The sequence below is a fragment of the Schistocerca gregaria genome, chromosome 2 (assembly GCF_023897955.1).
Source record: "Schistocerca gregaria isolate iqSchGreg1 chromosome 2, iqSchGreg1.2, whole genome shotgun sequence".
Lineage (NCBI taxonomy): Eukaryota > Metazoa > Arthropoda > Insecta > Orthoptera > Acrididae > Schistocerca > Schistocerca gregaria.
The window spans coordinates 985,121,599-985,243,301 of NC_064921.1; the positions used below are offsets into that span (position 1 = coordinate 985,121,599).

Below are 121,703 nucleotides of genomic sequence, written 5' to 3' on the forward strand. Positions count from 1 at the left end.
TTTAAATAGTTCCTTAAATACTATTTCTGCATTAGTGATCTTTTGGAGTGATCTTATCACACTTACTGTAGAATTCTTTATCCACATACTTCAGTATAAAATTTTAGGCTTTATGGTGTGTGCACTGTAAGACCTTTGGTACACACACCATCAGATTATTTGACTTGTCGCTCTAACAAAGAAGCGCGAGTGTCAGCAATATGTCTCGTGGTCTTATCGTGGCGTGTTTATCTTCTGCTTTTAGGTCAGACGATAGAAATGCCACTTGCACACTTAGAGTAACAGATTGACGGTGACCAACTTTAAACAGAACTTGATTAATTTTCACACACATTTATTAAAAAAAATAAAAATCATAGATATTACGTACCTTGATACTGGATGCTGTTTACAATTGACAATCTGAAGTTCCTTTGGTCTTGGTAAGTTAATCTTATTCTCACATATCTCTGATACTTGACAAAGTGTCTATACATTTCTCTTCATGGCTATGTACAGGAATATGATAATCTTATTAGGGGCAGACTGAAAATTGACTATAGACTGCTACAGACATGTGCAGACTAATGCAGACTGACTAATTGGAGGTCTGTACATTTGTTGTAATACCTCGCACGTTCAGGTATCGCTGCGCGAGTGTGATCCGTGAGGATAAAAGGTTCGACGTTTGCAGCAATCTCATTGGCTGCATTACATATTAATACGCGGGTCGGCAGAAGCAGAATTTGGTCCGTCTCTAAGACAGCGCCATCTCGTAGTGCGGAGACGGACGAGCGCTGCGCCTGCGCTTTTGCGCTTAGCGGGGCGCGCTCTATTGGGAAATCTGTGTACGCGCTGACTACGCAGAGCTACGTACACAACAGGCTTTCATCTTGGGATTCGGGAGAAAATGCAATAACCTGCGCATACCATTATGTTGTTTAGGAATAATTACGCATGATGGACAAGCAAATATTTATTTTCGTACATTACATCTTTTTCAAGAAAAACAACTTTTGCAGAATTCTTCATCCGTCAGACTTTATGTCGGAGGAGTTGAGTAGCGACCTGCAAACAGCACAGTGTGCGTCTGCTGATCCAGTATAAGGAACACGAAGGGGTGGTCTGCCTTGAAGATGATGGGAGGGTCGGGAGCAGGTCCGGACAGTGAGTAGCCGACCATCACGACAGCTGGAAATACAGAAAATACACGAGAATGTAATACAAAGTATTATTTTATGTCCAATCTTATATGCTATTGTACACCTACAAGTAGAAGTATGAAAATAAATTTAACTCGTTTAGTGGTACGTCCTGAAACAATAGTATGAGCCTCTGGAAACCACAGGTAATAAAATTTTATGACATCAGTAAATCAGATTAGAATGTCACTGCGCGTTTATAACCTATGTTCCTCAATTTTAGCGCAAGTACACAATGTCCAACGATTTCTCACGCCGATACTGCTATATCCAGGCATTCACTGAATGCGCTAGCTAGTTGACGCAATACACAATGCAAACTGAACAAGATAGTCTATAATACGGGTATCATTTTTCAACAAAGACCCTCAAATGCCACAGATATCCACACCTCAATTATTCTCATATGAATTTATCCTGAGCAAGTCTCTTCATCTCAGAAGAACTAATGCAACTTACATCCTTCTGAATCTGCTTAATGTATTCATCTCTTGGTCTCTCTCTAAAATTTTTACCCCTCCAGTACTAAATTGGTGATACGTTGATGTATCAGAATATGTTCTGTCAACCGATCCCCTCTTCTAGTCAGGCTGAGTAACAAATTTCTTTTCTCTCCAGTTCCGTTCAGTACCAGCTCAGTAGTTATGTGATCTACCTATCCAGGGCTCAGCATTCTTCTCTAGCACCACATTTAAAAAGCTTCCATTTCCTTCTTGCCTAAACTATTTATCATCCATGTTTCACTTCCATACATGGTTACACGTCATACAAATTCTTTTAGAAAATACTTCCTAAAACTTATTTCTAAATTCGATGTTAATAAACTTCTCTTTTTCAAAAACCATTTACTTGCCATTCCTAAACTACCTTTTATATCCTTTTCTACTTCAACCTCCATAATTACTTTATTGCACAAATTGCTAAACCCATCTACTACTTTTCCTCATTCGTTAATCAAAGCTCCCAAGTCTTTTGGTGTCTCTGAGAGAATTACCATTTCATAGGCAAACTTCAAAGTTTTTATTTCTTCTACCTGAACTTTAAATCCTACTCCAGATTTTTTTTTCGCTGTACTGCCTGCTCAAGGTGCAGGTTGAATAGCATCAGGGATAGGCTACAACCCTGTCTGACTCCTTTCTCAACAACTGCTTCCCTTTCATGTACCCCTCGACTCCTATACCTGCCTTGACGTTTTTGTGCAAGTTGTAAATAGCCTTAGCTCCTTGTATTGTACCCAACTGCTTTCAGAATTTCAAAGAAAGTATGCCAGTCAACACCGTCAAAACCTTTCTCTATGTCTACAAACGCTATAGACATAGATTTCTCTTTCCTCAACCTAAGGTAAGTTATAGGGTCATTATTGCCTTGCATATTGCTAAATTTTTCTAGAGTCAAATTGACCTTCCCTGTAGTCGGCTTCTAACAGTATGACTATTCCTCTGTAAATAATATGTGTTAGTGTTGTGCAACTAAGACTTGTTAAACTGGTGCTTCCGCAGAAAAATATTTTCAGAGTCTGTAATGATCAAAAGGTGTTTGCATATTCATGATGTTTATTCTCTAAAAACCGGAACACTTAAAACAATTTAAATCCTATGTGGTGAATGAGCTTTTCAGCTTTCGGTGTACTTACGATAGACACGAAAATAAATGTTCTAGTGTTGGTTTTACTGTATTTGTTTGTAGTCAGAATATCTGAATTATTAGAAACAATGATCTAGTGCCTAAATCTAGTTACAGAATTGGCATATATTTTTAGTATTCTGACCCTCGGAACCCCGTCGTTGACATGCAACCTATAGTACCATCTGAGCCTACTCAAGGAAGACATCGGCTGATATTCGTATTGCTGCTAGTATATCTGAATATTGGCGACAATGTAAAATAAGTTGGGCAACCCTGTGATCGACAAGTTACTTCCTGGGTGCACAGAATTGTCCTGCTGAATTCACTCGATTTTTTTTATTTCCATTGAATAATCTTTGTGATTTTTCTGTTAAGGTATGGCACAAGGTTATCAGTTTCTGGTTATGACTCCAGGAAATTCGTTCTTCACGGAACTTGCTAACTAATCTCGTCTTTCATGTTAGTCACCTGATGGGCAGAAGTAGAGATAAATACTTCATCTCTTCGCTAGCTCTGAGAATAGGTGGCCATCTGAAAAGTGAAGGCTGGTTTGCGTCGCCGTTCTAGTCTTGATGAAGGACAAATTTTTAGCAGTTCACATCTAAAATAAGTCACGGCTGCAAAATACTAACGCGACTTCTTTACAGACGAATGGAAAAAATAGTAGAAGCCGACCTCGGGGAAGATCAGTTTGGACTGCGTAGAAATGTCGGAACACGTGAGGCAATACTGACCCTACGACTTATCTTAGAAGCTAGATTAAGGAAAGGCAAACCTACGTTTCTAGCATTTGTAGACTTAGAGAAAGCTTTTGACAATGTTGACTGGAATATTCTCTTTCAAATTCTTAAGGTGGCAGGGGTAAAATACAGGGAGCGAATGGCTATTTACAATTTGTACAGAAACCAGATGGCAGTTATAAGAGTCGAGGGACACGAAAGGGTAGCAGTGGTTGGGAAGGGAGCGAGACAGGGTTGTAGCCTCTCCCCGATGTTATTCAATCTGTATATTGAGCAAGCAGTGAAGGAAACAAAAGAAAAATTCGGAGTAGGTATTAAAATCCATGGAGAAGAAATAAAAACTTTGAGGTCAGAGACAGCAAAAGACTTGGAATAGCAGTTGAACGGAATGGATAGTGTCTTGAAAGGACGATATAAGATGAACATCAACAAGAGCAAAACGAGGATAATGAAATGTAGTCGAATTACATCGGGTGATGCTGAGGGAATTAGATTAGGAAATGAGACACTTAAAGTAGTAAAGGAATTTTGGTGTTTGGGAAGCAAAATAACTGATGATGGTCGAAGTAGAGAGAATATAAAATGTAGACTGGCAATGGCAATCAAAGCGTTCGGAAGAAGAGTAATTTGTTAACATGGAGTATAGATTTAAGTGTCAACTGATGATGGTCGAAGTAGAGAGGATATAAAATGTAGACTGGCAATGGCAATCAAAGCGTTCGGAAGAAGAGTAATTTGTTAACATCGAGTATAGATTTAAGTGTCAGGAAGTCATTTCTGAAAGTATTTGTATGGAGTGTAGCCATGTACGGAAGTGAAGCATGGACGATAAATAGTTTAGACAAGAAGAGAATAGAAGCTTTTGAAATGTGGTGCTACAGAAGAATGCTGAAGATGAGGTGGGTAGATCACGTAACTAATGAGGAGGTATTGAATAGGATTGGGGAGAAGAGAAATTTGTAGCACAACTTGACTAAAAGAAGGGATCGGTTGGTAGGACATGTTCTGAGGCATCAAGGGATCACCAATTTAGTACTGGAGGGCAGCGTGGAGGGTAAAAATCGTAGAGGGAGACCAAGAAAAAAATGGTGCAAATGGCTCTGAGCACTATGGGACTCAACTGCTGTGGTCATAAGTCAACTACTTAAACCTAACTAACCTACGGACATAACACACATCTATGCCCGAGGCAGGATTCGAACCTGCGACCGTAGCAGTCACGCGGTTCCGGACTGAGCGCCTGGACCCGCTAGACCACCGCGGCCGGCCAAGAGATGAATACACTGAGCAGATTCAGAAGGATGTAGGTTGCAGTAGTTACTGGGAGATGAAGAAGCTTGCACATGATAGAGTAGCATGGAGAGCTGCATCAAACCAGTCTCAGGACTGAAGGCCACAACCACAACAACAACATCGAAAATCATTAGAAAGTGTTAAGAAATCTTATCCATCAAAACTTGTCTTGCTCCTTCCAGTAGGTCATAGTTCAAAAATGTTCAAATGTGTGTGAAATTTTGTGGCACTTAACTGCTAAGGTCATCAGTCCCCAAGCTTTCACTCTATTTAACCTCAATAATCCTAAGGACAATGATCCGTGTGAGGGCTCAGCTCATTTGATTTACCCACGAAATTGTTTCACTTGTTTTCGCCGCAGCGATAGGGGGCGTGGTCGCTGAGCGCTGTTGGCGCTGGTGCGCGAAGCAACAGTTGTGGAGGACGGCTCGGTCGGTATGTGGCGACAGGACGGAAGCAGCGGGGAGTCAACTGCTGCCTGCCGATCAAGGACTGCGATGAGTGTGGCTGTTTGCGGGCATGTGGGCAGGACGGAATGCTCGCTTGCTTAGCGTGGTTCTCCATGACCAGATGTTGTTTGTTGGCCCTAGCACTCGAGTGTAACAGGAAACTGCATTGGTGTGGGTCTCGTCACCTGGCTAAGGCCGAAATTTTCATGTACTTTTATTATATGTAATGATCATTACTTTATTATGTAGTTGGTAGTTGTAGCCAACATTTAGTGATTTGAAATACTTCAGAGAATAACATCATATGCCAGGTGTTTACTGTGAATAATTCTCAATTTGTTTCATAGTGTATGGTACGGTATCCACTATCATCGATCATTTTATGAAAGTTCTGTCCAAATTATTATTACATTAGACTTTGTTAAAACTGGTGCGTTTAAATTGAAAATTTCTCAATTCTACTAATATTGCTTGGGATGATCCCATCTATTCTGTGATATTGCCATATTATGTTGTGTTTCTGCTCGAGACTGACTGAATTGATTTTGGAACACGTGGGGCGAGTATTTAAATGAAAATTTGCTAGATAACACAACCGCCGTGAAATTGAAAATTTGACAGTGTTTACTCATGTCACCAGTCGTTAATGTTATTTCTGTCTTGTAGCTTACTTAACTGATATAAAATAATTTAGAAATTTTGTGTATTTGTCACGCAAGGTGAACTGATGTCACATGAGAGAAAAATAAGTGTGTGGCGTGCGTACTGTAAGACCTTTGGTACACACACCATCAGATTATTTGACTTGTCGCTCTAACGAAGTAGGCGAGTGTCAGCAATATGTCTCGTGGTCTTACTGTGGCGTGTTTATCTTCTGCCGTTAGGTCAGACGATAGAAATGCCACTTGCTTGCTTAGAGTAGCAGATTGACGGTGACCAACTTTAAACAGAACTTGATTAATTTTCACACACATTTATTAAAATAATAAAAATCATAGATATTACGTAACTTGATACTGGATCCTGTTTACAATTGACAATCTGAAGTTCCTTTAGTCTTGGTACGTTAATCTTATTCTCACATATCTCTGATACTTGACAAAGTGTCTATGCATTTATCTTCATGGCTATGTACAGGAATATGGTAATCTTATTAGGCGCAGACTGAAACTTGACTATAGACTGGTACAGACTGGTACAGACTGGTGCAGACAAATGCAGACTGACTAATCGGAGGTCTGTACACTCGTTATAGTACCTCGCGCGTTCAGGTATCACTGCGCGAGTGTGATCCGCGGGGAGAAAAGGTTCTACGTTAGCAGCAATTTCATTGTCTGCATTGCATATTAATACTCGGATCGGCGGAAGCAGAATTTGGTCCGTCTCTAAGACCGCGCCATCTCGTAGTGTGGAGACAGACGATCGCTGCGCCTGTGCTGTTGTGCTTAGTGAGGCGCGCTCTAGTGGGAAAGTTGTGTACGCGATGTCTATGCGGAACTATGTACACAACAAAGTGACATTTGTGTAGGGTTTACGTAAGCTTAAGTGAAATCTGGAGGTAAAAAAAAAAACCTGACTATCATTGCCACATTTTCTTTTTAAGCAGGCAGTAGGGAATTTGTTGCACTCTTGCCAAATTGGATTTTTTAAGGTTTGATGATTTACTTGTAGTACGAATCAGAAGTTCAATATTTATCTGGTGTAATTGTTAATATTTGTACATGTTGCACTATTGTACCATATAATATACCTTTTACTAACAGTACCTTGATGTAATGTTTCAGAGTGGACTTGCGTGTTCTTCTATAGAACGTTTACAAAAAAAATTATATCTAAAATTTCCTTTTAAACTGTTAATTGTATTAACTTGGTGTATAAACAGTTATTGTTAAATAATAAATTTGTGTCAACAAGGCTTGGACCAAACAAATGTATCTACACCTTCCCCATCCTGGCTCTGCTACCGTCTGTACATCACAGACAAACACAAACACACACACACACACACACACACACACACACACACATGCCCGAGGGAGTACTCGAACCTCCGCCGGGACCAGTCGCACAGTCCATGACTGCAGCGCCTGAGACCGCTCGGCTAATCCCGCGCGGCAGTTCGTAATGTAAGAGCGACAAACTAACGATACTGCACATTGGATAACATCTCTTTCCACTTCTAAAAGATAAAATAAACTCCGTCCGAATAGGTCCAAGACTCTAACGGTAGTGACCGACTGCCATGTCAGTCTCAGTTAAAGACATCACTGGATGTGGATATGGAAGGCGTGTGGTCAGCACACCAGTCTCCCAGCCGTTGTCAGTTTTCGTGACCGGGGCCGCTACTTCTCAATCAAGTAGTTTCTCAATCTGCCTCACAAAGGCTCAGTGCTGTCCACTTGCCAACAGCGCTCGGCAGATCGGACGGTCACCCATCCAAGGGTTAGCCAAGCCCAACAGTGCTTAACATCGGTGATCTGACCACTGCAACAAGGCTGTTGGCCTCTTTCCCCTTCTGCAATCATCATTTTTGGTTTCTGTCTATACAGAGTATTATTTATGAAATGCCACATTACCACACTACTTGAGTATGAAGCAGGTCAGTATAAACAGAGACAGTTTCGAAGACCAAAGTGAGTAAGATCTTACTAACTCATGTCAACATAGTCACGCTTGAGTTACAAATAATTTATGTTTTTTTTTAAGATTGTGGTAAATTGTATTTTTATTAGTACCGTGCACATTGTAATAGAGTTTCCCATTAATTTATTCAACACAATCGAAAACATCAGTGAGAAATTATTCATCAACAATATATTCTCTTACATTATCCAAAATCCTCTGGCAAAGCTCGTGTAGTTTACCAATTCCATGCCTGTAGAGATCGACCTCTTTGAGCAAAGCTGTCATCTAACCAAATATGAAGCGTATTTTCGTCTGGAAACCAATTTTCTTGACGGGTGTTAGATAAGGACCGGGAAAAGTAAACCTCTGACGGCATAAGATCAGAATAACAAGTGCGTGAGGAATGACTTTGCACACATAATCCCGAGTAGTTTTGTTAATGAAATCAGCAGGGTTCATTATCATGCAGTAACAACATGCACTGTAGGTCTGTCAGTTGATTTATCTCATTACGGCCAAAAGGTGTACCTGTTATTCGCAACAAATACCAGATACGACACTCATATACGTAGAGGTGTTTGTAGTGCACAGTACCCTTGTTGAGATCTCGCATGCAAAATTTTGTATTGAAAAACTGATATTTGTTCAAGTAAATGTCTCTTGTAAGACCTCAGTCGTTAATTTCTTTTTACGACCGTAAGATTAAGGCATACTCGTCCCCAGTAACAGCATTCCATATGAATCCTCAATGACGAAACTGATGATGCTCAAGCAAACTAACTCGTACAATGCTAAGTGCCGTCTCCCATGAAATGCACAGTGGTTTGCAGAGTATTTATTTAGATGTAGACGCAGTCAAAAGCTCAGACATAACACTCAAACGTCCTGCCCTATGGCTTCCACAAAATGCAGCAGCTAAAGATCAAACCAGATTCTTGATGCTACATCATGTCAGATAGCCTTCCATCTTTTAGCAGCTTCCATATACAATGCAGAGATGAAATATGTGGCTTGACTAATTTTTATTTTGTTCTGATGGTCGAACTCTCTCATCAGTCTGCAGACTGGGTAGATTTCTTACGTCAGTGTTTGGCAACACTAACTTTGTAAAGCCATACCTCATGGAATAACGATAAAACTTGAAAAATGACATTTGCTTAGGTGACGTAAAAGAAGCACTCGAAGCTAATAACTGATTGGGCAACTTCGATAGTTAATGAGTGTGAAAGTTTGCAAATCATGTTTTTTGATCGATGCGAGATTGGGCGAATAATGTCACAGATAATGGTGATGTACAGGTATACAGATATTTTGTCTGATTTTTGTGCCAGTAACTAATTGCTTTAAAAATCTACTGCTACCCCCATGATGGGGGTTGCGTCGTCCCTTCAAGATCCTCCAGTGTTTGACCTAGAGACACGTCGCTACCTGAGCATGTGAAGTTTTGACGTGCATAGTGCTAAGTACCGGCTCCCATGAAATACACAGTGGTTTTCAGAGTATGTATTTAGTTGTAGACGCTGTCAAAAGCTCAGATAACATAACAGACACACTATCTTTTTTCTAGCCTGACGAATGTAGCAGTAGTAGTAGTAGTAGTAGTAGTAGTAGTAGTAGTAGTTATCAGTTGTGGATAGTCAGTTGACGGAATCGTCACGTAGTCCCCTGATTAGTAACTTGGAACGGAGTTCATAATGCATTTGTCAGTGGTGAAAGGTTAGAATGTTCTTAAAGTGATGCATATTCGAACCGTCATTAAGGAAGAACACTGCACGTGGAGTTATGCCAAACAAGTGTTTCTGAATTTACTTACCAGTTGCCGCTGCTGCTTCTGTGCCTTCTTCATTGACTTCTATGAAAGCCTTGTGCAGAACTTTGGAAACTACCAGTGGCTCATCACTAATACCACTCAAATTTGCACTGCTGGCATCGAACATGTCAGTCACACCAAGCTGAAATTGGAATCAGGAAGAGGTTATACGCGAATTTTTAACTACGTTTAAGTTAAAAGACGCCATATTCTATTTCGGTAATAGCAACTAACACTAAAGAAGACTGAAGAAACACAACATGGATTGGGTATTATTCTGCCCCTCAATATTTCAAGATTGTTATCAGTTTGAATAGAGCACAGTACCTCACATGCCCCTTTGAAATAAAGGCTCTGTAGAGCAATCGAATGTTGACAAAACACTTTCTTTTGGTGTAAATCAAACAGGCAGTCAGCTATGCCATTTCCTCTTACTGAAGCAGCTGAGGTTCTAAATGGCTCTGAGCACTATGGGACTTAACATCTATGGTCATCAGTCCCCTAGAACTTAGAACTACTTAAACCTAACTAACCTAAGAACAGCACACAACACCCAGTCATCACGAGGCAGAGAAAATCCCTGACCCCGCCGGGAACTGAATCCGGGAACCCGGGCGAAGCAGCTGGGGGAAAAAAAACAAAGCTTTCTCGCGTTACGAAGATGATTGGTGTCGTGGAGTGTTAGTACAGGACGTTTTCCGGCCTTTAAGTGCGGAAATAAGGGAGGTTAAAAAAGAGATGTAGGGAAAAGAGACGTAAGATGATACAGACGAGGGCATGCTGAAAGGTAATGCCTCTGAATTTATTATTCTGTTCCCAGTATCGCTTTAGTTATTACGCATCATGCACATTATTCGGTGGGCTTTCCCGTTTCGCTGGTGCAATTTCCAAACCTCTGCCGTTTGAGAGCTGTGAAATGTAGCCCGTAACTTAGGAGTGGTAACTTAATTATGTCGGTGTGTGGGAAACAGTGTGCTGTAAAAGTTTGTGAAAGGACAAATTCTTAGAGTTCGTCCCCACATGGAGTGCCTTCTCCTTCAGCATTACAAGCCAGGCTACACACGAGCGCTGTCACATCTGCTACAATCAGAGGCTTTGGTTTCGCTGTCACTGATCATCCGCAATACAGTCCCAACTTGGCTCCATCCGACCTTCATCTCTTCCCAGAAATTAAAGAACACCTTCGAGGTATTCACTTTGAGGTCGACAAAGCGTTGCAAGCAGAGGCGAGAATGTAGCTCCCTCAAAAACGTCAAACATTTCGCGTCAACAAATGGTTTCTCTTTGGAAGAAATGTGTTTGTCATCAAGGTAATTACGTTGAGAAAAAAAAATGTAGATGTCAATGACATAGATGTAGAATGTTAATAAAGTTCGTTTTATTTAAAAAGCTTGGAGTTTTCACATAAAAAATCGGAGCCGTTATTGTTCAACACGTGCACGTAGACGTTTGTGGGGCTAGATAGGTAGCAGGGCCCTGAAAAAGAATTTAATAAGAGTTGTGAAGGAAGGGTCATATGTAAAAGTTATGGGCATTACGGAAGGGGAAAATCATTTCAAGACACTGTCAACGGAAGAGAGAACTGGCTGTAAGGATACAGAACTGAGTTTCGAGACTGAATTATCTGCAGACCCAACAACTACTATAACTAATTTTCTGGTTTCAGCATGAGTATTTGCAGTAATTTTTTGGGAACAAATAGTGCCATTATTCTCAGATGTCCCCACCACCTGGTGGCAATTTCTGTTAAGTTTTGGAACGCCGTCTTCCTGTCAGGTGAGTAAGGATGCTGACGGATGACACATGTGACTCCACACTTTGTATGAAGACTTTTGTTTGTCGGTAAAACGGAATTGGGCATATGGCATCGTTGGCCGGGAGGCCCCAGTCGGTAAAGTTCGGCCGCCAAGTGCAAGTCTTCTTTCATTCGACGCCACATCGGCGACCTGCGCGCCAATGATGAGGATGAAATGATGATGAGGACAACACAACCCTCAGTCCCCGAATGGAGAAAAATCTCCAACCCGGCCTGGAATCGAACCCAGACCCTCTTGTAAGCGAGGCAAGCACGTTACCACCCGGCTATGCAGGCGGGCTCTTTTTGGTATCTTACTTTTTGAGCATTCTCTGTAATACCTTGTGGAAATTTAGTTATTATCGTCAGTTACGCTTGTACTAATAGCTGTACTTTGCTTTAGCAGTTGTCGCAGCGATAGGCTGTGCCTGGAACGAGCCAAGAAACAAGGGTTTCTGAATAGCAAGTGAACAGTTATTATATGAATGCGTGATGTCTGTTCTTCGGACATGCCCGAAAGAACGACATAAAGTCACGATGCAGCTAATATCTATAGTTCCCTCCTTTTGATTTCTTTATCCACTTCCCACTTCCAATTTACATAACATGACCAGCTACTTTAGCGATCTATTCAGCAGTGACATACATTTTCTCAAGTATACGTCATGGCCGCGGGCGTCCTGCCTGACTTCATGTCTCACTTTAAATTACCTGACAGGTCACGGCTCCTATGCTACTTATATGTACAAAATCAAGAGACAGATGAGCGACAGTTGCGGCTGCGGCATTGTAGCCACGCCAGGCCGTCAAGCATTAAGGACGCAGGTTCCCAAAACAGCGCCGAGGATCTGGCCCATCTTGGACGTCACTGAAGCCTGCAAAATCCAGAAAGGGTGCAAACCGCCCTTCTTATTTTATTGCTTTTGTTAGTGAATATCACTGATTAGAAAAATTAGGCATCGGAAATTGTAAAATAGCCAGATATGGAGGGCGAATTTACTCCCATTGCACATGTGCCAATAATGAAAGTTCTGACTGTGGGCCTACGATGCACGCCCTATCTGTTTTCCCACACTCTACTATGGTTCCGTCCTTTCCGAGATACTCTGATAGCAATAATGAGATTGTAACCTGTGAATACGTTTTTAAGACGTTGTTGTTGTTGTTGTTGTTGTGGTCTTCAGTCCAGAGACCCGGTTTGATGCAGCTCTCCATGCTACTGTATCCTGTGCAAGCTTCTTCATCTCCCAGTACCATGCAACCTAAATCCTTCTGAACTGCTTGGTGTATTCATCTATTGGTCTCCCTCTGCGAGTTTTACCCTCCACGCTGCCCTTCAATACTAAATCGGTGATCCTATGATGCCTCAGAATATGCCCTACCAACCTATCCCTTCTTCTAGTCAAGTTGTGCCACAAATTTCTCTTCTCTCCAATTCTATTCAATACCTCCTCGTTAGTTATGTGATCTATCCATCTAATCTTGAGCATTCTTCTGTAGCACCACATTTCGAAAGCTTCTATTCACTTCTTGTCCAAGCTATTTATCGTCCTCGTTTCACTTCCATACATGGCTACACTCCATACAAATACTTGTATGACATAGATAATTTTATTCAACTTTAAATTCATACAATAGGTCCCTACTGGTTCTGATTGCACTCACTCTACATATGCCGTGCGCTCATTTTTCAGGCATTGGTATGTGTTTACCATGGACGGTTCATTACTGTACAATCTTCTTTTCATTACATAACAATTCCCTAGATTCGAAATTTAAATCTGATTTCAAAATTATCACTTTTATACATTCAGGATCTGCCCTGCAATCATGCTCTGGTTCTACTGAGTATATTCGGCAATATCACAAAACAAATTCACTTTTTTACGCGAGATGCGCGCAACACTAGCTCCAGGGACCTGCCGTGTTCTGTTCGACTGACTTACTCCTTCGCGCCGGAAGATCTCCAGGCGTGTATCTCCGTTCTAGAACGACGGGGCATCAGCGTCGCGATGACGCTGCACTGTAGTAAAAGAGCGTAAGGGATGACTCAATACTTCACATTTAGGATTAATATATGTACCTTTACAAGCCGAAGGAAGACTTCGCGAGACATTCAGCCACACGTCAGCATGCTGCCATGCTAGAGGTTGCAACAATGGAAAATTGTACTGAAATGCAGGAGGATCTGCAGCGAATTGACGCATGGTGCACGGAATGGCAATTGACTCTCAATGTAGACAAGTGTAATGTGATGCGAATACATAGAAAGATAGGTCCCTTATCATTTAGCTATAAAATAGCAGGTCAGCAACTGGAAGCAGTTAATTCCATAAATTATCTGGGAGTACGCATTAGGAGTGATTTAAAATGGAATGATCATATAAAGTTGATCGTCGGTAAAGCAGATGCCAGACTGAGATTCATTGAAAGAATCCTAAGGAAATGCAATCCGACAACAAAGGAAGTAGGTTACACTACGCTTGTTCGCCCAATGCTTGAATACTGCTCAGCAGTGTGGGATCCGCACCAGGTAGGGTTGATAGAAGAGATAGAGAAGATCCAACGGAGAGCAGCGCGCTTCGTTACAGGATCATTTAGTAATTGCGAAAGCGTTACGGAGATGATAGATAAACTCCAGAGGAAGACTCTGCAGGAGAGACGCTCAGTAGCTCGGTACGGGCTTTTGTTAAAGTTTCGAGAACATACCTTCACCGAAGAGTCAAGCAGTATATTGCTCCCTCCTACGTATATCTCGCGAAGAGACCATGAGGATAAAATCAGAGAGATTAGAGCCCACACAGAAGCATACCGACAATCCTTCTTTCGACGTACAATACGAGACTGGAATAGAAGGGAGAACCGATAGAGGTACTCAGGGTACCCTCCGCCACACACCGTCAGGTGGCTTGCTGAGTATGGATGTAGATGTAGATGTAGACAATAAATTAATGCAGCTACCACTGAATGAAACAGTTTATCTAAAATTTTCATTGCGTTTGTGCAAGCGATCACAGAACTGTGGATTCTGAGACGTTACAACGATTGTGGAATCGCTTGTTACTGTAAAAACGAAGCTGATGCGTTTCACTATGCCCAAGGAATCCAGTAGACAATGGCTATCGACCGGGGGTAGCAAGTGGAAATAGCGGAAATGACCATCCACATATGAGATTTACTCTAGTAAACGAACAAAGAAGAGTAGAATCTGTGAATGTATTACACTACTGTCCATTAAAATTGCTACAGGCGCGAAATTTAACTGACAGTAAGAAGATGCTGTGATGTGCGAATGATTAGCTTTTCAGAGCATTCACACAATGTTGGCGCCGGTAGCGACACTGCCAACGTGCTGACATGAGGAAAGTTTCCAGCCGATTTCTCATACACATACAGCAGTTGACCTTCGTTGCCTGGTGAAACGTTGTTGTGATGCCTCGTCTAAGGAGGAGAAATGCGTACCATCACGTTTCCGACTTTGATGAAGGTCAGATTGTAGCCTATCGCGATTGCGGTTTATCGTATCGCGACATTGCTGCTCGCGTTGGTCGAGATCCAATGACGGTTAGCAGAATATGGAATCGGTGGGTTCAGGAGGGTAATACGGAACGCCGTGCTGGATCCCAACGGCCTCGTATCACTATTAGTCGAGATGACACACATCTTATCCGCATGGCTGTAACGGTTCGTGCAGCCACGTCTCGATCCCTGAGTCGACAGATGGGGACGTTTGCAAGACAACAACCATCTTCACGAACAGTTCGACAACGTTTGCTGCAGCAGTCGCGTATGGTTCGCGGGAAGAACGACTGCCAGAAAGCCTCCGTGCGCGCTCGAATCTCTCTAATTTTACATTCGTGATCTCCTCGGGAGGTATAAGTAGGAGGAAGCAATATATTCGATACCTCATCCAGAAACGCACTCTCTCGAAACCTGGACAGCAAGCTACACCGCGATGCAGAGCGCCTCTCTTGCAGAGTCTGCCACTTGAGTTTGTTAAACATCTCCGTAACCCTATCTCGGTTACCAAATAACCCTGTGACAAAACGCGCCGCTCTTCTTTGGATGTTCTCTATCTCCTCCGTCAACCCGATCTAGTAAAGGTCCCACACTGATGAGCAATACTCAAGTATAGGTCGAACGAGTGTTTTGTAAGCCACCTCCTTTGTTGATGGACTACATTTTCTAAGGACTCTCCCAATGAATCTCAACCTTGTACCCGCCTTACCAACAATTAATTTTATATGATCATTCCACTTCAAATCGTTCCGCACGCATACTCCCTGATATTTGACAGAAGTAACAGCTACCAGTGTTTGTTCCGCTATCATATAATCATACAATAAAGGATCCTTCTTTCTATGTATGTTATATATATCGTGAAAAGCAATGGTCCCATAACACTGTCCAGTGGCACGCCAGAGGTTACTTTAACGTCTGTAGACGTCTCTCCATTGATAACAACATGCTGTGTTCTGTTTGCTAAAAACTCTTCAATCCATCCACACAGCTGGTCTGATATTTCGTAGGCTCTTACTTTATCAGGCGACAGTGCGGAACCGTATCGAACGCCTTCCGGAAGTCAAGAAAAATAGCATCTACCTGGGAGCCTGTATCTAATATTTTCTGAGTCTAATGAACAAATAAAGGGAGTTGGGTCTCACACGATCGCTGTTTCCGGAATCCATGTTGATTCCTACAGAGTAGATTCTGGGTTTCCAAAAACGACATGATACTCGAGCAAAAAACATGTTCTAAAATTCTACAACAGATCGACGTCAGAGATATAGGTCTATAGTTTCGCGCATCTGCTCGACGACCCTTCTTGAAGACTGGGACTACCTGTGCTCTTTTCCAATCATTTGGAACCTTCCGTTCCTCTAGAGACTTGCGGTACACGGCTGTTAGAAAGGGGGCAAGTTCTTTCGCGTACTCTGTGTAGAATCGAATTTGTATCCCGTCAGGTCCAGTGGACTTTCCTCTGTTGAGTGATGTCAGTTGCTTTTCTATTCCTTGGACGCTTATTTCGATGCCAGCCAGTTTTTCGTTTGTGCGAGGATTTAGAGAAGGAACTGCAGTGCGGACTTCATCTGTGAAACAGCTTTGGAAAAAGCTGTTTAGTATTTCAGCTTTATGAGTGTCATCCTGCGTTTCAATGCCATCATCATCCCGGAGTGTCTGGATATGCTGTTTCGAGATATGCTGTTTCGATCCACTTACTGATTTAACGTAAGACCAGAACTTCCTAGGATTTTCTGTCACGTCGGTACGTAGAATTTTACTTTCGAATTTACTGAACGCTTCACGCATAGCCCTCCTTACGCTACCTTTGACATCGTTTAGCTTCTGTTTGTCTCAGAGGTTTTGGCTGCGTTTAAACTTGGAGTGAAGCTCTCTTTGCTTTCGCAGTAGTTTCCTAACTTTGTTGTTGTACCACGGTGGGTTTTTCCCGTCCCTCACAGTTTTACTCGGCACGTACCTGTCTAAAACGCATTTTACGATTGCCTTGAACTTTTTCCATAAACACTCAATATTGTCAGTGTCGGAACAGAAATTTTCGTTTTGATCTGTTAGGTAATCTGTAATCTGCCTCCTATTACTCTTGCTAAACAGATGAACATTCCTCCCTTTTTCATGTTCCTATTAACTTCCATATTCAGGGATGCTGGAACGGCCTTATGATCACTGATTCCCTGCTCTGCACATACAGAGTCGGAAAGTTCGGGTCTGTTTGTTATTAGTAGGTCCAAGATGTTATCTCCATGAGTCGGTGCTCTGTTTAATTGCTCGAGGTAATTTTCGGATAGTGCACCCAGTATAATGTCATTCGTTGCTCTGTGCCTACCACCCGTCCTAAAGATCTTAGTGTCCCACTCTATATCTGGTAAATTGAAATCTCCACCTAAGACTATATCATGCTGAGAAAATTTATGTGAAATGCATTCCAAATTTTCTCTCAGTTGTTCTGCCACTACTGGTGCTGAGTCGGGAGGTCGGTAAAAGGAGCCAATTATTAACCTAGCTCGGTTGTTGAGTGTAACCTCCACCCATTATAATTCACAGGAACTATCCACTTCTACTTCACTACAGGATGAACTACTACTAACAGCGACGGACACTCCACCACCGGTTGCATGCAATCTATCCTATCTAAACACCGTCTGTACCTTTGTAAAAATTTCGGCAGAATTTATCTCTGGCTTCAGTCAGCTTTCTGTACCTATAACGATTTCAGCTTCGGTGCTTTCTATCAGGGCTTGAAGTTCCGGTACTTTACCAACGCAGCTTCGACAGTTTACAATTACAATACCGCTTGCTGCTTGATCCCCGTATGTCCTGACTTTGCCACGGACCCCTTGAGGCTTTTGGCCTTTCTGTACTTGTCCAAGGCCATCTAACCTAAAAAACCGCCCAGCCCACGCCACACAACCCGTGTAGCAGGTTGTTGCGTGTAGTGGACTTCTGACCTATCCAGTGGAACCCGAAACTCCACCACCCTATGGCGCAAGTCGAGGAATCTGCAGCCCACACGGTCGCAGAACCGTCTCATTCTCTGATTCAGACCGTCCAGTCGGCTCTGTACCAAAGGTCCGCAGTCAGTCCTGTCGACAATGCTGCAGATGGTGAGCTCTGCTTTTATGCCGCTAGCGAGACTGGCAGTCTTCACCAAATCAGATAGCCGCCGGAAGCCAGAGAGGATTTCCTCCGATCCATAGCGACACAAATCATTGATGCCGACATGAGCGACCACCTACAGATGGGTGCACCCTGTACCCTTCAAGGCATCCGGAAGGACCCTTTCCACATCTGGAATGAGTCCCCCCGGTATGCACACGGAGTGCACATTGGTTTTCTTCCCCTCTCTTGCTGCCATATCCCTAAGGGGCCCAATTACGCATCTGATGTTGGACCTCCCAACTACCAGTAAGCCTACCCTCTGCGACCGCCCGGATCTTGCAGACTGAGGGGCAACCTCTGGAACAGGACAAGCAGCCATGTCAGGCTGAAGATCAGTATCAGCCTGAGACAGAGCCTGAAACCGGTTCGTCGGACAAATTGGAGAGACCTTCCGTTCAGCCCTCTGGACTGTCTTTCGCCCCCTGCCACACCTTGAGACGACCTCCCACTCTACCACAGGTGAGGGATCAGCCTCAATGCGGGCAGTATCCCAGGCAACCTCAGTCGTAGTCCGATCGGGGGATGCGTGGGACGAGCTGCCTGTCCCCGACAAACTCCCATCCGGATCCCCACAGTGATGCCCATTAGCAACAGCCTCAAGCTGTGTGACCGAAGCCAACACTGCCTGAAGCTGGGAGCGAAGGAATGCCAACTCAGCCTGCATCCGAACACAGCAGTTGCAGTCCCTATCCGTGTTTAAAACTGTTGTGCAAAGAACGTCTGAACTAATCTACAGAGAGCGCAAACAAATCGACACAAAATTTAAACGGTTATTAAAATACAAGATTGCCTAGTAAATGCAGTAATGCTGCTACTTGCGCACTGCTGACACACTGCTCGGTGGCGGAAGGAGACTACGCAGTTTTACACTATTCAGGTACTGAAACGCGTTGCTACAACTCTCAAATACTATAATACGCCACAAACTTATGAATTAAACTATGCAAGTACCAAAAACAGGCAAAGAAATTAAGAATAAAACTATGTAACAAATGAGTGAGCTAGTAGTATACGACTTGCTGTTGTAGCTGCTTATCCACCGGCGGCAGGGATCATTCATTAACATTTATGGCATAAGAAAAATGATTATTAATAAAAGTGATGTTAAATGGCAAGTATGTGTTATTCCATTAGTGTGGAACCGACGTAATATCTCTGAAATGACATTGATATATAATTTGTGTTAAATGCTGAACTGAGATAGGAAGTAAATTGAAATTAGTGAATATTTGATACTGAGACTATAGAAGCAGAAGCACTTAAGGTTTCTCTTCTCTAAAATGGCAAAATAGATACGAACTATAACTCAATAGTCGACATTATGAATTTCAAAGACATTAGCATTTTATACTTATTTTGACGACGCGCTGTTAAACAAAGGAACGTTGAGTCTCTGTACGAGTAATAAAATTAAATCTAAAAACATAATTAATAACGGCGAACTCCTCTTTAACAAAATGTATTGCGTATCGTCATCGGGCAATAACTGCTCAACCCTAGAGACTCGTGTGGTGAAATTAGAAGTCGGGTATATAAAATAAACTTAAAAATCCATTCAAGCTACAGTGGAGTCGGCCCAACGTGACGTGGGCAGTTATGGAAGGAATGGCAGACAGTGTGTTATGGTGAAGAGTTTAGTGATAGTTCATCTCGCCAGAAACGACAGCAAACCAGCACCAACAACGATAGTTTACGTCTACATGCCGACGTCGCCAACTGAAGATAAGGAGATGGAGAAAGTATACGAGGATATTGAACAGGCAATTCTATATGTAAAGGGAGATGGAAATCTAGTAGTTTTGGGCGACTGGAATGCGGTTGCAGGGGAAGGATTAGAAGAAAGGGTTACTGGAGAATATGGGTTTGGTACTAGGAATGAAAGAGAAGAAAGTCTAATTGAGTTCTGGAATAAATTTCAGCTTGTAACTGCGAACTCTCTGTTCAAGAATCACAAGAGGAGGAAATACACCTGGAAAAAGACGGGAGACACGGGAAGATTTCAGTTACTTTACATCGTGGTCATACAAGGGCTCCAAAATCAGATATTGCACCGTAAGGCGTATCCGGGAGCAGATACAGACACAGATCACAGTGTAGTAGTGGTGAAGAGTAGGTAGAAGTTTAAGAGATTACTCAGGAAGAATCACTATGCAAAGAAGTGCTTACGATAATACTAAGGAATGAAAAGATGCGCCTTATGTTCTCTAAGGCTATAGGTACTGCAGTAAGGAATGGCTTAGTAGGCAGTACAGCTGATATGTTCAAAAAGGGCAATAACAGAAGTTCGAACGAAAAACATAGGTACAAAGAAAATAACTTCGAAGAAACCACTGGCAACAGAAGAAGTAGTTCATTTGATCAATGACAGAAGTGAGTACAAAGAAATTCGTGAATACAGAAATACAAGTCGCTGAGGGATGAAACAAACAGGAAAGGTGAAGAAATCTAAAAAGAAATGATTTTCGGAGAGACTGACTCAGCATACAGAAAGTTAAAGAAAGCCTTCAATGAAATTAAAATAAAGGGTGGTAACATTAAGAGTTGCAACGGATCTCCACTTCTAAATTCAGTGGAGAGAGCGGATCTACATTTACGAGGGCATTTCGAAAAGTAAAGATACTATGGCTCGCAGTCCTTAAATAGAACATTTATTTAGAAAACGTCGGTTACATCTTATTAATTGGATTATTTGTTATTTTTCGACATAGTCACCCCCGTTATCCAAACATTCGTTAAGTTGGTGCACAAGCTTTTGTATCTCTCAGTCATAGAAGGTTGCCACCTGTTGTCGGAACCACATTTCAACTTCAACTTTGATCTCTTTATCGTCGCACTCCACTTGTCAGCGTTCCCCTGCGTTTGTTTTGAATTGCCCTTCGAAGGCGTTTCAAAGTCTGGCAATATGCAGCAGCATTAATTGTCGTTCCAGGAGGCATAAATTCCAACAGAAGAATGCCTTCTCTGTCCCTAAAAACAAAAGCCATGATTTTCTTCACTGAAATCGACGTTTTGCATTTCTTGGCTTTTGGTGAATGGGAATGGCGCCATTGCATTGACTGTTGCTTCGATTCAGGTGTATCGTGATAAACCCACGTCTCGTCACCTGTCACAATGTGATCCAGGAACTCATCACCTGCTTCAGCATAGCTGTGAGGAACTCGAGTGCAAAGCCCATCCTTTTCTTTTTGTGTTCTTCTGTTAACAGTTTTGGAACCCAGCGCCCACAAAATTTCCTGTAGCCTAAATTGACAGTCACAACTGTCATAAAGAGTTGTCATTGACTCGTCCGGTATGATCTGATGCAATTTTTCCAATGTGAGACGTCTATTCGCACGAATTGCTTCCTCCGTTCTCTGAAGAAGGGCATCAGAGACCACAGATCGCCGACCTGTTCCTTGTTCGTCATGAACGTTGGTCCTACCGTCAGAGAAATGACGACACTATTTCGTTACATTTTGTCGATTCACAATGTTCCCATAAACAGAAACAATTTCTTTGTGAGTATCTGCTGGTCGCTGACCTTTCGCATGAAGAAAGCGTATGACGGAGCGCACTTCGCATTTGGAGGGATTCTGAAGCGGCGCAGCCATTTTAAACACGACCTACTCCAACCAGAAGCAGCGTTCAACTGACGAGCGACCGCGAGGAGAAAGCTAACGGTTCAAGGTTAACACCAGCGTTGCCAACTTGCTCGCCAAAACTCTTCTGTTCCGCTGGCGTACGGTGTAACTTTACTTTCCGAAATACCCTCGTAATCTACATCTACATGCACATAGATACTCCACAAGCCACCCTAAGGTGTGCGGTGGAGGGTACCCGGTACCTTCTTGTTCCACTCGAAAACAGAGTGAGGGACAAACGACTGTCTGTACGCCTCTGCATGAGCCGTAATTACTCGTATCTTATCGCCGTGGTCCTTACGCGCAATGTATGTTGCCGACAGTACAATCATTCGGCACTGAGCTTCAAATGTCGGTTCTCTAAATTTTCTCAATACTGTTTCTCGAAAAGAACGTCGCCTTCCATCCAGGGATTCCTATTTTAGTACTCGAAGCATCTTTGTAACACTTACATGTTGCTCGAACCTACTGGTAACAAATCTAGCCGCCCGCCTCTGAATTGCTTCGATGTCTTCCTTCAGTCCGAACTGGTACGTATCCCAAACACTCGAGCAGGACTCAAGAATAGGTAGCATCAGCGTCCTATATACTGTCTCCTTTACAAGTAAGCCACCGGTTCCTAAAATTCTCCCAATAACCCGAAATCGACCATTTGCCTTCCCTACCACAGTTTTCACACCGCTATCGACAGGGGATCTCAAGTTGGTTCCGTATTTCTAGATTTCCGGAAAGCTTTTGACATCGTTCCTCACGAGCGACTTCTAGTCAAGCTGCGGGCCTATAGGGTATCGTCTCATTTGTGCGACTGGATTCTTGATTTCCTGTCAGGAAGGTCGCAGTTCGTAGTAATAGACGGCAAATCATCGAATAAAACTGAAGTGATATCAGGTGTTCCCCACGGAAGCGTCCTGGGACCTCTGCTGTTCCTGATCTATATAAATGACCTGGGTGACAATCTGAGCAGTTCTCTTAGGTTGTTCGCAGATGATACTGTAATTTACAGTCTAGTAAGGTCATCCGAAGACCAGTATCAATTGCAAAGCGATTTAGAAAACATTTCTGTATAGTGTGGCAGGAGGCAGTTGACGCTATATAACGAAAAGTGTGACGTGATTCACATGAGTTCCAAAAGAAATCCGTTGGAATTCGATTACTCGATAAATAGTACAATTCTCAAGGCTGTCAATTCAACTAAGTACCCGGGTGTTAAAATTACGAACAACTTCAGTTGGAAAGACCACATAGATAATATTGTGGGGAAGGCGAGCCAAAGGTTGCGTTTCATTGGCAGGACACTTAGAAGATGCAACAAGTCCACTAAAGAGACAGCTTACACTAGACTCGTTCGTCCTCTGTTAGAATATTGCTGCGCGGTGTGGGATCCTTATCAGGTGGGATTGACGGAGGACATCGAAAGAGTGCAAAAAAGGGCAGCTCGTTTTGTATTATCACGTAATAGGGAAGAGAGTGTGGCAGATATGATACGCGAGCTGGGATGGAAGTCATTAAAGCAAAGACGGTTTTCGTCGCGGCGAGATCTACACTCCTGAAAATGGAAAAAAGACACCGGTGTGTCAGACCCACCATATTTGCTCCGGACACTGCGAGAGGGCTGTACAAGCAATGATCACACGCACGGCACAGCGGACACACCAGGAACCACGGTGTTGGCCGTCGAATGGCGCTGGCTGCACAGCATTTGTGCACCGCCGCCGTCAGTGTCAGCCAGTTTGCCGTGGCATACGGAGCTCCATCGCAGTCTTTAACACTGGTAGCATGCTGCGACAGCGTGGACGTGAACCGTATGTGCAGTTGACGGACTTTGAGCGAGGGCGTATAGTGGGCATGCGGGAGGCCGGGTGGACGTACCGCCGAATTGCTCAACACGTGGGGCGTGAGGTCTCCACAGTACATCGATGTTGTCGCCAGTGGTCGGCGGAAGGTGCACGTGCCCGTCGACCTGGGACCGGACCGCAGCGACGCACGGATGCACGCCAAGACCGTAGGATCCTACGCAGTGCCGTAGGGGACCGCACCGCCACTTCCCAGCAAATTAGGGACACTGTTGCTCCTGGGGTATCGGCGAGGACCATTCGCAACCGTCTCCATGAAGCTGGGCTACGGTCCCGCACACCGTTAGGCCGTCTTCCGCTCACGCCCCAACATCGTGCAGCCCGCCTCTAGTGGTGTCGCGACAGGCGAGAATGGAGGGACGAATGGTGACGTGTCGTCTTCAGCGGTGAGAGTCGCTTCTGCCTTGGTGCCAATGATGGTCGTATGCGTGTTTGGCGCCGTGCAGGACTGCATACGACCGAGGCACACAGGGCCAACACCCGGCATCATGGTGTGGGGAGCGATCTCCTACACTGGCCGTACACCTCTGGTGATCATCGAGGGGACACTGAATAGTGCACGGTACATCCAAACCGTCATCGAACCCATCGTTCTACCATTCCTATACCGGCAAGGGAACTTGCTGTTCCTACAGGACAATGCACGTCCGCATGTATCCCGTGCCACCCAACGTGCTCTAGAAGGTGTAAGTCAACTACCCTGGCCACCAAGATCTCCGGATCTGTCCCCCATTGAGCATGTTTGGGACTGGATGAAGCGTCGTCTCACGCAGTCTGCATGTCCAGCACGAATGCTGGTCCAGCTGAGGCGCCAGGTGGAAATGGCATGTCAAGCCGTCCACAGGACTACATCCAGCATCTCTACGATCGTCTCCATGGTAGAATAGCAGCCTGCATTGCTGCGAAAGGTGGATATACACTGTACTAGTGCCGACATTGTGCATGCTCTGTTGCCTGTGTCTATGTGCCTGTGGTTCTGTCAGTGTGATCATGTGATGTATCTGACCCCAGGAATGTGTCAATAAAGTTTCCCCTTCCTGGGACAATGAATTCACGGTGTTCTTATTTCAATTTCCAGGAGTGTATTTACGAAATTTCAGTCACCAACTTTCTCTTCCGAATGCGAAAATATTTTGTTCAGGCCAACCTACATAGGTAGGAATGATTATCAAAATAAAATAACAGAAATCAGAGCTCGAACAGAACGGTTTAGGTGTTCGTTTTTCCCGCGTGCTGTTCGGGAGTGGAATGGTAGAGAGATAGTATGATTGTGGTTCGATGAACCTTCTGCCAAGCACTTAAATGTGAACTGCAGATTAATCATGTAGATGTAGATGTAGATGTATATGTTCCACCTCATATTGCTTTTCAAAGTTATGCCCAGATAGAAAGAGAACATTGAACACCTCTGTGAGAGGGAAGAGTTGTCTGAAGATACAGTAGCAGATTTAAAGAAGCTACGGGATCCACTATTTGAATCAGAAAGTAAAAGAGCTTTCGAATACTTAAGATTAAATAAGGTTGAAAGGATAGATAACGTACCATCAGAATTTCTAAAATCATTGGGGAAAATGGCAACAACACGACTATTCACTTTGTAGTGTCAAATGTATGAGTCTGGTGATGTACCATCTGGCTTTCGGAAAAAAATATCTTCAACAGAGTTCCGAAGATTTCAAGAGCTGTCACGTACGAAAAGTCGCGCACAGTCAGCATAACAGCTCATGCAGCCAATTTTCTGATAAGAATAATATACAGAAGAACTGGAAAGAAAACTGAGAATCAGATGACGATCAATTTTGCTTCAGGTAAGATAAATATACCACAGAGGCACTTCTGATGTTGCGGTTGATAATGGAAGCAAGAGTAAAGAAAACTCAAGATGCATTCATAGGATTTGTCGACCTGCTAAAAGTATTTGACAGTGTCAAATGGTGCAAGATGTTCGAAATCATGAGGAAAGTAGGAGTAAGATATAGGGAGAGATCGGTAATGTGCAATGTGTACAATAACCAAAGGGGAGTAATAAGAGTAGAAGACCAAGAACGACGAGCTCGCATTAAAAAGTATGTATGGGAGGGAGGTAGCCTTTCATCCCTACTGTGCAATCTATACATCGAGAACACAATTATGGAAATAAAACATGGTTCAGGAGTGGAATTAAAATTCCAGGTGAAAGGATATCAACGATTCGATTCGCTGACGACATTGCTATCCACAGTGAAAATTAACAAGTATTTACATGATCTGCTGAACGGAATAAACAGTCCAAAGAGTAGAGAATATGGAGTGACAGTAAATCGAAGAAAGACAAAAGTAAAGAGAAGAAGCAGAAATTAGAAATGCGAGAAACTTGACATCAGGTTGATAGTCACGATGTAGATGAAGTTAAGGAATTCCACTACTTGGTTATAATGACTGACCTAGACGGAGGACGTTAAAAGCAGACGTGCTGCCGAAAAGGAAATTCCTGTCCAAGAAAAGTCTAATAATGTCAAACATAAGCTTTCATTTGAGGAAGAACTTTATGAGAATGTATGTTTGGAACACATCATTGTATAGTAGTGAAACATGTACAGTGGGAAAACCGGTACAGAAGAGAATCGAAGCATTTGAGATGAAATGCTGTAGACTAAATGTTGAAAATTAGTTTGATTGATAAGGAATGAAGGGATTCTGCGCTGAACCGAAGAGGAAAGGAGTACATGGAAAACGTCGACAAGAAGGAGGGACAGAATGATACGACATTAGGGAATAATTTCCATGCTACAAGGGGAAGTTGTATAGGGTAAAAGCTGTAGAGGAAGACAGACGCTGTAATACTGGAATACATTCAGTAAATAATAACTGTGGATGTAGGCTTCAAGTTTAAATAAACAAATAAACACTTTATGCAGGTATTCTATTAGGGAGTTACAGGTTAGTGTGACATAGCTTTGAACGTTTGCTTCCTCTGACTATGGGAGTCATCTGAAATACTGTTAGTAATTTAAATTACTTCTGTATTCACTTACTGCTTGTAACGTTGCTGAAAGCTCCTTTTCGTACTCCAGTTTGAATTTTGGTAAAAACACAACCACCTCTCGTTTGCTCATTCCGGATAGAATTTCTTGAAGGTTTATGTTGACAAGTTTCTTCTCAAGATTCGGAAGGCCGTTTTGCTGTCTGGGCAGTATTATCATCATACTCACCCTCTCCCCCTGTTGCATGAAAAAGAAAATGAGCGAATTTCAGATGTTACTTGGCTCCCAAGAATTCTGTTTCGTATGAAGATCACAATTCCACACTAATTCTGCGCCGTCGAAAGCTCACAATTCCACCCAAAGCACACAAGTTGGAACGCCTTTTAGGTAACACACATTTAAGATAATATATTCAATACATTCAATGAGCAAAATAGATAGAGATGGGAAAAATTAAACCCTGAGGCGGAGTGTAGACTTTATGATATCAAAACGAGGTTAATTTTTCCACTTCCGTAGTCTCTGGGTTTGTTTTCTTTTTTTTTTTTTTTTTTTACAATAATGCGACAATGACCTTACATTTATCTCCGGAAGAGAAATTTTGTCATCTGTTTCTCACATGTGAAAGGATCATAATATAATTAGTGATAGGAACTCACAGAAGATTTGTTCCTTTGTAATAGTTTTCTATAGCTTGTAATTTAGCGAACAGTTACTATAGGTAAACGTTTACTGTCATACCTTGTACGGGAGAAGCAGAACTTGAGATTCCAGCTGAGGTACGTCAGAGTATTTGAACTGTTCCTTAATATTCATCATGTCCACATCTTTTGTTGATCCTGGGGCAACATGAAATGGTGTTGGTATGGTTAACTCTTTATTAAACGTCTTTAGCCAATCACCCTTGAAGTAAATGGCATTCACCAACACCATCTGTGTCAGCTGACTCAGAACACCTGAAATAGAATTCGCGTGCTTATGAAAGTGATATTTCACTAAGATTACTAATGCGATATTTACTTCGTTCCCTGATGCAAGCAGAACGCCAGTACTCAACCATGCACCGTGCTAAAAACGTCACGCTAATTGCTTGTCGAAAACTTTCAGAAGAAAGATCAGAAAGATTATTTACTTTATAATTAACTGCAACATCAACGGTAATTTAGGTGATATGGTTATGGTTTATGCTACTCATGCATCAGTTCTTTCTTATAACTGCAATATAAATATGTTTCCTCATGCAATAGGCAACTGTTGCAGTGTCTGGGATATTCTCCGAAAAATAACTCTCGAGAAATATATTTACTGACTTAACGATTTCCGTTATACAGCCAGAGAATCGAAAGGTGAGGGCTACGTCTTAGCTACCTCCTTGTCAACCTTCCAGTGGCTATCACAATGGACTCGCATTCGTCTCGTCTGGTGGAGTCCAAATCTCTGTCTGGAAGTCCTGTTGTTGGAATCCATTTCCCAAAATCGTTTCACCGAGGAAGATCGTACTACATTTCCTCATTCCAACCACAATACGAATGAAGGTATAATGAAATAAGTTAGAGCTTATATCCCCAGTAAAAATGTTGTATGGACTCGTTATATTGTGTCTCGGGTGGCGGTTGGGAGAGAGGGGATCATACACTCTAGCTCCGACGTTTAGCTCTGAGATTACACAAGAGTTGGGGTAATATGTAAGCCAGCGGAAAAATGATCCTATCGGGGCCCAAAATATTCTATGTTCCTCTTTGTTTTAAAAGACTCTGACTGAAAAGTGGAATACCAGCTACCTCATTCTAACTTCCTCAGCACATTTAAAAATTTACCCAAAAGTTTTGGCATGCGAACATATTCGCGCTTTTTCTTAAAATGCAACTAACCTCAAGTATTGCCCAATTCAGTCATAGTAGTCAAAGCTTGGAATGACAAATTATCTAAATTTAAGGCAATCCGGTGGTGGATTAGGTTGTCTCTTGAAAGGATTGCTACACCTCTGCCTCTTACACCATCTCGGTCAGCTCTAGCTGTACTGGAGCTTTTGACTAAAAATTGTCTGTTCGGCTGTATCGAAGTACCCCATACTGCTGCAGCACTGCTAAAGCTGTCTCACTAAACTTCCTTTATTTGAAATAACGGCGCTGTTGTTTCGCTGTAAAATGTTAAACGACGTTAAACTGTATTAGTTGATCATCTGTCGACGATTTTACTTAAGGCGACTTTAATGTTTCCTTAACTTCGTTAAGCATTAAATTCACAGCTTTCAGCCCAAAATATCACTGAACCGTAACGTATATGTCATACTAGCTTTGGGGCACTGTTCCCTAGAGTGTTGATCGCCACATAAACAGCAACGATATTACGACATTGCCTACAACGTAAACAATGGAAACATTGTTGCACTGCTGGAAAGTATAGAGTCATTTCATAGTGCGTGCTATACATGTAGAAATTTGCTGCAGAAGGACTTCACAGTCCAAAGTCAAGACACTGGCTTGCAAATTTGTAACAAGTTATACGCCGTTCTGGGTGACACGTTTCGTCTGCCACGTTAATTTGATGACTCGAACATAGGATGATATTACTTCCATAAACTTGGGCCTCATAAAGTTCAGTATAGACACATATGATTACTCCCCTTTTAAACATCTTGTTGTTGATGTGCTCTTTCGTAAAGACTGGTTTGATGCAGTTCTCCACGCTACTTTATTCTGTGCAAGCCTCTTCCTCTCGTAGTAACTATTGCATCCAACATCCTTCTGAATCTTCTTACTGTGTTCACCTCTTGGTCTCCCTCTACGATTTTTACCCCCCACTCTTCCCTACAATAATAATTTGGCGATCCCTTGATGTCTCAGAATGTGTGCTCTCAACCGATCCCTCCTTCTCGTCAGGTTGTACCAGGAATTTTTTCTGCTCAGTTCTGTTCAGCACATCTTATTTAGATGTGTGATCTCCCTATTTAACATTCATCACTCTTCTGTAGCTCCACATTCCAAAACTTCTATTCTCTTCTTATATAGACTGTTTGTTTTCCATGTTTCACTTCCTCACAAACACACTCAAAAATGACTTCCCAGCACTAAATCTATATTCGACACCAACAAATTTCTCTTCTTTACAAACGCTTTTCTTCCCATTGCCATATATTTTGCTTTTGCTGATATTCATGTTATGTCGACGTTTAAGACACCGTCCATTCCGTTCAAGTGTTCTTCCGGGTCCTTTGCTGTCTCTGCCAGAATTAGTGTCATCGGCGAACCTCACAATTTTATTTCTTTTCCCTGGACTTTAATTCTGTTAATGCTTGTTCAGTGTACACACTGAATAACATCATGGATAGGCTACAACCCTGTCTCACTTTTTTCTCAACCACTGCTTCCCTTTCATTCCCCTCGAGTCTTAAAACTGCCATAATACTTCTACCTTTCCTCAACCTATCTTCTAACAGAAGTCGTAGGTCAATATTTCCCCGTATGCTCTTACATTTCTCTGGAATCCAAATTGATTTTGCCCGAGGTCTTCTTCTACGAGTTTTTTCCTTTCTTCGGTAGAGAACCTGTGTCAGTATTTTGACCCTTGACTTGTTGTTGTTGTTGTGGTCTTCAGTCCAGAGACTGGTTTGACGCAGCTCTCCATGCTACTCTATCCTGTGCAAGATTCTTCATCTTCCAGGACCTACTGCAATCTACATCCTTCTGAATCTGTTTAGTGTACTCATCCCTATATGTCCCCCTACGATTTTTACGCTCCACGCTCCCCTAAAACACTAAATTCGTGATCCCTTGATGCCTCGGAACATTACCTACCAACCGATCCCTTCTTCTAGTCAAGTTGTGCCACAAACTCCTCTTCTCTCCAATTCTATTCAATACCTCCTCATTAGTTATGTGATCTACCCATCTAATCTTCAGCATTCTTCTGTAGCACCACATTTCGAAAGCTTCTATTCTCTTCTTGTCCAAACTATTTATCGTCCATTTTTTACTTCCATACATGGCTACAATCCATACAAATACTTTCAGAAACGACCTCCTGACACTAAAATCTATACTCGATAATAACTCTTCTCTTCTTCAGAAACGCTTTCCTTGCCATTGCCAGTCTACATTTTATATCCTCTCTACTTCGACCATCCTCAATTATTTTGCTCCCCAAATAGCAAAACTCATTTACTACTTTACGTGTCTCATTACCTAATCTAATTCCGGCGGCATCATCCGATTTAACTCGACTACATTCCGTTATCCTCGTTTTGCTTTTGTTCATGTTCATCTTATATCCTCCTTTCAAGACACTATCCATTCCGTTCAACTGCTCTTCCAAGTCCTTTGCTGTCTCTGACAGAATTACAATGTCATAGGCGAACCTCAAATTTTTTATTTCTTCTCCATGGATTTTAATACCTACTCCGTATCCTACCTTGATTTATTACATTGATATTTTGGTAATATTCACACTTGTCAGCACCTGCTTTCTTTGCAATTAGAAGTACGACATCCTTCTTAAGGTCTGAGGGTATTTCGCCTGTCTCATGTATCTTGCACACCAGATGCAAGAGTTTTGTCGTGGTTTACTCTCCCAAGGTTACGAGTATGTCCGATACACGGTGCAAGCATAGTCAAGATTCGTCCGATCGCGTCTTGACTATGCTTGCACCGTGTATGGGTCAGCAAGGCCTTCGTATCTGAAGATCCTTGACGCAGTACACCATGAGGGTTTCAGGCTGGCCACTGGTGCCTTCGTACCAGTCCCATCCCCGGCCTGTGTGCTGAGGCAGGGGAACCGCCGCTCGCCATCCGGCGGAAACTCCTCATGGTGCGACGGGTGTGTCATTTCCTTGCCTGTCCTACCTCCCCTGCGTACTCTACCGTTGCCCGACCGCCTATGGAACGTCTCTTTTCCAGTCGTCCTAGGGCAACGAGACCATTTGTGATGCGTGCCAAGCATTTGCTTGAGTCCCTTGGTGTGGAGCGTGTGGGCCCCCAACGACAAGGTTTTACTCGCCTGCCTCCCTGGTTGCTCCAGAGGCCCAGCATTCTTCTAGACTTGTCGGAGAACCGGAGGAACTGCACTCCGGCGTTTGTTTTTACCTCCTTATTTTACGATATTTTAAACCAGCATCCGGACCATGTACCTGTATTCACATATGGCTCTAAACAGGGGGACTCTGTTGGTTGTGCTGTTGTTTTCCCTGATCGAGTCGTCAAGTTAAGGCTTCCTGCGGCGTTTACCATCCTCTATGCCGAATTGTTTGCAATCTTGCGGGCATTGGAGCAGATGAGATGTGTTCCCAGTCTTAAGTTCCTCGTCAGTTCTGACTCCCTGAGTGCCCTTCAGACCATGCAACACTTGTACCCAGCGGATACGGTCGTCCAGAACATCCATGATGCCCTACTCCACCTGCAACGACAGGGGAAGGAGGTTTCTTTCTGCTGGGTGCCGGGGCACGTGGGTATTAGGGGAAACGAACTGGCGGATGTGGCTGCCAAAGATGCATGTTCCCTCCCTCACGTTGTTGAATGTGCCGTCCCCCTCCATGCTGTTACCTCCCTTTTGCGTTTTCGTGTTATGCATCAATGGGAAGAGGAGTGGCTGGCAGTTTCTGACAATAATCTGCGTCTGGTATAGGCCACTACGCGACCATGGCGTACGTCCTACCAGTCATACAGGCGGGATGAGGTTCTCCTCACTCGCCTCCGCATTGGGCACAGTCCCTTAACGCATGGTGTTTTATTCCGGCGGGAGGACCCCCCAATCTGCAGTGCTTGTGGCATCCAGATTACTGTCCGCCACATTTTACTTGACTGTGTTTTATTCTCTGACCAGAGGGCGGTGGTTTCTTTGGCACCGGATTTGCCCTCTATTTTGCAAGACGACGCAGCGACAGTGGTTAAGGTCTTACGGTTTTGTGTCCTGTCCAATCTGTTGCCTCGGATTTTAGGGAGAGGGTTTTAATGTGCTGCTGGGTGACTGGCTCACCCAGGTTTTAGGTAAGAGGTCCGCCAGTCACGATTACCTCCTTGTTTCCCTTCGGTATCTGTTCTCTTTTCCTTGTGTTTCCTTTCCTTTTTAGTGTGTTTCTTCTCCTCTTGTTTTGCCTCTGTATGTGAGCATTTGGAACTGCGTCAGGCCTGTGACTTTTAGCCGTTCTCCTTGTCCGTCTTCGTCCCTTCACCGCATGTGTTCCTGTTTCTATGCGTTTGGGCGCTGATGACCACGCTGTTTAGCGCCCGTAAACCTCAAACACACACACACACGAGTATGTCTGACGGAATGTTGTCTACTCCCGGGGCCTTGTTTCGACATAGGTCTTTCACTGCTCTGCCTAATTCTTCTCGCAGTATCATGTCTCCCATCTCCTCTACTGACGTCTGACTGTTCTAAGTAATCTGCAGTTGGCGGGTTTTCACTGGTCGTAATTTTTACCATTTTTTCGGTTATTCTGTCTGGTAGTGGCACTAGTGGGAAACCCACTGCCTGCTTTCGACATAAATTGACTGATTGTATAGGGGAATGATAAACTGTTGGAGATACGGCTAAGGCTAGGGTCAGTACGAATGCCGTTCATATCACATCTTTACTGTGTGGAAGGTTAGCGCCGCAGCCGCTGAATCGACCGAGCTGCCCGATAACGCTATCTGACAGTCTCATGAGTGACTGTCGTTGTCATATGACTTAATGTCTAACATTTATCATTATTCTTAATTTTTAAATAGGCAAATGCTCTCTTGCTACAAAGTGGAACTGGTCAATATTAAAAGTGAGTGTTCTAATGCACACCATGGTTCGTAAAGCATTTATTGCATAGTGTAAGTTGCGTTTGACAGGGGGAGGGGAGGATAATGGAGACTATTGTTTCCCAGTCCGTAATTTTAGTTATTTAACGTGGAAGTTGATTACACAAATTTATACATTTCTTGTGATAGGATAACATAATGTACGTGGGGACGTGTACTATAGAGAATGCATAAGCATGAGTTAGGAGGGGATGGAGGGCGTAAATCGATTGTGTACGAGGGGTGTTTTTTAAGTGAGTACCGTTTTGAAATTGAAAAAAGACGTGATAAGATATCTTAATAATTTTATTTTTACGTGAAAGCCTGTACCGTAATCTACTTTTCTACGTAATTTCCGTCAATATTGAGGCACTTGTCATAACGTTGTACCAGTTGTTGAATACCCTCCTCATAGAAGTTACCGCCTAACTTGTTAACCACTGCATCATCGTCTTGAAGCCGCTGAATGATCAAATAAAGTTGATCGTCGGTAAAGCAGATGCCAGACTGAGATTCATTGGAAGAATCCTAAGAAAATGCAATCCGACAACAAATTAAATAGGTTACAGTACGCTCAGTAGCCCGGTACGGGCTTTTGTTATTAAAGTTTCGAGAAGATACCTTCACCGAAGAGTCAAGCAGTATATTGCTCCCTCCTACGTATATCTCGCGAAGAGACCATGAGAATAAAATCAGACAGATTAGAGCCCACACAGAAGCATACTGACAATCCTTCTTTCCACGTACAATACGAGACTGGAATAGAAGGGAGAACCGATAGAGGTACTCAGGGTACCCTCCGCCACACACCGTCAGGTGGCTTGCGGAGTATGGATGTAGATGTAGTTGTAGTAGATGTAGACCGCCCAGGTGTTTCTTCAACTGCAGGAACAGATGGTAGTCACTGGGCTCAAGATAGAGGCTGTACGGAGGATGATCTAGAGTTTCCCATCGAAAAGATTTGATGAGATCTTTGGTCTGATTCGCCACATGCGGACGGGCATTGTCTTGCAGCAAAACGATGCCCCTGCTCAACTTCTATGGACTGTTGCTTTGATTCTGGTGTGATATAGGCAACCCATGTTTCATCACCCGCAGCAGTTGGGCTTACGAATTCATCACCGCCGTTGTGGCACCGCTCAAAGAAAGTCAGTGCACTGTCTAAACGTTTGGTTTTGTGCACATCCGTCAACATTTTCGGTACCCAACGTGCGCACAGTTTTCGGTAATTCAAGTGCTCGGTCACAATATCATACAGAACACTACGAGAAACATTAGGAAAGTCATCCCGCAAGGAGGAAATCGTAAAGCATCTGTTTTCTCTCACCTTATTGTCCAATTCCTGCACAAAAATTTCATTAACGACCGAAGGACGCCCACTTAGTTTTCACCATGCACATTTGTGCGGCCATCTTTAAATGTTCCTACTCATTTTCTTACCATTCCATCACTCATAATGTTTTCTCCGTGAACTTCACAGATCTCACGATGAATATCGATCGCTTTTAGGCCTTTAGCACTAAGAAATCTTATAACATCCCGTACTTCAGAGCCGCCAGGACTCACGATTATCGGAGGCATCTTAAACACTCAGTACACAACGTAAACAAGGAAGAATCAGACTGTAATGGCGTCAGTGCGTAGATTAAGGTACAGGCTTTCATGTAAAAATATAATATCTTAGCACGTCTTTTTTTAATTTCAAAACGGTGCTTACCTAAAAAAAAAAAACAAATAAAAACACGTCTCGTACTTCTCTTCATACGTATCTGGCAAGGTTACCACACCGCACAGCAGTACCCTAGGCGAAGATAGATGAGATGGAACGTATTACGTCTTGCAGCATATCGCTGATCATATTATACTAATTTGTATGTGTTTGTACCAAATTCTAGATTGCTCATGGTTCTTTGTCGAAATTTGGCCTAGGTTCTACTTGAAAAGAAAAGTGGTATCGTCCAACTTTAAAACTTGATCGGAATTAGCTCTTTTGTTACTTCTGTTCTTCTGTGCAGCTGAAGGACGGAATGAACTATTTTCACTTTAAAGACATCGGAGTTGATACTTTGATAAACGTATGCCACTAAATTTCCTCCGTCAGTATGGGTTTTGGTATGTACATACAAATAGCACGTGAAAGTTGCTTGTTGTTGCTGGTACACCCTACCCTTGGCATTGGGGTATCCACGACGTAGTACACACGAAGTAGTGTAACTAGACTAGGGGTTTACAACTGCATTGCGAATACAACCAAATTTAGAAGGTATGAATGCAAGGTGATGCTACCACAACTGCTATCATCTTGGCTCTTTAGACTATAAGGAGCATACGTGAAACAACTGCCATTCTGAAGTTACGTCTACTGGCGGGAATTCTGTCAGCCACAGTTTCCTTTTTTAAAAAAAAATTTTACACATATAAGTAAGTGGTAGGAGATTGTTAACAAAGATGACATAGATATTACGTAGTGCTGTCGAACTTATATGCACGCTTCGTTTGTCATGGAGTAGGATTCTAGGCCAAATCATTAAGGCTCGTTTCGCGTGGTAAAGTCCCGCAAAACACCTATAAATTACTTTATCTGGAGGTGGGAACACTACTATCTGCTGACATGTTGGTTCTATATCTACATCTACATCCATACTCCGCAAGCCACCTGACGGTGTGTGGCGGAGGGTACCCTGAGTACCTCTATCGGTTTTCCCTTCTATTCCAGTCTCGTATTGTTCGTGGAAAGAAGGATTGTCGGTATGCTTCTGTGTGGGCTCTAATCTCTCTGATTTTATCCTCATGGTCTCTTCGCGAGATATACGTAGGAGGCAGCAATATACTACTTGACTCTTCGGCGAAGGTATGTTCTCGAAACTTTAACAAAAGCCCGTACCGAGCTACTGAGCGTCTCTCCTGCAGAGTCTTCCACTGGAGTTTATAAATCGTCTCTGTAACGCTTTCACGATTACTAAATGATTCTGTAACGAAGCGCGCTGCTCCCCGTTGGATCTTCTCTATCTCTTCTATCAGCCCCATCTGGTACGGATCCCACACTGGTGAGCAACATTCAAGCAGTGGGCGAACAAGTGTACTGTAACCTACTTCCTTTGTTTTCGGATTGCATTTCCTCTTCTAGAGACCTTCGGTACACCGCTGCAAGAAGGAGGGCAAATTCCTTCGCGTACTCTGTGTAAAATCGAACTGGTATCCCTTCAGGTCCAGCACCCTTTGCTCTTTTGAGCGATTTTAATTGTTTCTCTATCCCTCTGTTGTCTATTTCGATATCTACCATTTTGTCATCTGTGTGACAATCTAGAAAAGGAACTACAGTGCAGTCTTCCTCTGTGAAACAGCTTTGGAAAAAGACATTTAGTATTTCGGCCTTTAGTCTGGCATCCTCTGTTTCAGTACCATTTTGGTCACAGAGTGTGTGGACATTTTGTTTTGATCCACCTACCACTTTGACGTAAGACCAAAATTTCTTAGGATTTTCTGCCAAGTCAGTACATAGAACTTTACTTTCGAATTCATTTAACGCCTCTCGCATAGCCCTCCTCACACTACATTTCGCTTCGCGTAATTTTTGTTTGTCTGCAAGGCTTTGGCTATGTTTATGTTTGCTGTGAAGTTCCCTTTGCTTCCTCAGCAGTTTTCTAACTCAGTTGTTGTACCACGGTGGCTCTTTTCCATCTCTTACGATCTTGCATGGCACATAGTCATCTAACGCATATCGTACGATGGTTCTGAACTTTGTCCACTGATCCTCAACACTATCTGTACTTGAGACAAAACTTTTGTGTTGAGCTGTCAGGTACTCTGTAATCTGCTTTTTGTCACTTTTGCTAAACAGAAAAATCTTCCTACCTTTTTAATATTTCTATTTACGGCTGAAATCATCGATGCGGTAACCGCTTTATGATCGCTGATTCCCTGTTCTGCATTAACTGATTCAAATAGTTCGGGTCTGTTTGTCACCAGAAGGTCTAATATGTTATCGCCACGAGTCGGTTCTCTGTTTAACTGCTCAAGGTAGTTTTCAGATAAAGCACTTAAAAAAATTTCACTGGATTCTTTGTCCCTGCCACCCGTTATGAACATTTGAGTCTCCCAGTCTATATCCGGCAAATTAAAATCTCCACACAGGACTATAACATGGTGGGGAAATCTACTCGAAATATTTTCCAAATTATCCTTCAGGTGCTTAGCCACAACAGCTGCAGAGCCAGGGGGCCTATAGAGACATCCAATTACCATGTCTGAGCCTGCTTTAACCGTGACCTTCACGCAAATTATTTCACATTTCGGATCTCCGTCAATTTCCTTCGATACTATTGCACTTCTTATCGCTATAAAGACGCCTCCCCCTTCACTGTCCAGCCTGTCTCTGCGGTATACATTCCAATCTAAGTTTAGGATTTCATTACTGTTTACGTCTGGTTTCAGCCAACTTTCTGTCCCTCGTACTATATGGACGTTGTGACCGTTTATTAATGAGACCATTTCTGGGACCTTTCTATAGACGCTCCTGCAGTTTACTATTAGCACATTAATATTGTTATTCCCTGTTGCATTTTGCCTACTCCTGCCTTGCCGCGTCTCAGGAGGCGTCTTGTCGGGCCTAGGGAGGGAATTCTCTAACCTAAAAATCCCACATGTCCACTCCACACGTACTCCGCTATCCTTGTAGCCGCTTTCGGCGTGTAGTGCACGCCTGACCTATTCAGGGGGACCCTACATTTCTCCACCCGATAGCGGAGGTCGAGAGATTTGCACCCCAGATCTCCGCAGAATCGTCTGAGCCTCTGGTTTAAGCCTTCCACTCGGCTCCAAATCAGAGGACCGATATCGGTTCTGGGAACGATACTACAAATAGTTAGCTCTGATTCCACCCCGCGAGCGAGGCTTTCCGCCTTCACCAATTCCGCCAGCCGCCTTTACGGACTGAGGATAACCTCTGAACCCAGACGGCAGGAGTCATTGGTGCCGACATGAGCAACAATTTGCAGTCGGGTGCACCCAGTGCTCTCTATCGCCGCCGGCAGGGCCTCCTCCACTTCTCGGATGAGACCCCTCGGCAAGTAGAGAGAACACTGGCCTACTTCCCCGACCTTTCCGCTATTTCCCTAAGGGGCTCCATCACCCGCCTAACGCCTATATTACAAATATAAGATGAAAACTATGGATCGGGTGTATTACTGTATTTCATATGTTTAGGAGTCGTGTAATACAGGATGCAGACAGTTAAAGAGCGGTCATTGATAGCGTGGATTACTGCAGTGCTGATGGGGTAAGTTTGATTGAGGGGTTGTTAATTGCTAATTTAGTCATGTTACACAGCCCAAGTGTGTCAGAAGGAAAGTGTAAAAGTGTATGTAGAACAGGAACATACTGCCCCCCCCCCCCCCCCCACACACACACACGTGTACACCCACTCGCACATACATCACAACGGAAAAATCTAGGACGTTAGAGCTAAAATATGTATTTACCGACAATTACTCTTTAGGACCGTTGCCGAGTTTTTTTTGAACCTGCGGAATAGTTATTGAGGGAGTGTTTAACTAAGTGAAAAACGATTTCGCAGTCAGCCAACTTACTGGGTCATATCCTTACTACGTAGGCTATTGGCTCAAGACTGGGAAATATGTTTGTTTGTGGCGACATAGTGGCAACCATGGATGGCATCAGCTCCACCTCCCCAGACGACACAGTCATAATAATCACATGGGAAGAAAAACGAAGAAATGTAGGCAGGAATATTCGATCCACTGACCTCGCGCTCTTGAAACTAATCGCTTAACACTTTTTTCCTTCCTCGCTTTCCTGGTTATACAGGAACCCATAAAGAAGTTACCACCACTCTGACCCTAAAAACAAAAATAGCTGAACAGCTTCAGGCGCTGTCCTGTAACTGCGCATATCCCAGCAGTTCTACCTAAACTAAGAAAGGAAGAAAGGAAAGAAGGGAGATGTTCCCTTCGCGTATGTGGGGCGTTCTTGAAAGCTACCCGTACTCGTGGAGAAATCCGTGCGCATCTTCTCCAAATAAACGGGAATACTGTTGGTGATTGTAATATCAAAAGATCAACAATAGTGCAGCAGATCAACTGCTTATTGCAGTGACATTCCAATTGCACTCTTGTTCTAAACTGGTTTGAGGCCCACTGATAACTTATTATTCCTTAAAATACAAGTGTAATTTTTTTACCATTCAACACTGCCTCAACTAAGAATTTTAAATCTTTTGTTCTCCCCTTTGTTTGAAGTTGTAATGTCTTTCTTTCCACGAACAATACGAGACTGGAATAGAAGGTAGTACTCAACGTACCCTCCGCGACACCACGTCAGGTGGCTTGCGGAGTATGGATGTGGATGTAGATGCAGAACAAAGCTAAGGAACACTGAAATTTTTCAGTTTCATGCTAAGTGTGAATAGTGATTGGATGAGAAAAATTACTTACCAGGAGGGATTAGATTTTTTATCTTCTGATTTGTCTTATTTTCTACCCAGTCGTTTATTATTTTCCGTGCTTGTTCTTCTTGTGAAAAATCCACTACTTCTGCTCCAGCCTTGAGTTTAACAGCGGAATTGTTAAATTCTTCCTTAACGTCAAAACCATTTTTAATAAATATTCTGTTAGCTATGCTAAGCAGCACGTCATTGTTTTCCTGAAATACAAAGAAAAGAAACACTTGTTAAAAAGCTGATGTACTAAATGGTATTTGCCATAATTTTTATTTTTGCTTAAAAAGGGTTGAGACGAAGCATTACATTTTTCATTATATCGTATGACAGTGCTTTCGTCGTCACAGTCCTGATGTAAAGGAAAAAAGCTTAAATGGAATAAAATCTAAGTTTGAAGACGATATGTCACGTTGTTTACTTCCACAGAGCATGATAATTCATTAGTTAATTAGTTACATGTTACCCAAATGATTTGAACCATTCTGTCATCGAAATGACGTGGAACGAATCAATTTACAGGATATGTATGCACGATTACTGTTAACATTCATTAACACATTACTATTTTTTAGTCCTACTCATGCAACAATACTCAAAATTTATTTATTTTTATATTTTCATTACGGGCTACCAGATTTGAGGTAAAAATTCATGGATGGAATAGAAGTTACCCAGGAGAAACGGTTTTAAATTAGATTTATGACGTGCTTCGCTACCTGTCAGATATTTTATCTTATTGGGCAAACGATAAATTTTTTTACTGCATATTGAACTCCTTTCTGGATTACTGATAGCTGTAATAATGGGTAATAAAGGTAATTTTCCCATCTAGTACTGTAGGTATGTAGACCACTGTTCTTCTCAAATTGTGATGGATTATTTATTTCGAATTTCAGTGGCGAGTATATGTATTACGACGCCGCAGTTAAAATGTCTAGCTCCTTGAAAAGTTACCTATACGACGGCCGTGGTTGAACATCACATTGTATTCTTCCTGCTCGCTTTTGTGTAATTAATACTTTCTTTCTAAGTGGTGAGTTCCTCGGAAAATTATTCCGTACGACATTACTGAGTGGAAATATGCAAAATATGTCAGGAGGTTGATATGCTTGTTGACAAGATTATCAATTGTAAGAAGAGCAACAGTAGCTGCACTTTATTGTTTTAGAAGTTCAGTAATGTGCTTGTTCCAGTTCAAGTTTTCATCAGTATGTACACCCAAAAATTTAGAGCTGTCTACCCTATTTACTGACTCCTGCTCAGGTACTAAATCAGATGTTGCTATGACTCTGTTTGTTGTAAACAACTGAATTGACGTGTTTTTTCAAAATTTAGAGAGAGTCCATTTTCTGAGAACCACTTAATAATTCATTGGAAAAAATTATTCACCAACTCTTTTAGTGCCTTCTCTGTAATGGAATTATATCACTACTACATGCTGATCTAATGTCAGCGCAATACTATTTTCATCCAGTTTTCCCTCTTTCTTTTACTGTAATTTGTACCAATCACAGGCAATCATATGCAGTATTTTCTTTACCGTGCACAGGCGAAATATTTTATCTGCTTAAGCATGTCGTATTCAAACGAAAACTTCGCCTTTTATCGAATGAAGAGTCTGTACCGTTTAAAACAGAACAGGCTCTTTTTACTGTTCCAGACTGACTTCCTGGCAGCCGGAAATACATGCACCATTGCTTCCTTTAAAGTTATCTCAATTTCAAAGTCTAACAGCCTTGGTGTATTTTCCAGAATATTGCATCCTTTTGTGGTAGTCTAACTTTTAAAATACTTGTGTGGTACAGAATTTGACTTACTCTGTTAAGTTAATTCTCCAGTTACTCAGTGAGTGACTAATTAGGCGGTTTTCAAACATTTCGAATGTATTTCCTGGGGGTGATTTCATTGGATTTGGATGGGAAAGCAAAAACAGTATGTTAGAGGCTAACAATACTCTAGTGGTACTGTCCACAGGAGGGACTGTATAGTTTTCGTAAAGAACACTTTGAAACGTCAGAAATAACAGAGACGATGTCTTCAGCTTCTTGCACACAAGAGTAGCAAATATCGATTTATATGCTATAAACACTTTTTTGTTTATATATTACCATCGTCGTCACCCCCAGCATCACCTGACTGCGGTACAATTTGCACAACGATTGATGACGGAGTACAGCTACGCCTTTAAGTAACTACTATAGCCACCTTATCCCTTCCGCAGAAGCGATCACGTTGTATGACCAACCAAAGCCCGTGAAATGCTGCGGGTATGTATCTAGTGGCAAAAGAACCCAGATTTTGTGTGCTACTCAAGGTTATTAAATTCAACGTCAGTGTTCTTTGATCCATTCCTATATCGATAAAACATAATGGATACCTGTGTTTAGCGACATTTTAAATATAGATAACGAGTCTCTAGTGACAGAAGTTCAAAGAGACATTGTTGCCATAGACACCCAATTTCGTCAAAAATATAACTTCAGAGGATCTGATAACGATATTTACCTGTAGGCGCGTCATTATAGCACTGGACCCATCCTCCGTCACGTTTCTGTCTTCGGGTAGACGCAGACCCCTGGCTATCTGCTTGGCTGTATCTCCACGAGCACCCAGAAATACAAGTGCTAGGATCACTTGTATACTGATAGGCGAGAAGAATACATTATCTGTTCCGTTTGCTAAATCCTGAAATTGAATATTTAACTCCTTTAAAGCATTATTCAGGGCTTCTAAAATTTTCCTGAAACACAATCACAGAAGTGTTTAGTACATCCATATACTCCGTAAGGTTACATCACGAAGTTTAGCTAAAAATACAATAACTAGGGCCTAAAAATCTAGTTGCTTCACTATCATTTAGTTAGGACGAATAAATTGCTCAACTCTGGGACGTGAAGTTACGTTGGTGGAACTGGGAACGGAATCAAGCAAAATCAAATGTGAGACGTGAGCTTTGCAAGAAGCGTGACAAAAAATCGTAGACGAAACAGAAATAAAGTCAAGACAGATGTTTTCTACTGAGGAACGGAGATGCGAGGAAATTCATGTGCAGGCTATATTGAAATGAGGGAATTAGAAACAACATGGGTGATTTAATTTTATCCACTGCCGTCAGTGTTTCTTCCGCGATGTTATTACTTTCGTTAAATAAGGCAAACCGCGTTCAGTCTCAAATTCTGATTTCATTTCAGTGCACGATGCATTTCGAGCCTTGAGGCCTCATATTCGGGTACTTGATAAGTCCACATCATTTTTCAAATTCAGTTTAATAACCGTCCTGTTGAGATACCAAACGCGTAATCACAAAGAGGCACACTGTGAGTACAAGTTATTACAAAACTATGACAGTATTGAAAAATTACTTAATGTTTACAGTACAGGCTACACTGTATAGTGTATAGATGCACGTAAATATGACTACTCATCTGTACTTCAAAATCATGTAACCAATGTTGGAGACAGTAAGCTATCAATGGTGTCTTAGTTTTGTAAAAACTCGTATTCAGTTTGTCACACTTCATTACCCCTATGTAGTCTTAACGAAACATCCTTCGCTGTAACTAAAAGCAAAGGCGGTATCATTAGGAGTAAATGTGGGAATGCCACTGTTAAATGCAGAAGAGAAAGAGAATAGGTGGAAATAGTACACTGAAGACCTATATGAGGGGAGGACTTGTCTAATGACGTGATAGAAGAACAAACAGACGTCGATAGAGGGGAGACAAGGGATCCAGCATTAGAATCAGAATTTTAAACATTTCTGGAAGACTTACAATAAAATAAGGCAGAAGGGATAGATAACATTCCCTCACAATTTCTAGAATCATTGGGCGAAGAGGGCATAGAAGGAGTATTCATGTTGGTGTGTAGAATGTATGAATCTGTCGATATACAATTTGACTTTCGGAAAAGCATCATCCACACAATTCCCAATAACAGTCCTGTATTCAAGTTGCTGACAGGAATAATATTCTGCATAGTGGAACGGAGAATTCAGGATGTGATGGATGACGATTAGTTTGGTTTTAGGAAAGGTAAGCAAAGAAGAATGCTGAGGATTAGATGGGTAGATCATATAACTAATGATGAAGTATGGAATAGAATTGGGGAGAAGAGGAGTATGTGGCACAACTTGACAAAAGGAAGGGACCGGTTAGTAGAACATGTTCTGAGGCATCAAGGGATCACAAATTTAGCAATGGAGGGCAGCGTGGAGGGTAAAAATCATAGAGGGAGACCAAGAGATGAATACACTAAGCAGATTCAGAAGTATGTAGGTTGCAGCAGTTACTGGGAGATGAAGAAGCTTGCACAGGATAGAGTAGCATGGACAGTTTGCATCACACCAGTCTCTGGACTGAAGACAACAACAACAAGGGTACTAGGCAGGGAATTATGTCGTTCCGGTTGTTTGCAAGCGAGACTGAAGGAAAACCAAGAAACGGTCATAGGATTTGTCGATCTGGAAAAAGCGTTCGGCAGTGTCAAATGGCGGAAGATGTCCGATCTTCTGGGAAAAGTAGTGTTGACCTACAGAGCAAGACGAGTAATATACAATATGTACAAGATCCGATTGGGAATAATAAGCGTGGAAGACCACAAACCAAGTGCTCGGGTTACACAGAGCGTAAGACAGGGATGTAGTCTTTCGCCCCTACTTCTCAATCTGTAGATGGAAGAAGCTATGGAAGAAATTAAAGTTCACAGTCGAATTAAAGGTTAAAGGATATCGGTGAAAGGATGTGACAGATAACATTCGCTGACGACATTGCTATCCTCAGCGAAAGTGGAGAAGAGCTGCAGGATTTATTGAATAGAATGAACAGCTTAATGAGTACATAGTAGGGACCGAGAGTGAATCGAAGAAAGACAGAAGTAATATGAAGCAGCAGAAATGAGAACAACGAGAAACCTAAGTTCAGGATTGGTGATCACAGGGTAGATGAAGTTAAAAAATTCTGCTTCCTAGGCAGTAGGACATAAAAAGCAGACTAGCACTGAAAAAAAACGTACTTGGCCAAGAGAAGTCTACTAATAGTAAATTAGAAATTAATTAATATATTAATAATATTAGTAATAATTAGTATTATTAATTTGAGGAAGAAACTTCTGAGAATGTAAGTTTGGTGCACAGTATTGTATGGTAGTGAAACATGAACTCTGGGAAAACCAGAAAAGAAGAGAATCGAAGCATTTGACATGTGGTGCCACACAAGAATGTAGAAATGTAAGTATACTGATAAGGTAAGGAATGAGGAGGTTCTCTAGAGAAGTAGCGAGGGAAGGAATATAGGGGAAACACTGACAAGAAGAAGGGACTGGATGATAGGATATAAGTTAAGACATCAGGAAATAACTTCCATGGCACTAGAGGGAGGTGCAGGGAAAAAAAACTGAAGAGAAAGACATAGATTTGAATACATCCAGAAAATAGGTGAGGATCCAGTAAATAATTGCTGCTCCTAGATGTAGGGGTTGACACAGGAGAGGATTCGTGGCGGGCCGCATTAAATCAGCCAGACGGCTGATGGCTCAAAATAAATAAACAAGTAACATAGAAAACAATCTTAACAAAATGAGTGTTAGCCTGGATTCGAAAATTGATGTAGACTTACCAATTAGCTGAAGGTAAGCTCACGGAGCTCGTAGTGCATCGTGCATTGAAATAAAATCGCGATCTATGCCCGAAAGCGGTTTGATTTTTGTTTTATGAACTTTCGGGGTATGAGGTAGTCTCATGCAAAACAGTAATTAAATGTTTTCCATGGAAATCATCCAAGCCCATGGCCACATTCTGTTAGGTGAATACCTCCACGAAGAGCTACAGAATATCGTACCTGACACGTAATCTCACTACAGTATTGTAATAGAGTGACTTCATTGATATATCAGAGTGAGAAATAAATAACCGTCCTATAGTGGTAAAATTTTAGTGTATGGTAGTAGAAAGCAGAAAGGTTATACATTAATGGAATTTGCTAGGTAGAAATTCTGCATTAACACATTCTTACAGAAAAAAATCAAATAAACTATAAAAGAATCGAATTAAATTAATAATGAAACTGACTATATTATATATATGGGTACAGAAATGATACTCTTTGTGACGGTATATTTCACTTTTTGAATTTCTAATGAAGAAGTATAACAATAGACAAGACTAGAAAGAAATGTTATAGTAATTTATATAATAAAATTATAGTTATTTATTTAATTATTCGTGGTCATAACATATTAAATCAAGCAATACTATCTGCTTCTTGGAAAGTAAAGTTCATACATAAGTATACTAGAGGAGTAATATTTTAATAATTAATACTTAGGCACCTACCACAAAATCTAGCAGGAACGAATGAAATGAAATTCTCGTGTGCAAAACGGCAGTGATTAAGGAGAATATGAGAGCTTCAGGCTAACCATCATACGGATATGACGGAATAGGCTCAAAATTTTCGGACGTAACGCGTTCTGATGAAGCGCATAGCATTTTACATAATATTCGCAACAATTATCACCTACCGAATGTAAAAAGTCGATTTTAAAGAAAAATAGAGGAATGTTCTCTTACTAAATTGATCGACAAACGGACCATTTCCATTTCGCGAAAAAAGTTAGAGAACGGAGTGATCAACGAACTGGAAGAGGGAACTCATCCTTTTTTTTTTTTTTTAGATAAATTTGATTCAGTGTCAATAAACTGGTAACAGTCGTTGATAAAGTCACTGACTCAGCATATGTCAGTATGCCCATGAATATACTGTACTACACACTGATGCTCCGGTTTCCAAATACATTGGATATATACACGACTGGTCATTAAAATTGGTGAACCACGAGGATTACGTGCTACAGACGTGAAATTTAACCGACAGGAAGAAGATGCTGTGATATGAAAATGATTAGCTTTCCAGAGCATTCACACAAGGCAACACCTACAACGTGCTGACATGGGGATAGTTTCCAACCGATTTCTCAAACACAAACAGCAGTTGACCGGCGTTGCCTGATGAAACGTTGTTGTGATGCCTCGTGTAAGGAGGAGAAATGGGTACCATCACGTTTCCGACTTTGATAAAGGTCGGATTGTAGATTATCGCGATTGCAGTTTATCGTATCGCGACATTGCTGTTCGCGTTGGTCGAGATCCAATGACGGTTAGCAGAATATGGAATCGGTGGGTTTAGGAGGGTAATACCGAACGCCGTGCTGGATCCCAACGGCCTCGTATCACTAGCAGTCGAGATGACAGGCATCTTATCTGCATGGCTGAAACGGATCGTGCAGCCACGTCTCGATCCCTGAGTCAAGAAATGGGGACGTTTGCAAGACAACAACCATCTGCACCAACAGTTCGACGACGTTTGCAGCAGCATGGACTATTCGCTCGGAGACCATGGCTGCGGTTACCCGTGACGCTGCAACACACACAGGAACGCCAGCGATGGTGTACTCAACGACGAAGCTGGGTGCACGAATGACAAAACGGCAGTTTTTCGGATGAATCCAGGTTCTGTGTACAGCATCATGATGGTCGCATCCGTGTTTGGCGACATCGCGGTGAACGCACATTTGAAGCGTGTATTCGTCGTCGTCCTACTGGCGTATCACCCGGCGTGATGGTATGTGGCGCCATTGGTTACACGTCTCAGTCACCTGTTGTTCGCACTGACAGCAGTTTGAACAGTGGACGTTACATTTCAGGTGTGTTACGACCCGTGGCTCTCCCCCTGATTCGATTCCTGCAAAACTCTACATTTCAGCACAACCGCATGTTGCAGATCCTGTACGGGCTTTTCTGGATACAGAAAATGTTCAAGTGCTGCCCTGGCCAGCACATTCTCGAGATCTCTCACCAACTTAAAACGTCTGGTCAATGGTGGTAGAGCAACTGGCTCGTCACAACACGCTAATCACTACTGTTAATGAACTGTGGTATCGTGTTGAAGCTGCATGGGCAGCTATTTGCACACGCCATCCAAGCTCTGTTTGACTCAATGCCCAGGCGTATCAAGGCCGTTATTACGGCTTGAGGTGGTTATTCTGGGTACTGATTTCTCAGGGTCTATGCACCCAAATTGCGTGAAAATGTAATCACATGTCAGTTCTAGTGTAATATATTTGTCCAATGAAAACCCATTTATCATCTGCATTTCTTCTTGGTGTAATAATTTTAATGGCCAGTAGTGTACAATGAAGTGACAAGTCATGGAACAGCGACATGCACTTATACAGATGGCGACAGTATCGCCTACACAAGGAAATAAAGGGCAGTGCATTGGAGGAGGTGTCATTTATGCTCATGTAATTCATACGAAAAGGTTTCCGACGTGATTATGGCCCTACTACCGGCATTAATAGACTATCAATGCGGAATGGTAGTTGGAGCTAGACGCATGGGACATTCCATTTCGGATATCGTTACGGAATTCAATATTCCGAGATCCACAGTGTGCCGAGAATAACAAATTTCAGGCATTGCCTCTCACCACAGATAATGCAGTGGCCGAAGGCCTTCACGTGACGACCAACAGCAGTTGCGTTTGTCTAGAGTCGTCTGTGATTACAGACAACCAACAGTGCGTGAAACAACCTCAGATCAATATGGAACGTACGTCGAAAGTATCCGTTAGGACCAAGAGGGAAAATTTGGCGTTAATGGCTGTGGCAGCAGATCACCGATGTGAGCGCCTTTGCTGACAGCACAACATGGACTGCAGCGCCTCTCCAGGGCTATATGACTGGAAAATCTCGCCCTGGCCAGATCCCATTTCATTTGGTAAGAGCTGATGGATGTTTCGAGTGTAGCGCAGACTCCGCGAAGCCACTGACGAAAATTCTCAACTGGTACATACAAGCTGGTGGAGGCTTCATAATGGTGTGGGCCGTATTTACAAGGAACACTGACTGGAAATGGTTATGTTAAATTACTTGGAGACCATTTGAGGCCATTCATCGACTCCCTGTTTCCAAACAACGCGCCAAGTAATTGTTCCCGATTGGTTTGAGGAACATTCTGGACAATTTGAACGAATTATTTGGCCACCCAGATCGCCCGACATGAATACCGTCGAATATTTGTGGGTCCTAATCGAGATGTGAGTTCGTACACAACTTCTACACCGGCAATATTTCGCGATTATACCTGTAGACGCCTTTAGAGGCAGCATGGCTTAGTATGTCTTCAGGCGACTTCCAACGACTTATTGAGTCCATACCATGGCGGGTTGTTGCACTACGCCGGGAAAAAGCAAGACCGACACGATATTAATTGTTATCCCATGACTTTTGTCACCAGTCTACATGGTAGATGTTTGAGACATGAAAAGGTCTCTGGAACCATACAGTTTCATTTGATTCAATTAAACTTCCTATCGACTGGAAATTCGGAACCGAGTTGGGCAAGGAGATTTAAAGTCGCCAAAACCAATCTCAACACTCCTCAAATGCAGTTTGCAGATCTCTGATTATCAACAATGGTTCAAACGGCTCTGAGCACTACGGAACTTAACATCTGAGGTCATCAGTCCCCTGGAACTTAGAACTACTTAAACCTAACTAACCTAAGGACATCACACAGATCCATGCCCGAGACAGGATTCGAACCTGCGACCGTTGCGGTCGCGCGGTTCCAGACTGAAGCGCCTAGAACCGCTCGGCCACACCGCCCGTCCCTGATTATGAATAAGCACCCTAATTTTGGTTATGAAATTGTACCATTTCCCATTATGACACTCGTACATAAGTTTTAATAATCAGCAGAAGATTTAAACACAGCGTGTTTGAAAATAGCCCTGAAAATAATGATATGAAAAACAGAATCAAGTATAACCTATTTAATGAAAAGGAAATGGGGAAAGTTAAAGATAGTGTTCTGGAGACAATTGTGGAGAATTTTTGTGGTAACGGAGGAAAGTTGGATGGACAGCAAAATGAAAGGAATAGAAACGACCTGGAGTGATTTTTCGCATGTCAAAGTGCGTATTGAAAACTGTGTTTCTAATACGTGTGAAAACTGTAATTGCAGTTCTGACGTAAGGCATTTCGACGTGGACTGTTAGTGTGAATAGCATTCGCAAACTGAGGTTTGCTCAAATAGTAATGGAAATACACGTTGAGAAGGAAGGGAGATTGTACCCGACGACAAATAAGTCATTAAAGTTGAAGCCCCAAGCTTAGATCGAGGAAGGATGGGAAGGAAATCGGCCGGGACCTTTCAAAGGAACTATTCCGGCATTTACCTTATGTGATTTTGAGAAATTACGGGAAAACTAAATCTGGGGTTTCGGACGGGAATTTAAAACGGTTTTATACCATATGCGTGTCGAGTGTGGCAACCACTGTTCATCCCCACTCGATGGACATTGAGAAAATAAGGTGCAGACACGACTGGGAGACGTTATTGGGACTAACTAGAGTGAAGTGGTGTTGGCAGGACCTGTAGCCAGGTTAGTGGTTTATGCTGACAGATAAGAAAAGAACCAGGGCATAGCCTAACTGAAGATGGGTGGATGATATTAGAGAACATGCTGGAATGGCATGGAGACATGAACATAATTCATGAAAAAATATAGAGGAGACATTCCATCAGTTCATGTTCAGTAACGATAAATTAGAATGACAACTTTTTATTAATTTATTTCCTCATGAATTACACAGAATATTTTGCTTAGGATATGTCGCGAAACACCTTTTTATGTCACAAAAACTTACCTTGTAGAGGTCGAATGTAAATAAGGAGTTTGCTTGAGACATCGTCTGCAGCGCCACGTTAGCTTCTCCATCGGCCATTTTTACGTTTATCTGCACAGAGAAAGATTGTTACAAGAACTGCAGTCTGTGAGAGAAGAACTAGAAGTTATCTTGTCTGTCATGTCAGGAGATCACAGTAAAACATCAGACAGGGAACTAAGTTATACGTTTGCAGATCCGTAGCCGATGTCAGTAGCTCGCCCACGTGCGGTGGCGCTCGAGTCATAGGTAAAAGTTTAGAAATCTCGTGGTGAAAGAAAATTTCATAGCAAATCACTGGTCGGAAAGTGGAGGAGAGGCGGTCTTTATCTTGACAGTATGTGCTCTTAAGTCCAGAGAAATAAATTTAAGCTTTGCGTATAATGGAATGACACCACTCACTTAACGGCTTGTAATGAAATTAGTTCATAAATGACAAACCATTATTTTTCTTTGAAGGTGAATTATAACTTTCCCTCCCTAATTACCCAGCTAGGCATAAAATAATATAAATGTGATAAAGTGTTCTGCATTCAGGGTGACTGAGTCGAAACAGTAAAAGTCAAACGATAGGCAAGGAATGACTTTATTGCTAATATGATGCATTTCGGAATTTGTCCATCATCACATAGTTAGAAAAAATCCGATATAAAAATATTTTACAAAACATAGTAATGGACAGCATTTCACTTAGAAAGAAATCACGTGGCGCAAAATGTACTACATGTACCCAGAAATATGGCGTTTCAAGACGTATCTGAAACAAACCCTTGAATTCTAACTACACAGTGGAAGCTATAAAGAACCCTCTTACTTAATTTGGTATCGAGTTGAAGAAATGTGGGATTTCTCCAGCTTTCTTTTTGTACTCGAATATGCAAACAAATCCGTATGAATCCAAAACTACTAGTTCTTCAGTCACAAATAAAGCTCCATAAAGGTTATTTATTGATGTGTCCAATCACAGATGGATGCCAAGATCCAAATTATAAGTTTATGACATTAGGAGTGGGTCGCGATTTTAATATATGGCGATCTGACAAGCCCTGATATGGTTGTCCACCCTCAAACAACATAAGAAAAAAAAAGTAACTGATTCTAACTGGTTAATGTTCTCAAATGACCAGTTCGGGATTAGAGGGGTAAAGGCTAACCCTAGTTAGATACGAATAGTAGGTTTCTATCAAGAAATTTCTTACAAAAGTCAAGGGAATTGAAAAACAGAATCTGTACAATTACAGCGTTCGGTTAATTGTACTGATCGACTAAGTTAAAAATTAACACAATACTTATGCTCTATGCAAAAATCCCGTCCCCCATTTTCGTGACAGCAATAGTTAAATGGTTGATACTGTCTAGCCTCTTTGTTAGTAAAAACCGCCACCCCGACTGGCGCTGACGAAAAGAGAGCTCACACAACAATCTAGCGGAACTGAAAACATTTATCGCTACTGTTTTCTGTTTCTCTAGCCGCGGCACAATATATCATAAATAGTGGAGTGGAGAACATGTCTTACATCGATCTGTGGAAGACTGAACTCATCGTAGAGATGAAGTGTGATGTGCAGATGTGAAATAACTACACAGAGGACGTGAATTGCATCGACAAAATTCTACATTCGATGTTACTAATCTACAGAGTTCGTTAATGAGTCCAGACAGGATCAGACTCTCACCTCAAGTAAGTGGACATACGTGAGAATTTCAGAGTGCCTTAAGCCCCACGGAGAAATAAAATGATTTAAAGTGACCGAATTAGAACTTTCTTTGACTAAGTTTGAAAGTGATGGCTGGACGCTTTGTCAGCAATGTATCTAAGAAGCTATATGCTCTCCAGCAACGTGTGTCGGCTGGACACTCACCGCAGAGATCCCACAATATATTCTGCCTCGATGTTAGCAAATCTTGGTTCACTAATGCGGACTCGCGACTTAGCAAATGACGCCCTTCGTTACAACCTGATTTCTTCTCACACTTTGTAGACATAAAACAGCGTCCAACCCCGAGCTGTTTATAAAAAGTGATCTAGAAACTTCCCGAACAACTGAAAGCACTATGTGCCTGAAAAGGTGTCCCGTATACAGCAGCAGTACTGTGCTTTGCATTCTGCGTAGCAAGAATTCTTAACCGTTGACTCTGTGTGGTGACAGGAGTTGAAAAAACTGCAGGCAACACTTATTAGATCGCTTCCTTTACTGCCCCCTTTCAACTTTCGACTGCACCCCCGATAATACGAGACGATGCTCGCTGGGCCGCTCCACAGGAAAGCTTTCAGGCAAGCTGTAAAGTTCCGCCATTTGGACTCTGAAAAACAACTCCTAACTCACACCCCACCTGCTCGAAGTCCGTAGCTTCCTCAGACTCCCTTGCTTCCATCTCAGTTCACAAATTACTTTTGTAAAACACGCTGTACCACAGTTGTTAGTGTAAGGCTGTCATTTATCAACCAATACGATTAATAAGTTGATAGCCCCACCTAATCTTCGATCCCAAATGTTATGAATATGTTACTCTAATCGACTAAATTAATTATATAAATTGATCATATAAGGAGGCAAAATACCGCCCCCTTACAAAATTAACAGTTTCTGCAATGCTAAACTGAAAGCTGCATTCACTTTTGAGGAAACGTCATCCATCAAAAACAGCTGCAAGATAGCGATGTTAAAAGAAACTAAAATTTCGCATGCGACGGTAATGGCATTCCTGGATATAACCAGTTTGTGAACTAGTGTTCGAGAGGAAGAGACTCTGAACATCATAAGATTGGATCTTCTTAAGCGTATAAAACTTACTGTAGGAGAAACTATTGAAGTATTATAACTTTTGCGTATAACGCTAGCCTTTAACTGTTTCACTTTTAATGGTAAGACTTATCTTCAAAAGGATGGCTATATGGTCTTTTGGTTGACTTTTCATTAACTAGCCAAGAAGGAAATTCTTTGCAAATAATAGGCCAGTGTAGCATCAACGTGACAGACATGCTCTTTATTCCAGTATTTATAGTGATACATGCGCTACTAGTTGAGACATAGGCAACCGTAATGATGGAGGTTTTAGTAACAAAGAGGCTACACAGTATCAGTCATCTAACTGATCCTATAATGAAAACGGCGGACGCGATTTTTGTATGTATATATAACCAGACACACGCACACACACACACACACACACTTACACACACACACACACACACACACATATATATATATATATATATATATATATATATATATATATATATATATATATATAACGTGTGATTCTTTGATTTACAAAGAATTACGTAAACTATTGAAATGTTACATATAATGCTAGTTTTTAACTCTTTTGTAGAGAATTATGTCAGTGTCTGATAATATTTTTGAGCCAGTTAGAGAAACAGAATCAGGACTTGGCATACGCGTTCAAACTATTGCATTGAACAATATGCTTCACTTTCGAGTTCGAATCAAATAGAAGCTTTAACTACTTACATATGAATATTAATAGCCAATATATTTGCTTTTGTTTACACCTTTCCAGAAAACCATCCTCCACTGATGTAGTTATTAATGTGGACTCTAACTTCTCGCGCACTCATAAGCATGCTTTCTTTCTGTCAGTATTCATCACGTTAGCTAAACTTAAGCACAGTATGCCTTAAAAAATCGATATAATCTCACCAATAGGTCTGAAAAATGGTTATACTGGAAATCCTATACAGAGCATTTGTAAATCGGTTTTCAATAGAAGGAAAATTCTATTCATGATCGTCCCAAGAGTCCTCCTAAATTTCCATCTATATCTTATACGGGGCATTTCTGTGAACGAATTGACAATGCTTTCAAATAATACCGCTGTGGGTTGTTATTTGAGTCATAATAAGTATCGTTTAGATGCGATTGAAAAATCTCTAACAATCTTCCACATAGAGCGAAAAGCTAAGACCTAGACATTACGGAAGAAATTGTGATTTATAAGCATATTAATGTCAACCAAAACGCAGTTTGAATAAACAGATCCGCTCCCATAGGAAACCGTTCTTTAGTATTTTTCAGGATTTGTTATCAGTGTGTCTGTGTGGCACCAACCTCTGTTTCTGATAATCGATCCTGTTTCCGTTTAATTTTCTTATAATGTACTTCCCTTGTCCTTTCCTTCCTCCCTTTTTTCATCCCTCCTCTCACTTGTACTGTCTGTGTTTGTACTTTACGGCTGGGATGCACGCTTACATTTTGTATTTTATACTTTCAGTTTACAACTTCTGTAAAGGTTTATGAGACGCTACGATTTTAAAGTTTGACGGTACATGGCAACAAGTAACGTTTCCCCTGTTTTTATAAAATACTGGTTTCCTCCGCTTCTTCCTCGCACTGCCCCCTCCCCCTCCAATTTCTATCGCCTGTGTTTTATATTTTACGGTTGAGATGTACGATTACACTATGTACTTTATACTCTGAGTTTATAGATTTTGTAAAGGGTCAAAGACGCTGCCATTTTAACGTTTGACATCACATGTAACCAGATCATATTTCCTGGTTTTGTATGGAGATGACGTGTAAACGCACACGACTGATTTTGGTTATACGAAGTATTTCCCATATTTCATAAAAAAGTGGTTGTGATCGCTAGCAGAATATTCTTCTATTAGATGTAAGCGCAGTGACGCATATTGGGTACTTTCTGGAACCGTATTCGAGTATTACAGACGGACTGTTCTACTTTTAACGAAAATATTGTATTCCCCTTCACCTGTCTTACTAACTGTATTTAAATTTGTGGCATATGTTTGTATTGATATTTCATATTTTAATTTTATTTCGCGTGTCATAAGGTATAGTTGTTGTGATTGTGCGTAGCTTTTGACGATTTGTGGGGCCGCGTAATAATCTTGAATTTAAACAAATATTTCGTGCAACCTTTTGTCACTGAAAATTCGTCTACAATTTTTAAAGAAAATATTTCTATTATAATAAGTCGGTTAACAGCCATTGGACATTCAGCGTAATAAATGCACATTAGCTGATGATCTTTGGCGCCACTATATATTTTGTAACACCACAAGGTGGAAGAATGTCTTCTTCGTCCGCACCAGGTGATTTCACTCAAAGTGGAGTGCTGAAGCTATCCATTACTATATTTTATAAATATTTTTGGATTTAATTTTTTGTAAATATCTGATGATGGATAAATTCAGAAACCCGTCATATTAGAAATAAAGTAATTTCTTGCCCGATGTCTGTCTTTTACCGTTGCGACCAAGACAGTCTGGCTGCAGAATTACTGATTATTCTAATATTATCACCTGCATCCTGCATGACTTTATATCACACTTAAATTACGTCAGTTTTTGCTACATGATATGGCTTTTCGACAATGTATAACATGGAATAACATTATGAATAAAATTATAAGAACTGCTCCAGAATAGTAAATTCTGAGCAGATTTTCGTTCTACAGTACTGTCATGAAATGCACTACAAGAAAGTGGTTGCGTCAGATAGTCTTATTTACATCGTGAAGGCTTCTTCACGTAGCTTCGCTTGCGTACACATATGTTTCACACACTTTGTACACATCTTTCCTGTGTATTTGTAGCTAATTTCGTCCTACCGTTTTATCTGAATGCTGAGGAAATGTAGTTCTGTCTAGGTAAGACGTGTTCAAAAAGTCGTTGGCAAGTGTCTGATGCTCCACGGTATTACGATATGCGACTCCTGAGAGGTAATTAAATGTGTGTTATTGAGCCGTGTGGCATGAGCTTTGGCATCCAAACACTCGGACAAATTTATTGGATTAAGCTGTAGCGCTCTTTATCGCAACTTGGGTGACGCAATGAACGTAAGAGACCGATTACATTTCCAAGCCAACTAAATGCACGAAAAAAATGCCGAGAGGTAGTTCTTTAACATTTTTTCATGTCATCCCTTCTGATTCCCACCCCATATCACCGGGCAAAAAGCGTATCTTGTTCCTACAGTATTTTTATACACGTACTGAGTCATGTACATGGCATATTTGATAGAAATCGCTACAGGCGTTCCTTAATTGTGCTTTTATTCCACCCATTTTCAACTCTGAACCATAGGGTTGATAAATGTATCTTACTGTCACAATCTTTTTCTTTTTTTTCCATTTGCCGAATGATATGTGTGCCAAGTTTGGCAGAAACTGCTTCGGGCGTCGCCCTACTCCGAAAACTATGGTTTCCATACTAATATCGTTCCATCTCGAATATTTTTACGTGTAATGGCTCCTCACCGCATACGCCAATCCGTGCCACTAGAGGTGATAAGAGTATATTATCCCAACAGTATTTTTATAGGAATAATTACATTATACAAATAATGAGTATTGCATATACAAAATTTTGTTGACACTACTCTACACGTTAGCGACTTATGCTTCTGTCGCGAAACATTTTCACTCACGACACTCACCTATTACGGGAGATAGGTAGATTGCAACCGGCAGATGTATCTACTTTGGTTGAAGCCGACGCACTGGTTTAGGATATGAGGAAATTGTACACAAACATACAACGATTTTTGCACATATGTCGATATGTGTAACAGAAACAGATAATGAAGCATGATTTTAAAAAATTCTGTGCTGTAACTATTTCTCGCCCTGAATCCTGTTCTGTACTACAGACGCTGGTGAACAGCATGACCTACGTGAGTAAATGGCAGAAGAGAAACTAAAGCAAAAGCTCCGCTGGAAACCATACGTATTCATGGAAAATGGTTTAATTTAGAAATGCGTTACACACCGTAAAAGAAACATTGTTTTGTATTGGTTAAAAACAGTCTTGGTTGCAATTTTAGTTTTTTATTTTTCAACGACGCGTTAAGTCTCATTTAGGCATCTTTAGGTTATCTTCATTTGGTATTTTTTAGAAGAATCCTTTAGTCAGTCTAGCCAAAGGGCATCGTCAAATACACTCCTGGAAATTGAAATAAGAACACCGTGAATTCATTGTCCCAGGAAGGGGAAACTTTATTGACACATTCCTGGGGTCAGATACATCACATGATCACACTGACAGAACCACAGGCACATAGACACAGGCAACAGAGCATGCACAATGTCGGCACTAGTACAGTATATATCCACCTTTCGCAGCAATGCAGGCTGCTATTCTCCCATGGAGACGATCGTAGAGATGCTGGATGTAGTCCTGTGGAACGGCTTGCCATGCCATTTCCACCTGGCGCCTCAGTTGGACCAGCGTTTGTGCTGGACGTGCAGACCGCATGAGACGACGCTTCATCCAGTCCCAAACATGCTCAATGGGGGACAGACAGATCCGGAGATCTTGCTGGACAGGGTAGTTGACTTACACCTTCTAGAGCACGTTGGGTGGCACGGGATACATGCGGACGTGCATTGTCCTGTTGGAACAGCAAGTTCCCTTGCCGGTCTAGGAATGGTAGAACGACGGGTTCGATGACGGTTTGGATGTACCGTGCACTATTCAGTGTCCCCTCGACGATCACCAGAGGTGTACGGCCAGTGTAGGAGATCGCTCCCCACACCATGATGCCGGGTGTTGGCCCTGTGTGCCTCGGTCGTATGCAGTCCTGATTGTGGCGCTCACCTGCACGGCGCCAAACACGCATACGACCATCACTGCCACCAAGGCAGAAGCAACTCTCATCGCTGAAGACGACACGTCTCCATTCGTCCCTCCATTCACGCCTGTCGCGACACCACTGGAGGCGGGCTGCACGATGTTGGGGCGTGAGCGGAAGACGGCCTAACGGTGTGCGGGACCGTAGCCCAGCTTCGTGGAGACGGTTGCGAATGGTCCTCGCCGATACCCCAGGAGCAACAGTGTCCCTAATTTGCTGGGAAGTGGCGGTGCGGTCCCCTACGGCACTGCGTAGGATCCTACGGTCTTGGCGTGCATCCGTGCGTCGCTGCGGTCCGGTCCCAGGTCGACGGGAACGTGCACCTTCCGCCGACCACTGGCGACAACATCGATGTGCTGTGGAGACCTCACGCCCCACGTGTTGAGCAATTCGGCGGTACGTCCACCCGGCCTCCCTCATGCCCACTATACGCCCTCGCTCAAAGTCCGTCAACTGCACATACGGTTCACGTCCACGACGTCGCGGCATGCTACCAGTGTTAAAGACTGCGATGGAGCTCCGTATGCCACGGCAAACTGGCTGACACTGACGGCGGCGGTGCACAAATGCTGCGCAGCTAGCGCCATTCGACGGCCAACACCGCGGTTCCTGGTGTGTCCGCTGTGCCGTGCGTGTGATCATTGCTTGTACAGCCCTCTCGCAGTGTCCGGAGCAAGTATGGTGGGTCGGACACACCGGTGTCAATGTGTTCTTTTTTCCATTTCCAGGAGTGTACATCAGGCCAACATCGCCTTTGTTAAACTCAGTAAAAACTGATTAGGAATGAACTATTATTTTAACATTATGGCAGGTGTCATTGTACTCACAGACTTTCGACACTAAGTAAGCGCACAGTATTAAGATTTTCTGAGTGAATGTAAAATTGGAAAATTGGAAATTCGTGGTAAGATCCTATGGGGCCAAACTGCTGAGGTCTTCGGTCTCTAAGCTTACACACTATTTAATCTGACAAACTAACAATGACAACACACACACCGATGTCCTAGGGAGGACTCGAACCTCCGACGGAGGGCGCCGTGCGAACAGTGACAAGGCGCCTAAGACCGAGCGGCTACACCGCGCGGCTGTGAATGTAAGCTCGTGCGAGTCATACAACAGAAAAAATAATTTTTTTAAAGGCTGTATTAAGGGATTGCAATAGAACATTTGTCTGTTTTTCTACGTAATCTCCCTTAAGTTTCATACACCTGAGCCAGCTCTGGACAAGCTTCTGAATCCCACGTGCAAAGCGTTCTAGGGGGCCTGCGAGTAACCAGTTACGCAATGCTATATATATATATATATATATATATATATATATATATATATATATATATATATTACGAGTGGAATTTGAAGGTGCCCAAATTACGTAACTCAATAATATTCATTCAATTATGTAATTATTTCTTAAAAAGATGATAATTATGTAAAACAGAGACAATATTTGTCTCAGATTCTTTGTTAATCTATATCATTCTTTTCTTTTGTTTTGTACCCTTTTGCCGTCTTCTTCTGATGTACGACGCCGATGCAAGACGCGAATCGATTTGAGGTCTGTTGATGAAAAACATTTAACGTAAAATTATTGTACTTTTATGTTAATTTGCTGGTAAAAAACAAATAGACCTAAATGTGTTAAAAGTATTTATGATTCATTATTGAAAAATCACTTCCTCTTTTAATTATAATTTTGTGTTAATTGTTTTACCAAAGCTGCAAGAAGCTCAGCCATTGTTAGTTGCGATTATATAGCACTTCGTCTGTACTTCTGGTCGAAATATCAAGGGTTTGTGTTAAACTAATTTGCAAAACAGTATTAATAATTTTTTGGTGGCATCAATTTAAATGATTAATTCTTTATTGAGCAAAGGAAAATCTTAATTAAAAAAGAAATCCTCTATCTTTTGTTGGCCGCCATCTTAACTTTTATCTCAGCGGCAAATTTAAATTACTTGAAAGTGCAAACAATATTCCGATGTGTAAGAGGTAAATGTGCACCGGTGGTATTGAACTCTATTTATAAAAGCAAAAAATTCAATCGAATCAGACCGTTAAGAACAGTTCTGATGGTATTTATTGTTGAACTACATTTCATTTCTGTTGTATGAGGCCAAAATTAAACTACGTACGAATCACGGAGGAAAATATTTCTGGTGGCATACGCCAGTGTTGTGTGCGGGTGGTATTCTGTGGTTCCTTTTCATAATCAATTAGCTAAGAATAATTAAATCCATTGAAGACAAAAATTATAAAAGCTCTGATGTACGATCTGTAATTTTAGTGATATGAACACAACTTACAGTCAACATTATTACACTACATCAGGTGGAATTCTAGTGCAATTTGAACAGAATAATAATCCGGGAGAAGTTGTAGTATGAATATTGCATTATACATGTGTATAATATTGTCATTATCATTTACAATCTTTATCATTTACAATCTTTCCCGAGGGCATGCAGCTTTACTGTATGATTAAATGATGATGGCGTCCTCTTGGGTAAAATATTCCGGAAGTAAAATAGTCCCCCATTCGGATCTCCGGGCGGGGACTACTCAAGAGGATGTCGTTATCAGGAGAAAGAAAACTGGCGTTCTACGGATCGGAGCGTGGAATGTCAGATCACTTAATCGTGCAGGTAGGTTAGAAAATTTAAAAAGGGAAATGGATAGGTTAAAGTTAGATATAGTGGGAATCAGTGAAGTTCGGTGGCAGGAGGAACAAGACTTTTGGTCAGGCGAATACGGGGTTATAAATACAAAGTCAAATAGGGGTAATGCAGGAGTAGGTTTAATAATGAATAAAAAAATAGGAATGCGGGTAAGCTACTAAAAACAGCATAGTGAACGCATTATTGTGGCCAAGATAAATATGAAGCTTACGCCTACTACAGTAGTACAAGTTTATATGCCAACTAGCTCTGCAGATGACGAAGAAATTAAAGACATGTATGACGAAATAAAAGAAATTATTCAGATAGTGAAGGGAGAAGAAAATTTAATAGTCATGGGTGACTGGAATTCAGTAGTAGGAAAACGGAGAGAAGGAAACGTAGTAGGTGAATATGGATTGGTGGTAAGAAATGAAAGAGGACGCCGCCTGGTAGAATTTTGCACAGAGCATAACTTAATCATAGCTAACACTTGGTTCAAGAATCATGAAAGGAGGTTTTATACATGGAAGAAGCCTGGAGATACTGACAGATTTCAGATAGATTATATAATGGTAAGACATAGATTTAGGAACCAGGTTTTAAATTGTAAGACATTTCCAGAGACAGATGTGCAATCTGACCACAGTCCATTGGTTATGAACTGTAGATTAAAACTGAAGAAACTGCAAAAAGGGGGGAAGTTAAGGAAATGGGATCTCGATAAACTGACTAAACCAGAGGTTGTACAGAGTTTCAGGGAGAGCGTAAGGGAACAAATGGCAGGAATGGGGGAAAGAAATACAGTAGAAGAAGAATGGGTAGCTTTGAGGGATGAAATAGTGAAGGCAGCAGAGGATCAAGTAGGTAAAAAGACGAGGGCTAGTAGAAATCCTTGAGTAACAGAAGAAATATTGAATTTCATTGATGAAAGGAGAAAATATACAATGTAGTAAATGAAGCAGGCAAAAAGGAATACAGACGTGTTAAAAATGAGATCGACAGGAAGTGCAAAGTGGCTAAGCAGGAATGGCTAGAGCACAAATGTAGAGGCTTATCTCACTAGGGGTAAGATAGATACTACCTACAGGAAAATTAAAGAGATATTTGGAGATAAGAGAACCACTTGTATGAACATCAAGAGCTCAGATGGAAACCCAGTTCTAAGCAAAGCAGGGAAAGCAGAAAGGTGGAAGGAGTATATAGAGGGTCTATACAAGGGCGATGTACTTGAGGACAATATTATGGAAATGGAAGAGGATGTAGATGTAGATATAATGGGATATACGATACTGCGTGAAGAGTTTGACAGAGCACTGAAAGACCTGAGTCGAAACAAGGCCCCCGGAGTAGACAACATTCCATTAGAACTACTGACGGCCTTGGGAGTGCCAGTCCTAACAAAACTCTACCATCTGGTGAGCAAGATGTAGGAGACAGGCGAAATACCCTCAGACTTCAAGAAGAATATAATAATTCCAATCCCAAAGAAAGTAAGTGTTGACAGATGTGAAAATTACCGAACTATCAGTTTAATAAGTCACAGCTGCAAAATACTAACACTAATTCTTTACAGACGAATGGGAAAACTAGTAGAAGCCGACCTCGGGGAAGATCAGTTTGGATTCCGTAGAAATGTTGCAACACGTGAGGCAATACTGTCCCTACGACTTATCTTATAAGCTAGATTAAGGAAGGGCAAACCTACGTTTCTAGCATTTGTAGACTTAGAGAAAGCTTTTGACAATATTGATTGGAATACTCTCTTTCAATTTCTGAAGGTACCAGGGGTAAAATACAGGGAGCGAAAGGCTATTTACAATTTGTACAGAAACCAGATGGCAGTTATAAGAGTCGAGGGACATGAAAGGGAAGCAGTGGTTGGGAAGGGAGTGAGACAGGGTTGTAGCCTCTCCCCAATGTTAATCAATCTGTATGTTGAGCGGGCAGTGAATGAAACAAAAGAAAAATTCGGGGTAGGTAATAAAATCCATGGAGAAGAAATTAAAATGTTGAGGTTCGCCGATGACATCGTAATTCTGTCAGAGATAGCTAAGGACTTGGAAGAGCAGTTGAATGGAATGGACTGTGTCTTGAAAGGAGGATATAAGATGAACATCAGCAAAAGCAAAACGAGGATAATGGAATGTAGTCGAATTAAGTCGGGTGATACTGAGAGAATTAGATTAGGAAATGAGATACTTAAAATAGCAAAGGAGTTTTGCTATTTGGGGAGCAAAATAACTGATGATGGTCAAAGTAGAGAGGATATAAAATGTAGACTGGCAATGGCAAGGAAAGCGTTTCTGAAGAAGAGAAATTTGTTAACATCGAGTATAGATTTAAGTGTCAGGAAGTCATTTCTGAAAGTGTTTGTATGGAGTGTAGCCATGTATGGAAGTGAAACATGGACGATAAATAGTTTGGACAAGAAGAGAATAGAAGCTTTAGAAATGTGGTGCTACAGAAGAATGCTGAAGATTAGGTGGGTAGATCACATAACTAATGAGGAAGTATTGAATAGGATTGGGGAGAAGAGAAATTTGTGGCACAACTTGACCAGAAGAAGGAATCGGTTGGTAGGACATGTTCTGAGGCATCAAGGAGCACCAATTTAGTATTAGAGGGCAGTGTGGAGGGTAAAAATCGTAGAGGGAGACCAAGAGATGACTACACTAAGCAGATTCAGAAGGATGTAGGTTGCAGTAGGTACTGGGAGATGAAGAAGCTTGCACAAGATAGAGTAGCATGGAGAGCTGCATCAAACCAGTCTCAGGACTGAAGACCACAACAACAACAACATCATTTACAAAATCAAAACAATGTAACTGCTAAATAACAGAGTGAATTGAAACCGCAGAATACTATAGAGTATCATATCATCCATATTCATTGCATTTGTCCATGTTGATGATACGCTATACCGCCACACACCAAACCTTCATCTCCCGTTACAGTAGGGTGAGGAAGTGCCTCCCCTTGCGTCTCGTACTCTCGCAGAAGCACCCTGCGCACATCCATGCGTCTTTCATTTTTGATGTCAAGTGTTTTGGAACCCATCTCAACTACAGTTTCTTGAATATCAGTACGACACGAATAATATGTCGGACACTGATGTTCATCACTGCTGTAAAATCACTAATCGTAATATGCTTGTTTTCCTGTATCAAATGGCTCTGAGGACTATGGGACTTAACATCTATGGTCATCAGTCCCCTAGAACTTAGAACTACTTAAACCTAGCTAACCTAAGGACATCACACAACACCCAGCCATCACGAGGCAGAGGAAATCCCTGACCCCGTCGGGAATTGATCCCGGGAACCCGGGCGTGGGAAGCGAGAACGCTACCGCACGACCACCAGATGCGAACATTTCCTGTATCAACTCACAAACTCTCTCAATGTTGTTCCCCGTGACTACACAGAGCGTTCTGGTCGTGGTGAATGTTCAACACTCGTTATATCCCTCGTGGACTTCATTCTGACTAACTCAACTTTCAGCGTGTTGCACTGATATCCGATGGTGAATTTCCATTAGTCTGAACCCTTCAGCTAACAGAGATCTAATGACACTTCGCTACTCCACTTTGGTGCAAACCGGTGAGGATGCCGCCATCTTTTGTAACTAATTCCCAGCACCCCGTTCGTGAGTCCGTTCAAGGCCCATCGATAACAATTCTAGGAAAAAAATATCATAAACTTTGTCGAAGTTTTATAATCTTTTTTAATACATTATTTCCGTTTATTTATTGAACAGACCTTGTACATGCCGCTGGCAGCTTGCCTCATTACAGAAAATGATTTAGTTTGTAAGACTAGCAGCATTAAGTAGGATTATTAAAATAATCACGGACTTCAGTATATCTCCAACTATAGCTGCTCCTAGGCGTAATGTGCGATCAATTGTTGAGAATGACAAAATATGGAAAATAAAAGTATTCAGGAAGGCGTTATTGGATGTAACTCAGTCGAGATTTTCTCTTCGCTCTAGAGAACAAGAGGCAGGAGTTAAGGCTCCCTAACATGTTTAACTTAATGTTCTCGTGAACTATGTACTAGGGTATTCAATCTCTGAAGACAAGCTACTTAAATACAACACATCTGATTCGTACATATCGATGGCAGGCCACGATGTGCTCCATTCAGTTGGCACCTTGTGCCTACCCTCAACACGCTCACGGCCTGCAGTACGTACCTGGACGCGCTCACGGTGATCCTATGTCTGCGCTGCCGCGGAACACAATTGCAGTTCGCCTACAGCGCTGTGGTATTTTAAAACGCCGGCTACAGCTCATCTTGTTTTTTTGTGGAAGTGACATATGACCTCTTCCCTGACCGCAAACGGCTGTAGGCTTGTGACGCAACAGAGTCCCTGAAAGCCCCGCTAATGACGCGATGCGGGTTGCCGGTCTCACGGGGCCGCACAGCACGACTCCAGATAATACGCGGCTACACTCCTGCTCCAGGTGACCTCCCACTTGGAACGGCATAGTAACTTCAACGTATTGCTATTTTTGTACTTATCACTGAACGCGCAAAGCAGGAAACTCCATCTTTTCTGTATAATCTGCACGTTGACATACCTGCCCGTCACTCCAGGCCAATGTGCACGGTGTTCGGAAATACCTGTTACAGACTTCTAGGACTTGCAGAAAAGAGTGAGTACTTAATATTTTGAATAAGAACGCATGTCCGGAACTACAGCCGTTTTAAAACAGGTGTACTAGGTAAGTATGCAACGGGGTAGTCAAGGGAAGGGGGGGGGGGGTAGTTGGTTGGTTGGTTGGTTGGTTGTTTTGGGGAAGGAGACCAGACAGCGTGGTCACCGGTCTCATCGGATTAGGGAAAGATGGGGAAAAACGTCGGCCGTGCCCTTTCAGAGGAACCATCCCGGCATTTGCCTGGAGTGATTTAGCGAAATCACCGAAAACCCAAATCAGGATGTCCGGACGCGGGATTGAACCGTCGTCCTCCCGAATGCGAGTCCAGTGTCTAACCACTGCGCCACCTCGCTCGGTGGGGGGGGGGGGGGGAGAATTACGACGAATGAGCTCATGTCATATGACGTCTATCCTACATCTCTCACCTGGTTCGAGACTCATTCATTTGTCTGTCAGTGTAAGAGCAACATGGTTGTGTACACGTTTGCAGAACACAGTGCAGTGACATGATCCTTCTGAAAGGGGAAGCTCACAGTAATCGTTCTCCGACTCCATAGCATACGCTTTTCGCCACAATTACGCAACGGCTTCAAGAAAGGGCACCTTCACCGCCAGCAGGCGTGACTTTCGTGCTCCATCACACACCCGAACTGGAAAAGCCCGTTCTACGTCACGTTGAGGAGAACCCGTCAAAGAGTGCACGAGCGATTTATTTCGCTGTTAATAAGTGGAACGGAAAAACAAGTGAAGTATTGGGTCACGCCTTAACAGTTACATGTAAAAGTAGCCGCCTTACCAACATGTTATCTAATAGTTCCCGGACACAGGTTCCAATTCAAAATATTATTTACTTACTCCCGTCTACAAGTCATAGAAGTTTGTAACCGGAATTTGGGAACACCCTGTAAAAGCACTTCACTTGCTCTAAACTGAGGTTTCACGAGGGTAAGTCAAATGAAAACCTTAAATTTGTAATAACAAATCGAAATTTCGTGCCATTATCCAGTAAGTTTGTAAGCGTGCTACAATCAGCGTGCAGAATGGCCTGTAGGTGGCAGCATAGTACAGATGCACACATACTGTCGCAGTATCAATATAAAGATGGCCGCCCCACTTGCGATTTGCACCAGGGAAGGACAGCGTTCTGTTATTCGGTTTTCGCGTAGCGAAGGTGTGAAACCTATTGAAATTCATCGACGAATTAAGGTTCAGTACGGAGATGCATGTTTGTCACAGCAGCAAGTCTACCAATGGAGTAGGAATTTCGCAAATGGTGTGACTTCAGTGGAAGATGCTCCTCGTCCAGGTCAGGTACTAAGAGTTGTGACTTTACAGAATATTGCAGCAGTTGAAGCCATAGTGAAGGAAAACCGCCGAGTGACACTGAATGACATTGCAGCATGTTTACAGATTAGTCATAGGTCAGCAAACCACTTTTTTCATGGTGTGCCCCAGTTTCACAAAGTGTCTGCAAGTTGGGTGCCACGGCAGCTGACTTCTGAAATGAGAGAACGACGTGTTGATTCTTGTGAAGAGCTTCTTCGGCGCTTTGAAGTAGAAGGTGACGGCTGCCTTGCAAGAATCGCTACTGGGGACGAAACCTGGGTTCACTTCCACCAACGGGAAGCGAAGAGAGCGAGCAAGGAATGGCGATATTCCTCAGCACCAAAACCAAAGAAGTTTCGAACAGAACCATCAGTAGGGAAGGTTATGTTGACTCTCTTTTGGGACGAAATAGGCGTCATTTTGGAGCATTACATGCCTAGAGGCCCTGTCACCAGTGCATCATACACAGATCTCCTCAAAAAATCATTTGCTGCCTGAAATCAAGTCAAAGAGACGTGGATTGCTGTCAGCAGATGTCCTTTTGCGACATGACAGTGCAAAGCCCCACTCTGCCCGTACAACTGTTGCAACAATCACAGACATGCATTTTACGTGTCTTCCTCATCCACCATACTCACCAGACCTTGCCCCAAGTGATTTCCGAGTGTCTGGACCACTCAAAGACGCAGTGGGAGGAAAGAAGTTCCGTTCTGATGAAGAGGTACGCCACGCGGTGCATGAGTGGTTGCGCGGACTACCAAAAGAATTTTTTTCTAAAGTAATTTATGCACTTTGTAAGCGCTGGAGGACTTGCTCTGAGCGTGGGAGAGATTATGTCGAAGAGTGATACAGCTTTGTACCACTTGTGCACAATAAACAATATTTAAAAAAATTTAAGGTTTTCATTTGACTCACCCTCGTAATTTCATGATCTTTGAAGAAAAAAAAAAAAACAGCCCGTCAGCTACTTATCTCAGAAAAAATTATTTTAGTCCTCCTAGTAAAGAAATGAACTTTTACTTTCTACGCCCGTGCAGTGACGAACTAACCGAAGACAGTATTCTGTTGTTTCACAAATTATTTAAGATCTAAAATATTTTATGATCGCTAACATGAGTCAGATACACAGGTAGATTGGGAATCTATTGAAATGGCAACACGTTACGTTTCCTCCAGACGTAGTGATATCGCAGTTTGTAGAAATATTGACACCCGCTCGTATAACTAAACATGCAGAATGCAAGCTGACGAAAGGGACACAAAACAGTTTCAGATCGAAACCCGATGCAGAAATAAGGGCGAGCACCGCGAGTTGGGTTTTCCGTTCGTTTTCCGCCCGGTTATGCCACTGCAGGGCTGATCCCCAAAAAGTCTCAGAAAACGCGATACCTCAACAGCTAAAATACAAGACCATGGAACCAGCACACTGGTAGTTTAACTGACTCTGGCAGCAAGCAGTGCGTCAGGACACCAAGTCCAGAAATCTATTTGCAAATGATGAAAATAAATGAAAGTGAATACAGTGAACACGAAAAAAATGCTAGCACGAAGAAAGAGACACTATAAAAATCTTGATATAATCACAGTATTCCATATTTTATGGTCAGCAACCATACGTGTTGGCATTTTTCCTACTTGTTTCTTAATTTCACCTACCTGTCTTCCATCTGATCGATTAGAACGCATTGGAAGCTTGGGTATCACAAATATTTAGTTTAACGAGAGTATTTTTTAACATTTTTGCTCCTATGCTTTTTTTGGGGGGAGTCAATCCAATCATCTTCATCCCCATAATTAATAAATCTGAATTGTTGCTATGACTTTGACAATTTGTACAGTTTCCCTTTCGACACGATTTTGGAGCACAGCACTGTATGATAATGAAACATGGACTGTGCGAAAATCGGAACAGAAGACAATTGAAGCCTTTCAGATGTGTTGCTACAATATAAAGTTGAAAATTATGTGGACGGATAAGGTAAGGAATGATAAGGTTCTCCGCAGAGTCGACGAGGAAAGGAATATATGGAAAAAAACTGACAAGAAGATGGGACCGGGCGACAGGACTATATAAGACATCAAGGAATAACTTCCACGGTACTAGAAGGAGCTGCAGAGGGTAAAAACTGCAAAGGGAGACGAGACTGGAATACATCCTTTGAATAACTGAGGATGCTGATTGTTAGTGCCACTCTGAGATGAAAAGGTTGGCACAGGAAAGAAATTAGTGGCGGGCCGTGTCAGACCAGTCATATGACTGAAGAAAAAAATAGGATAAGAAAACATATTGATACTATGTGATAATTCCATTTCATGTAGTAATGAATTGTTTCTGATGACTCAATTACAAAAAAATTGAGAAGCTCGAAAGACTAATTGAGTTGTTCTAGTAACAGCGAATACCCTGTTCATGAATCACAAGCGGGGAGGTTTACATGGAAAGGGCCGGGAGACACGGGAAGTTTTCATTCAGATTACATCGCAGTCAGGCAGAGATTCCGAAATCGGATATTACATTGTAAGGCGTAACCAGGAGCAGATATAGACTCAGATATCAATTTACTAATTACGGGTTGTACGCTGAAGTTTAAAGAGACCTGACAGGAAGAATCATTTCGAAAAAGAAGTGGGATACTGATGTACCAAGGAATGAACAGGTATGTTGGAATTCTCTGAGGCTACAGGTACTGTGACTGTGAGTAGCTCAGAAGGCAGTTCAGCTAAAGAGAAATGAACATCTCTAAAGAAGGCTATTACAGAAGTTGGAGAAAACGCAGATACGGCAAAGGTAACTTCCAAGAAAATATGGATAACAGAAGAAATGGAAAAAAAGAAAGTACAAAAACGTACAGGAGAATTCAGGCATACAAGAATACAAGTCACTTGGGAATGAAATAAACAGGAAGTGCAGGGAAGCAAGAGCCAAATGGCTGCAGGATGCATGTGAAAACATCTAAAAAGAAATGATTATCGAAGGGACTGACTGAGCATACAGAGAAGTCAAAACGAGCTTCGGTAAAATTAAAAGCAAGGGCGGTAACATTCAGAGTGCAATGGGAATTTCGTTGTCAACTGCAGAGGAGAAAGCAGATACGTGGAAAGAGTACATCGAAGGCGTCTATGAGTGAGACGACTTGTCTGATGACGTGATACAAGAAGAAATAGCAGGAAGAAGAAACAACAGACGAAAGGGAAATGAGAGGGGATCCCTATTAGAATCAGAATTTAAAAGAGCTTCAGAAGACTTAAGATCAAATAAGACAAAAGGGATAGATAACATTACATCGGAATTTCTAAAATCATTAGGAGAAGTGCCAACAAAACGACTACCCACATTGGTGTGCGGAATGTACGTGACTGACTTTCCGAAAAACATCATCCACACAGTTCTAAGGATTGCAAGAGGCGACAAGTGCGTTATTTAGCCCTCAGTCAGTTTAACAGCTGATGCAACAAAGATGCTAAAAAGAATAGCATACAGAAGAACCGAAAAGAAAGTTGAGGGTGTGCTAGATGACGATCAGTTTGGCCTTAGGAAAGGTAAAGGCACCAGAGAGGCTCTGATGATAATGGAAGCAAGACTGAAGAAAAATCAAAACACGTTCATAGCATTTGTCAAGTGTTCGACAGTGAAACATGGTGCAAAAAGTTCGAAATTATGTGATAAACAGGGTAAGCTATAGGGATAGACGGACCGTATACAGGGTGGTCCATTGATCGTGACCGGGCCAAATATCTCACGAAATAAGCGTCAAACCAAAAAAACTACAAAGAACGAAACTTGTCTAGCTTGAAGGGGGAAACCAGATGGCGCTGTGGTTGGCCCGCTAGATGGCGCTGCCATAGGTCAAACGGATATCAGCTGTTTGTTTAAATAGGAACCACCATTTTTATTACATATTCGTGTAGTACGTAAAGAAATATGAATGTTTTAGTTGGACCACTTTTTTCGCTTTGTGATAGATGGCGCTGTAATACTCACAAACATATGGCTCACAATTTTAGACGAACAGTTGGTAACAGGTAGGTTTTTTAAATTAAAATACAGAATTTAGGTACGCTTGAACGTTTTATTTCGGTTGTTCCTATGTGATACAAGTGCCTTCCTGAACTTATCATTTGTGAGAACGCATGCTGTTACAGCGCGATTACCTGTAAATACCACATTAATGCAATAAACTCTCAAAATGATGTCCGTCAACCTCCATGCATTTGGCAATACGTGTAACGACATTCCTCTCAACAGCGAGTAGTTCGCCTTCCGTAATGTTCGCACATGCTTTGGCAATGTGCTGACGCATGTTGTCAGGCGTTGTCGGTGGATCACGATAGCAAATATCCTTCAACTTTCCCCACAGACAGAAACCCGGGGACGTCAGATCCGGTGAACGTGCGGGCTGTGGTACGGTGCTTCGACGACCAATCCACCTGTCATGAAATATGCTATTCAATACCGCTTCAACGGCACGCGAGTTATGTTGGAGATACATCGCCATTCTGTCATGCAGTGAAAAGTCTTGTAGTAACATCGGTTGAACATTACATAGGAAATCAGCATACAGTGCACCATTTACATTGCCATCGATAAAATGGGGACCAATTATCCTTCCTCCCATAATGCATCCTTCCTCCCATAATGCTGCACCATACATTAACCCGCCAAGGTCGCTGATGCTCCACTTGTCGTAGCCATCATGGATGTTCCGTTGCCCAATAGTGCATATTAGGCCTCTGCCGGTTTACGTTACCGCTGTTGGTGAATGACGCTTCGTCGCTAAATAGAACGCGTGCAAAAAATTTGTCATCGACCCGTAATTTCTCTTGTGCCCAGTGGTAGAACTGTACACGAAGTTCAAAGTCGTCGCCAAGCAATTCCTGGAGCATAGAAATATGATAATGGCGCAATCGATGCTGATGTAGCATTCTCAACACTGACGTTTTTGACATCCCCGATTCTCGCGCAGTTTGTCTGCTACTGGTGTTCGGATTAGCCGCGAAAGCAGCTATTCTACCTACTTGGGCATCATCATTTTTTGCAGGTCAAAAATGGACTAATTTTCACACGACTTAGATGACTATTTAACTTGCGGATTTTGTTACAATTCTTGTAACGTTCGCAAAGCCACTTTACTGTATTTAATAAGGTTATTTTCTGTCTGTATTATAACTGGTACTGTAGGACAACTTTCCGCATGTTTATGATTTACCTTCTTGAATAAACGTTAACATAATTCTCTGGTGTCGTCTACATCATTTACAAATGTTAAAATAGGACCCTCATGTTAATTATTCATTTATCATTTATTTAATAATCCTGTGTATTTTATTGATTCACAATACCAACCAATGCATAGACTATTTGATTACAGGATCACAGCTATACATCACTATTTGCAGCGACGTAGTTGCTGGGAATGAAAGCAGACTTGAACTACTCTTTTTAACCAGAGTTGTGGGCAGTCCAGTTACCTTAGGTGCAAGCAACATCAGGTAAAGTAGCAACTGGTTTGCTTTTAAGGACTGCTGTTAAGAGAGCAACTATTCGGTAGAAAACCGTTAGGTAATGTCACAGTATGCAGTAGGGTAGGGGAAAAATATGACTTCATGTAGGTACTTTGTAGGTATGAATGTTTCAAAATTTAATTCACAGAGCAGTAACCTCTATCAGCGAGTATATCTGTAACACACGTGGGGATAGAACTGAACTGAGTTTAAATATCAGATAGGGTTTTTTATTCTACAGGATGATGCAAAATTTCTGTTACAGTTTTCTAAGCGTTAAAGAGCGGAGCTAGTGAATGAAGTTTTCATAAGTAACCCACATCCGGAAATGTACCGTTTGATGTAAAATAAGTATGGTGTACAGTTTTTGTTGTTGTGGTCTTCAGTCCTGAGACTCGTTTGATGCAGCTCTCCATGCTACTCTACCCTGTGCAAGCTTCATCATCTCCCAGTACCTACTGCAACCTACATCCTTCTGAATCTGCTTGGTGTATTCTTCTCTTGGGCTCCCTCTACGATTTTTACCCTCCACGTGCCCTCCAATACTAAATTGGTGATCCCTTCATGCCTCAGAAGATGTCCTACCAACCGATCCCTTCTTCTAGTCAAGTTGTGACACACACTTCTCTTCTCCTCAATCTTATTCAACACTTCCTCATTCGTTATGTGATCTACCCATCTAATGTTCAGCATTCTTCTGTAGCACCACATTTCGAAAGCTTCCATTCTCTTCTTGTCTGAGCTATTTATCGTCAATGTTTCACTTCCATACATGGCTGCACTCCATACGAATACTTTTAGAAACGACTTCCTAACACTTCAATCTATACTCGATGTTAACAAATTTCTCTTCTTAAGAAACGCTTTCCTTGCCATTGCCAGTCTTCATTTTATATCCACTCCACTTCGACCATCATTAGTTATTTTGCTCCCCGAATAGCAAAACTCCTTTACTACTTTAAGTGTCTCATTTCCTAATCTACCCTCAGCATCACACAACATTCCATTATCTTCGTTTTGCTTTAGATGATGTTCACCTTACATCCTTCTTTCAAGACATTGTACACTACATTCAACTGCTCTTCCAAGTCCTTTGATGCCTCTGACAGAATTACAATGTCATCGGTGAAACTCAAAGTTTTTATTTCTTCTCCATGGATTTTAATACCTAATCCGAATTTTACTTTTGTTTACTTCACTGCTTGCTCAATATACAGATTGAATAACATTGGGGAGACGCTACAAACCTGTCTCATTCCCTTCCCAACCGCAGCTCCCCTTTCATGCCCTCAACTCTTATAACTGCCATTTGGTTTCTACACAAATTGTAAATAGCCTTTCGCTCCCTATATTTTACCCCTGCCACCTTCAGAATTTGAAAGAGAGTATTCCAGTCAACATTGTCTGTAAAGAATTCTTGTTAGTATTTTGCAGCCACGACTTATTAAACTGATAGTTCGGTAATTTTCACATCTGTCGACGCCTGCTTTCTTTGGGATTGGAATTATTATATTCTTCTTGAAGTCTGAGGGTATTTCGCCTGTCTCATACGACGTGCTCACCAGATGGTAGATTTTTGTCATGACTGGCTCTCCCACGGACGTCAGTAGTTCTAATGGAATGTTGTCTATTCCCGGGGCCTTGTTTCGACTCAGGTCTTTCAGTGCTCTGTCAAATTCTTCACGCAGTATCGTATCTCCCATTTCATCTTCATCTACATCCTCTTCCATTTCCATAATATTGTCCTCAAGTACATCGCCCTTGTATAGACCCCCTATATATTTCTTCTACCTTTCTGCTTTCCCTTCTTTGCTTAGAACTGGGTTTCCATCTGAGCTCATAATATTCATACAAGTGGTTCTCTTTTCTCCAAAGGTCTCTTTAATTTTCCTGTAGGCAGTATCTATCTTACTGCTAGTGAGATAAGCCTCCACATCCTTACATTTACCCTCTAGCCATCTCTGCTTAGCCATTTTGCACTTCCTGTCGATCTCATTTTTGCCTGCTACATTTACTGCATTTTTATATTTTCTCCTTTCATCAATTAAATTCAATATTTCTTCTGTTGCCCAAGGATTTCTACTAGCCCTCGTCCTTTTACCTACTTGATCCTCTGCTGCCTTCACTATTTCATCCCTCAAAGCTACCCATTCTTCTTCTACTGTATTTCTTTCACCCATTCCTGCCATTTGTTCCCTTACGCTCTCCCTGAAACTCTGTACAACCTCTGGTTTAGTCAGTTTATCGGGATCCCATCTCCTTAACTTGCCACCTTTTTGCAGTTTCTTCAGTTTTAATCGACAGTTCATAACCAATAGACTGTGGGCAGAGTTCACATCTGCCCCTGGAAATGTCTTACAATTTAAAACCTGGTTCCTAAATCTCTGTCTTACCATTATATAATCTATCTGAAATCTGTCAGTATCTCCAGGCTTCATCCAAGTATAAAACCGTCTTCCATCATTCTTGAACCAAGAGTTAGCTATGATTAAGTTATGCTCTGTGCAAAATTCTACCAGGCGGCGTCCTCTTTCATTTCTTACCGCCAATCCATATTCACCTACTACGTTTCCTTCTCTCCGTTTTCCTACTACTGAATTCCAGTCACGCATGACTATTAAATTTTCTCCTCTTTTCACTATCTGAATAATTTCTTTTATTTCGTCATACATGTCTTCAATTTCTTAGTCATCTGCAGACCTAGTTGGCATATAAACTTGTACTACTGTAGTAGGCGTGAGCTTCATGTCTATCTTGGCCACAATAATGCGTTCAGTATGCTGTCTTTAGTAGCTTACCCGCATTCCTATTTTTTTTATTCATTATTAAACATACTCCTGCATTACCCGTATTTGACTGTATTTATAACCCTGTATTCGCCTGACCAAAAGTCTTGTTCCTCCTGCCACCGAACTTCACTGATTCTCACTGTATCTAACTTTAATCTATCCATTTCCCTTTTTAAATTTTCTAACCTACCTGCCCGATTAAGGGATCTGACGTTCCACGCCCCGATCCGTAGAACGCCAGTATTCTTTCGCCTGATAACGACGTCCTCTTGAGTAGTCCCCGCCCGGAGATCCGAATGGGGGACTGTTTTACCTCCGGAATGTTTTACCCAAGAGAACGCCATCATCATTAACCATACAGCAAAGCTGTATGCCCTCTGGGAAAAAATTACGGTTGTAGTTTCCCCTTGCTTTCAACCGTTCGCAGTACCAGCACAGCAAGGCTGTTTTGGTTAGTGTTACAAGGCCAGATCAGTCAATCATACAGACTGTTGCCCCTGCAACTACTGGAAAGGCTGCTGCCCCTCTTCAGGAACCACACGTTTGTCTGGCCTCTCAACGGATACCCTCCGTTGGGGTTGCACCTACGGTACGGCTATCTGTATCGCTGAGGCACGCAAGCGTCCCCACCAACGGCAAGGTCCATTGTTCATTGGGGAGTACGGATCACTTTCTAATGCCGCCATAGTAAAGGCAAGGAGCTCTGACCTGTGTGCTGTAGGAGTATAGGACATGGACAGTGTTTTAGTTACTGGTTCTCACGTTCTGTTCTACGTGACGAAGGATGTCCCCCTCAAATTCGAGAGTGCAGTGTGTCCATAGAGCACCTCAGTCAAACCTACTAGTTTCGACCACACCAATTCCTCGCAGCCGTTGTAGTCGGACGAAGGTGTTATGTCGTGTCATAATTACAACGAGGACTGAAGGTGGCTCACTCTTCGCCGCTTGCGTACGTACCATGAAATGAGAGGTTTATAGTGATCCGATTTTCAAACTCATTTTATATCCAAACGGGACAGTTCGGGACATAGGTTCCTCACCAAAAATTCATCTAGAAAGTCCCTTCTATACCCCCTAGGAACCTGTGATAGGAATTGTGATTCACCCTGTGCACTACTTCAGCTGTATGTCAGGTTTCTACAATCACAGTGGATGGTGTCCCAGTCCCTCATTGGCCATTGACCAGATGTTTTCAGCGGTTGAGAGATCTGGTCAGGGTATCAGCTGAATACTCTCTGTACTGATGTAGTTCAGGTCAGCACAGAAAACTTGCAGTCTTGCTTTGTCTTGTTGAAAGACAACGTCAGTAAGATTTCTAAGACCGGGCAGAAACACTGATCTTAACAAGCCAGAAAAAATAATGTCCACAATCAAAATTGTGGATTATGTGAACCAGAGGCGTACTTTCCATACCACCAAGTCCAATGCTGGACCTGTATGACAATGTCAAATGAAATTTGGCAACGTTCAATCCGCTCAGTGGCTCCAGACTTAGATACTTCCATCCTGATTCTGACAGAGAACCGAGTGCGGTGTGAAAAGATGACGCAGTGCCACTCTGTGTGCAGCGTTGTCAAAGGTCACACCAATGTCTGGCTGCCTATCTCTGCTGCAATGTCGAGGGACAAAGGTGACCTTCCTGGCAATTGGTGCTACTCTAGAAGTCGTTGCCATGTCATTGTTTTGCAATAAACGTATCAGTTTCCTGTATAATCCTGTACGACCGAGCGAACAATATGGCTGTCCTCTCGGGCGATAGTTGCGCGCGAACGTTGACACACGTTGGTTCAATATTAACGTGACTGTCGTGCGTTCTCGACCAACGCGAGCGGCAGTACAACGGAACTAAGACCTGCGGTCTCATTAGACCATAGTTCTGCTGTCCAGAGTGCAAGTTTTCTGTGCTAGATAAGACGTAACACTGTCATCTTATAAATAGAGCACAATAAAACGTGATTTTAAGTGATAATCCCACTACCTAACCTTTCCTTACATAGAAACTATAAATGGCGTTGGCGTGTGGTTCTGCTAAAATACTAATCTTGTGTACATCTAGAACCATAATAAGTCAGATTACATAAAATTCTTCTAAGTACACGACCGCGTCACGTTGTAGGCCTAATACGAATTAGTTTGAGCTGTCATTGCAGGGATCAAATATTGACGCTTGCAATGGCAGCTGTAACTGATTCATATTACAACGTGACGCGATCGTATACGTGAAAAATTATCCGACTCAGTGATGACTCACGTACTGCAACTCCGCTATATATCAGTGAGATTAGCTACTGACTAAAATACTAAACTAATTCTGTTAGGTATTAACGCATATCTCACAGATTGCATCAATTGTCTGTTGTGTTGTTCCAGAGATTGCCTACTAAACTTCTATTCTGCATAAAACGGTTGTAACAATCGTAAATCAATCAACAAAGTACACTACTGGCCATTAAAATTGCTATACCAAGAAGAAACGCAGATGATAAACGGGTATTCATTGGACAAGTATATTATACTATAACTGACATGTGATTACATTTTCACGCACTTTGGGTGCATAGATCCTGAGAAATCAGAACCCAGAACAATCACCTCTGGCCGTAATAACGGCCTTGACACGCCTGGGCATTGAGTCAAACAGAACGTGGATGGCGTGTACAGGTACAGCTGCCCATGCAGCTTCAACACGACACCACAGTTCATCAAGAGTAGTCACTGGCGTATTGTGACGAAGCAGTTGCTCGGCCACCATTGACCAGACGTTTTCAATTGGTGAGAGATCTGCAGAATGTGCTGGCCAGGGCAGCAGTCGAACATTTTCTGTATCCAGAAAGGCCCGTACAGGTCCTGAAAAAATGCAGTAGTGCATTATCCTGCTGAAATATAGGGTTTCACAGGGATCGAATGAAGGGTAGAGCCACGGGTCGTAACACATCTGAAATGTAACGTCCATTGTTTAAAGTGCTGCCAATGCGAACAAGAGGTGACCGAGACGTGTAGCCAATGGCACCCCATACCATCACGCCGGATGATACGCCAGTATGGCGGTGACGAATACACGCTTCCAATGTGCGTTCACCGCGATATCGCGAAGCACGGATGCGACCATCATGATGCGCGGCTGCAGCCATGCATATAAGAAGCCTGTCATCTCGAGTGCTAGTGATACGAGACCGCTGGGATCCAGCACGGCGTTCCGTATTTCCCTCCTGAACCCACCGATTCTATATTCTGCTAACAGTCATTGGATCTCGACCTACGCGAGCAGCAATGTCGCGATACGATAAACCGCAATCGCGATAGGCTACAATCAGACCTTTATCAAAGTCGGAAACGTGACGGTAGGCATTTCTCCTCCTTACACGTGGCATCACAACAATGTTTCACCAGGCAACGGTGATCAACTGCTGTTTGTGTATGAGAAATGGGTTGGAAACTTTCCTCATGTCAGCACGTTGTAGATGTCGCCACGGGCGCCAACATTGTTTGAATGCTCCTATAAGCTAATCATTTGCATATCACAGCATCTCCTTCCTGTCGGTTAAATTTCGCGTCTGTAGCATGTCATCTCCCTGGTGTAGCAATTTTAATGGCCAGTAGTGTATATACTTGTATTGATCATGTTGTAAAAGGACGAAAACCGGGAACGCCTATTAACTTTAGTAAAAATAAAAATGTGACTGCCTGCTGAATTCATTCCACTTCGCTAGAATGTTCTTAAGAAAGGCAACCTTTTGGCTGACAGGTTCTTGTCTAATTTTTTTCTGTCTACCTACGTACACGGTCAAGTCTCATTAATGTGACAACCGCCTATGATCGTCATCAACGTGCAATAACCACTCTCAGATGGCAGGTGGCAGCACTGCATATATAAAGTGTGTCTGGGGTACGCGTAAAACATTGTGGTAATGCGGAAACGGGGCTATTTATCTGACATCCAGAAGGGCAGGGTCATTAGCCTACAGGGCAAGGGGGGAAGGATTTTCGAAACGCCAAAGTTTGTAAACTGTTCGAGTGCACCAGTAGGCGCAAACCGGCATAACTGTGCTAGACAGAGCGGTGAGTCGGAACGCATACTAACGGTTTTGTTCGCCAACAATAAATTGTATCACAGACAATGAATATTTTTGGGTGTTCGGTAAAGAGAAACGAAGGTTTTGTTTGGACCTCTTACATTTACGAAGCAAGACGTGGTGGTAGGTACCGGTGAAGCCACACCAGCTGACCTGGCTCGGTGGAACAGGACTGCGGTCTATTGCGCCGCGCACCTGTGTTTAAGCATCCTCCCACTAGTTAGCTCTGCCGTTTTACGCCAGTAATCGTGACGTCATCCGTTCCCGCGTAGAGTACACTGTCAGGGCCGAAGCTTCTGGACCGTGAAATATGTTCATTTGGAGTGTTGTAAACGCATTGTCAGCAACCGAAATACATTTGGGTTATAAATTAACCTTTTATGTGTTACATGAAGGTGACAATCACGCCATATGAAACTCTCTAGGTATCTCATTGTTTCAAATAACACAATATCAGACCATCGTGTATCTTATTTTCACGGTGGTGTAATAACAGCCAAACAGCTTCTCCAAGGAGAGCATGAACAAGGTAACGCACTAATTAATTCACTGAAAATGCATTCGAGATTAGCACTCGTCAAGTTCTCAGATTTCTGTGGTACCTTAAAGGTACTGACTGGAAATGTCGGTAGCTTTCTTCCTTAAATTCCATGGTCGAATTAACTCCCCATCCCTACCTGACCCCCATTGTGTTCTGTCTCTACTAACCTCATCATCAGTTGGTTATTATTTCCCTAGTGCAGTTCATAGCCCGAACAAAAGTAAATTTGTAGTAGAATGAAGATGACGTTGTGCCATTTAGAGTGTATTTATTAAGACCTTCTCTTAGTTATATAATTATTTCGGCTAAAAACGCAATTTCAACTGTTAACCTGAATAAAAAACACTCTACATTACGGCCACGAAAACCGAAACACAATAATGTGAATGGAAAAGCGATGTGTAGAAAAAAATGATAAACACATGAAAACGGTATAAAATCACACAGTACTCTACCTTTCACAGTTACTTTACAGTTACACTATTCGTGATGATTTGATAATTACTCGGCGCACTTACGGTGGGAAAAGATGGGCAATGATATGACGTTGACCAAAGAACAATGTTGAGCATTGACTAACAGTTGGAGGGTTATCCACGTATATTAATGCGTATACTCAAATAAGAACTAATAAAAGGGGTATACATACCAAATTATTTAAATATATGGGACTGCAAAATGTGACCACGTAACCAAAATTTTAAAACTTCAACCCAGAGTATATACGATACAAATAATACTATTTATCACTGTAAAAACTACGAATAGGATATTTACAGCGATTTTTATTAGCTATATGCAGAATGTGGCTAAAATTATAAAGGTACTCTCTGTTTCACACCTCAGTTTGATCACTGATGTTGAAAGTTACACATTGTGTACTGTGTACTGTGTATTAAACCGGGGACCTAGAAATGGTGGACAGGCTTCACCCACGCCGTAGCCTTCATGGTTCACAACCCCACAACAAGCTACAGTAGTCTACTTACCCCGTCTCATCGTCTCATACCAGACGAGTATAACCCCAAATGTTGGCGTGCTAGAGTAATTATGGTGTACACGTACATGGAGGCTGTTTGCGCAGCTATCGCCGACCCAATGTAACTGAGGCGGAATGAGGGGAACCAGCCCGCATTCTCCGAGGTAGATGGAAAACTGCCCTAAAAACATCCACAGGCTGGCCGGCTCTCCGGACCTCGATGCCAAACCGCCGGGCAGATTCGCACCTGGTATCGACACGCCTTGCTGCTCGGGAAGCAGCGCGTTAAAAAATGGTTCAAATGGCTCTGAGCACTATGGGACTTAACATCTGAGGTCATCAGTCCCCTAGAACGTAGAACTACTTAAACCTAACTAACCAAAGGACATCACACAACACCCAGTCATCACGAGGCAGAGAAAATCCCTGACCCCGGTCAGCGCGTTAGACTGCGCGGCTAGCCGGGCGGGCAAGTTACACACACTTTAGATCTCATCTAGAGTATATATTTTCTTTACCTGCAGAATGAAGGATATGCTTCTCCTCGTGTTTAGCGCTTTAGACTTTTGGCACTGCAAGAAATCTCTGGCACACAGCACAGTTGCAGATCTAAATATATTCAGCGAACCATTTCTGTAAAGTATTTAAAGACTGAGATAATCACAACAATTCTTTACTAAATTTGATCGTAATGAGGGCGTATAGTCTTGCTTCTCATAGTCATCGAGTCGTTTCATCAAACCAGTATTTGACAGGAGCAGGGAGAGAGTTGTACAGTTCAATGAGAAAACAAAGTACGGCTTTTAAAGAGACTGAAGTTCGGTACCTGGAACACCAATTCCCAATTGTAAAGAAGGACACGTATTGCCATAATTCACAATTGTCTTGATCACTTTGTGCACCACAGCTGACTTTTCTTAATATACACATAAAAAAAAGTTCTGCATCACCTCGGTTCCGAGAGTACCGGAACCTGCACAGAAAATTGGAATAGAGATCGACATAAACACCATTTCCGTCCTTTTTATTGCTCAGGAAAAGCACACATTGCACGTTGTACCACCGTACAGAGAGACCTTCAGAGATGGTGGTCCAGATTGCTGCATACGCTGGTACCTCTAATACCCAGTTGCACGTCATCTTGCATTGATGCATGACTGTATTCGTCGTGGCATACTATCCACAAGTGCATCAAGGCACTGTGGTCCACATTGTCCCACTCCTAAAGAGAGATTCGGCGCAGATCCTTCAGACTGCTTGGTGGGTCACGTCGTCCATAAACAGCTCTTTTCAATCTATCCCAAACGTGCTCGATAGGGTTCACCTCTGAAGAACATGCTGGCCACTCTTGTCAAGTGATGTCGTTATCCTGAAGAAATTCACTCACAAGACGTGCACGATGGGGGCGCGAATTGTCGTCCATGAAGATGAATGCCTCTCCAATGTGCTACCGATATGGTTGCACAATCGGTCGGAGGAGGGCATTCACGTATCGTACAGCCGTTACTTCGCCTTCCATGACGTCGGTCCCACATAATGCCACCCCAAAACATGAGGGAACCTCCACCTTGCTACACTCGCTGAACAGTGTTCAAATGACTCTAAGCACTATGGGAGTTAACATCTGAGGTCATCAGTTCCCTAGACTTAGAACTACGTAAATCTAACTAACCTAATCACACACATCCATGCCCTAGGCAGCATTCGAACCTGCGACTGTAGCAGCCTCGTGGTTCCGGAATGAAGCGCCTAGAACCACTCGGCCACAGCGGCCGACCGCTGAACCTTGTGGCTAAGGCGATCAGTCTGACCGGATTACCTCCAAACACGTCCCCGACGATTATCTGGTTGAAGGCTTACGTGACATTCATCGGTGAGGAGAACGTGATGTCAATCCTGAGAGGTCCAATCGGCATGTCGCTAGGCCCATCTGTACCGCGCTGCATGGTGTCGTGGTTGCAAAGAAGGACCTCTCCATGGACGTCGGGAGTGAAGTTGCGCATCATGCAGACTATTGCGCACAGTGAGTCGTAACACGTCCTACGGATGCACGAAAAGCATTATTCAACATGGTGGAGTTGCTGTCAGGGTTCCTCCAAGCCATAACTCGTAGGTAGCGGTCATCCACTGCAGTAGTAGCTCTTGGGCGGCCTGAGCGAGGCATGTCATCAGCAGTTCCTGTCTCTCTGTATCTCCTCCATGTCCGAACAACATCGCTTTAGTTGGCTCCGAGACGCCTGGACACTTCCCTTGTTGAGAGCCCTTCTTGGCACAAAGAACAATACGAACGCTATCGAACAGCGCTATTGACCGTCTAGGAGTGGTTCAACTGCAGACAAAACGAGCCTTGTCCTTCCTTCCTGGTGGAATGACTGGAACTGATAGGCTGTCGGACCCCCTCCGTGTAATAGGCGCTCCTCTTGCATGGTTGTTCACATCTTTGAGCGTGTTTAGTGACACATCTGAATAGTCAAAGGGATTGTGTCTGTGATAGAATATCCACAGTCCATGTCTGTCCTCAGGAGATCTGAGAATCGTGGTTATGTAAACCTTTTTTTGATTTGTGTGTTAATAAGAACGATCATATTTCTGCGTTTTTAATCTGACATTATCTCACATTCAACCGGCTAGTCAAAATCTGTTATGAAGACTTTGGTTCCTGAGAACAACCGAAGACAGTGAAGAACAAACTTAGCTTGTACTTCAGGAGTCCATCGCTGGATGGAACCATCACGAATGTTGGCAACTCTACAAATGCCTTAACAGACAGCGGTCAGGGACGGAAATATAGAAAGCAAATCTGCTAAAATGGGAATCCACATCAGCGTCTAATCTGCTGTGGAGAGCCACGGAGAACCCAGCACTTGCTTTTATAGGCTGACTGCTGCACTCAATGTACCTGCGATGGCCTCACGTCAGCCACTGCTTTCACTGTGTGATCAGAAGTATCCGGACGCCTGGATGAAAATGACTCACAAGTTCATGGCACCCTCCATCGGTAATGCTGGAATTCAATATGGTGTTGGCCCACCCGTAGCCTTGACGACAACTTCCACTCTCGCAGGTACACATTCCATGAAGTGCTGGAAGGTTTCTTGGGGAATGACGACCCTTTCTTCACGGAATGCTGCACTGAGGAGAGGTATAAATGTCGGTCGGTGAGGCCTGGCACGAAGTCTGCGTTACGAAACATCCCACAGGTGTTCTATAGGATTCAGGTCACGACGCTGTGCAGGCCAGTCCATTACAAGGATGTTATTATTGTGTAACCACTCCGCCAAAGGCCGTGCAATATGAACAGGTGCTCGATCGTGTTGAAAGATGCACTCGCCATCCCCGAATTGCTCTTCAACAGTGGGAAGTCAGAAGGTGCTTAAAACGTCAATGTAGGGCTGTGCTGTGATAGTGCCACACAAAACAACGAGGGGTGCAAGCCCCCTCCATGAAAAACACGGCCACACGAAAGCATCACCGCCTCCGAATTTTACTGTTGCCACCACATACGCTGGCAAATAACATTCACCGGGCATTTGCCACACCCACACCCACACCCTCACACTCTGCCATCGGATCGCCACACTGTGTACCGTGATTCGTCAAGTTTTTGCACTGTTCAATCGTCCAATGTTTACGCTTCTTGCACCAAGCGAGGCGTCGTTTGGCGTTTGCCGGGGTGATGTGTTGCATATAAGCAGCCGGTCGACCATGAAATCCAAGTCCTCTCACCTCCCGCCTAACTATCATAGTACTTGCAGTGGATCCTGATGCAGTTTGGAATTCCTGTGTGATGGTCTGTATAGATGTCTGCCCATTACACATTACGAGTCTCTTCAACTGTCGGTGGTCTCTGTCTGCCAGTACGCTTTTGTGCTTTACGTGTGCTTTCACGTTCGCACTTCATTACCACATCGGAAACAGTGGATCTAGGGATGTTTAGGAGTGTAGAAATCTCGCAAACGAACGTATGACACAAGTGAAACCCAATCACCTGACCACGTTCGAAGTACGTGAGTTCCCCTGAGCGCCCAATTCTCTTCTCTCACGATGTCTAATGGCCACTGAGGTCGCTGATATGGAGTACCTGGCAACAGGAGGCCGCACAATGCACCTAATATGAAAAACGTATGTTTTTGCGGGTTTACGGATACTTTTGATCACATAGTGTATATGTGACACTTTCTGAGCTTATCTGGTCTAATTAATACGCTCAGTTTTGTAGTATGTAATTTACTTCAAAATTATCTGTATGTCCTGGTGCAGTGGAATCTCTCTCTCTCTCTCTCTCTCTCTCTCTCTCTCTTTCTTTTTCTCTCTTTCACTCTCCCCGCCCCTCCCCTTCTGATCCAAAACCATTACGATTTAAATAAAGAATAGAGTGAGCATACAAGGAGAAAAGGTATTAACATGCATTCTATCCTTTTTAAAAGTGTACATTACAGACAGACTAGAAATTAAAAATATTATGATAAATTTTTTGTACTGAAGTTATAAAAAAAAAGGAAACAGTAACGCTTCACTGATGGTCTTGAATGTACGTAATTGCTATACCTAAGGCGAAAAACTTGAGATTACGTCGATTTCTGAAAATAATATTTAAAAAATTGTTCAAATGGCTCTGAGCACTATGGGACTTAACATCTGAGGTCATCAGTTCCCTAGAACTTAGAACTACCTAAACCTAACTAACCTAAGGACATCACACACATCGATGCCCCAGGCAGGATTCGATCCTGCGACCGTAGCGGATGCGCGGTTCCAGACTGAAGTGCTTAGAACCGCTCGGCCACAACTACCGGCAATATTTAAAAGTTTCTTTCATTCTAAAACTTTAAGTACGCCCGCATGAACCGAAACTGTGTAATTACGAAAAGTTAAAAAATATAAAACGAGGCATGTAAGCAATATAATTGCTGTATTTCATTTAAAAAATTCTTACGACGTCTAAGCCGCTTCGGCACTAAACTGATTCGTTGACGGCGTACGTTCTCTGTGGCGCTCTGTACAGGAAGCACATTATACGCCAAATATGAAGTATAAAACACGTTTATGTTGTGATTACGAGGAAGACACGGTCACAAACATTATAAAACCTGGTGGTTCCGTCCAAGTATGTTAAGAGTTCCTTGATATAACGAAATACTTCTGTGATGTCAGTTACTACGGAGACATTTGCATATTACGAATTGCCATTTGTAGCCATTATTTACAGAGTACGAATACGTGATGTTAGGTCGATGTATTATAGCTATCTCGATAAGACAGCTAGCGGAACGTGCAGCATCTCGGACACTTTTGTTCATGTTAGCTCCTCATCGAGCTGTTCACATGTCTCGTCCATCTACAAAGGGCACATATATCATCCTCATTAGTGTACCAGTCAAAAGTGCACATTCACACTACAGTTTCGCTATGAGTGTGGACAAAAGGCATGAAAGAGCCATATGCGCATATACAAATGGATGTAGTATCACGTACACAAAGTATAAGAGGGCAGTGCGTTGGCGGAGCTCAGGTGGTACGTGTGAAACGGTTTCCGACGTGATTATGGGCGCATATCGAGAATTAGAAGACTTTGAACCGGGAATTATGGTAGGGAGCTAGGGACATTCCATTTCGGTAATCGTTAGGGAATTCAATATTCAGAGATCCAAGAGTATGTCGAGAGTACAAAATTTCAGGCATTATCTCTGGCCGCGGACAACGCAGTGGCCGGCGACTTCACTTAATGACCGAGAGTAGCAGCATTTTCGTAGAGTTTTCGTCGCTAGCAGACAAGCAACAGTTCGTGAAATAACAGCAGAGTCAATGTTGGCCGTACGACGAACCAATCCTTCAGGACCGTGCGTCCAAATGTGGCGTCAATGTGTTGTGGCAGCAGACGACCCACGCGAGTGCCTTTGCTAACAGCACAACATCACCTGCAGTGCCTCTCCTGTGCTCTTGACAATATCAATTGAAACATAGAGGACTGGGGAAACCGTGGCCTGCTCAGGTGCGTCCGGATTTCAGCTGGTAAGAGCTGCTTTTGGGTTTCAAGTGTGCACAGACTCCACGAAGCCATTGACTCAAGTAGTTGACAAAGCACTGTGCAAGGTTATGGTTGCTCCGTAAAGGTGTGAGCTGTGTTTTCATGGAAGGGACTGCGTCCTGTGGTCGAACAGAACCGATCAATGGCTGGCAATAGTTATGTTGGGCTACTTGGAGACCATTTGCAGCTGTTAATTGACTCCACGTTCCAAGACAACGATGTAATTTTTATGAATGACAATAAGCCGTGACAGAACGTTCTGGACAATTCAAGCGAATGATTTAACCACCCAGATCGCATGGCGCGAATCTCATTGTACATTTATGGGACGTAATCCAGGGCTCAGTCTACCCACAAAACCCTGCACCGGCAACACTTCCACCATTATAGACCGCTTTATAGGCAGCATGGTTCAGTAGTTATGCTCGGGTCTTCCAACAACTTGACGAGCGCAAGCCATCTCGAATTACTGCGCCATGGCAGGCAATCGGAGGTCCGATAACGTATTAGGAGATAAACCATGACGTTTGTCGGTGCATGCTGTTCTGTTAGTAAGTTCCCATTTGTCATTCTGCGATACGCCCTTCACGAAAGTGATGTGTGCCTCGGTTGTAAGACTGCGTGCAGATAACTTTGATAGGAAGTGCTGTATTAATACGTCTCTTGTAATTATTCCCTATCTTTTCATTTCAAGCCAACGGCCTTGCGCAATGGTAACGCTGGGTCCCGTTAGATAACCGAAGTTAAACGCTTCCGGGCTGGAATGGCACTTGCATGGGTGATCATCCGGTCTGCCGAGCGCTGTTTGCAAGTGGGGTGCACTCAGCCCTTGTGAGACAAACTGAGGAGCTACTTGACTGAGAAGTAGCGGCTCCGGTCTCGGAAACTAACATACGGCCGGGAGAGCCGTGTGCTGACCACATGCCCCTCCACATCCGCATCCAGTGACGCCTGTGGTCTGATGATGACATGGCGGCCAGTCGGTGCGTTTGGGCATTCATGGCCTGTGCAGGAGGAGTTTTTTTCATTTCAACGTCAGTGTAATAATGTCCATGTTATTAACCTACAGTCAAACAGTGCTTATGAAAAGGTATGTCATTGCAAATACGGAGAATATACGTTGGTGTGCAAAACTTAAAGACCACTGTGTCACAATAATGTTCAGACGTGAGTATACTATGGTCAAATATTTGGATGCGAGTACACCGATGCAACATTATGTCTCTCCACACCGTAACGGCTTCAACATCAAAGTGACTGTGTGCGGCAGTGGCCCTTCATGCATTACGTGATCCCGCCTCTCGCGGTACATAATGGACTTAGGTACATTGTCGAACATGATTGCTTTTGTGGTACAAGTGTTATGTTGTGGGGAGGCATAATATTGCTTACACGTACTGACCTACATGTCTCCGAACACGGGACAGTCATAGGTCAACGTTACTGTGACACTGTACACCTTCCCCAAGTACGTCTTTTCAGAGGTGCATTCGGCGCTGACTTCATTCTTATAGATGACAGTGCGCGACTGCTGCGAACAAGTCAGGTGCAGGAGCTACTAGAACGAGATGATACTCGGAGAATGGTTTGCCCGTCGCCCCGACTTAAATCCAATCGAGCACGTGTGGGAAGAGTGGGGTAGACGTATTGCAGCACATCCACATGTACCAACGATCATCCAGCAGCTTTGAACAGCAGCGGTGGAAGAATGGAACGGCCTACCGCAAGAAATCTTTATCGACCTTGTAGCCCGCTTGGGACCACGTGAAGAGCATACACTGCTGCCGGCGTTGATCGTCATCACGTTGCCTACCACGAAGCATGTCCCGCCTCTTTTAACGTCCAGAAGAAAGTCATAAATCACGTTGACTTCCATGTAATTAGTGTCAGACAACCAGAGGTCCAAAGCGGTGGGATCAACTTTTTGAAACTGGACCCTTGTTTGTGAGTAAACGACGAAAAAACTTCGGAATTTTGCCTGGTACTTTACATCAATAAAAAGTAGGTATCGTGAAGTGTATGGCTGCACAGCATGATTCTTAATATGCTGTGTACACAAGCAAAGGATTTTGGGTTTGAATCTCGTCACTTGATCTGAATTTTATTGTTTTTAAATCTTGTCTGAGTTGCTTTTGTTCATTATATTTATTCACATAATTAGTTCATATTTTATTTCTTTTCCTTTTATGAAATCACAATCATCACATTAACTTTTTCATTTACTCTTATTTTTATTTCTTTCATTCTTTTCCACTTGTAGTAGTTGTTCATGTAATTTAAATTATTATTCTGTGTCAATTTCGATTTTATTTCTTCCATTTTTTGATCTTATATTTTCTCTCACTTTAATGCATTCATTACTGTAATTTTATTGTTGAATTTTCGTTTTACTTATAAAGCCTTCTTTCCTCTAAGTCCTCATCTGGGTTTTGTGTCCATAGTGCAATAAGAATTGTTTTTTTTTAATATTTGCTTAACGATTACCATATAAAAAAAATTATATCTTGTATCGAAAAAAATACATTTCGTACACTAATTCACAGGCAATATAAACACATTATTTTGTCTTTCGTTTTTCCAACTAACAGCTCCGCTATTTCAAATGTATAAATATTATAATTCATAGATTAAAATAATTAAATTCACAAGCACAATGATTCCAATTAGAAAAGGAATGATAGGAAGAAATAACGAGAGAAATTGTAACAGTTAAGACGATAATTAATATGACGTTACAAAAGAATAGGAAAAAATACATTTATAGCAAGTAACTGAATAAAAGTAATGATCAAAATCATTAGATAATAATATAAAAATAAATAATTTTGTAAGTACCTGATTAGATTACAATTAACAACCTTTTGCATTTGAACATCATACTTCAAACGTGTCTATGTAAGTAGGCTGTTAAGTTTTTTATGTTGGTGACGCCACGTAGCGCTCTGTATGAAAATCACTGACTGTACTGTGTGCAGTCTGTGGCTGGTTGGGACTCACTGTTGGAACATTCGCTTGTGTAGTGTTGGGCAGTCGGAGGTGAACCGCCAGCAGTGGTGAATGTGGGAAGAGAGATGCCAGAGTGTTGAGAGGGTACTATAAGCGGACGATCTGGACGTGTTTCCGCCACAAAAAGGAAATTTGTACAGATGGTTGTCATGAATTTATATAACTTTTAAGCATTATTAGGGTAAATACATTTTTCTCTATCAAAATCTTTCATTTACTAACTATGCCTATCAGTAGTTAGTGCCTTCAGTAGTTGGAATATTTTATTTAGCTGGCAGTATTGGCACTCTCTGTATTGCAGTAGTTCGAGTAACGAATTATTTTGAAAAACGATATGACCAAAAAAAGTTGGGTTTAAGGACAACAGGTTTAGGTAGGATTTTCTTGGAAACAAATGATGAACTAAGGGAGATCTTCGAGAAGTAAAGTAAGTTCTGTTTGCAAATCAAATACTATAAATACTGCAGTTCCAAATGTTATACTGAAAACAAACCCTGTTCTTTCTTTTTGTATTATTCCGTTATCTGTTTGTGTATCCTTGTGTATTTTTGTTCTTCCTGTGTTTACTGATAAGAGTTATGCTGTAGACTTTTTCTAATACTAAGCTACATTTACTATGATGAGGAATACTGTTACCCTCAAATATAATTTGCATTAATAATACGTTACTTCGTAAAGATGTTTAGATATTATTTATTCTGTTCTGTTTTAATGTTCATGTGTGAAGTTAATGTTTCGAAAACTATTCTCATCATTTTATTTATTTACTTATCTCATAATTACTGTAACAATGATGTATATGTTTATTTCTGTTCTTCTGTAAAGCCTGTATTACTACAAATGTTATCTCTATTATTATGTTCTTTAATGATGTTTTCTGTACCTTTTGTAACTGTATTCTCATATCATACAATTATGTAGACAGCAGTTCTTCGATTTAATTTTCATTTTACTGCACACGTTTCTGTTGGTCATAGTATATGCACAACATGTGAGAAGTCCACAAAAAGGGCCTGTTAGTGCACACATGTGTGTTGATAATTCAGCAAGGGCCTGATTAACACCCATGCTGGTTTTAACGACCTTTTTTTGTGATTGCACAAGTGGTGGTTCATAGACCTGCTATATTGTCTGCAACACTCTTCAATGGTGACTGTACGCCCGCACAGTCGCAACAAATGGCTGCTGGCCGTCTCTACAAGGACTACAGTGGGTCTGCTCTGTGATGACGTACCTACCTATATTCTTCAAAACTTAGACTGACTCTGCTGTGTGTTTGCTCTGTTGTGGCCCATTACCTGTCTGCATGTCAAGGGTCAGCACTGTCAAGTGGAAGGACAACACAACTTCAAGACTGTATGGAAATACGTGTGCATTTTCTTTTACTGCTCAGACTTTGAAAAAAAACCTGCAATGACTACTGTGATGAATGATCAGGACAATTTTTGCTTTTGGTCAATAGTGTATCGATAAGTGTGTGCATTTGATATACTTATTAGCGTTAATATAAAGAAATATAGTAAATTTGTATTGGCCACTGCCCAAAACAATTTGTAATTTTGGGGGGTGAGCATGGGAGCTATGTAAGTAGGCTGTTTAGGTTTTTATGTTGGTAACGCGCTCTGTATGAAAATCACTGACTGTGCTGTGTGCAGTCTGTGGCTGGTTGGACTCATTGTTTGAACATTCGCTTGTATAGTGTTGGGCAGTTGGATGTTAACAGTGCATAGCGTTGGGCAGTTGGAGGTGAGCCGCCAGCAATGGTGGATGTGGAGAGATGGAGAGAGAGAGATGCCAGAGTTTTGAGAGTTTGCTATAAGCGGTCTATCTGGACGTGTGTGTCCGCTAGAAAAAGAAAATTTGTAAAGATAGTTGTCATGTGTTGATAGATATATATATATGATGACATTCGAATATTATTAAGGTAAATACATTGTTTGTTCTCTATCAAAATCTTTCATTTGCTAACTATGCCTGTCAGTAGTTAGTGCCTTCAGTAGTTTGAATATTTTTTTTAGCTGGCAGTATTGCCGCTCACTGTATTGAAATAGAGTAACGAAGATTTTTGTGAGGTAAGTGATTCATGAAAGGTATAGGTTATTGTTAGTCAGCGCCATTGTTTTGTAGGGATTATTGAAAGTCAGATTGCGTTGCGCAAAAAATATTGTGTGTCAGTTTAATGATGATCAGAATAAGTAAAGAGAGAAAAGTCTGATTACGTTCACTTTCGCTCAGCCCTTTGAAAATCAAATAACGTAAGAGGTTTACCAGCACAGTCAGTCATAATTTTTCTAAGGGACGTTTCATGCTACGCAACCTCTCTGTATAGCGTTTCCATATTTACAGCTGTAGAGCATCAGGCAGTTTGTTATACCTTACGTCAGTGTGTAGATTGTTCCAAAAACTCGATCCAACCTCTGAGAATCTCTCTTTGTTAGAATAAACGTGTCATTTCTCTTCGTCTCACTGCACATTTCTCTCAGCTGCCTCCATCACCATATGTTAGCTGTTCTTTCTACATATGGTCCAAGATCCATCAAACTGTTACGGGCGAGTGACACACGATGCGAAGGTTACTTTCATGCTTACGTTTTGCACACCAGTGACATCGAAATAAGTGTCCAAGGAATTGGAAAGCAACTGAAATCACTCAACGGAGGAAAGTCCACTGGACCTGACAGGATACCAATTCGATTTCACACGGAGTACGCCCCCCTTCTAACAGCCGTGTACCGCAAGTCTCTAGAGGAACGGAAGGTTCCAAATGATTGGAAAAGAGCACAGGTAGTCCCAGTCTTCATGAAGGGTCGTCGAGCAGATGCGCAAAACTAGAGACCTATATGTCTGATGTCGATCTGTTGTAGAATTTTAGAACATGTTTTTTGCTCGAGTATCATGTCGTTTTTAGAAACCCAGAATCTACTCTGTAGGAATCAACATTGATTCCGGAAACAGCCATCGTGTGAGACCCAACTCCCTTTATTTGTTCATGAGACCCAGAAAATATTACACACAGGCTCCCAGGTAGATGCTATTTTTCTTGACTTCCGGAAGGCGTTCGATACGGTTCCGCACTGTCGCCTGATAAACAAAGTAAGAGCCTACGAAATATCAGACCAGCTGTGTGGCTGGATTGAAGAGTTTTTAGCAAACAGAAAACAGCATGTTGTTATCAATGGAGAGACGTCTACAGACGTTAAAGTAACTTATGGCTTGCCACAGGGGAGTGTTATGGGACCATTGCTTTTTACAATATATATATAATTGACCTAGTTGATAGTGTCGGAAGTTCCATGCGGCTTTTCGCGGATGATGCTGTAGTATACAGAGAAGTTGCAGCATTAGAAAATTGTAGCGAAATGAAGGAAGATCTGCAGCAGATAGGCATTTGGTGCAGGGAGTGGCAACTGACCCTTAACAAAGACAAATGTAATGTATTGCGAACACATAGAAAGAAGGATCCGTTATTGTATGATTATATGATAGCGGAACAAACACTGGTAGCAGTTCTAAATATCTGGGAGTATGCGTACGGAACGATTTGAAATGGAATGATCATATAAAATTAATTGTTGGTAAGGCGGGTGCCAGGTTGAGATTCATTGGGAGAGTCCTTAGAAAATGTAGTCCATCAACAAAGGAGGTGGCTTACAAAACACTCGTTCGACCTATACTTGAGTATTGCTCATTAGTGTGGGATCCGTACCAGATCGGGTTGACGGAGGAGATAGAGAAGTTCCAAAGAAGAGCGGCACGTTTCGTCACAGGGTTATTTGGTAACTGTGATAGTTTAATTTTATCCATTGTTTACCAGTGTTTCGTCCGCGACTGTTTTACTTTCGTAAAATAAAGAACAAACCGCCTTCAGTTGTGACTGAAGGCGGTTTGTTCTTTATTTTACGAAACTGTGATAGTGTTACGGAGATGTTTAGCAAACTCAAGTGGCAGACTCTGCAAGAGAGGCGCTCTGCATCGCGGTGTAGCTTGCTCGCCAGGTTTCGAGAGGGTGCGTTTCTGGATGGGGTATCGAATATATTTGTTCCCCCTATTTATACCTCCCGAGGAGATCACGAAAGTAAAATTAGAGAGATTAGAGCGCGCACGGAGGCTTTCAGACAGTCGTTCTTCCCGCGAACCATACGCGACTGGAACAGGAAAGGGAGGTAATGACAGTGGCACGTAAAGTGCCCTCCGCCACACACCGTTGGGTGGCTTGCGGAATATAGATGTAGATGTAGATATAATAGCGTCCTTAATGTCGAGTCATAGGTGCGCAGTTTCGTCGTATCAGTTAAAGTTCTTTATTACTGGTCAGAAGCGCATAGATCAAAAAGTCAGTCGCTCCTGGAGTTACCACGCGAATATTGTGTAAATCCGCCTCTAGCCTTGAAAACATTCTCCATGTGTACCAAATACACCAGAAGCCACTCATTGGTAATAAGATCCCTTAGAGCTAATAAACTGACAGGATGTTCATTGCGGCGTTTTACCAACTGTTCCAAACAATCGCAGACATTTTTGATCAGAATAAGATCTAGGGACGCGGTAGGGTGCCCCTGTGTATGTAAAATCATACGTGGAGCCCTCTAAAGAGGCAAATGCTTGGAAATATTGTTATTATACTCTGTGAAGATGTGGAAGAAAGGGGCAACATTTGAACAAGGAGTGCATAGAAATAAATAACCTGGTTCACTTACGTGGCGAACTCAATTAGTGGGCTCAAGCCGTGGTACGAAAAACATCCCTGAAACATCACAAAACTATTTCCAGGCTGGGCGACAATTCCAGAATCTGGGCTGAGGCGTGAAAGGGGTTGGGGAGGGAGGCGTATTACAGCAGTCAGTGTAGTTATGCGGAGTCACCGTGCCCGGATGGCGTAGTGCTTTGAGCGTCTGCCTGTTGAGCAGGAGACACAGGCTCGAATCTGAGCCTTCGTACAAATTTTCATTCGTCGCTTCAGTCTGCACATGTAGATGGAAGGAAAAATTATGCAAAATTTTAGCAATACAGACGCTGCAAGCATCTTGCCATAAATGGAGTCGGCTACAAATGACAGATGAATTGCATTACTTCGGCTGCGGCTTGAGTTGCACGTTACCACCATCCGTTCTATTTAGTGTGCATGACTGCACAACTTGGGCAGTGAACAGCTGTGGCATTGTTAGTTAAGACCAGCTGCTATGGCCGAGCGCTTCTAGGCGCTTCAGTCTGGAACAGAGCGACTGCTACGGTAGCAGGTTTGAATCCTGCCTCGGGCATGGATGTGTGTGATGTCCTTAGGTTAGTTAGGTTTAAGTATCTCTAAGTTCCAGGGGACTGATGACCTCAGTTGATAAGTCCCATAGTGCTCAGAGCCATTTGAACCATTTTTGGAGTGTCCGAAACTTCTGCACGGCTACTGACGTACAGTCACTGTTCTTGTAAAAGAGCTTTATCAGCAAAGTGCGATTCTTCACGGAGACAGTCATGGTGGTTGTCTCGGACACAAACTGAGGAAGAGCCGTGTGCCGAGCGTGTGTCGGTGTGCATGTTCTGTTGCTTACAGCGCCATCTATGTAAATTTTCGTTAATTTGTTTCCTGGACGTTTCCCACCGTGTCAATAATTTCCTGCTCAAATTTGACGTATTTCTGACCAGGGGTTCTCTTTGAAACTGGAACTCTAACTATGGAAACCCTCTATATGAGGATGTGGACATAAATGCTTACACCTCGATTATGTTCCTTTTTGTTGCGTCCACTGTACTGCAATATTTTGGAAATGACAACTTCGTGTTACATAAAAGATAAATTCGCAAATTAGAAGGTGTGTTACCTTTGACGAAGGCTGGCAATAATGTGTAGATTCCGACGAAGTCTTTTGCATGGCTTTCTCTGTGGCACCGCAGATGCGACTGTGCTGAATGACTGGAGTCGTTTCTTGTCACAGCTTATCAGTGACGCTATTATCATTATCTGCTTCATTATCTTTCGGTACATCGGAAATACTGATGTTTCGTAATCTGTGGGTTACCAATTCATATGATGAGTCAGACTACATTCATAACTACTCACACGTGGGTGATTATGATACTTCATTCATAATTTGAAACAATGACTTACGGTCATCCAAATTAAATCTTTCAGTGATTTTCCGAAGTTACTTCACACATACACTCCTGGAAATGGAAAAAAGACATTGACACCGGTGTGTCAGACCCACCATACTTGCTCCGGACACTGCGAGAGGGCTGTACAAGCAATGATCACACGCACGGCACAGCGGACACACCAGGAACCGCGGTGTTGGCCGTCGAGTGGCGCTAGCTGCGCAGCATTTGTGCACCACCGCCGCCAGTGTCAGCCAGTTTGCCGTGGCATACGGAGCTCCATCGCAGTCTTTAACACTAGTAGCATGCCGCGACAGCGTGGACGTGAACCGTATGTGCAGTTGACGGACTTTGAGCGAGGGCGTATAGTGGGCATGCGGGAGGCCGGGTGGACGTACCGCCGAATTGCTCAACACGTGGGGCGTGAGGTCTCCACAGTACATCGATGTTGTCGCCAGTGGTCGGCGGAAGGTGCACGTGCCCGTGGACCTGGGACCGGACCGCAGCGACGCATGGATGCACGCCAAGACCGTAGGATCCTACGCAGTGCCGTAGGGGACCGCACCGCAACTTCCCGGCAAATTAGGGACACTGTTGCTCCTGGGGTATCGGCAAGGACCATTCGCAACCGTCCCCATGAAGCTGGGCTACGGTCCCGCACACCGTTAGCCCGTCTTCCGCTCACGCCCCAACATCGTGCAGCCCGCCTCCAGTGGTGTCGCGACAGGCGTGAATGGAGGGACGAATGGAGACGTGTCGTCTTCAGCGATGAGAGTCGCTTCTGCCTTGGTGCCAATGATGGTCGTATGGGTGTTTGGCACCGTGCAGGTGAGCGCCACAATCAGGACTGCATACGACCAAGGCACACAGGGCCAACACCCGGCATCACGGTGTGGGGAGCGATCTCCTACACTGGCCGTACACGTCTGGTGACCGTCGAGGGGATACTGAATAGTGCACGGTACGTCCAAACCGTCATCGAACCCATCGTTCTACCATTCCTAGACCGGCAAGGGAACTTGCTGTTCCAACAGGACAATGCACGTCCGCATGTATCCCGTGCCACCCAACGTGCTCTAGAAGGTGTAAGTCAACTACCCTGGCCAGCAAGATCTCCGGATCTGTGCCCCATTGAGCATGTTTGGGACTGGATGAAGCTTCGTCTCATGCGGTCTGCACGTCCAGCACGAACGCTGGTCCAACTGAGGCGCCAGGTGGAAATGGCATGGCAAGCCGTTCCACAGGACTACATCCAGCATCTCTACGATCGTCTCCATGGGTGAATAGCAGCCTGCATTGCTGCGAAAGGTGGATATACACTGTACTAGTGCCGACATTGTGCATGCTCTGTTGCCTGTGTCTATGTGCCTGTGGTTCTGTCAGTGTGATCATGTGATGTATCTGACCCCAGGAATGTGTCAATAAAGTTTCCCCTTCCTGGGACAATGAATTCACGGTGTTCTTATTTCAATTTCCAGGAGTGTAGTTCCTACGTTTCAAAGGTTCCCTCAAGAAGGTCACGGTCTTTCGTCAACCCTATCCTTCCGAATGTTGCACCAGCCAAACGTTGACAGGTGTAATGCGGGCTGAATGGATAGTGTGGACGCTGCCAGGAACATTATCTGGTGCTGTGCATGTGACGACCACGTAAATTTTGTGAGAACTTGGACTTGTTACTCTCGTAATCGGTACAATCGCACACATTCTAGTATATTTGGTTTTACATATAATGTAATAGCAACGTTGTATGGTGTAGATTATTTATTGGTCACTTATTTTACTATTACCTACAGATCTGAAGATGCTTCACGTGTAATCGTAACTGATCATTTTTAAAAAAATGAAAGGAATCTCAACGTACAATGAAATATTTCGTACAAGTGGCTCCGAATATTCACAGAAGACACTATGTCTGCCTTTGCAGGTTCGGTGTAGTGAGAACGCAAAGACGCTGAAACCGCGAAACAGTCGAGTTGGTGCATCGTTAAATACTGACTGTTTAAAGATGCTGGGAGCTTGTTGGCAGAAGCAGGGTTTCCAACAGTAAGAAGGCAAGACCATTCACGATTTCCTTTAGTTTTGTAAAGGGAGATGACTTATCTTTCTGTTTGATTCTCATTTGTGAAAACTGCAAGACGAATGCTTGTTGCTAAATTGAAAGCGCCTTTTTTTTACCATCTTGTTGACCAACTAGGATCACGTTAACAATTTCTGTTCCTCTTCTTCCTTTGTTGTTGTTTCTTATTTTTCCAGTATTCCCTCATTTTCTCCACATGAAGTCTCTTCCTGTCTTCTGTCCTTGATCCCGATTTTTTATTTCTTCTGCTTTGAATGCCTTCCAGACTTATTATTTTTTTTAAAAATGGTTTCTTCCTGCTATTGCTGATTCCTTGATGTTGTTTGTTTCTAGACCATTCATTCCTTCTGTAATACGTGCTACTTGCCGGTTTCTTCTTCCGGACATATAGGAATATTTGTTTTGTTAGTCTATTTCTAACCATTCGGTAGAGGTTTCCGAAAAAGGTTAATCGTCGTTGGGCCATTACTTCAGACATTTTCTCTATATTTTTGTAGATCTCCTCATTACTTCTCATTTTCCAACCATCTGCAGTTCTTATTGCACCCATTATTTTTCTAATAATCCTTCTTTCCAGTACCTCTACTCTGTCCATCTTATAGTTCATCGTTAGACATTCCGATCCATATAAATAAATATATAATATAATATAAAATAATCCATATAAATAAATGTTGGGACACGTGACGCAATGATGACCCTACGACTTATCTGAGAAGCTAGATTAAGGAAAGGCAAACCTACATTTCTGGCATTTGTAGACTTACAGAAAGCTTTCGGCAATGTTGACTGGAATACTCTCTTTCAAATTCTAGACGTGGCAGGGGTAAAATGCAGGGAGCGAAACGCTATTTACAATTTGTACAGAAACCAGATGGCAGTTATAAGAGTCGAGAGGCATGAAAGGGAAGCAACGGTTGGGAAGGGAGTGAGACAGGGTTGTAGCCTGTCTCCAATGTTACTCAATCTGTATACTGAGCAATCAGTAAAGGAAACAAAAGGAAAAAATTTGGAGTAGGTATTAAAGTCCATGGAGAAGAAATAAAAACTTAGAGGTTCGCCGATGACATTGTAATTCTTTCAGAGACAAAAAAGCACTTGGAAGAGCTGTTGAACGGAATGGACAGTGTCTTGAAAGGAGGGTATAAGATTAACATCAACAAAAGCAAAACGAGGATAATGGAATGTAGTCTAATTAAATCACGTGATGCTGAGGGAATAAGATTAGGAAATGAGACACTTAAAGTGGTAAAGGAGTTTTGCTATTTGGGGAGAAAAATAACTGATGATGGTCGAAGTAGAGAGGATATAAAATGTAGACTGGCAATGGCAAGGAAAGCGTTTCTGAAGAAGTGAAATTTGTTAACATCAAGTATAGATATGTCAGGAAGTCGTTTCTTAAAGTATGTAGCCATGTATGGAAGTGAAATAGGGGCGATAAATAGTTTGGACAAGAAGAGAATAGAAGCTTTCGAAATGTGGTGCTACAGAAGAATGCTTAAGATTAGATGGGTAGATCATATAACTAATGAGGAGGTATTAAATAGAATTGGGGGGAAGAGGAGTTTGTGGCACAACTTGACAAGAAGAAAGGACCGGTTGGTAGGAAATGTTCTGAGGCATCAAGGGATCACAAACGTAGCATTGGAGGGCAGCGTGGAGGGTAAAAATCGTAGACGGAGACCAAGAGATGAATACACTAAGCAGATTTAGAAGGCTGTAGGTTGCAGTAAGTAATGGGAGATGAAGAAGCTTGCACAGGATAGAGTAGCATGGAGAGCTGCATCAAACCAGTCTCAGGACTGACGACGACGACGACGACGACGACGACGACGACGACGACGACGACGACATCAACAACAACAACAACAACAACAACATAAATATTCTGGTCGTACCAATGTGGTATAGTGTTTTGGTTTACTGTTTCTACATATACGTTTTTTGTTGTAAGTATTTTTGATCAAACCATATGCTCTTTCAATTTTGTTAATTCGTGCATCTATTGCAGATTTTTGTAGTCTATTCTGTTGTATAGTCTATCCAAGATACGTAAATTTATTTACTCGCTCTCTTTTACTTGTTTAACTTTACTTAAAACACTAGTGATAAATTTTCAAAGATTCGCCAAGTCCATAGTTTGAAGAAGTGCCAGAAAGGATTCGAGCTCGTAACAATAAGTAAAGAGAGCGGTTGATAAACGAAACTGACAAGAATGATAATCTTCAGTCGAGATTCACAGTAAAGGACGTGAACAAACTTGCACTCTGGGCCTTCTGTAAATATCTGACCGATCCCCAGGTGTTACTGACAACTTAAAACCTTAGTTCGCTGGTACAAACGTTCCACAGGCCTACTGTCGTCATTGGACTTGAATCATCTAACAGTTACTCGGGATAGTTGCTGTTATGTAAGTGATGGTCATGATAAGATATTCTACGAAGTCTACATATACATCTACATGACTAGTCAGCAGTTCACAATTAGTGCCTGGCTGTTGGCTCATCGAACCGTCTTCAAGCTAAACTGAAGAGCCAAAGACACTGGTACGCCTGCAAATATCGTGTAGGGCCCCCGCGAGCACGCAGAAGTGCCGCAAAACGACGTGGCATGGAGTCGACTAATGTCTGAAGTACTGCTGGAGGGAAATGACACCATGAATCCTGCAGGGCTGGCGTGAGTACGACGGGGTGGAGACCTCTTCTGAACAACAGGTTGCAAAGCATCCCAGATATGCTCAATAATGCTCATGTCTGAGGACTTTGGTGGCCAGGCAGAAGAGTGTACCTGGAGCCACTCTGTAGCAATTCTGACGTGTGGGGTGTCGCATTGTCCTGCTGGAATTGCCCAAGTCGGAATGCACAATGTACATGAACGGATGCAGGTGATCAGACAGGATGCTTACGTACGTGTGACCTCACAGTCGTACCTAAACGTATCAGGGGCCCCATATCACTCCAACTGCACGCGCCCCACACCATTACAGAGCCTCCACCAGTTTGAACAGTCCCCTGCTGATATCCAGGGTCCAAGGATTCATGAGCTCGTCTCGATACCCATACAAGTCCATCCGCTCCATACAATCTGAAACGAAACTCGTTCGAACAGGCACATGTTTTCAGTCAACAACAGTCAAATGTCGGTGTTGACGGGCCCAGGCGAGGGGTAAAGCTTTGTCTCGTGCAGTCATTAAGGGCACACGATTGGGCCTTCGGCTCCGAAAGCCCACACTGGCGATGTTTCGTTGAATGGTTCGAACGCTGACATTTGTTGATCGCCCAGTACTGAAATCTACAGCAGGTTGCGGAAGGGATGCACTTCTGTCACGCTGGACGTTTCTCTTCATTCGTCGTTGGTCCCGTTCTTGCAAGATATCTTTCCGCCACAGCAGTATCGGAGATTTTACGTTTTACCGGATTCCTGATATTCTACATCTACATCTACATCCATACTCCGCAAGCCACCTGACGGTGTGTGTCGGAGGGTACCCTGAGTACCTCTATCGGTTCTCCCTTCTATTCCAGTCTCGTATTGTACGTGGAAAGAAGGATTGTCGGTATGCTTCTGTGTGGGCTCTAATCTCTCTGATTTTATCCTCATGGTCTCTTCGCGAGATATACGTAGGAGGGAGCAATATACTGCTTGACTCTTCGGTGAAGGTATGTTCTCGAAACTTTAACAAAAGCCCGTACCGAGCTACTGAGCGTCTCTCCTGCAGAGTCTTCCACTGGAGTTTATCTATCATCTCCGTAACGCTTTCGCAATTACTAAATGATCCTGTAACGAAGCGCGCTGCTCTCCGTTGGATCTTCTCTATCTCTTCTATCAATCCTACCTGGTGCGGATCCCACACTGCTGAGCAGTATTCAAGCATTGGGCGAACAAGCGTACTGTAACCTACTTCCTTTGTTGTCGGATTGCATTCACGGTACGCTCGTGAAATGGTCGTACGGGAAAATCCCCTCTTCGTCGCTACCTCCGAGACGCTGTGCCCCACCGCTCGTGCTCCGACTATAACACCACGTTCAAACTCACCCACGTCTTGATAACCTGCCATAGTAGCAGCAGTAACCGATCTAACAACTGCGCCAGACACTTGTTGTCTTATATAGGAGTAGCCGACAGCAGCGCCGTAATCTGCCTGCTTACACATCTCTGTATTTGAATACGCATGCCTATACCAGTTTCTTTGGCGCTCCAGTGTATTTCTCTAGCAATCCACCGTCGAACAGCGCTCGGGAAAAACGAACACACACATCTTACCGTGCCAGCTCTGATCTCTCTTCTTTTATTGGGATGATCCATTCTCCATATGTGGTTGGAAGCCAACAAAATCTCTCCGCATTCGGAGGAGAAAGTTGGCGATGAAAATTTAAGGAAAAGATCTCGCTGCAATGAAAAACACTGTTGTTTTAACGATTGTCATCCCAACTCATATCATATGCGTAACACTCTCTGCCCTATTTGGAGACTAAAGAAACGAGCTGCCCTTTCTTTAAACAGTTTAATTGTCCTCCGGCAATTCAATCCGACGTATCATATACCGCTAACCAATGCTCTATACTAGAACGGGCAAGTGTAGTTAGACCTGTTGCATGCTCTAATTCAGGGTCGTCCAAACTGTGCCCCTGGGACACTAGCGCCCGCGATCGCTCGTGGCCACCGACCCGGGCGTTTCCGTATGTTGTCGCAGTGGCCGTGTCTCTCTTGCTCGCAGCGCCTCGTCATACCGCTGTACGCGCGCTTCGTACGGAAGACAGACCGCCGTGCCAGCAGCGGTCAAAAGGTTTGATACCACACAAAGCCGTTACTCAACAGACTAAGGCTACGGTGGATCCAGATGCATGGTCAACAGGAGCAGAAAAAAAAGGAGGGGCACTATTTACACTGTTTACACCCGAATGGGAAATTAATTTCTTTTGTACTGCTGTCGAAAATCATGCCAAATGTTTAGTATGTCATCGGAACCTCATGTATTTAAAAAAATCACTCGATTGAACGGCAATTTAATACCTGTCACAAAGATCACTTCGAAAATTTGTCGCAAGAGGAACGCCAGTGAAAGCTTGAAAAAACTAAAAAAAAAAAAAAATTCAATCAGCATTACAGTGAAGTAAGTGTTTCCTATTACTGTATATGACTCTTTATAATTTATAAAGATGATAAATATAACTATATTTTATAATCTGATATGTCATTTAGCGAAGTGCTAGTTATTGAATATCAGACTGTCAGCAACAAGGAATATTTCTTTTCGGTTAATTTATATATTTGAGATGCATTAAATCGCGTCACCCATACATAAAGAAAAGTTTCAGGTGCGTTAGTTTTTGACACTTTCTGAAAAACCGTCACAAACGCTCTCTTGGACGGCAAAGCGTCATTACGTGTCATTCTTTGTTTTTGTGTATTTGTGTTTTGATGGAAGGGGGAACGTATGTTGTAGTTTGATCTATGTTAAAAAAAAAAGTTCAAATGTGTGGGTAATGGCGGACCTGCCGTATCTATGTTTTCCATTAATTAAAACGCAGATATTCCAATACATAACAATTTATTTTGCGACAACATTTCGCTATCCTTGCTTACGTCTATGACCGCTTTTCAGAGGCACTGGGGAATACGCACCTAAACCAAATTTTTTGTTTTGTTACTTTTTTGTTTAGATTTCAATGAATGAAACAATTAACTGTCAAAATGCTAAAATTGTTTAAAAACGGATTGCACAAAATTGTAATGTTTTTTTCTCTCATTGCCGGTCGCTGTGGCCGAGCGGTTGTAGGTGTTTCAGTCCGGAACCGCGCTGCTGCTGCTGCTGCTGCTGCTGCTGCTGCTGCTACGGTCGCAGGTTCGAATCCTCCCTCGGGCGTGGATGTGTGTGATGTCCTTAGGTTAGTTAGGTTTAAGTAGCTGTAAGTCTAAGGGACTGAAGACCTCAGATGTTAAGACACGTAGTGCTTAGAGCCATTTGAACATATATATTTTTTTTTTATCTCGTCGCCGTGTTAGGAGCAGGAAACAGGAGGGCAAAGTTTGCGTGCAAGTTACAAATACTCGCTGAGAATTGCGAAAGCAGGGAAACCCTTTGCTGCTGAGAATCTGGTAGACTTGGTGGCTTGTATTTGTCCAGCGGACTTAACGGAATTTTTTTAAAAATTGGCTCTTTCGCCTCAAACTGTTACTCACTGAGTCGAAGATACGGCGTCAGATATGAAGCAGCAATCAATGGATAGAGTGGAACCTCCATTTTCTATCGCTCTTGACGAGTCGTCGGATTTTGCGGACAAATCTCAGCTCGTCATGTTCATTCGCGATGTCGACGACAATCTGCGTGTCACCGAAAAATTTCTCGACCTTATACTATTAAAAGACACACCTATGTTTTTTTTTCTAGCCGTGGAAGCTCTGTTTGAGTCAGGGGATTTAGAGTGGGTACGTCTGACCAGTGCAATAACGGATGGAGCCACTGCGCTACGAGGAATACACACTGGTTCCTGGGTTACGTCAGGTCAAAAATGGCTGAAGTCGGCTTTTCTTTATTCGCGGCAGTCCATTGTCTGATACGCAGGAAGCACTTCGTGCAATGATTGTCAACGTAAATGTTATGAACACAGTTGTTGGGTGGACATCACGGACATATTCTGACTCGTGGTCACCTTCGTGCTCATACGGCAAAGACTACCAAATCCACCAGTCAGTCCCCCAACCGTTAGGGGTAAAACCCAATGGGACTTGGGGCAAGTAAGGGTAGCAACCTGCTTCCCTGGTACTTCAAATATGATGCTGGCAACAATCAGAGCAAAATGCCTCGGACCTTTGGAGGTGACGGAGTCCAACCTTTTTTTAAACACAAGAACATTCACCGGTATACTTGGGAAGGCAGGGGAACCAGATCTGTCATTGACTATATAATTACAGATCAGGAATTCAGGAAGGCTGTGAGGGACACACGTGTATTCAGGGGATTCTTTGATGACACTGATCATTATTTAACCTGCAGTGAAGTTGGGATTGTGAGGGCGAAAGTGCAGGAGGTCAGGTCCATATGTAGGAGGATAAGAGTGGAGAAACTTCAGGATAAGGAAATCAGGCACAAGTACATAACAGCGATTTCAGAAAGGTACCAGGTAGTTGAATGTAGTCAATTACAGTCATTGGAAAAGGAATGGACAAGGTACAGGGACACAGTACTAGAAGTGGCTAAAGAATGTCTTGGAACAGTAGTGTGTAAAAGTAGGATGAAGCAAACAGCTTGGTGGAATGACACAGTCAAGGCAGCCTGTAAAAGGAAAAAGAAGGCATATCAAAAATGGCTACATACTAGAACTCAGGTAGACAGAGAAGTTATGTTGAAGAAAGAAACAAAGCCAAACAGATAATTGCAGCATCCAAGAAGAAATCTTGGGAAGACTTTGGAAACAGGTTGGAGACTATGGGTCAAGCTGCTTGAAAATCATTCTGGAGTGTATAGCAGTCTCTGAAAGGGAGGTAAGAAGGAAATGACAAGTATTTTGGACAGGTCAGGAAAACTGCTGGTAAATCCTGTGGATGCCTTGGGCAGATGGAGGGAATATTTTGAAGAGTTGCTCAATGTAGGTGAAAATACGATGAGTAACCTTTCAGATTTCGAGGTAGAATGGGATAGGAATGATGATGGAAATAGGATCACATTTGAGGAAGTGGAGAAAATGGTCAATAGACTGCAGTGCAATAAAACAGCTGGGGTGGATGAAATTAAGTCGGAACTCATCAAATACAGTGGAATGTCAGATCTTAAATGGCTACACAGGATAATTGAAATGGCCTGGGAGTCGGGACAGGTTCCATAAGACTGGACAAAAGCAGTAATCACACCAGTCTTTAAACATGGAAACAGAAAAGATTGTAACAACTACAGAGGTATCTCTTTAATCAGCATTGTGGGTAAAATCTTCTCAGGCATTGCTGAAAGGAAAGTGCGAGTATTAGTATTGCGTACAAAACAGCAAACTAAATATCTAATTGTAAGGTGTCAGGCAAATCCAACACCTTCCATGAAAACCCTGACATAATAAGCAAATCTAGTAGTATGTCACATAGCTCCGAATAAATCGTGACATTAAATTAACCAAAGTAATACGAGTAACGAGTAAGCAAATGGAATACCACAGACTAACACAAGAATGCCTAAATGCATGTCGTACGTTCCCACCGAGAGACCGACGCAGTTCCTAGGGGAGAAACGAGGACAGAAGCCAAGAGCAGAACCGTGTTAAGCTAGAAGGCCCTACGATAAGGGAGGGTCTGGATACCCACGTCGCTAGCCTACCTCTAAGACTACCACCCGCACGTTTTAGCGGGAGACTTTTTCGCGTCTCAGCTACGTCAAGGACCACCCCCAACCCATGTTAAAAGATAGAGCCCTCCAGAAGAACAGTATAGATCTTACGATAACGCTAGAAGGACCAGACCAGCTGCAGGTTTTAGCGTCTCTGTTACGTTGCAAACTTTAAAAACATTGACCCACCACAAAAAGTATAACGTTTCTCATTGGATAGACAGAATTTTTGTAGGCGGAGCTTAAGGTTAACATTGAGACCCTGATTGGTCAGATGAAATCATAACCAGATAGTTTTTTTAAGCTAACTTCGGTAAATTGTAGTAAGGAGAAGTTAGTTCCGAGACGGCGAGCTGGATGGCTGGTGCGCCGGCCGCTGTCGCCTTGACGCTGCCTAAACACCGACAAGGTAATGAACGCACGCGATGCCGCATATTTGAGCGCATAAAGCTTCACTCAGAACTGCAGAAGTCTCATCTGTTACACCCCCTTTTTGCGTAATACTAGTGTCGATCGTTAATTAAAACTCATGGTGTTCACATTTGCTGCTTGAAGAACATATATGAAACACCATGATTTTTCTTTTATATAGTTATTGAGAAGCCACATCAGCCACTGTAATTTACGACAAGTTAGATAAGTAATTAAAGATAATTGAGTGTCACTGTAGACCATTTTGATAGTTTTCTCTTTAGTGAAACTTAATTTAAACCTAGATTATAGATGTGACATGGCATAGGTCATCCTTAAATCCATTGTAGAACTTGGAAACCCATTCAGGGAATATTCGTTCACATTTTTGTTGAACGCAGTTGGTTTTTACCATCCTGTATTAAAACACTTCCTTTTATCAACAGTGCAATTTATGAACAATGTTTTCTGAGTAGAATAAAATTTCCAATGGTAAACTTAACTGCTTTTTCGACGTTATTTTACCAGCTAACTAAAAATAGGAAAGCCTTGAACCCTTTCCACTAAATTTAGTTAGTATTAAGATTCTTTTACAGGGAGTGCAGTGGAGCTGACGCTGAGATCATTTAGTGTTTGGTTATATCATCGCTAGTGTCACTGAACTCTTCTGAATTCTACATGTCATGTGCGGTCTGGCGTCTCCTTACCAGCAACAGGTCCCAGGTTCAAACTAGTTAATTCCCTGAAAAACACGCTCAGAGCGTCGTTGCGCGAAAGTGGTAGAGAGACACGATATAGAACCAACAGACACCACCATGAATGTTTAGACAATGTCTAAACTCTGAAAAGGGATACAAGAAGCTTGTAACGTTCCCTGGCAGCACACACACTGTTAATCAACTGAAAATGACATTTAATTTTACTATGTACGCCGCTATCAAGCAATTCGTATATACTGTAATTGTTCAACAAAAAATATTATTTAATTTTGTATAAAGGACGTTGGTTATTATTGTAATATTTTCTGCAATAATATTCGATGTATTTATGATTGTGATATCTCTATACTCAGAATGTAATTACGAAATATGTTAATATCTGCGATGAAAAAAATGTAAAATATAGCCACAGAGGAAAATAATTTTGTAAGATTACAAAGGGATAATCATAATCAGCAATAGTATAAATAGCACTACATAATGTGCATTCTTTGTCGTCTTCCTCGAGAGCTGAGAGAGAGAGAGAGGAACCTGTGACGTAGCATTATATGAATGAGTAGACTTCGTTTGTCAGTATCTATCTTTAGTCGCCATTAGAGGAGAAATTATAAAGGTGTGTAACTTTAATGATTGTTATGCTCTAAATACATTATAATTTATCAAAATTGTGTATTACTAATGTAAATTAGCTTGCCAATGTCATATATAATATTTCATTAAAGAATTTTCAGCACTTTTAGTGATAATCGTTGGTGTTGCTGGGCTGTGCCGCGACCGAACGATTCGCAACGATGGCACATTTAAAAAATTGTTGCGCTATAAAATTGACCAAACCCGTAAATCGGGAGCAGGTATAATTAGCAGTGAATTACGAAATATTTTTCTTTTACAGCGATCCTGAGGCTGACAATTTATTACTGGTTTTTCATTTGTGGAGTCATAGGTGGATAATTAACGTCGAAGTTGTTAATCTGTTGGTTCTTTCAATTTCTAAAGCAAACAACTTAAACGTACAGTGAAGTGTGTTTTGTCAATAATAATTAAACATTGAGGTCGGCTTGGCAATATTTAACCATTTTATGCTAACGGCGACAGTCTTGTGTTCCATAGCTATCGCCGGGAAAGAATTCAGTAAATATTTAAAAACCCACTGCATGTAGAAAATATGTGCCAAGGCCGAAATACGTGAAAAATATAATTTCAAAAAATTTCAAACACATAAATGTTATTAATCACTTAGTTTGAATTTATCAGCATGAGAGGGTTGCTAAAGTTCACGTAATTTCAAATGTGCTTAATTCTGTCTAAATGAATATTTTTTACCACACGTAAAAAAGGGGTTCTACAACATAGTTCGTACTATAAGAGTAAATAACAAAAATATTTAAAGCCATTTCTTCCCCATTTTCACTCATAATACATATACATCAGTACGAACTTTATATATATTTTCATCAAAAGCTGCAGAACTGAGTACAACAAAAATATTTACAAACAGCGAGAGTAGGACAATATCCATTACGTTAAATTATTTCTAAAATAGAATATTTATGACCCTAGTTAATTTAAGAAATTGATATATCTTCCGGCAGACTCCTACTGTACATATCACGAGCGTGCATGGGCAGTAGGCCTACTAATAGAATCAATCTGTGGGTCAGAAAACCCCTAACTTGCTCTTCGTGTCTTGTTATGGATATTGTTTTCTGGAGCTTTGTGTGGCAATTCTGCTCACGTAGACTTATTGTAACCTTTGCTTGTTTTACCGCTTAACGGCCACTCTTACAGAGCTGCGCTTCCTATGTTTTTTGTTTACGTTGCTCCTTACTGCCCCCCATGAACCATATACCTTGCTGTTGGTGGGGAGGCTTCTGTGCCTCAGCGATACAGATAGCCGTACCGTAGGAGCAACCACAACGGAGGGGTATCTGCTGAGAGGCCAGACAAACGTGTGGTTCCTGAAGAGGGGCGGCAGCCTTTTCAGTAGTTGCAGGGGCAGCAGTCTGGATGATCGACTGATATGGCCTTGTAACACTAACCAAAACGGCCTTGCTGTGATGGTACTGCGAACGGCTGAAAGCAAGGGGAAACTACAGCCGTAATTTTTCTCGAGGGCATGCAGCTTTACTGTATGGTTAAATGATGATGGCGTCCTCTTGGGTAAAATATGCCGGAGGAAATAATAATCCTCCATTCGGGTCTCTGGGCGGGGACTATTCAGAATTACGTCGTTATCAAGAGAAACAAAACTGGAGTTCTACGGATCGGAGCGTGGAATGTCATCCCTTAATCGGGCAGATAGGTTAGAAAATCTGAAAAGGGAAATGAATAGGTTAAACTTAGATATAGTGGGAATTAGTGAAGTTCGATGGCAGGAGGAACAAGACTCTTGGTCAGGTGAATACAGGGTTATAAATACAAAATCAAATATGGGCAATACAAGAGTAGATCACCACCACCACCACCACCACCACCTAAGACTGATTCTGCCTTTCAGCGTTCAGTCTGGAGCATAGCCCCCTTATAAAATTCCTCCATGATCCCCTATTCAGTGCTAACATTGGTGTCTCTTCTGATGTTAAACCTATTACTTCAAAATCATTCTTAACCGAATCCAGGTACCTTCTCCTTGGTCTGCCCCAACTCCTCCTACCCTCTACTGCTGAACCCATGAGTATCTTGGGTAACTTTGCTTCTCCCATGTGTGTAACATGACCCAACAATCTGAGCCTGTTCGCCCTGACTGCAACATATATAGAGTTCATTCCCAGTTTTTCTTTGATTTCCTGATTGTGGACACCCTCCTGCCATAGTTCCCATCTACTAGTACCTGCAATCATCCTAGCTACTTTCATATCCGTAACCTCGACCTTGTTGATAAGGTAACCTACATCCACCCAGCTTTCTCTCCCATACAACAAAGTTGGTCGAAAGATTGAACGGTGCACAGATAACTTAGTCTCGGTACTGACTTCCTTCTTGCAGAAAAGAGTAGATCGTAGCTGAGCGCTCACTGAATTAGCTTTGCTACACCTCGCTTCCAGTTCTTTCACTATGTTGCCATCCTGTGAGAATATGCATCCTAAGTACTTCAAACCATCCACCTGTTCCAACTTTGTTCCTCCTATTTGGCACTCAATCCGTTTATATTTCTTTCCCACTGACATTACTTTCGTTTTGGAGATGCTAATCTTCATACCATAGTCCTTACATTTCTGATCTAGCTCTGAAATATTACTTTGCAAACTTTCAATCGAATCTGCCATCACAACTAAGTCATCCGCATATGCAAGACTGCTTATTTTGTGTTCACATATCTTAATCTCAACCAGCCAGTCTATTGTTTTCAACATATGATCCATAAATAATATGAACAACAGTGGAGACAGGTTTCAGCCTTGTCTTACCCCTGAAACTACTCTGAACCATGAACTCAATTTACCGTCAACTGTAACTGCTGGCTGACTATCAATGTAAAGACATTTAATTGCCTGCAAAAGTTTCCCTCCTATTCCATAATCTCATAAAACAGACAATAACTTCCTCCTAGGAACCCGGTCATATGCCTTTTCTAGATCTATAAAGCACAGATACAATTCCTGTTCCACTCATAACACTTCTCCATAATTTGCCGTAAGCTACAGATCTGGTCCTGACACCTCTAAGAGGCCTAAACCCACACTGATTTTCATCCAATTGGTCTTCAACTAATACTCGCACTTTCCTTTCAGCAATGCCTGAGAAGATTTTACCCACAATGCTGATTAAAGAGATACCTCTGTAGTTGTTACAATCTTTTCTGTTTCCATGTTTAAAGACTGGTGTGATTACTTCTTTTGTCCAGTCTGATGGAACCTGTCCCGACTCCCAGGCCGTTTCAATTATCCTGTGTAGCCATTTAAGATCTGACATTCCACTGTATTTGATGAGTTCCGACTTAATTTCATCCACCCCAGCTGTTTTATTGCACTGCAATCTATTGACCATTTTCTCCACTTCCTCAAATGTGATCCTATTTCCATCATCATTCCTATCCCATTCTACCTCGAAATCTGAAAGGTTACTCATCGTATTTTCACCTACATTGAGCAACTCTTCAAAATATTCGCTCCATCTGCCCAAGGCATCCACAGGATTCACCAGCAGTTTTCCTGACCTGTCCAAAATACTTGTCATTTACTTCTTACCTCCCTTTCGAAGACTGCTAATTACACTCCAGACTGATTTTCAAGCAGCTTGACCCATAGTCTCCAACCTGTTTCCAAAGTCTTCCCAAGATTTCTTCTTGGATGCTGCAATTATCTGTTTGGCTTTGTTTCTTTCTTCAACATAACTTCTCTGTCTACCTGAGTTCTAGTATGTAGCCATTTTTGATACGCCTTCTTTTTCCTTTTACAGGCTGCCTTGACTGTGTCATTCCACCAAGCTGTTTGCTTCATCCTACTTTTACACACTACTGTTCCAAGACTTTCTTCAGCCACTTCTAGTACTGTGTCCCTGTACCTTGTCCATTCCTTTTCCAATGACTGTAATTGACTACATTCAACTATCTGGTACCTTTCTGAAATCGCTGTTATGTACTTGTGCCTGATTTCCTTATCCTGAAGTTTCTCCACTCTTATCCTCCTACATATGGACCTGACCTCCTGCACTTTCGGCCTCACAATCCCAATTTCACTGCAGGTTAAATAATGATCAGTGTCATCAAAAAATTCCCTGAATACACGTGTGTCTCTCACAGCCTTCTTGAATTCCTGATCTGTAATTATATAGTCAATGACAGATCTGGTTCCCCTGCCTTCCCAAGTATACCGGTGAATGTTCTTATGTTAAAAAAAAGGAGTTTGTGATTACTAAGCCCATACTGGCACAAAAATCCAAGAGTTGTTTCCAGTTCCTGTTGGCCTCCATATCCTATCCAAATTTACCCATAACGTTTCATATCCTTCTGTTCGATTTCCAATCCTGGCGTTAAAATCACCCATGAGCAGAGCACTGTCCTTGTCCTTTACTCTAACAACTACATCACTGAGTGCCTCATAAAAACTATCCATCTTATCTTGCTCTGTCCCTTCACAATGCGAATATACTGACACTATCCTAATTTTCTTGCCAGACACTGTAAAATCTATCCACATCAGTCGTTCGTTTACATACCTTATTGCAACTACGCTGGGTTCCATTTCATTAAAAAGTAGGAGCGCGGGCACGCTACTATGAACAGCATAGTGAACGCATTATTGTGGCCAAGATAGACACAAAGTCCACGCCTACCAGAGTGGTAAAAGTTTGTCTGCTAGCTCCGCAGATGACGAAGAGATTGGACAAATGTATGGTGGGAAAAAAGAAATTATTCACACAGTGAAGCGAGACGAAAATTTAATAATCATCGAGGACTGGAATTCAATATTAGGAAAAGGAAAATAAGGAAAAGTAGTAGGTAAATATGTAATGGGGGTAAGGAATGAAAGAGGAAGCTGCCTGGTAGAATTTTGCACAGAGCATAAAGTAACCATAACTTACACTTGGTTTAAGAATCATGAAATCAGGTGGTGTACGTGGAAGAGACTTATATACAATGGAAGGTTTTAGACAGATTATAGACTCCTGGAAATGGAAAAAAGAACACATTGACACCGGTGTGTCAGACCCACCATACTTGCTCCGGACACTGCGAGAGGGCCGTACAAGCAATGATCACTCGCACGGCACAGCGGACACACCAGGAACCGCGGTGTTGGCCGTCGAATGGCGCTAGCTGCGCAGCATTTGTGCACCGCCGCCGTCAGTGTCAGCCAGTTTGCCGTGGCATACGGAGCTCCATCGCAGTCTTTAACACTGGTAGCATGCCGCGACAGCGTGGACGTGAACCGTAAGTGCAGTTGACGGACTTTGAGCGAGGGCGTATAGTGGGCATGCGGGAGGCCGGGTGGACGTACCGCCGAATTGCTCAACACGTGGGGCGTGAGGTCTCCACAGTACATCGATGTTGCCGCCAGTGGTCGGCGGGAGGTGCACGTGCCCGTGGACCTGGGACCGGACCGCAGCGACGCACGGATGCACGCCAAGACCGTAGGATCCTACGCAGTGCCGTAGGGGACCGCACCGCCACTGCCCAGCAAATTAGGGACACTGTTGCTCCTGGGGTATCGGCGAGGACCATTCGCAACCGTCTCCATGAAGCTGGGCTACGGTCCCGCACACCGTTAGCCCGTCTTCCGCTCACGCCCCAACATCGTGCAGCCCGCCTCCAGTGGTGTCGCGACAGGCGTGAATGGAGGGACGAATGGAGACGTGTCGTCTTCAGCGATGAGAGTCGCTTCTGCCTTGGTGCCAATGATGGTCGTATGCGTGTTTGGCGCCGTGCAGGTGAGCGCCACAATCAGTACTGCATACGACCGAGGCACACAGGGCCAACACCCGGCATCATGGTGTGGGGAGCGATCTCCTACACTGGCCGTACACCTCTGGTGATCGTCGAGGGGACATTGAATAGTGCACGGTACATCCAAACCGTCATCGAACCCATCGTTCTACCATTTCTAGACCGGCAAGGGAACTTGCTGTTCCAACAGGACAATGCACGTCCGCATGTATCCCGTGCCACCCAACGTGCTCTAGAAGGTGTAAGTCAACTACCCTGGCCAGCAAGATCTCCGGATCTGTCCCCCATTGAGCATGTTTGGGACTGGATGAAGCTTCGTCTCACGCGGTCTGTACGTCCAGCACGAACGCTGGTCCAACTGAGGCGCCAGGTGGAAATGGCATGGCCAGCCGTTCCACAGGACTACATCCAGCATCTCTACGATCGTCTCCATGGGAGAATAGCAGCCTGCATTGCTGCGAAAGGTGGATATACACTGTACTAGTGCCGACATTGTGCATGCTCTGTTGCCTGTGTCTATGTGCCTGTGGTTCTGTCAGTGTGATCATGTGATGTATCTGACCCCAGGAATGTGTCAATAAAGTTTCCCCTTCCTGGGACAATGAATTTACGGTGTTCTTATTTCAATTTCCAGGAGTGTATAAAGGCAACCCAGAAATTTAGGATCCAGGTTTTAAATTGTAAGACATTTCCAGGGGCAGATGTGGACCCTGACCACAACGTATTGGCTATGAACTGTAGACTAATACTTAAGAAACTGCCAAAAGATAGGAATTTAAGGAGATGGGACCTGGATAATCTGAAAAAGAAACAGAGGTTGTAGAGAGTTTCAGGGAGAGCACTAGGGAACGATTGACAAGAACAGGGGAAAGAAATGCAGTAGAAGAATGGGTAGCTTGGAGAGATAAAATAATGATGCAGCTGAGGATAAAGAAAGTAAAAGGAAGAGAGCTAGGAGAAAAAAATTGGAAATTTGTGGTAAGATCTTATGCGATCAAACTAATTAGGTCATCGATCCCGAAGCCTACACATTACTTAATGTAACTTAAACCATCTTACGCTACGGACAACGCACATACCCATGCCCGACGGAGGACTCTAATCTCCGACCGGTGGGGGGGGGGGGGGGAGGGGGGGGAGGGGGGGGGGAGGGGGCGGCAGCCCCCCCACGAACCGTGACAAGGCGCCTGACTGACACCGCGCTGCCGTGTGGCAGGGTCTGGTAGAAATCCTTGGGTAACAGAAGAAATATTGAATTTAATTGATGAAAGGGGAAAATATAAAAATGCAGTAATTGAAGCAGGCAAAAAGAACTAGAAACGTCTCAAAAATGAAATCGACAGGAAGTGCAAAATGGCTACGCAGGGTCGGCTAGAGGACAAATGTAAGGATGTAGAGATATGTATCAGTAGTAATAAGATAAATTATGCCTACAGGAAAATTAGTGACCTTTGGAGATGAGATAACCAGTAGTATGACTATCAAGAGCTCAGATGGAAAAGCAGTTCTAAGCAAAGAAGGGAAAGCAGAAAGTTGGAAGGAGTAAATAGAGGGTCTATACAAGGGCAATATTATGGAATTACTTGAGGGCAATATTATGGAAATGGAAGAGGATGTAGATGAAGATGAAATTTGAGATGTGATACTACGTGACGAGTTTGACAGAGCACTGAAAGACCTGAGGCGAAACAAGGCCCCGGGAGTAGACAACATTCCACTAGAACTACTGACGGCCTTGGGAGAGCCAGTCATGACAAAAAACTACCGTCTGGTGAGCAAGATGTATGAGACAGGCAAAATACCCTCAAACTTCAAGAAGAATCACAAGAGGAGGAGGTATACTTGGAAAGGGAGAGAGATGCGAAAAGATTTCAGTTAGATTACGTCACTATTAGACAGCGATTTCGAAATCAGATACTGGATTGTACGGCGTACCCAGGAATAGGTGCAAACTCAGATCACGATGTAGTATTGATGAAGAGAATTCTGACCTTTAATATATTAATCAGGAAGAATCATTACACAAGGAAGTAGGATAGAGGAGGTACTACGGAAGGGAGAAATACGTTTGAATTTCTGTAATGCGATAGATACTGCAATGAGGAATACCTCAGTAGGTACAGTTGAAGGAGAATGAAAGTCACAGATACAAAGAAGGTAACCGTGAAGAAACCATGTATAACAAAAGAAATACATTAGTTGATCGATGAAAGAAGGAAGTACGGAAATGTTCAGGGAAATTCAGGAATACCGAAATATAAATCAATGGGGATGTAATAAATAAGGCGAAACGGATGCATAAAAATGTGAAGAAATCGAAAAAGAAATGATTGTCGGAAGGAATGACTCAGCACATAGAAAAGAACAACCCTCGGCGAAATTAAAAGTAAGGTTGGTAACATTAAGAGTGCATAGTGAATACCACTATTAAATGCAGAGGAGAGATCGGATGGGTGGAAGGAGTACATTGAAGGCCTCTATGAGGGGGAAGACTTGCCTGATATCATAGAAAAAGAAGCAGGAGCCGACAAGGGATCCAGTATTTCAATCAGAATTTGAAAGGGTGTTTGGAAGTTTTAAGATCAAATAAGGCAGAAGGGATGGATAATATTCCATCAAAATTTTGAAAACCGTTGGGGAAGCGGCAACAAAATGACTATTCACGATGGTGAGCGGAATGTATGAGTTCGGCGATGTACCATCTGACTTTCACAAAAGTAACATCCACGCAACTTAGAAGACTACGAGAGCTCACAAGTGCGAGAGTTATCCCACAATCAGCTTAACAGTGCATGCATCCAAGTTCCTGACAAAAATAATATACGATAGAATCGAAAAGGAAATTAAAGGTGTGTTAGATGACGATCAGTTGGACGGATAAGGTACCAGAAAGGCAATTATGATGTTGCAGTTGATAGTGGAAGCAAGACTAAAAAACAGACATGTTCATAGGATTTGTCGGCCGGAATAAGCGTTCCACAGTGTCAAATGGTACAATATGTTCAAAATTCTGAGCAAAAGAAGGGTAAACTATAGGGAGAGACAAGTATAATACAACATTTAGAAGGCCCAAGAGCGAATTATAAAAATAAAAAACCAGTATTTAAGTGCTCGGATTGAAAAGGATGTAAGACAGGGATATTAATAATATGATTCGCTAGTGACATTGTTATGTCCAGTGAAAGTGAAGAAGAAATAAAAGAGTTCTTGCATGGAATGAAGTCTAAGGAGTACTGAACTTGGATAGAGACTAAATCGAATAAGGATGAAACAATGACAAGTAGCATAAATGAGAACAGCAAGAAACTTAACATCAGGTTTGATGGTCGCGCAGTACATAAAGTTAAGGAATTCAGCTGCCTAGGCAACAAAGTAACCAATGATAGACAGGGAAAGGAAGACATCAAAAGCAGACTAGCACTGGCATTCCTGGGCAAGAGAAGTATACTGATATGAAACATAGGCCTTGAGTAGTGAAACGTAGGCTCTGGGAAAACCAGAACATAAGAGAATCGAAGCATTTAGATGTAGTGCTACAAACGAAGTGACAAGATGGTAGGACGTCTGATAAGACACTGTGGAATAACTTCCAGGTACTAGAGGCGGCTGTAGAGGGTAAGAACTCTAGAGAAAGCCAGAGATTACAATAAATCCAGCAAGTAGTTGAGGACATAGATTGCAAGCGTTATTATGAAGAACTGAGGATACAAGATCCTGTATCAGCATTCCAAGACGAAATACTATCATTTGCGTCCTGTACGTGTGACGATGCTATTTTCTATGGTGATAATGACATTGTCCTTTCTAGTGACTGTATCCCTGCTCTTCATTGTTCTATTTCAGCTCTCAGGGACACTGGCTGTACCAGCTTCCCTGGTTGCGAGGTCCTCCTCCTACTGTTTCCCCCATGATCAATTTGCGAGTGTCAACTCCCCATCCAATGCAAATGTTGATCACCAACTCCCAGCTTGAGAAGCAACACCTTTGTCCTCCATCTTTCGCCAGGGAGAGGTCCCTCGCGATTCTCCTCTGGTTGGGTTGTGTTGTTTGGGGAAGTGGTCTCATCGGATTAGGGAAGGACTGGGAAAGAAGTCGGCCGTGCCCTTTCAAAGGAACCATCCCGGCATTTGCCTGGATTTAGGGAAATCATGAAAAACCTAAATCAGGATGACCGAACGTGGAATTGAACCGTCGTCCTCCCGAATGCGAGTCCAGTGAGCCAGCCACTGCGCCACCTCGCTCGGTGATGATTCTCAAGTTTCTGCTCATTTTAGCAACTGGAGGAGCGGCAGGTTATTGGTTGTAAAGCTATACATTCCACCTCCGCCCATGAAACTAGGGCACATAATTCCTTGTAGACATCGAAATCATGCAAGGGAAAGAGGGACTAAAAAATGTCCACCAAGATGAAGGGTCTGATGCTCCCCATGACACTGGACTCCACATATTCCACCTCAGTAACAGAATGGGACTTTCCAGTGGCCACTGTGCCATCAGATCCCCATTCGTCCCCCTCCCACACCCCACATGACCCGATTCAGAGCCGATGTGTATTGATGATGTAATCGGCACCCTTTGGCTGTAGGTGACGTTAGAGAATGACCTGTTTCCATTGCCCCTTTCACATTCCCACGGGATGCTGGTAGTGTGAGCCTCCAGTGGAACTGGAGCGGTTTTCCTCTACCATCTGACCGAGCTATTCTGTCTCTTGTACATTTCCCCTGATTTCTGCAGTGCCCTCCCTGTACTGCAATGCCCTAACCTTTCCAGCTATCAGGTTTAGTTTAAGAACAGTGTGTGTCAGGTGAATTTTGCATGTTCGTTCTGGACACACTATAGCGAATAAATGCAGTTTGTAAGACTTTGGAGGCTGTTGCTGTTCATGTGAAGACGTCTCCAGATTTTGAAGTCTGTAATTTCCATCTCCCAGCTGATAGTGAAGTGTCCCAGATGGTGTTGCAGCCCCCTTTCTATCTCATTTTGGATGACTTGAATGCTCACAACCTTTTCTGGGGTGGGACTTCGAGCACTGGCTATGATATACGAGTAGTTATGCAAACTTGCTCCAAGAGCTTGATCTTTGTGTCTTGAATATTGGTGCTCCACGTTCTTCAATGTTGAGTATTTATCTTATTTTTCCATTAACTTTTCTGAGGTGCCACGTCAGGAATTGCGTGGTCCCTCCCACTTAGGTTGTTTTGTATGCACTTTTATTTCTCTATATCTTATGCAACAAAGTATGTGTATTTCTGAATTTATTGCAAGCACTGAACAATGAAACATGGGACGTGTATAACATTACAAGACAGTATTTCAGATACGTTTTGTCCCATAGCTTACATCGTCATTTCAGATTATCGTAATTTTATTGTCAACACTAATTTTTGAAGTATTATAAGACTAAGTTATTACAAATAATTTTAGGACAATATTGTAAAAATGTAGTAGATGTGGTGGCACAGTTAGGGATTTTGCTATGTATAATAATCTATAATCAACGATAGTATCAGTATGGCACTAACTTCACTGGTACAAAAGAGTATGGAGACATTTTTAGAAGATTACAGTACGTGAAGTAGAATATAAGTAACTGCAAAAAGTGCACATGAAACTTAGTTTGTCAACTTCATTGTGATAAATAGTTGGGCCACAGTAGACTAACCATTTGAGAATAATTTCAGGAGTACTGATGGAAGAATACTGTGTGACCAAATGTATTTAATTTGGTTCATAAGGAGAATAGCCTCTTGCCTAAAACGGTGTCGTAGTCAAATCATTACATTGAAGTGGAGCTGCTGTAGGCACTAAGTAAGACTGTACCATTTCACAAGTTTAGAAATGAAGGTCTGCCTGTGTCGCTGATTCATTTTACTGAATGCAATAATTTTTGGTTGGTTGGTTTAAATTCTGAGCCAGTTTTAAATAATAAAAAATGGCTCTGAGCACTATGGGACTCAACATCTTAGGTCATCAGTCCCCTAGAACTTAGAACTACTTAAACCTAACTAACCTAGGGACATCACACAACACCCAGCCATTTTAAATAACGACTGAGTGTCACATTAGTGAGAGAGACTTGCATACTAAATTCGTGAAAGAGCTAGAAAATTAATCTGAAAATTTTGCTGTTCCAGTGGAAACAAACTGCGAAACTTAACTGACCCTGTACAACGAAGATAGCTGCGGCTAACCCATAGGTGTTAGAAAAATACTAGAAGTGACGGACGAAAGAAGAACTACAAAAATTGTAGGAAAATAAAATTAAGCAATATTAGTCGTTTGGAAATGAAATGAAGTAGTAGTACAAGGAAGAAATGGCAGCGGGAAAAACAAGTCAAGAAACTGGAAAACAAATAGTTGGCAGAGGAACAGATTCAGCATAGCGAAATACAAAAGTAAGTGACAATTTGAAAGCATTGACGCTAAGTGAAAAAATTAGTTTCAATGTTAAATTAAGAGGAGGGAGCTGGTAAGCAGAAATACTGCACTGAAGGACTGAACGGCACTGACACAGTCGTCCGCAGCTCGTGATCGTGCGGTAGCGTTCTGACTTCCCGCGCCCGGGTTCCCGGGTTCGATTCCCGGCGGGGTCAGGGATTTTCTCTGCCTCGTGATGAGTAGGTGTTGTGTGCTGTCCTTATGTTAGGTTTAAGTAGCTCTAAGTTCTAGGGGACTGATGACCATAGATGATAAGTCCCATAGTGCTCAGAGCCATTTGAACTGATACTGTAATCCATGACGATTTATGTTTATTTGTATCATAGATGGTACCCAGCACTAGACCATTCCGTCTCAGCACTTTTTTCCTTATATTTTTATGTTTCTCTCTTTGTTCTTATGCATATCGTATATTCCCCTCTTTGGCTAGAGCCCATACCTATCTTTTGATGCCCTACATCATCTTACGTCACGTTACATCGTCAAACACTTTCTTCTGTCCCAACAAACCCTATGACATCTTTATTTTCATGAATTCTTGCTCTCATTATCGGGAGAAACGTCGAAACTGCATCTCTGATGCTCTTACACCTCAAAACTCTTCTTTACAGAATGCTTCACAGCTTCAGTATATTGTGTTGAAGGGATTGTCAAGAAACTCAGAACTGCTATTAATTAATACTTTGTACTATTAATAATGGTTTCCACATAACGTCCTTATCTCGCAGACTTCAGAAATAAAATGGTATTTAGTCGCAGCAGCAAATGTACAGTGCAATTGCTGATATTCTTAGAATGAATATGTCGGTTGTACCAAAGTGGCATTGTTCGTACACACAATGTCTTCGTCTCCCTTTCCTTTTTATCCAGCATCAGGCCGGTTTCGGATATTTATGGTACTTCACTTTCCCCATAAGTCTAATAGGTAATGGCGTTATATGGAAACCGGTATTATGTATGATATATAATATATAATATAACATCCCCCACATGAACCATGGACCTTGCCGTTGGTGGGGAGGCTTGCGTGCCTCATCGATACAGATAGTCGTACCGTATGTGCAACCACAACGGAGGGATATCTGTTGAGAGGCCAGACAAACGTGTGGTTCCTGAAGAGGGACAGCAGCCTTTTCAGTAGTCGCAGGGGCAACAGTCTGGATGATTGACTGATCTGGCCCTGTAACAATAACCAAAACGGCCTTGCTGTGCTGGTACTGCGAACGGCTGAAAGCAAGGGGAAACTACGGCCGTAATTTTTCCCGAGGGCATGCAGCTTTACTGTATGATTCAATGATGATGGCGTCCTCTTGGGTAAAATATTCCGGAGGTAAAATAGTCCCCCATTCGGATCTCCGGGCGGGGACTACTCAGGAGGATGTCGTTATCAGAAGAAAGAAAACTGGCGTTCTACGGATCGGAGCGTGGAATGTCAGATCACTTAATCGGGCAGGTAGGTTAGAAAATTTAAAAAGGGAAATGGATAGGTTAAAGTTAGATATAATAAGAA

General features: G+C 42.5%; 1 protein-coding gene across 1 annotated transcript; it reads right to left on the reverse strand.

Annotated features, from left to right (window-relative positions):
* Positions 1 to 940: 940 nt before the first annotated feature.
* LOC126335465 (serpin B6-like) lies at positions 941 to 65,319 on the reverse strand. Its single transcript, XM_049998776.1, has 8 exons — positions 65,053 to 65,319; positions 50,568 to 50,657; positions 42,363 to 42,542; positions 39,853 to 40,060; positions 27,375 to 27,589; positions 26,685 to 26,870; positions 9,728 to 9,866; positions 941 to 1,170 (listed from the first exon to the last, which is right to left on the reverse strand). The coding sequence occupies exons 2-8, from the start codon at positions 50,643 to 50,645 to the stop codon at positions 1,022 to 1,024; spliced, it is 1,155 nt and encodes a 384-aa protein (XP_049854733.1). The 5' UTR covers positions 50,646 to 50,657; positions 65,053 to 65,319; the 3' UTR covers positions 941 to 1,021.
* Positions 65,320 to 121,703: the final 56,384 nt, after the last annotated feature.

What these genes read in the sequence shown, in the direction of transcription:
- LOC126335465 (XM_049998776.1), bottom strand. Translation starts at nt 50,645, where the DNA reads ATGGCCGATGGAGAAGCTAACGTGGCGCTGCAGACGATGTCTCAAGCA. An exon ending in TTCTGCTTCTCCCGTACAAG is followed by an intron (nt 26,871 to 27,374) that starts GTATGACAGTAA and finishes TTCATGCAACAG; the next exon opens with GGGGAGAGGGTGAGTATGAT. An exon ending in TTTCAGCAACGTTACAAGCA is followed by an intron (nt 9,867 to 26,684) that starts GTAAGTGAATAC and finishes TTCCAATTTCAG; the next exon opens with CTTGGTGTGACTGACATGTT.